The sequence below is a fragment of the Plecotus auritus genome, assembly GCF_963455305.1.
Source record: "Plecotus auritus genome assembly, chromosome: 1".
In the NCBI taxonomy this organism is placed as follows: Eukaryota; Metazoa; Chordata; class Mammalia; order Chiroptera; family Vespertilionidae; genus Plecotus; species Plecotus auritus.
In genome coordinates, this window is record NC_137770.1 from 105411020 (window position 1) to 105555198 (window position 144179).

Consider the following 144179-nt stretch of genomic DNA (forward strand, 5'->3'; position numbering starts at 1 on the left):
TTCACCCCAAAGCCACAGAATATACATTCTTCTCAAGTGCACATGGGTCATTTTCAAAGATAGACCATATATTGGGACATAGGCAAAGTCTCTTCAAATTCAAGAAGATAGAAATCATATCAAGCATCTTCTCAGATCACAGTGGAATAAAACTGGAAATCAACTACAATAAAAACAATCCAAAAAAAATCAAACACATGGGTACTAAATAGCCTGCTATTAAACAATGACTGGGTTACCAGAGAGATCAAAGAAGAAATAAAAAGCATTATGGCTGCAAACGACAATGAAAACAGAACAATCCAAAATCTATGGGACACAGTGAAAGCAGTCTTGAGAGGGAAGTTCATAGCTCTACAAGTGTACTGCAAAAAACAAGAAACAATGATAATAAATTACCTAACCCTACAACTCAAAGAGTTAGAAAGAGAGCAACAAGAAAAGCCCAGTGTGAGCAGAAGGAAGGAAATAATAAAGATCAGGGCAGAGATAAACAACATAGAGACCAAAAAAAAAACAATACAAAAGATCAATGAAACCAAGAGCTGGTTCTTTGAAAGGATAAACAAGGTTGATGAACCTCTAGCCAGGCTCACCAAGAAGCAAAGAGAGAGAACCCAAATGAACAAAATCAGAAATGAAGGAGGAGAAATAACAAAAGACCCCACCGAAATACAAAGGATTGTTAAAAAATACTGTGAACAACTCTATTCCAACAAACTGGACAACCTGGAGGAAATGGACATATTCCTAGAAAAATATAACCTTCCAAAACTCAATCAGGAAGAATCTAAACATCTCAACAGGCCAATAACTATGGAAGAAATTGAAGCAGTCATCTAAAAGCTTCCAGCAAACAAAAGCCCAGGGCCAGACGGCTTCACAGGGGAGTTTTACCAAACATTCAAGGAAGAACTAAAACCTTTTTTTATTCCAAAAAATTCAAGAGGAAGGAACACTTCCAAGCTCCTTCTATGAAGCCAGCATCACCCTAATACCAGATAAAGACAACACAATGAAAGAGAATTACAGGCCAGTATCCCTCATGAACATAGATGCCAAAATCCTCAACAAAATTATAGCAAATCAGATCCAGCAGTATATCAGAAAGATCATACACCATGACCAAGTAGGATTTATCCCAGGGATGCAAGGATGGTACAATATACACAATTCAGTAAACGTGATACATCACATAAACAAATTGAGAGATAAAAATCACATAGTCATATCAATTGATGCATAAAAAGCATTTGACAAAATCCAACACCTTTTCTTGATAAAAACTCTTAGCAAGGTGGGAATAGAAGGATCATACCTCAACATCATAAAAGCCATATATGATAAACCCACAGCCAACATCATACTCAATGGGCAAAAACTAAAACCATTTCCCCTAAGAACAGGAACAAGAGAGGGATGCCCACTCTCACCACTCCTGTTCAACATAGTACTGGAAGTATTAGCCATTGCAATTAGACAAGAAGAAGAAATAAAAGCATCCAAATTGGAAAAGAAGTAAAGCAGTCCTTATTTGCAGATGACATGATATTGTACATAAAAACCCGAAAGACTCCATCAAAAGACTATTAGACATAATAAATGAATTCGGCAATGTATCAGGATACAAAAGTAACGCCAGGAAATCTATGGGATTTCTATACACCAATAGTGAACTTACAGAAACAGAGACTAAAAAAGCAATTTAGCATCGCACCAAAAAAATTAAGATATCTAGGAATAAACTTAACTAAGGAGGTAAAAGACCTATATGCGGAAAACTACAGGACACTGAAAAAAAAGATAGAGGAAGACATAAACAGATGGAAGAACATACCATGTTCATGGATGGGGAGAATCAACATCATTAAAATGTTCATACTACCCAAAGCTATAGATTCAATGCAATCCCCATGAAATTACTCACGGCATATTTCACAGACCTAGAAAGAACTCTCCAAAAATTCATCTGAAATAAAAAAAGACCCCGAATAGCCACAGTAATCTTGAGAAAAAAGAACAAAGTAGGTGAGATCTCAATACCAGTTTTCAAGCTGTATTACAGGCCACTGTTCTCAAAACAGCCTGGTACTGGCACAAGAACAGACATATAGACCAATGGAATAGAATAGAGAACCCAGATATTGACCCAAACCACTATGCTCAATTAATATTTGACAAAGGAGGCATGAACATACAATGGAGTCAAGACAATCTCTTCAATAAATGGTGTTGGGAAAATTGAATAGATACATGCAAAAAAATGAAACTAGATCACCAACTTACACCATACACAAAAATAAACTCAAAATGGATAAAGGACTTAAACACAAGATGGGAAACCATAAAAATACTAGAGGAATCCACAGGCAGAGAAATCTCAGACATATCCCGAAGGAACTTCTTCACCAATACCGCTCCTAGGGCAATGGAAGCTAAAGAGAAAATAAACAAATGGGACTACATCAAAATAAAAAGGTTTTGCACAGCAAAGGAAACCATCAACAAAACAACAAGAAAGCCCACTGTATGGGAGAACATATTTGCAAATGTTATCACTGATAAAGGTTTAATCTCCAACATCTACAGGGAACTTATACAACTTAATAAAAGGAAGATAAATGATCCAATAAAAAAAGGGGCAACTGACCTAAATAGAATCTTTTCAAAAGAAGACAGAAGGAAGGCCAAGAGACATACGAAAACATGCTCAAGGTCACTAATTATCTGAGAGATGCAAATCAAAACGACAATGCAGTACCATCTCACACCTGTCAGAATGGCAATCATCAACAAAATCAACAAACAACAAGTGTTGGCGAGGATGTGGAGAAAAAGGAACCCTCGTGCACTGCTGGTGGGAATGCAGACTGGTGCAGCCACTGTGGAGAACAGTATGGAGTTTCCTCAAAAAACTAAAAATGGAATTCACATTTGACCCAGTAATCCCACTTCTAGGAATGTATCCCAAGAAACTAGAAACACCATTCAGAAAGGATATATGCACCCCTATATTCATAGCAGCACAATTCACCATAGCTAAGATTTGGAAACAGCCTATGTGCCCATCAGCAGATGAGTGGATTAGAAAACTATGGTACATCTACACAATGGAATACTACGCTGCTCTAAAAAAGAAGGAATTCTTACATTTGCAGCAGCATGGGTTGACCTGGAGAGCATTATGTTAAGTGAAATAAGCCAGGCTATGAAAGAAAAATACCACATGATCTCACTTATTTATTGAATATAAAGAACATTATAACCTGATGAACAAAAAGATAGATATAGAGGAAGTAAAGTACCGAACAGACTGTCAAATTACAGCAGGAAGGCTGGGGAGTGTTGGGGAGGGGAGGAAAGAGATCAATCAAAGGACTTGTATGCATGCATATAAGCACAACCAATGGACACAAGACAATGAGGGGGTGGAATGAGGGCATGCAACACAGGGTAGGGGAGGCTGGGGGAAGGTCTATGGGGGAAAAAAGGAGATATACATTGTAGAGGGCCCCCTGGGAAGGCACATGGGCATTCTTTAATTATTGTCAGCTGAAGCCAGTGGAGTCGGTAAAGCCATGCCCTGGGAACACGCCTTGCCAAAAGGGCAAGGGTGTTGTCAGCTTGACCTTCACTTCAGCCCATGGTGTGGGGAAGTGTTTTGATATCTAAATCCAGCCTAGCACCAGGAATGCTCAGGGTCTACTCAAGAATGCAAATGATCTCCTTTGTCTTGACCTTTTGGTGAAACTTCCTGGTATTTGGGGGTATAAAGTAAACATGCTGTATCGGCTCTGGGTTACTGTCTCTCCATCAGAAGAGGGCAGTGGTCCACCTGTCCCCAGCTTTTCTTTCTATCTCTGTGTCTTGTTTCTTTCTTTCTTTTTTTTTTTTTTAAATATATATTTTATTGACATTTCACAGAGAGGAAGGGAGAGGGATAGAGAGCCAGAAACATCGATGAGAGAGAAACATCGATCAGCTGCCTCCTGCACACCCCCCACTGGGGATGTGTCCGCAACCAAGGCACATGCCCTTGACCGGAATCGATCCTGGGACCCCCCAGTCCACAGGCCGACGCTCTATCCACTGAGCCAAACCGGTTTCGGCTTATTTCTTTCTTTTATTTCTCAATCCCCATCACCTCTACTCAGGACTTGGACCTGCTCTCTAGCCCCGCTGGATGTGGAAAAGAGAGAAAATAGTTACAATATGTACTACTATATGTAATACTTTAAACAATAAAAAAATATATATTTAAGGAATCGAAAAAAAAGAATTAGAGGAGCAGGGGAAAAACCATGTTTAGAATAAAGGAGGTAGAATAGAAATGAGGGGATAAGAAAAAAAATTAAAAAGGAGAATAGAGGAGAGGGCAGATAAACCTAAATTTGGGAAGGGAAACAAGTTAAGAAATTAAGAGAAGAAGAAAAGAGAAAGAGAAGAAAGAAAAAAATTTAAAAAATGAGTCGTGGAAAAAAGAAAACAGGGAATTTGAGTAGGAGCAGGGATAAGGGAATTATATATGAACAAAACAACAGAGACTAGAATAATAGGAAATCAATAAACCAAATAGATAAAAAAAGATCAATTTTTAAAAAGAGGGGGAAATAAAGGAAAGAGAAAAACTAAAAAGGAGAAAGGAGAAGAAAAGGAGGAGAAAAAAGTGAGGAAGGAAAAGGTACAAAAAGTAAAAATTAAAAAAAATAAGAAAGTGTAGTGTTGTTCGCTTCAGCTGAGTTTTAATGCACCATGGCAGCTGGCTTAGGACCCCACTCTTCTGTTCTTTCTGCCAATTCTGGGCTTCCTGTTGGGTACTTAGGTGCTAATCACTGTCAGGCACTGTCTTTTGGCTTTTAGCACCCTGCTTGAAGCTCCAAGTGATCCACAGGTCCACCGCTTATGTCTTTCTCCACAGGCCTTGGCTGCAAGCAGGAGGGGCCAATCTTATCTCTTGCCTATCTGCCAGCTGTCAATCTTCATCACTCAAGAATCTGTTTCTGACAGGGCTTTAGGTGGGGTTGGTGCTGTTTTGCTTTCAGGAACTCTGATAGGTGTTTTTTTCTGTCCCAGAGCTACTCCTCCACGAGTGGCCCAAAATATTACTCTGCCCTTGGCTGGACAGAGATCCTTGTATGGAAACCAATGAGGTCAGCTGGGACCCGGAGTTTTTGTCAGTGTGTTTCCTAGAATAGTGGGGCGGATGGCCCCTCCTTCAATCTGGTCACTGAGGGCTCCTTGAGATCTTTCAGATCCATAAGCTTGGCCTCTGCTTTTGTTTCCTCAGTAAAGCTCAAAATGCAGGGTGTGGCAGGCTGTATCACCTAGGGTGGGTTTTTTCCCCCTTTACCTGTCCTCTAGCTGTTGGGAGGAGGTAGTTCCTCCCAGGGAAAATGGCTGTTTCGGTTTGGAAGTGTATGAATGACCCAATGCAGGACTCCTGGTTACTGCTTTTCCAAGTCTCCCTGCCATGCTTCCCAACCCCGCCTGTCCTCAGGCACCTCAAGTACACACATCTCTCCCTGTGCCAAAGCCTCTGGTGAGTAGTTGCAAATGAAAACTCCTGTGCTCTGGGTTTAGAGATAAAAATAAAAAGGCAACGGAAACTGGGGCTCTCTCCTCCACTGGCTCTACTCTGCTGGGTCTAGACTCCACTGCCACCAGCAGTCCTGCTACCTTCTGCAGCTGCTTGTGTTATGCCCAGATTTCGTGATCCCCAAAGACCACCAGGGAGCCCCGCTGATTTATAGGGGGCCTGGGAGAGGTAGGAGGGGTGAGGTAGTGTGGCCTCCGCTGATTGGTTGGGGTCAGGTTGCACATGGGGGCAGGGCCCGGCTTACTTTCCCCTTGCATTTCTATTGGCTAATTCAAAAGTGTGGGTTGGGCTCTTGGAGAGGTTCTAGGGTGGGAACCTGACTCCACGAGGTGGAAGACATGGAACAAAGGGAACATGGAGTCACTCTCTCCCCGCCCTTTCACTTGGATGACAGGGGCACTGCAGGTCATGCCCTGTGGGTCAGGAAGTGCTGCTGGTCAGCTCACCTCCACCACCTCCTGCCAACGTGTGGAGCCCTGCCTTTACTCCCGGAGCAGTTCTCCCCGTAGCTCAGGTCCCTCCTCGCGGGGCTCCCCACCTCTCCAGATCTCACCCTTTCTACCAGTCCCCAGGTGCTTTCTGTCCTTCCTTGGTATAAGTCACCTCCTCGGCTGGACCACAGTTGGAAATTCCAGATGAATGTTCTCCAATTTAGTTGTATTTCCAGCCTGGCCCTGGGATGGGGTGCCCGCAGGTCTGCCTATTCAGCTCCATCTTCTCCTCCTTCTCTGCCCTTTTAGATTCCTCTTCCCTGTGGGGACTGCTGGCAGGGGGAGGTGAGCACAACTACAGAGCCTATTGTCTCTCCCTGGAAATCATTTTGTGTCTGGGTAGATGCAGAGCTGTGCACATCAGCACTGCCCAGCTCTGACCGCTTATATTTTGGTGAGACATTATCTTCCTGGGAACTCGTGGAAGCCAGGCCCCAATGGCCAGGCTGGCTCTTCTGAATGTTCAGGCCAGTCTGGCCCAAGATAATGTGAAATCACTGAAACTTTCAGTGACTTTATAATATGGTCGCATTACTTTCACTTTGGCCAGTTGCCTAGCTTTGTGCGCTCCCATTAACTTTGGAAGAAAAAGGTGAAAGCAGTGAAGTAATGTCATAGTCACAGGTTAAATATTTGTAAGTATCCAAAGAAAGAGTCCTGCAAATTTATCTTGCTCATGTATGTTTTAAAAATATCTTTGATTTAGTATCAGATGGCTATTTTGTCCATAGTATTTTTGTCAAGATTTCTAACTCACTTATTTACCTTCTTGTTGCTGGACCAAAACTACTCTTCCAAATCCTGAAAGGTGGATTACTGCCCCCCCCCCCCCCCCCCCGCCGCCTCTCTCTCTCTCTCTCTCTCTCTCTCTGTGTGTGTGTGTGTGTGTGTGTGTGTGAGAGAGAGAGAGAGAGAGAGAAAGAGCGCCAAATGCTCACATTAAGCTCTGAGACTTCACATCTCACATTAAATAAGAGTCTTCTCATTAAAGTGTTCTCTTAGAATCTTGTGATATCTGGGCTCCATGGGAAAACGAAGGTATCTTTAAATATCCTGCCTTAAACAATATCTTAATTAAAGTCTTTATGATATTTTAATAGCTTTAAGGAGCTCTAGCAATTTCTTTTAACCTGAAAATGCATATGTTCTTTATAATTCCATTTTCTTGTATGGAAGGAAAAAAAGAAGGAAGGAAGGAAAGAAAGAAGGAAGGAAGGAAGGAAGAAAGGAAGGAAGGAAGGAAGGAAGGAAGGAAGGAAGGAAGGAAGGAAGGAAGGAAAGAAGAGAGGGAGAAAGGGAAGGAGGGAGGGAGGGAGGAATGGAAGGGAGGGAAGGAGAAAACAACAATCTTGTTTTCTGATTAAAAAGCTAAGTGGAATAGTCTTTCTTAAAATTTGGTAATGATCTAGAATCTCTGTAACATTTTTCCTATGAAAAGCAAACAAATATAGAAATAGTTTCCTCCTTTGGTTCTCGACAAATGAGGGAACTGTGCTCATAGGTTATATTTAGTCCCCGAAATTGAGGATACTAATGGCTGTGGTTTGCAGAGTGTGATGATGTGCCAAGTGCTTTGCATTTCTTTCATGCATTCTCACATGAGCCCCATGAAGGGCGCAGCATCAGAACAACTAACCTCTACGGAATGTTGACTCTGTACTAAATGCCTTCACAACATATCTCATTTAATCCTCCTAACCAGATTGTGGTTTGTTATCATATAAAGAAACTGAGGCTCAGAGAGTTGCAGAGATTTGCCTAGAGATACGCTATTGATAAATGGCAGCATGGAAATCCACCCAAATCTGCCTGACTTCAGATCCTAAGTGCTTCTTCCTTCAGGTTATGTTCCTTCTGACAAGCAGGGGAATTGGGAAGCACTTTACTGTGAATGAATGCCTTTGGCTTCCCCTAAGGGGGCAGCTAATTGCTTTGTAGTTAATGAGATATTCTGACCCAGAAAGGGTATTTCTAAGAGAGCCTGTCAGTAGCAAGTTAATATTAGGAAATTTTTTTTTCTCTTTTCTCAAACTTCGTTGCTCATTAGATTCAGAAAACTTGTTTAAAACACAGATTTCTGAGCCAGGTTCCTAGCCAATAACAGTTAACCATTATTTTTTTTTTTTTCAAATGGTCCATAAAGTTACCACTTATGCTTTAATAGATCAGACAATGGCATTTCTAGTCTGCTTGGTTGATGCTGTGAATTGGTAGTTGTCATCAGGTAGCCTGCCACTGAGATATGTACAATCTGGTATGATGACTGAGGCCTTTGTGTTTTTAGGAATGCCGCAGGAAGGCCCACACTTATTTTGAGATATTAGTAGAAATAGTGTCTACTGTAGCATAAAACACAAAATATAGCACATAACCTGAAAAATGGGAATGGTAAATAAATATACTTTACTGAGTAGCAGTGGGAGTTAACTGTGAACTAAAGATGTTTCATGCCTTTAATTTAAATGCCAGGTAGGTTTTTATGATACTAAACTCTGGCCATCATCTTTATGAGGAAGAGGAGAATATTTTGTTTTTCCAAAGCACTGATATATTGGTTTCTGTAGGGTTCTTTCTTATTGTTTTAATATTAGTGTTTCAAATCTACATCTAACATAATCTATCTGTCTTTAAAATTTTAAGTATATTCCTTTAAACATAGTTATTAAAACCTTAACATGTTACATCAAATGGCTGAAAATCAGATTTATGGTTCTGCAATTGCTTCAACATTAGAATATTTTGTCCTCACATTCCTCAGTCTGCAACCCTCTCTGTTCTGCCTGTGTTAGTGCCCAGTTCATAGAAACTCTGGGAAAAGTAAAAGCAATAATAATAATGATAATAATAATATTGGAACAGTTATTATTACAACAAGCAGCAAAGAATTAGTAGCTAGAAAATGTTCTATATTTTAAATTAATCCTCCAGCATACAAAATCCATCATAATCTCATATGTAGATTTACCTTCCGATAAACAGGTGGTCCCTGATAAAATAAACCGGTGGCCCATGACCACAAATAAGGCAAGGTTCTCTGGAAAAGATATTCATTCTATTTATGAGTAGCATCTGTTCCAAGAATGTATAATATTATGGCTCCAGTGAATGCTCTATATAGAAAGGGAAAAATTGGGATGGATTTAATACTACAGCTGTGACTAGTTAGGTATGGCAACTTTCAAGGTATTTGGTGGTTTCAGCAAAAGTTCTAATACACATTCCAGGCATCAAGAACCATAGGAAGGCTGTAAAAATATTTAGACAAATAACTAATACACTCACTGGTTCGAGAAGACTAGAAAGTACATTTTGTTTCCTGCTGGCTTGAAAACGGCTCCTCAGTTCATCATCTCAGGGTGGAAGTGTACCATGGGTTCTCATGCAGGCGCAGAGGTTGTCGTGATGGCACGTGCAGAAACGGGGAGCCCTATGAGGTCTTATCAGTGATGGCTGGGGAAAATGGACTGAGTTATCAGGGGAGGTGGGTGACAAAGAAACATTGCAGCAGTTGTCAGGACCTTACTAACCAATTGTTCCAGCCAAATGATACTGGGCTTGAAATTTACTGTTATTTTTTAAATACTGCTGATGAAAAGCTGACTTTCATGAATGGTTTATTTTCTTTTCTTAGACTTATGCCTTACTATAAACCACTAATAATTCTCTTTGGCATCTCATATGGATTTTTAAAAAATGTTATTTGCTTTAGAAAGTTTAATTTTTGTTGGATTAAACCAAACAAATAAATAGCACCCAACCTGTTCCATATATATGTATCACCCAGGTACTTACAAGGCTCATAAACAGAGTTTGAGGACAGTAATCTGAGTTTAAGACAGAACATGAAAAAAAGCACAAGTGAAACTCAAAAACAGTTTTAAAAGAAATGAACCAAAAATTCAAGAAAACCTAAACATTTTCTAAAAGTTCTGGCCATTTTGTCCTTTGATAACCCTCAGCCCTCAGCTAACATTTTGACTGTATTCATATGGTGTGGATTTATAATTGAGGGTTTGCACAATGTGAGTTTAAATGACCACTTTTTACTTTGAAGATATTCAACAATGCAGTTCAACAGACAGTTGTTTTATCTAGCCAAATACAGGTATGATGCTGGGTTGTGAAAAACAGAGGAATTGATTTGTTTCTGGGTCTTGATTTATAAAGGTGACTAAGTGACAACATGGAGGGGTTAATGCTATTGAAAGAAAAGTTTCAACTCACAGTCCCCCTAGAAACAAGAGGCATGGAGTGCTATGCAGGCCACAGAGGGAAGTACCAGTGTCAGGAGGCAGGAAGGCACAAGGGGAAAGCATAAACCTTGGCCTCTATTGGGGGTCTCTGTGGAAAAGGCAAAGTGGGGCTGGTAAAACAGCTTAGGATTGGCTGGTTTGAATAACTCTGGTGGGCGTTGAGGCATAGGGGACTGAGTTAGGGCAGGGAAAATATTGGCTTAGTGTGGGGGAGTAGATAAGCAGGTGGTTCAGAGTATGGATCTCAATTGCAGGGGCGCTGTAAACAACTGTGGCCTTTAGTCTGGTCCTGTAATTAATGGGTGGCAAGTAGACAAATACAGAACCTAACAAAACAAAGTTAGGGCAGGGATGAACAGTTCCACCAGGAATTCAGAATCTGTTATCTGAAGTAAATATATGTGCCAATAAAGCAGATCCAAGGTATACCATGATCAATGCTATGTTAGCAGCTTAAACAAAATGCTGTGGGACTTACATGGAGGCAAAAAAGCAAAGATATGGAAAGTGAATTTCTCATATGGCAGGTTTACATTCTCTTCAGTGCTCAACTAGAATCATAACTTCAAAATCATGCAACCCTGGCAATAAGTACATAGAAGAACATGGAAGAGTCAAGGCCTACCCAAGTGCCCAACATATAAGAAATGTTAGAGAAACCAAGATGGCGGCATAGGTAAACACCTAAACTGCTGCCTCGCACAACAATTTCAAAACTACAACTAAAAGACAAAACGGACATCATCCAGAACCACAGGAAGGCTGGCTGAGTGGAAATTCTACAACTAGAAGGAAAGAGAAAAGCACATTGAGACTCAGAGGAGCTGTAGAAGGCAGAGGTACTGAGGCGCGTGCGTGGAGAGGGTTGGCAACTGAATACGCGGCTGGCTTTCTTAATCGGGAGGGAGACAAAAGCTCCCGACGACTCTGAACTCCAGTTCTGGGCGAGACTCTGGGGACCCAGACTCATTCTGGGAGAAACTGGACTGTCAGGAAAGAGAATAGCACAATGAGACTCAGAGGAACTGCGGAAGGCAGAGGTACCAAGGCGTGTGCGGAGAGGGCTGGCAACTGAGTATGCCGCTGGCTTTCTCAATCGGGAGGGAGACAAAAGCTCCCAACTGCTCTGAACTCCAGTTCCGGACAAGACTCTGGGGATGCAGACTCATTCGGGGAGAAACTGGACTGTCTGGCAGCAGGCAAAACTCGAGGGCAGCTTTCTCTCAGAGGTGCTTGCAGCGATTACCGCGGGACACTGAGACCTAGGGGCCTCTTAGGGCAGGGCTGACGGGAAGCCGTTGCTGTCTGCTCTGCCCTGAGACTCCACCCCATCCAAGCTGAGCACAGAGGCTTTTGCAAGTCTTGTCTCATAAGAGTGTCTCCAGAACAGAAGTTCTCCCATCGTAGACACAGCTGATCCTCACAGCCAATTGACCTGGAGGTCAATTCCTCCCAGTGATACCAACAACAATCAAGGCTTAACTACAATAAGACTGTGCACACAGCCCACAAAGGGGTGCACCAAGAGTGTCCACCTCAGGTAATTGGGGAGGCTGAGCCACGGGCCCTATTGGACACCTAGCACACAAAGCCACTCTATCAACTCAGAGAAGCAGCCAAAATGCGGAGACAAAGAAACAGGTCACAAATGAAAGAAACGGAGGAAAGCAAATGACTGGATATAGAGTTCAAAACCACAGTTATAAGGTTTTTCAAGAATTTTCTAGAAAAGGCCGATAAATTTAGCGAGACCCTCGAGGATATGAAAAAGGACCAACTAGACATTAAGCATACACTGACTGAAATAAAGAATATTATACAGAGATCCAACAGCAGACTAGAGGATCACAAGAATCAAGTCAAAGATTTGAAATACAAAGAAGTGAAAAACACCCAACCGGAAAAGCAAAAAGAAAAAAGAATCCAAAAATATGAAGATAGTGTAAGGAGCCTCTGGGACAACTTCAAGCATACCAACATCCGAATTATGGGGGTGCCAGAAGAAGAGAGAGAGCAAGATACTGAAAACCTATTTGAAGAAATAATGACAGAAAACTTCCCCCACCTGGTGAAAGATATAGACTTACAAGTCCAGGCAGTGCAGAGAACCCCAAACAAAAGGAATCCAAAGAGGACCACACCAAGACATATCATAATTAAAATGCCAAGAACAAAAGACAAAGAGAGAATCTTAAAAGCAGCAATAGAAACAGTTAGTTACTTACAAGGGAGCACCCATATGACTGTCAGCTGATTTCTCAACAGAAACTATGCAGGCCAGACAGGAGTGGCAAGAAATATTCAAAGTGATGAATAGCAAGAACCTACAACCATGATTACTCTACCCAGCAAAGCTATCATTCAGAATTGAAGGTCAGATAAAGAGCTTCACAGATAAGAAAAAGCTAAAGGAGTTCATCACTACCAAACCAGTATTATATAAAATGCTGAAAGGTATTCTTTAAGAAGAGGAAGAAGAAGAAAAAGGTAAAGATAAAAATTGTGAACAACAAATACATATCTATCAACAAGTGAATCTAAAAATCAAGTGAATAAAAAATCTGATGAACAGAATAAAGTGGTGAATATAATAGAATCAGGGGCATAGAAAAGGAGTGGATTGACAATTCTCAGGGGGAAAGGGGTGTGGGCAGTGCGGGAAGAGACTGGACAAAAATCGTACACACATGGATGAGGACAGTGTGTGGGGGGGTGAAGGCAGAGGATGGGGTTGGAACCGAGTGGAGGGGAGCTATGGGGAGGAAAAGGAAGAACAATTGTAATAATCTGAACAATAAAGATTTATTTAAAAATAAAAAAAGAAATGTTAAATGAAAGGTAATTCTCACCTCTTCCTCCCAACCTGGTGTCATTTTTGTATTGCTGTATTTTGTTATCACTGATGTAATAACACACTGATATGCCCTTTTATCCCAAAATGAAAGCTTTTTTTTTCAATTAATGTTGCTGACTAACTTTGTTTTGTGGTTGTTCACATATTTCCCAGTTTTTAAATAAAAACTCACATAGGGTCAAAGAAAATACTCAAGTTAATTTTGATTGATTCTTGATTAGCTGATGTGTGATGGCTGGCAGACAGCAGCCCTGGGTGCCCGTATCTGGCCATCCCACCGCCTTCTGGAAACCACATTTGCATCACCTTTGTACCAATCGGATTCCAGTCAGCCACTGTCATTCCCTGGAGGACAGGAAAACAGGGTTTTCCTTATGAATTTGGCAAAGAATTATAGATTGCAAGCAGGGAGATATTTGGAATGTTCTGTCAACCACAAGTAAACAGCAACCCTTTCCTCGGATGAGTTGAGATAGGGCTTAGGAGAGGCTGGTTTCCATAAATGTGTAGCCTTATGGAGGAAAAAGCTGACAAAGAGATAGCAAATACTTACAGATTCATTTTCCTTAGAGTGAAAGTATATGATTGAAAAATGTTTATTATTCTTTTCTTAACCCCCAGGGGTATAAAGTTTTCTGTTTTGGAAGTGTCAGATCTTCTAAGCAACAGTTAATAAACACCTCATGAACTTATTCCAGAGGGGCATTGCTATGTTACTCTTCATCATCACACAGTGATGTCCACGGCTACTGGTTTAAAAAAAATGTTTATTATGTACCAATCATTTTGTTAGACTCTTGACACAATATTTCTATTTCTTGAGCTGTATCCCTGCTTCTCATCTGGGCATGTACTTCAAGTCCAGAGTTTAGGGTCTCAACTGTAGGCTGTAGGAATTAGAAATTAAATTCTGCTTGTGTCCATTGTTGATGCGGCCCAGGGTTCTCTCCCCAGCCCCCCACCCCCGGAGTATGCAGTTAGCTCTGAAGTAGGTGGTCCATGGATAAACAGATTTCATGGCTAAAAATAATTATGCAGTATCACCTCTGAATTAATATGCAACATGTCCATATCTAAAAACAAGTTTTATTATCAACTGTTGACGTAAAACTCTCTCTGGTTTTTCTATAATCCTTATTGTTAGACTTTCTAGAATAAGCCAACCAGAGAGACTTCAAGGTTTTATCAAGAACTTTAATCTTTTTTAAAAAATGAGAACTGGTAGTGTTTTTCAGACTAAAGAAAAATATCAAAGAGTATCCAAGTCAGCTAAAGGAAACCTAGTAGGTCATCACGGAAGGGCCCTGTAGCAGGAAGGTCATTCTCAGGTCCTTGAAAAGACAGCAAGTTAAAGAAACAAGGGTTTTGTCTTTTTTTTAAAAGAAGGCCATTAAGCATTCTTTCTCTGGTCATTGCACATCTGCACCATGACTCAATAGTCCAAGTTCCTTCCTGAGTCTGTGAAATCCCTTCTCCAGGACTCCAAGAAAGGCGACGACATTTGGGCACTCCGGCCGGGCTGGATACCAGCACACGCTCCCAGGCAACACAGGATTCCTAGCAGCATCACACAAAAAAGTTGTTTTAAATCTTATTTTCTATTTTAAATCACATGGACAGTCAACATGTTTTCCTGTGTTTAAATCTCCCACAGTCAAGTAGGTGGGAGAAAGGGACTGCTGTTGCATGAAAGTGGGAGTGGGTGGTGATTAGAAGGAATGTGATCTTCCAATGCTCAGGATAAAACCTACCCATGTGCTTTCTGAGTTACAAAGACCTGACTTAGGAAGAAATGTCCTTTTATCTGAAAACATAATAAGAGCCCTGGTTGGTGTGACTCAGTGGTTGGAGTGTCAGCCCTTGCAACAAAGGGTACAGGGTTCGATTCCTGGTCAAGGGCATGTACCTGGGTTGCAGGTTTGATCCCCCACTATATCCGGGTGTGTTCGTGAAGCAACCAATTGATGTTTCTCTTTTACATCAATGTTTCTCTCTCTCTCTTTCCCCCTCCCTCCTTTTCATCCACGCTCTCTAAAAAAAGCAATGGGAAAAATATCCTCAGGTGAAGATTAACAAAACAACAACAACACATAATAAGAATATACACATGTATATTTGTATATGTGTGTACACATAAAAGACGTAAGATTTTACACACACACACACACACACACACACACACACACACACGGCTGGTTTCTCACGTCTCATGTCCACCATCTCATGTCTATATACTGGTGATTTGCGTGGGAAATGGCCCCATGGGTTTCCTCACCAACTTTTATCTTCCTTTGGGAAAGCACCACACTCCCCTTCACCTCTGTCTTCTTACATTATAATGCAGACAATCACCCATTCTTACTCATGTATCTTTTTTTTTTAAAATATATTTTATTGATATTTTACAGAGAGGAAGGGAGAGGGACAGAGAGCTAGAAACATCGATCAGCTGCCTCCTGCACACCTCCCACTGGGGATGTGCCCGCAACCAAGGTACATGCCCTTGACCGGAATCGAACCCGGGACCCTTCAGTCCGCAGGCCGATGCTCTATCCACTGAGCCAAACCAGTTTCGGCACTCATGTATCTTTTCAAACTTGTCCCCCTTCCTCTTCACAATTCTACTCCCAAATCTTCAGAAAATCTCCCACCTTTCCATTTGCTGCCCAGCACCACCACCTCCTTCTAGCCCAGCTGTGGGCAAACTACGGCCCGTGGGCCGGATCCGGCCCGTTCGGCTGTTCTATCCGGCCCGCGGAGCCGAAAGAGCGGAGGGTTCTCTTGCTCTCCCTCCGCTCCTTCACCAGCAGCAGTGTTAACATGGCAACGTCGGGAAACATGGCCGCAGCTCCTTCTTCTGAGTGGGCGGATTTATATCCGTCCATTCAGTAGAAGGAACAACCTCTCAATCTTCCAGAGGCTCCTTGTAATGCCCGCGGATGCGTCTCCCGACATCACCCTGGGAATGCATAGACACGTTATCGTGGTGATGGAGGGAGACACGCCCCTGGAGAGCACAGTATCAAAGCCTTTCTGAGGTAAGATTAAGAGCTCTACTCAAACACAATTTTTTTCCTGTTCCCACATTCTGTACATCACAATGACTTGTTAATAAAACAACAAAGACTTTCAGCTTTTAGTCACTTCAACTGGTGGCCTGTCCTTTGTCACAAAACCCTGAAACAGCACCAGAAGAGGTGCAACTGGAACTCATAGATCTTCAGTCTGACTTTGTCCTAAAGGAGAAATTCAGCTCTCTTGAACTAAGAGACTTTTATGCTTCACTTAATGAAGCCACTTTTCCAAACATCCAGAGGATGGCACAGAAGATACTGGTGCTGTTTGGGTCAACCTATGTTTGTGAGCAGACATTTAGCGTCATGAACATCAACAAAGCCCCTCACAGATCCAGCTTAACTGACGAACACCTCAGATCTATCCTGAGAATAGCCACAACAAAACTAACTCCAGACTTTGATGCATTAGCTAAAAAAGGAGACCAACAACACTGTTCCCACTGAAGTTGATGTTTTAAAGACCAAAAACCTTTCAACCCAGTCTACATTGCCATCTACATCTATATCCCGGGCATAATTTGGAAGTTGCACTAAACAAAATGTTTAATTTACTGTTTACACATTTTGTTCTTTTCTATTTGTTTTAGTTTTAAATTATTTTATTATATTTAAGTTTAATTTGAAAGGCTTTTGTACCTTTCCTTTGTTAGGCAATTTTATTTTGCCTTTGCCATCTTCAATATAAGGTATGTTATTGTGCTATGATTCCTCCATTTTTTGAAGTTTCAAATTATAATAATTAGTGTTTACATTCTTCTTGTTAAAATGTTTGAAATGAATAAAACTATTGAAATAATTAAAAAAAAGACCGTACCCTTTTATGTAATGATGTTTACTTTGAATTTATATTAGTTCACACAAACACTCCATCCATGCTTTTGTTCCGGCCCTCCGGTCCAGTTTAAGAACCCATTGTGGCCCTCGAGTCAAAAAGTTTGCCCACCCCTGTTCTAGCCTCATTTTTTCCCATTCTGCTGTTCACTTGAAATGGCCTTCATCATGGCTGGAGAACCTTAGAGCAGGGCTAGTGATATATCAGAACTGAAGAAAGGGAGAAACTAAACATTTTGAAATGAGGGCTTCATGATAAAGAGCCAGTGTCAGGAAACCACATAAATCTTTAAAATTGTGAAGTTGTCTTTTTCAGAATCTGGTATTTCAATCTCTTTACCTTCCTTACCAGCCATTCTGCTAAAACACAGTTTCTTCTTAAGCTTTATTTCGGGTGATTTCACTTGTTCCTAGCATTGCTTCAATGTTGTTTTCTACTGCAACTATATAGCATTTCAGTTACATTATAAAACTTCAGTGAGGTGACCCAGAAAGCCAACAATATAACATTGTTCTATGGGGAAAACACACATCCTAATCGCAATTTGCTGGCTGATTAATGATCTTGCGGAAACATTTGGCTCCATATGTGTCTGCATTGTGCTGGGAACATATAGGTGCTCCTCAAAAAGCTATTTCACTGAGGACAAATGGGAATTGTATGTCATTGAAACAATTTAATGATGTTTCATGAAAGATGTTTTTATGAAAAGAAGTAATGTCACCATTGTTAATAACTGCGATTTCCTGGAAAAGCTGTAGAATTCCCCTCCCCCTCCTTTTTTTTCTCATCCTAATCCTCCAGCCTGGAGATGATATACCCTTTGTCTCTGCCTAACCACAACCCTTTACGGTGCTTCCCACAAAGCCTTCCCTGGTGGCTCCAGTCTACAGAGCACTATTAGCACAAGTATTAGTGGCAGCAGCTAACATTTCCTTCATTCCTACAATTGCTATACTGTGCTAAGGGCTTAAAAGACATTATCTCATTTAATTCTCATGGCTTCCCTAGGAGGTTAGCATCATCATTATCCCCATTTTATTCCAGAGGAATCTGAGGCTAACACAAGTAAAGCAACACATCTGGAAGAAGCCCTCAAATTGGGAGCATGCTGTCTACGACCACCTTCCCGCCTGGGGTCCTCAGATACACTATAGCTAATTCACAGCATGGCACCTGATTATAGTTCTTTTTTTCTCCCCAGCTCTAGTGGGTTTGGTTTGTTTGCCCTCTTAGACTGTACACTCTTCATAGTAGGGTTCAGAACAAGGGTGTTGGGTCAGATTCTGCAACTTGGTAATTATGTGCTTCCCTGAGTCCCAGTTTCCACCCACCTCAGAGAACTGTGGTGAAGATTAAAAGAAAATAACATATATGAGGGGTTAAGACACGGTGACAGTGAAAACAACTTTAGATATTATTGGCGTTATGGCAGCAAGCACAGCCCTAAATCCATGGTGTGGTTAAATGTTTTTCTAAAAGTTTGCTCCGTTGGGACTACAGTCTGCTTTGCTATCCATTTTTGACTCCATGGACTTGACTTAGCCAACATCCTGTCCTTACCCCCAACTTGTCGGCAAAGTTGCACATAGTATGTCTTTTTTCTGCTCTCCAAAGTGCAAGGACTTTTGCCTCTTAACAGACCAGGATCAGTCTAATTTCTGCTGCAAGAGAAACTTGGAGTGGTTGGGAGATTGTAAATGCTCATTCTGGTCAGATTGCCTCACTGACCTCCTCCTACTCTTGGCTTTAGTTAAATCCTATTCCTGGCTTCAGTTTCCTCATCTGTCACAGCTGACCCCAGAGGTCTCTTCCAGCCTTCAGTTAAGACAGTGGTCAGCAAACTGCGGCTCGCGAGCCACATGTGGCTTTTTGGCCCCTTGAGTGTGGCTCTTCCACAAAATACCACGTGCGGGCGCACACTTACAGTGCGATTGAAACTTCGTGGCCCATGCACAGAAGTCGGTTTTCAGCTCTCAAAAGAAATTTCAATCGTTGTACTGTTGATACTTGGCTCTGTTGACTAATGAGTTTGCCGACCACTGAGCTAAGACTTCCCCTTTTTTTTTTTAAAGAAGGAAATCACAAACACTAAGCTGTTGTCACCATCACTGTGTTTTGCTCTTCATGCCTTCAACGTGTGTCTGTGTGTGCTGTACAGAGGTGTTCGTGTGTCTACTTCATGTCTTTGTGTATGTGTGAGTTTGTATATGTCTGTGAGTTTGTGTGTGACTGTATATGAGTGTGTGCATTTGTGTGTGACTGTACGTGAGTATTTTTGTGTTTTGTGTATAACTGTGTGTATGTGTACATTCTTACAGGGTTGAAGAAGCCCAGACCCAAATATCAGGAAAAGACAGGAAAGGGTGGCCAGCCCACCTGTCCCTTCAGCACGACCCACCCAGGCAGGGACAGAGGCCCATGCTGGGTTCTGTGTCTGGGTGCAGCCCTCCCACCCAAAGAGCCAGAGCCTGGAGGTGACCCGCCGGGCGGTGGGCGGGGCGGGGCGGGCGGTGGGCGGGGCGGGGCGGGCGGTGGGCGGGGCGGGGCGGGCGGTGGCTCCGGGAGTGCTGGGCCGCGGAGGCGGCAGGCGGCTGGGCGCGCTGTTCCCCCAGCCAGCGGGAGCGGCGGCGGCTGCGGCGGCGGCGGCGGCGGCGCGGGGCAGCATGAGGGAGACACCCGGTAAGTCCAGGCGACTCCTCATCTCTGACTCCCACTGTGCCTTTGGCCCGTTCCCACGGCGGTTTACGAGCCTCGCCCCCAGCCTCCAGCGCTCGCCCCCCAACTTCTCCAGCCGGACGTTGCTCGGGTCCTAACCGCTCTCAGCCTTGGGGGACATCTGCATCCCTCCCCGAGACCCTCGGCGGTGCCCAGTCCCGCAGCCTCCGGTTCATCGGGAGGGCTGGTCCCGGCCCCTCAGGTGCCCAGCTCGGACGCGGGGCACGGGGTTCCCCGGCGTTGCCGAAGGCCGCGCCTGGCATTAGGGTTCGCATCGCCCCTCGGCGCTGGTGGGGGGGCGGGGCAGGAGGGCGAGGGTCGCTGTTCCACTCTCGTCGGCGTCTCCGCTACAGCCCTAGTCCAGCCACCCCCACCCCTTCCCCTCCCGCGCGGCACGGTTTGGCGGAGTCTCCACCCGGGAATTGACAGCCGCTGCTCAGAGTCCCGAGGTCTCGGGTTCCCACGATACCCGCTGTGGCGGACCTGCCCGCGGGACGTTGGGAGCTGGCGTCCGCTCCCCCACTCCCTGCTCGGGTCCCTGCCCGGCCTGGGGACCCCCGCTCTCGGATCAGGACTAGGGATTAGGGCACTAATCGCCGCTGCTCCCCGCAAGTGCCCGGGTGGCCCGGCCCCAGCTGCGGGTAGTCAAGCGAAAAAGAAAAGAAAAAAAGGGGTGGGGGAGAGGGGAGAAAGGAAAGAGCACCGCCTGAGAGTGCTGTAAATCTCGTCATCCGCTGCTCTGTGGGATCTGGAGCTGCCCGCCCTCCCGGGTCGCCGCGCTCGCCGTGCTCGGGTCTCCCCGCACCGTCAGCTCCCCACCCCAGATCGCTGTCAAGTCACCCCAGAATGCCAGGGTTACCCTAGGTGACTGGACTGCAATGAGGCTGGGCACGTACAGCTGAAAGCGCTGCTCTTGCTCCTTGTCACTGGCCATAGCAGCCGGGCGCCTCGGATTCTTCTGGGGGTTTGAAAAAGAAGCTGATTTCACTACTGAAAAAAATAAATAACAACGGGAACTTTATGCTAGCGCAACGTGGACATGCCCTAGTCTTGCTCATCCAACCTCTCCAGGAGCAGAGGACTTTGGGGAATTAGCTTAGACAGATTACCAACCCCCTTCCCCACCACACACATACCCTGCCACCCACTCTCCCACCCCCTGCATCCCCTCCCCTTAACCCCCAGGCCCGTATTTCCCTCCCCTGGTCTTGGGAGAGAAAGATGAAGGAGTGTGGACCACATAATTTGGCGTTTTCCCGCAGCTTCATGTTTTCCTTTTCCTGGTTTTTTGTCTTTTCAGATTTGCAGATAACCCTAGGGTTAGGGCTGAGGGTTGGAAGATGATTCTTGATAGGGAAAGGGACTGGGGAATGGGAAAAGACAGCCAGAAATTTTCTTGACAGAAAGGGCAGACTCAATAGTCTAAACTTCTAAACTCAGTGGTCACAGGCTATGCAAGTAAAACAAGAAAATGATGCCTTATGCCAGATAGTTTTTGAATTTAAGAGACTAGATTAAGAACACCCAACAGCACAAGGGTGAGTAAAGGTTTTTGTTTGTTTGTTTGTTTTGTTAATCCTCACCCAAGAATACTTTTTTAATTAATTTTTAGAGAGAGTGGAAAGGAAGGGGGAGAGAAAGAGAAACATGGATATGAGGATGTGAGAGAGACCCATTGATTGATTGCCTCCCCCATGGGCCACAATCCTGGCCAGGGATCTAGCCTGCACCTGAGGTATGTGCCCTTGACTGGTATTGAACCCTGAGATCGTTCAGTCTGAGGGTCCATGTTCTAACCACTGAGTAACTGGCTAGGGTGTGAGTAAAGTTGTTTTTGGTTTTTAGTTTGTTTGGCAAATCATACTCAGCTTCTATTTCATGGGACTTGTGCTGGTTTTCATGTGAAAGTGGGAGTTTAGTAAATTCATTTAGTTTTCCATGATGTACAATGTGTTTGGACTTTCTATTTACCTTGATATGAGGTGTCTAATTCTTAGCCATCCACTGAACAAGCTTCCCAGAGGTCTCTAAATGTTACTCTGGGCAGGCAGCATGTAGCAAACTGTTTCACTCTGATTGGAGTGGGTGAGCAAATATTTGTTGAACAGAAGCCTTAATCTGCTGCATCTTTCTCCCGCCAAACTTCACCCTCTGTGGTGGAGACTGGAAGGTCAGGGCCTTGGTAAGCCCAAGAGATTTAGGGGGATTCGGTGGGTGGAAGAAGCCTGTGCCAAAAAAGAAAGAATCTTGTCTTCCACCTCTTTGGAACATAATTTAAAATGCCTAAGTGTTCAATGATTAGTTTGACAAGCTAATCAGAGTAATCTAATAACCCATCTGAGTGGTCACAGATTCCAGGGGAAGATGGTAGCTATAAAATGTAACTGGGTAGGGGTGATAACATAAAGAGAATAAATAAAGACCAATTTTTCAGTAAAAACAACAACAACAGCAAAAGCAAATAGGAAAAGATCCTTGGAGTCTGATTTTTTAAATGCAATTTAAAATTTTGAAAAGTCCAAGAAATACTACCGGTAAAGGAAGCCCAGGAGTGTGTGGTTCTGCCAAGTTCTCCTTGTCCTTGCTGGGAGAGCCCTCTAGTTTGGGAGGACAGCAAACAACAACCCTGTTGCAGGAGTCCAGAGTTTCTCTTTTCATGAGCTTGGTGGGACTCCATGCCAGTTAATCTGGAGACTGTAGAACCGTTTAGAACACATAGCATAAAGTTGAAACAATTGTTCTGTTGTGATTTTTATTTTGATAAGCAAGGGGTGCATCTCTGAAATCCTCCAGGCCTATTGCTGAACCCATTCCTGTGGTTTATTTGCTTTTTTTTTTTTTTTTTTTTTTTTTTTTTTTTTTAACAGAAGTCTTTTACCTTTTGAATGGGAAGGGTTATATCACTCATTAAAACCTTGTTATTGTGCTTCGTTTCAAGGGCCTGCTGACTTGAGGAATGCTGAGGGACACTCACTTGCCAAGGACAGCAGCCCAGGGAAGCTAGATCAGTCTCCAATGCTTTAAACACTAGTGTCATTTAAAAAATATAGGAACTGCTCTGATACTAAAAGCTCCATTATCTTAGTTTGATTTTGTGGTATCTTATTTAAAATTTGGATTACTACCTTTACTTCCTTTAAATATATTTCCAAAAATTTTATATAGATAATAGAGTTGGAAACAGCCTGTCCACACTGGCAAAGATGACCACTAAATATCTTTGTAGTTTTCTGCTTATTGGTTATTTCTCGATAGCTCACCTCTTAAGCTAGTTTCTTATCTATGTAAATAAAAGAATTTAGGTACTATTATGAAGAGACACCAAGATGTATTTCAAAGAGGGGAAAAAAAAGAAAGACAGCCCTAGCTGGTTTGGCTTAGTGGATAGAGCATCTACCTGCAGACTAAAAGGTCCCATTTTTTTTTTTATAATATATTTTTTATTGATTTCAGAGAGGAAGGGAAAGGGAGAGAGAGATAGAAACACCAATGAGAGAGAATCATCGGTAGGCTGCCACCTGTACATCCCCCACTGGGGATCGAGCCAACAAACCAGGCATGTGCCCTTGACTAGAATCAAACCCAGGACCCTTCAGTCCGCAGGCCGACGCTCCATCTTCTGAGCCAAACCAGCCAGGGCAAGGGTCCCATGTTTGATTTTGGTCAAGGGCACATGCCGGGGCTGTGGGCTTGATCCCCAGTAGGGGGGATGTAGAAGGCAGTCGATCAATGATTCTCTCTCATCATTGATGTTTCTCTCTCTCCCTCTCCCTTCCTCCCTGAAATCAATACAAATATACTTTAAAAAAAAGAAAGACAGCCAGAGACAGAAAGAGCATGCAAGAAACTGTATGTATAGGTAGAAGACTTGGAGAAGTAGAAACGAGTTATTGCTGGTTATCTCATTGGGGTTATTGGAAACTTTTGCTTAAACTCTAAATTATGTAGTGTTTACTTTTAGAATAACTTTAAATGACTCTTGTAATTATAAAATCAACAAAAATATGAGTTATATAAAAATCATTTAAACTTTAAGATTTTTATAAAACCTTGGCTCTTTTATCTAAAGATATTTGAAAATAAAACTAGTGTATTATAAGTTTAATAAACTGTTTTAGGAATCTTTATATGTGGAGTGTGACATATTTGATGATAATGGAATTAAATTCTAACCTATTATTAAGTTTCACAATTATTTTTTCAAGTAGCCAAAAATTTTAGAAGATTTAAAAAATCTTATATAATTTCAGTTCATTTCTTAATGACTGCTAATCTTTCAGAAATGTTAATGGAGATACTTGGGGGTCTCAAGAAAATGTGATGAGGTCCCCAAAACATAATAGTGTGACAGAATTTAAAGGTGAAAGAGAAGACAGGAGTGTGTGTGTGTGTGTGTGTGTTCACACAAGTTGTGGGGGAAAAGATAGAAAAGTCAGAGGAGATAATATTGTGAAAAAAAAAATGAAGTGAATAATATTTTCTTTTCTTTATTTATCAATGCCTTAACACTGACCCAACCCAGCAAGATTGGGTTCCAGGATACTTTTTGATCTTAGACCCAAGATTTTTCTTTCCTTCTTTTTTTTTTTTTTTTGTCACCATATAGAAACAAGTCAGTGATGATTGCCTTATTATAATCATTACTTCACAGATTAAATATGTTTTTTTGTCTTAGGAGATTTTTAACAACTTGAGGGCTCTAGCAAAGCTGGCCATCACACTGTGTGGTTTGGTAACGACATTGTGTGAGAATTTACTCTCCCAGAACTTAAACTGGGACTGTTGAGTTCTTTATCTCTTAAGACTGAAAAGGGAAATGACAATCCTATTGCTCATAATAAAGTACTTAGTTCTACCATTAAAAAAAAAAAGCTATAGAAAGCGTTCAAAATTCACATATCAGTTAAGCAACATGCTCCATTCTAGTAAAATTTTATATATTGACTATTTACCTCTTGTTTAAAGAAAGTACTTGTTATATATTAACTAGAGGCCCGGTGCACAAAATTCATGCACGGGGGTGTGTGTCCCTCAGCCCAGCCTGCACCCTCTCCAATCTGGGACCCCTCGAGGGTAGTATCGGGCCTAAATTGGCAGTCGGACATCCCTTTCACAATCCAGGACTGCTGGCTCCCAACTGCTTGCCTGCCTGCCTTCCTGATTGCCCCTAACTGCTTCTGCCTGCCAGCCTGATCACCTCCTAACCACTCCCCTGCCAGCCTGATTAATGCCTAACTGCTCCCCTGCCAGCCTGTTTGCCCCTAACTGCCCCCCCTCCTGCAGGCCTGGTCACCCCCAACTCTCCTTCCCTGCAGGCCCGGTTGCCCCAACTTCCCTGCTCTGCTGCCCTGGTCACCCCCAACTGCCCTCCCTTGCAGGCCTGGTCCCTCCCAACTGCCCTCCCCTGCTGGCCTGATTGCCCACAACTGCCCTCCCTTGCAGACCTGGTTCCTCCCAACTGCCATCCCCTGCTGGCCATCTTGTGGCAGCCATCTTGTGTCCACATGGGGTCAGTCATCTTTGACCACATGGGGGCAGCCATCTTGTGTGTTGGAGTGATGGTAAATTTGCATATTATTCTTTTATTAGATAGAAGGATTAGATAGGACAGAGGCCTGGTGCATGGGTGGGGGCCGGCTGGTTTGCCCTGAAGGGTGTCCAGATCAGGGTGGGGGTTCCCTTGGGGCATGGGGCGGCCTGAGTGAGAGGCCTGTGGTGGTTTGCAGGCTGGCCACTTCCCCTGGCGACCCAAGCGGAGGCCCTGGTATCTGGGATTTATTTATCTTCTATAATTGAAACTTTGTAGCCTTGAGCGAAGCCAAGCCTCCTGCTCTCTCCGTGGCTGCAGCTATTTCTGTTGGGATTTATTTATCTTCTATTATTGAAACTTTGTGGCCTTGAGTGGAGGCCTGGGCCCGCCAGGGCAGGCGGAAAGCTTGGCTTCCTCCATTGCCAGGGAAACCCAAGCCTCCTGCTCTCTCTGTGGCCACAGACATCTTGGTTGGGTTAATTTGCATACTCGCTCCTGATTGGCTGGTGGTCGTGGCTTGTTGGTGTAGCGAAGGTATGGTCAATTTGCATATTACTCTTTTATTAGATAGGATCATAACATAGACCAAAAAGTTGTCAGTTGAAGAAATATTTTCAGTGAACTGTCAACAATTTGAGGGACTAATTACATCTTAAGTATGGAATGTCAGTGAATACAGCTAAGTTTTAGGTTCTCTGGAGGAGTAACAATGTCTAATCAAGACCTTTAGAGTGCTATTTGTAATTTTGTATTAGATTTTATAAGCAAAACATGTAATTTTAGGCTTGCTGGAAACAGGTTAAGAATCTTTGTAGTAGACAAGACAAATGCACCAGACAAATGCTCCATTTACTAGGCCCTTAGAACCTTATGTGATTTAACCATTTATTCTTTTCTTGTTTTATTCTCATTGAGTCATCCAAATATGTAATATACTTTCAAAGATATTTCCCCAATCTACCTAAGCAACACCTTGTTTTATTTTTTTTTTCTGTTGATGATATAATATTAAGTTAAAGTATATGAAAGTGCCGACATTTGACCATTTTCTCCTGAAAAATGGTATTTCATAAGGTTCATTCCATGGCAGAACCTCATAAAATACATTTTATGACAGAAACTTATTTTAAAAATGTATAAAATACAATCCTAATATATAAAATCCCTGGGTCTGTCACATCCACAATGACTGGAGGCTCAACCAACCGAAAGTCAGTCCTGCAGTCAGTGCTGGATTGCCATGGCAACCCAGCACTGACTGCTATGGCTGCAGGCCTGGTGACCCAGCAGTGACTGCTGATGGGGCTGCGACTCAGGCCTGGAGAGAGGCCTGAAGAGAGAAGCAGGGTCTGATCCATAGCCTCTGTGGCAGCTGTTGACCAGCACTTGCCTCTCTCTTTCTTTCTGGACCTGGCCAGTAGCCACGCCTCTATTTCTCTCCAGTCCTCCACTGGGGCTGCTGATCAGCCCCACCTTTCTGATCAGGCACCGTTGATAGGCCCAAAGACGCTGACTGGCATAGAAACCGATAAGTCAGAACCAAATCTGGGTGAATTCTGAGAAGCCAATGGCTGCCTAGGAGGCGGGGCTTCTGATGCTGACTGGCATAGAAACCGACCAATCAGAACCAAATTGGCCAGCAGAGGAGGGCAGCTGGGGGCAAGATCAGGCCTGCAGGGGAGGGCAGTTGGGGGCAACCAGGCCAGCAAGGGAGGGCAGTTGGGGGAGAGATCAGGTTGGTAGGGGAGGGCAATTGGGGGTGAGATCAGGCTGGTAGGGGAGGAAAGCTGGGGGCGATTGAGCCAGCAGGGGAGCAGTTAGGTGTTAATCAGGCTGGCAGAGAAGTGGTTAGGGGGTGATCATGCTGGCAGACAGAAAGGGTTAGAGGCAATCAGGCAGGCAGGCAGGCAAGCAGTTAGGAGCCAGCAATCCTAGATTGTGAGAGGAATGTCTGACTGCCAGTTTAGGGATCGGGCCTAAACTGGCAGTCGGACATCCCCCGAGGGGTCTCAGATTAGAGAGGGTGCAGGCTTGGCTGAGGACAGCCCCCCCCCCCAGTGCATGAATTTCATGCACTGGGCCTCTAGTAAAATATAAATAAGAACATTAAAAAAAAATGCACCACAATCCAATACCACTGTTGGTATTCTTGGGATTTTTCATTTCAGTGTTTTTCTCCCCTTTACATATGTATATAAATGAAATTTGTATTACACTGAATCTAGGGGTTTGTATCCTGTCTTTATTATTTAACTTGGTACCATAGACATTTCCCTGTGCCATTATGTATCTGAAAACATAATTTTATATGTGTGTATACATATTATAGTCTATCATGTGGATGTACCAGAATTTTGATCCATCCCTTAAATAGACATTTAGTGTAATATTTTATTATCACAATTAACACTTGGATAAATATCCTTATAAAACTTTGTGTATATCTCAGATTATTTCATTAGGATGGATCCTAAGTACTGAGATTCATCCATAGTGTTTCAAATTTTTAAAGATTTTATGACATATTTATTACTTTTAAAAAAAATTAAATTCTTTATTGTTGAAAGTATTACATATATCTCCTTTTCCCCCCATTGACCTCTCCCTGGCAGCTCCCCACGCCAGCACGAGTCCCCACCCTGTACTGTCTGTGTCCTTTGGTTATGCTTAGATGGATGCATACAAATCCTTTGGTTGATCTCTTAACCACCTCCACTTCCACCCTCCCCTGCCTTTCCTCTGAGGCTCGACAGTCTGTTCAGTGCTTCTATGTCTCTGGATCTATTTTAGTTCATCAGTTTATGTTGTTCATTATATTCCACAAATGAGTGAGATCATGTGATATTTATCTTTCTCAGACTGGCTTATTTGGTTAGTATAATGCTCTCCAGGTTCATCCATGCTGTTGCAAATGGTAAGAGTTCTTTCTTTTTTACAGCAGCATAGTATTCCATTGTGTAGATGTACCACAGTTGTTTTTTTTAAAATATATTTTATTGATTTTTTACAGAGAGGAAGGGAGAGGATAGAGAGTTAGAAACATCCATCAGCTGCCTCCTGCACAACCCCCACTGGGGATGTGTCCGCAACCAAGGTACATGCCTCTGACTGGAATCGAACCTGAGTCCGCAGGCTGACGCTCCATCCACCGAGCCAAACCAGCCAAGGCTGTACCACAGTTTTTTAACCTATTCATCTGCTGATGGGAACTTAGATTGTTTCCAAATTTTAGCTATTGTAAATTGTGCTGCTATGAACATAGGGGTGCATATATCCTTTCTGACTGGTGTTTCTGAGTTCTTGGGATATATTCCTAGAAGTGGGATTATGGGGTCAAATGGGAGTTCCATTTTTAATTTTTTGAGGAAACTCCATACTCTTCTCCACAGTTGCTGCACCAGTCTGCATTCCCACCAGCAGTGTACTAGAGTTCCTTTTTCACCACATCCTCACCAGCACTTTGTCGTTATTTGTTGATGATAGCCATTCTTACAGGTGTGAGATGGTACCTCATTGTCATTTTGATTTGCATCTCTTGGATGATTAGTGACTTTGAGCATGTTTAAATATGTCTCTCGACCTTCTGTATGTCCACTTTCAAAAAGTGTCTATGTAGTCTTTTGCCCATTTTTTGATTGGATTGTTTATCTTCCTTTTGTTAAGTTGTATGAGTTCCCTATAAATTTTGGAGATTAAACCTTTATCAGATGTAACATTGGCAAATATGTTCTCCCATGCAGTGGGCTCTCTTGTTGTTTTGTTGATGGTTTATTTTTCTGTGCAGAAGCTTTTTATTTTGATGAGTCCCATTTGTTTATTTTCTCTTTAGTTTCCATTGTCCTAGGGAGATGTGTCAGTAAAGATTTGCTACAACGTGTCTGCTATTTTGCTGCCTATGGCTTCTTCTAAGATTTTTATGGTTTCCTGTCTTATGTTTAAGTCCTTTATCTGTTTTGAGTTTATTTTTGTGTATGGTATAAATTGGTGATGTAGTTTAATTTTTTGCATGTACCTGTCCAGTTTCCCAATACCATTTATTGAAGAGATTGCCTTGCCTCCATTGTATGCTCTTGCTTCCTTTGTCAAATATTAATTGAGCATAATGGTTTGGGTCGATTTCTGGGTTCTCTGTTCTGTTCCATTGGTCCATATGTCCGTTCTTATGCCAGTACCAGGCAATTTTGAAAACAGTGGCTTTGTAGTATAGCTTGATCTCTGGTGTTGTGATCCTTCCAACTTGTTTTCTTCTTTCTTAGGATTCTTGCAGCTTTTTGGGGCTTTTTTTTTATTCCATATAAATTTTTGGAGAGTTTGTTCTAGGTCTGTGAAATATGCCATTGGTCATATTAATCACTTTTAAGAAAGGAAATTCCCATTTACATATGACCCTCCACATTTATATACCTACAGAAGGAGAACCCTCATAGCTCACCATGCCCTCACCAACAGCAAATACTGTTTTTTAAAAATTATAATTGGTTAGTGAATAATGACATTTTTGTTTAATTTACATATCTTTGATTATAGGTGAGGGTGAACATTTGTTTCATATTTTAAATGGAGTATTTTTTTCTTTATTAATTTTCATTTCGTGGTCTAGGCAAATTTTTAAAAGGAAGACAAATTCTGGTTGATTTAATAAGGTTATTCATATTTTGTTTCATTTCACTGTCCAGGGGAGTCTTATAACTGTAAATATGAGAATAAAATATTTTAACTTTTGCAAATGGAAAGGGAGGAAGAAATGATACCATTTCCAAGTCTCAACCTCTAATGATGAGAATGCCCATAATTGAAGTAATACCACCTAGACCATGACATCCACAAGGAAGGGTGCTGATGGGTCTTATGATGTATTTTTATGTTCTCCAGCACAGAGCCCAGTGACTGGCACTTCCAGTATGGAACAAGAATAAGTGCAACACCTGTGCTTTGGAACTTCTGGGATGGAGAATTGCTAGATGGTGTGTGTACTCCCTGGCCCCCCCCCCCCCCATCCCCCAATACCCATCTCCTCTTCTCAGTGTGTGGCCATTTAGCTCTGCTCTCTTGGTTGGCATCTGTATGGGAGTTAACAAGGCCAAGGTCAGAGGTTCTATCTTCATATGACCTATTTAGCTTTGTTTGTGTCATGGCCACAATCTGTATTCTTTTCACTGTGGCCAGCTGACATAGAAATGCATGCTGTTCATCACAAGGGAGAACAGGCTAGAAGGGGGCAGATTTCTAGAGCTAGAAGGATCCTGAAGAACCTTTCATTCAACCTTCTTATTTTTTTTTTTCCAGGGGAAGAGACTGAAGTTCAAACAGGTTCTTCCCTTTTCTCTTGTGCTGTGTCTCAGGGTCAATTCAACACAACAGATATGTATTGAGCAACATGGAGAAATATAAATTTATTCCTATGGTGAGTGGGTGGGCAACTGAACTCTATGCTTAAGTGCTGATGGATTGTTAACACTTTCCTAAATCCCTTCCATGTGAATATAAATAATATGGCTAATATTTAAAGAACTTAGAAATCTATCACAATAAGATTGCTTTAAATGGTCTCATTCAGGTCTTTGGAAGGGACATGTAATTTGATGAAGATCCATTTGAAAATGATTTTGGGAAAGAAAATTTTGTGGGAATTGGTTGGTTAAATCAAAATCAAATTACTTGTCGTCTTCTCTGCCAATAATTATTTCTGACTTCTGTATTTCTCCTAATGAAAAAACCATTATCTTAGTCACCAAGACTCAAATTCATTTTACTTCTTTCCTTAATAATTACTCTTCTTATTCCTTTATTTCTTAACCCTCTCCTACCACCCCTACACATTACTATAGAAGGGATTTGTAAATTCTTGTCTACACATCTATTCTTGGTCTGGCCACTTCAGTCCACTTTCTTGCTACATTCTTTGTGGAGCAGCCTTACCCTTACTTGCCCAAACCCTTTGTGGTTTTCCATTATCTGCTCAATAAAGTACAAATTCTATTAATGATGTAAATAAGAGTGGCTATTTCTATATAGATAATTATTTTTCTTTTAGAATTCATTTTTTTTCCCCTGAAAGTTACTCCTCTTCCATTTAGCAGAGATATCATTTGTCTGGCTTTTCAGATTCACATAATAGGTTTTATGATGGCTCCATGTTTCTGACAAGGACCCTGAAAACTCAAATGATGGCAGAGGTCTGCTGAAGGTCCTGAAGCAATTGTATGATATATTTGTGAATTATGTGTATTCAGAAATTAATACTAGTATTGCCTTTAAGACATTATAGTCAAGTGAGGCATTGGCCCTGTGCATGTGTGTGCATGCATGTGTGTGTGTGTGTGTGTGTGTGTGTGTGTGTGTTTGGTATGTATAAGGAAAGAAGCATCTAGAAGAGCCATCCTAATCCAGAGAATAAAGGAGATTTTTTTTTCTTCTTAAGTATACAGTTTTTCAACCTAATGTCACCATGCTTTCTATCTTTTCTTATTTATGCATTATTTGGTAAAGTGGGAACTTTTGTTGCTATATAGAAAAATGAGCCTAAAATAGTAGCATGGGTTTTGAAGCTAGCTGACCTTTGTTTGATATTGTATCTGCACTTACAAGCTGTGTAATCTTGGACTCACATATGAGACTTTCATAGGTACATCCAGAATTATGCTGGAGTATAAAATGAAAAGAAGTGTTCTAAGCAACTAACAGAGTATCTAGCACATTGCAGATGTTCAATGGATGGTTGATGTTGTTGTCTTCCATGTGTGCTGCTATTTTGAACTTATAGAGAGCAGTCACTTTCTATTTGAATGTAGAGAGTTTATTGGTACAGGGGAGGATAAATTAACCATGAATTGGAATATGTTCTTGATGAATTTGTTATGCATTGACCAGAGAGTATTTTGAGCATTTTACCACCTATCACAAGTATCTTCAGGGGGGCAAAAGTAATAGAATATAAACCTATTGATGTTACAAATCAATCAGAAAATCTACCACAGGCAAACTTGGCTGTTTAGCACTGTTATTCCTCCACCTCATCTCCTTCAAACCACCAGAATTAGAGACTGCATGTAATAAACATTTCTCTTTGGGTATCATCTCATGAATTTAATTTAATTAAACAAGTCTCATAGAGTTAAACAAGAGAATTGTGGGTTGAGCTCTGTCTCAGCTCAGTGTTACTTGTTTTTTGTTTCGTTCACTGTTTCTTCAATTATGTTATAAGTTTCCAAGCTTGTAAGTAGCATTTTAATAACAGAATAGAAAAAAGTGTTTGCATTTATCTTATCCCTTTGTGTGTGCATTGTACACTCAACACAGAATCTTTCTTCCATAAAAAGAGAATTTTTATAAATCCAGTGTTTCTTCTTTCTGTAATAGTTGACCCTTGAAACTATGGGGGTTAGGGGTGTTACCCCCTATACAGTTGAAAATCCAGTTATAAGCCCTAGCTGGTTTAGCTCAGTGGATAGAGCATTGGCCTGTGGACTGAAGGGTCCCAGGTTCAATTCTGGTCAAGGGCACATGCCCAGTTTGCAGGCTTGATCCCCAGTAGGGGGCATGCAGGAGGCAGCCTATCAATGATTCTCTCTCATCATTAATGTTTCTATCTCTCTCCCTCACCCTTTCTCTCTGAAATCAATAAAAAAATATTTTTAAAGAAAGAAAGAGAAAATCCAGGTATAACTTTGAATCCCCAAAAGACTTTACTAATAGCCTACTATTGACTGGAAGTTTTACTGCTAACATAAACAGTCAGTTAAGACATAGTTGATATGTTATCCTATATAATAATGAGTGAATATGCTAATTAGATCAAATGGTGGAACGACCTTCTGGAACGACCAGTGGGTGGGGGGCGGGGCCGCAAGGCAGCTGGGGCACCACTCTCTGCAGGGTGATCAATGGGAGGGGGGGGTGAAAGGCTTTTCAATCGATCACCCCACAGAGGGTGGCGGCAGTTGGGGCTGCGAGGGCCTCGCCTCTTGTATGAATTTCATGCATCGGGCCTCTAGTATGTATTATATATTGTATTCTTACAATAAAGTAATCTAGAGAAAAGACAATGTTATTAAGAGAGTCATAAAGAAGATAAAAATATATTTACAGTACTTTTAAAAAAATACATTTCGTTATTGATTTCAGAGAGGAAGGAAGAGGTAGAGAGAGTTAGAAACATCAATGATGAGAGAGAATCATTGATCAGCTGCCTCCTGCACGTCCCCCACTGGGGATCGAGCCCACAACCCAGGCATGTGCCCTAGACCAAAATCAAACCTGGGACCCTTCAGTCCGCAGGCCTGTGCTCTATCCACTGAGCAAAACTGGCTAGGGCTATTTACAGTACTTATTGGGAAAAAATACACATATAAGTGGACCTGCACAGTTCAAACTCATGTTGTTCACGGGTCAACTATATGGTCCTAAAAAGTTTGTTTCAATCAAATGGTTTGTTTTGCTCAATTCAGTTGTACAACCAGCCAAGACATTTTCTGAGTGGATGGCTGGGCCTAGCTCTGATTTATTTCTAGTTAAATCAAGTAATACCACAAAATCCGTTAGAAATTACTATTCTAATATCCTAAAGCTCTTAGAAGCCCCATAGGTTTCCTTGGAATAAGTGGCAGCCCATCTATTTTACACCTGAGAAAACTGAGGCTTGGAAGTTAAGTAATTTGACAAAAGCCACTTATGAAATGAAAGGCAGGATGGAAACCCAGGTCATTTTGACATCAAAGTGTGTGCTTTTTCTTCTTACTGTGCTCTGCCACCCTCTCTACATTTGTGTAGGACAGCAGTTTTTAACCAGTGCACCATGCAGGCACACTAATGTGCCACAAGGAATTTTCAAACATCAAATACCTGACTCTTTTCCTTTAGATTGTCAAGTAAAAAAAATGACAACAGCCAATACAACAATAGCCATCTGGTATGAATGAATCAAGATTATACCTACTTTTTTATTATCAGATCGGCAAAAAATAGAATTTATTTTTTGGTGTGCCACAGAATTTTAGTAATTAGTTTATGTGTTTCATGACATGAAAAAGATTGAAAATCGCTGATGTAGGAGAAAGTCTGTAATCACCTTCCACCGAAATGAGAAGAAACAGCTGAACACATGCTACCCAGAGAACTAGATCCATTAGCATAAGTGTCCCTTTGAGTAGGCTGTCAGCTCTTCTTATGGTGCTAGAGTTTTTAAACGCTTTATAAATTTTGTCTTTGAAATAATGGAGTTTAGGGATATAAACAAGGTTATAGTAGGGAATCATGAAAAGAACAAAAGTGAAATCAAAAGAAACAAAAAGCTGTGTCTTGACTTAAGCCAAAGAAAGAAGAATAAAGGTGGCAGCATTGCATATCCATTTGTCTCCAGGGACTTGTGACTTCCCTCTGCTTCTGCAGTGCTGGTTGCTCTGTCTGCCAGTGACGCGGTGTTCCCAGGCCTCAGGTGTCAAGCTGTTGGTAGGTCATAGGTAGAGTCAGCAGAGGACAGTACTTTCCCTTAGGGAGATTCATTTCTGTTCTTAAGGATAGGAAAGTAGTTTCACTTAGTAGCTATGTTTTTTCTTGGGAAGAACATTTCTGATATGATAGAACAGCTGTATTTGCTGTTGACAACAGAGTGATTAACTTATTAGATCAAGGAATTTCTCATAGGTTGATAAGGTCTTTGAACTTGCTGAAATTTCAGAGGTCATCTTAGTCTAGCCCCCATCGGGTGTAGGAATGATTTTCATAATAGTGCCTTTCACACTGTAGGTTATGACAGCCTAGAGCACCATGAAATTTCACGGGTGGTGACCATAATTTTTAAAAATGTAATAGAATAGAAAGTGTTATAGAACATGTTAAGATGTGAGGGTGCATATTTCTTTAATGTTTTGATTGATGTGCATCTACATGCTTTGAATGGGTGGCTGTTGAAAGAAAACAGGTTCCAAATCCATTCCCTCCACCTCTGCTTAAGAACCTCCCAGCTGGGAACTCCCCACTATGAGAGGCAGTGGTGCCTTCATGCTTGTTCTTGTGGTAAATGTTGCTCTTGCATTAAATGTCTCTAGGTATTCACAGCATGAACATGACATTTACAGTGTGCTCATTGTCTCTTGTCATTGTGTCTGGGCCCAGCCAAGGCTAGAAGTCCCTTCCTTACCTGAGACTGTAACGAGGCACATTCACTGCCCTAACCACTCTTGCTAGATGTTCCACAATGAGTATTTGGTACAAGGCAACAACAAAAAAGTGGCAAAGGAAAAATGTTTTAAATGAAGTAACTGGAAAATTATCCTTACAGGTGATTTTACTGAGCAGATCTACTCTGAGGTGGGAGATTTTTTTTGGCCTAGAAGCAATCTTCCAGAAGCCTCCTGACCCCTTGAGGCTGGGTAAGGGTCCTTTCTACATCTTCCCATTTTTAATCTCTGTCACAGTGCTGACACTGGAGAGGTGGCTAGCTTCTGCCACTAGTACATGCATATGCCATGTTTTGTTTGCCAATTTTCCAATGGTCTCTACAGCAAAACAGTAAGATTCTCAAAGGAAGAAAGGATGTCTTATTCATTATTATAGTTTTAGTGCTTGGTGCATTGTAGGCACTCAGGAATTATGTGCTAATGTTTTGGACTATATGGAATAGCTTTTACTGTTTTAAGTGACTTGGATGGAAATTGAAGTCTGTTCATAAAAGACAAGGGATGGGTGCTAGAAAGCAGTCATGACTTTGCAAATCAAGAGTGACATCCAAAGGATACCAAAGGAATTAGGAGATGGTCCAAACTACATGATTAAAATTAATAACTAATGTATAAGATTTCCATAAGGCAAGTAATCCTTGAGAGACAAACTAGAGCTATTGTAACATAATAAACCCACAATCTTATATTTGTGTGCTGATTTCCACTTTTACATATTCTTATTTGGCCCCCAAAACAATTTGGTGAGACAGGAAGATAGTGGCATCACCATTTTGCAGACCAGAAAAATGAGCTTTGGTGTGGTTAATGACTTGCTTGCTAAGGGATCAGAACTGGTGCTGGCATCAAAAGGGTCACATCTAAAATAGTACTGTTTGAGCTGCACATATACCTGCCAAGTTATGCTGTTATAATAACAGATGTTTATCCTTTTTAGTGTGTCTTTCCAGCAACCCTTTGAGGTGGTGGATGGGTGATCAAATTAAATGCTGTTGATGTAGAGTGCTGGTATTTCAGGATTGGAAATAAATTTTAGAAGGGGCCATCTTTTAGACCAGCAACTCATTGGATACCTGGCTTCTCCTTAGCTCCTCAATGTCCCCTCCTGGTGGCCGCTATAATTGACATGTTAGTGAGGTGGCTCATTTCATCTTAAGTAGATAAGGATGCTGAAGAAAGTAAGATGACTATGACAGAGGTTAGAGGAACAGGGTGGCTGTTCAGCAGTCTGTGTCTGCTGTTTAGTGTCGGTATGAAGATGAGATAGAAGCCCAGGCTCTGAGTTGGGATTGAGAAAGTGAAGAATGTGAGGCAAAGGGTTGGATGGTGACTGGGAATACTTATTTGGGTTATGGGGCCTATAGGTCTTCCCCTCCCCTCTTTTCCTCTCCCGGGGGCTCTAAGTCCTGCATGCTGAAGCTGGCACACTTTGTACTCCTGCTCCCCACAAGCTCTGGCCTCTGTGAAATGAAAAAGTTAGGACTTTCCAGTAATCAATATGCTTTTGTTATCAGACCTATTGGTCAAGTTATGGCTCTTAAGGGTTTGAATCTTTAAAAGATGTTTATGGATTGACCTGGGTTGTCTTGCTATTTAAGGGTTTTCTAAGTATAATTGTCATACAGACATAGCCATAATGACCCAACTTATCTAACTCCAGAAGGAAAATAAGTGACATACATGTTTGTGAAACTCACTTCTTACCACTCTAACAATGGACTGTTACAACCAACTCTGTGGTGGACACTGGCCTGTCCCTCAGTCTATGTGATGGCTAGTTGAAGTGCAGTGCACTTTGCTTTTATTTTATTTTATTATTTTTTAAAATTTTTATTGTGTTTTTTACAGAGTGGAAGAGAGAGGGATAGAGACTTAGAAACATCAATGAGAGAGACATTGATCAGCTGCCTCCTGCACACCCCCTACTGGGGATGTGCCCACAACCAAGGTATATGCCCTTGACCAGAATCGAACCTGGGACCCTTCAGTCCGCAGGCCGACGCTCTATCCACTGAGCCAAACCGATTAGGGCGCACTTTGCTTTTAAAGAGCCTGACATAGCAAGAGAGAGAAACGGTGAGTGTCACAAGACGTACTAGTAAACTCTAACTTTAACTGTGGTGCTGATTTGATCATGACATTGAGCCAATGAGTCTGGGGACCCTGGTCTAGGCTACCAGGATTCTGTTATGTTAATTCTTTACTACTGAAATAATTGTACCCCAAATCTAGTTTAAATGTCAATTCACCCTCTTGTACTCATGCACATGCAGTTTGTCTAGTGAACTCCTAATCATTCTTCAAAACCTACCTCAAATGTCCCTGTCTCTCATTTGTGAATTCACTCAACAATTATTTATTGAGAGCATGTTATGTGCCAGATTCTGAGGTTGTAGCATCAAACAAAACAAAGACCCTACCTTCCTAACCTTGCCTCTATGTTCCCATAGTCCTATCTGTAATGGAATCTCTTTCCTTTGCAGCCTGTAGTCCAGTGACTTATCCGATTGAATGAAAGGACAAGTGCTTGCCTCTCCGGTCCTTCCAATTCTGTCTAAGTGAATGACCCAAGTTGTACAACTCCCGAAAATACATGAGGCAGTAGTGTCAGGGATGGCAGAATTGCTATGGAGGTTTTTCTACTAGTGCAGCAACTGCCAGAGCTTGTCAACCTCATATAACATATAGGAACCTCATAGAAAAGTATAGCCTTCCAAAGTCTCATACGCTCCATGCTGGTAACCGAGCCTTTGCTGCTGCTGGAATCCAGCATGTGGTGAGGAGGAAGGACATGCGCAGTCAGAAGAATCATATGCCTCACTAAGAATCCCCACCGACAGGAAGCACACATGTCTCCTTTCACCTGCACATGGGCAGCAGGCATTTCCTGGCCATTGTTCCAGGGGCCGCTGCAGCGCTATTTCCGTCCACCAGTGAAGTGGGGCTGGAGCTGGCCAGCTCTTACAGGCCTGGCCTTGGTGTGCTTCTTGCCCAGGCCAGCATCACAACGTCTGGGGAGCCAGATTCAGATTCATCTGACCAAACTACTTTCCACCCTATTAACAACAAGAAGACTTAGGAAAGAAGATTCTCTTGTATAAAAAGAAACATGGCAGTCCCACCTGCTTTCAAAAACACATGCTTTCATGCAGGTTCCTGCATATATATATATTGTACTGTGGCCTGAGGACAGTTTATTCCTGGGAAGTAGCTGCCATGAATTCATGTACCATAGCAGGACTCAGATATGGACACCACTGTCCCAGAGATGTAGAATGTTTCTCCACAATTTATTGGGGAGAAATTTGATTCTTAAAAGTTTAATGTGGAAAGGAGAAGTTCTGGATGGTAAAGTGGGTTGGGTGTGTATGCTTGATGAGGGTGTCACATGTTTTCTTATTATGAGCCTCAAAATTAAAGATCTGTTCTCAGCAGCTGGTTGACCTCCTCGGGACAGCTGCCCTTTCTCAGTGTATCATGTTCGAGTATGTCATGGCTCCATGTTGATTAAAGGTCCCGTTCTGCCCTTTTAGAGTGAAAGGTATGTCAACAGAATAAAAGCAGGGAAGTATAATAAGATTGAGCTGGACACTAGTAGTTTCTCTTTTTAGAAATACCAAGTAGTAATTGCAGCTTCTGAGTCTGCATTTATTTTGTCCTCTCTCCTTATGCCTGTTGTTTTCAGATGACTGGGGCAAGGGATGGTGAACACTGTTAATCATTTCATTGCTCAAACACCATTCTGGACTCCTCTACAAGAGGCAGTCATCTGACGGGTCCCCAGAATAAGTACCACACCCTACAGAGCCCCTGCTCATCCATGCTCTCCACTTGAATAAGACAGAATCATTTCAGGCAGCAATCCCCCTCCCTACACCTTCTGTGCAGGAACTGCAGTGCGTTCATAACCAGGGTCTAGTTCAGGGTGAAGGAGGAGGTGGTATCAGACGCGGCTGCAGGGAGAATTAGTGAGTCCTCATGAACACTTTCTATTGTCCCCTCAGTGTGGGTTCTACCATGATGACCGTTCCAGTCGCTGAGCTTGGATGAGGCCAGTGCACTATGTACAGTGTAGAAGACCTCCTGATTTCTCATGGATACAAGCTGTCAAGAGATCTTCCGGCACCACATGAGGGTCGCCAGCCAGCAAGGGCGAGAGAGAGAGTGGGCCATGGCTTGCTGAATGGATGTGAGGATGCCCCTGCTGCCTTCCTACACAGTAAGGCGTCCCTGGGGACAAGACATGTGAGTGATTCTGAAAATGAGCACCATGCACTGAGAGCCCGAGGAGAGCCCCAGAGCACCTCTGCTGCCAGGATGTCTGAGGAGGGGTAAGTGTGCACCCACCATGTTCTTCTGACTTGGGGTTTGGCAGTAGGTATATAATAAAAGCCTCCACTCCTTATAATTGGCTGGGGTCAGGGGGGGACGGGCTGAGGGACAAGAACGCTGTTGTCAGTTGAGGTACTGGGATGTTCCAGTAGCACTGAGTACAGGGCCGGGCCATAGTAGGCCTTCAGTAGGCAGTGGTGAGGAAACAAATTCTGTCCTGCTAAATACTGCATTTCAGTACTCGGCTTCTCTTTTCTCTTGTAATTTCTTGATAATGCCTCAGCTAGGAATCATTTCAAAACTCTGTAAAAGCTAGTTTATGCCAGGCACACATTCCTAGTACTTTAGGCTTTCTTACTAATATGTTTCATATTTGGTATACAGAGTTGAAAGAGGTTTGTGTTCCCCTCAGTTTGTGAAGAAGAACAACTTTCTCCTTATGTATCCATATAATTCCACTGGCTCCCAACCCATGTTTCCCTTGTACACATACTGGCCCCAGTGTGGGTCCCATCTGAATATAGCTGCATCTATGGGTGTTTGCTTACACCAACAGAAAAGGCCTGGTTGGCTGGGGGAATTGGAGGGTTAAAAAAGAGGGAATTTCGGCAGCTTGCCACAGAGCCAGCATGGGAGAGGAGCCCTGCAATCTCATCCAAGCCGTTTTGACCTAGAGGAAACCTTTGTCATCACTTCATAAAACTGTTTGTCTTTAACGCTGTGTTGAGACCAGGCTCAGACCAGGGAAGGAGGGCTCTGCCTGTATTGAGCATCTTATGAAATTGTATGTAACTGGCAAGAAATGGACCTGTCTTTAAGGGAAACAAACAAGCACACAGAAAGGGGAGTGAATAAGTCTAAGGGGCTGAACTAGCCTTTAATGGTTAGAACTCACCTTTTTACAGAAAGGATCTTTTTTGTTTGTTGACAGCTTTCAGGCAAAAAGTGGGAGGAATTTTGTTCTTATAATTCAGAGCATCTGACACCTTGGTCATTAAGTAAAAGTGAAGGTGATCACCCCTCTTCATGCCCAGTGTAGTAAAAGTAGGTTTGTGTGGACAAGTCAGACCATTTCTCTGGTTGAGGGGAAGAGTTACCATTGATGGAACCAGGTCAGGAGGGACCCAGAATGGAAAAGAACTTGCAACTACTTTCATATAACCTTGCCCTTCACAAATCACATTTGTGTCCATTGCTCTCTTGAGCTTAAGTCTCTTTTGAGCCATGTTCCCTGAACTTTGGAAGAGGGTGCTTATGGATGAGTTGGCTGAGAATTAGGCCATCTTAGCTACTATGACACAAATTTGCATATCTGTATGTTCTGCCTTGTATTTCAGGGTCCAAAGAGCTTGTTACAGTGTTAGGCATACGAGGCATTTATTGTATGCTCATGGATTCAGTTCATTCTTCCCAACATTGTAACAACTGTTGAGAAACAGAAAGCTTAGTTTCTAACGAGGTACTGACAGTGGCTGTGGAATCCCTGGAATGCATGGCTGTGGAATGCATGCATCATGTAGGCTGTGTGCAGTCTCCCCCAGTCTTGAAGGTCTAGATCAGAGATGAGAATTGGGTTTCCTGAGTGGGAGGTGATAGAATCCCCTTTAGAGTTCTGTGCGGGCAGTGTGGCTCCCAACCTTATCCACAGTTTGCTCAGGACTTTCTAGCCCCTTTGTGATAGCAGGCTCCTGGGGATCTCTAGGTGTCTGGGCATCACCTGGTCTGCCAGAAGTCTTTCCTTCTGACATGAATGAAGTGCCCAGATGAGTGGCTCATGTTACTCTGGGCTGTCTTCATACAGATGACAGAGATCTTGACAGATCTGGCCTCTTCCCCCTATTCTGAGGTTGACTGATTAACTTAGGAGGTGTATACTAGCTTTGGATTGAAGGTTGCCTAATAGGGTTGAAAGAGAAAATGCATAGGGAGAGATTAACTGGGGAACTTAAATGCATATATATGCATAGTCCATGGATACAGACAATAGTGTGGTGAAGGCCTGGGAGGAGCAGTTGCAGGGTGGAGGGGGTCAATGGGAAAAAAGCAAAGGGGACATCTGTAATACTTTCAACAATAAAGATAAATTTAAAAAAGAGAGAGAAAAAAAATGCATAATACATACTTACAGATATCTGTGCCAGTGCCTAAAGCCTCAGAGACCAGCTGAGTTGGGTTGTAATGAAATGATGTCTTTTGTTTGTTGGCTTGTTTTTAAGTAGTCAATAGAGAACTGAAAATAGGAGGTGAACAGGAAGGTGGGCAGAAGGAGGATTATTTTTTCTCATCAGAAAAAAATGTGCTTTGGGAGAAAATAAATAGGTGCTAATAGTTAACAGCTTAAAAATTAAAAACAAGGAAAAGGAAAATTAAACTAATAATACTTTGGCTTCCATAAATTCTGAATCTGGGTAAATAAATGATAGCGGGCCAGGTCCCAGCCTTGAGTCACCGGATGAGTACAGTGGTGGCCCTGCAGCCTGGACTGTCCCATAGGACCCTGCTGGGTCTGTGGGGAGAAGGTAAGGTCCGGAATGGCCCTATGCAACTCCAAGCCATCAGGTGACTGGGAATTGTCACAAGGGCCTCTCCTTCCTGTAGTTTCTCTGGTGGGTTGAGGTCCACCCTAGAGTATGTCCCCACACTGCGGCCATCCTTAGCACTCTACTGACTACCGGGGAAGATGGCCATCATAGCCATTTGGAAGATTCAGGGGCTGGACAGAGTCGGTTTGTTTTATTCTGGCAGGATGGTGATGTAGGCATACTGGCAATGTTGTTATTTTATAGCCAAAGAACGTGAAGCCCAGAGAATGTCGGTGACTTGGCACGGGCCACTGGAAGCAGTGGAGGGGAGCTGCCAGGCCGGCTGCTAGCTGCCGCTCTGCAGCAGCATGGGGCCGTGTGAGGCCTGCCCTGTCTGGAAGGGGTACTCAGTCCTCTGCGTGCCTTTCACAGTTACTCAGTGCTGGACCATCCTTTCGCACTTCCTTGTCCTCTGCCCTCCCAACAGCTTGAATGGATGTGAAACTGCTCTCTGAGCCCAGCTATGCCCCTTTCCTGTTTGGAGCTGTGTAAGGAATACATCCTGTCACCCCTAAGTTAGCAACATGTACATCACTCTGCTGCTCTGTGTACGGTGCTCAGGGGTACATAAATGAAGTTGGGATTGCTCATAATCTGGGGTGCAGTGAGAATGGTCAGGATTTAGTTCTTCCCCCTGATATTTAACATCATCTTAGAACAGAGTTTATGTAAGGGCTGGTTATATTGAGTAAAACTTAAAAAAAAAAAAAAAAAGAGTACAGACATGGAGCCTTACCCAGATTTCCAAACATTCAGGATATGTATTTCCTAACTTGCTGAAGAGGCTGTGCTTCGAGCTTCCAGGATCATTAGATCAAGTGATATAGAACACCCAACATGGGCCGAGAATGACAGTTCTATTGTGAGGAGAGGTGAAGGACTGACTGAACTTGCTAAAAAGCTCTTATGTTCAAGCAGTGGAGCCAGGACCAAGAGTCCATTCTTATTTTACACAGTTGTTTATCCAAACTGATGTCTAGAGAACTATTGTTTTCCAAAGCTACATTCAGCGTGTTGCACTGACCTTCTCAGGGCTGGTAACTTTACAAGCATGTAAAGCACAAATGATGGACTCTGACCCTGATTGTGCGACTCCCTGCCCAGGCGCCTTCCTGGCCCCATTGCCTGCATTGCCAACCCCCAGCTCTTTCATGGGCCCTGCAGGTCTCCTCCTCTGAGCCACACGTGTCTTTCCCATGTCCTCTTCCATTTCCAGGGTGTCAGCCACATGGGCACCATATGCTCCCCACTCTCTAAGCCCTGCCCAGAAGCCCCCAGAATCCTCTTCTTCCTATCTTCCCTGAAAACCAACCTTACCAGTTTGACTTTTTCAGCTTCCTCCAGTTAAAGTTACTCTGCTCTGTGTTCTTCCAACACTTTCTCCTAGTCCACAGGATCGTCAGCCTCCTGAGGGCTGACACCATTCTCATTCATCTCTGATTTTGCTAATTCCTGTTAAAGACTTTTGCAATTTATTAAACACTCAAACATCTTTCAGAAATACATTGGATGAAACCTAGTCTTTTTATGGCAAGGCAGTTGTGTATGTGCTGAGTGTTTCAGGTCATTGGCTACGTGAGATGGGAGATGGAGAAGGTTTTGCCAGGGAGAGGAGCTGTGTGAGGCTAGTTTGGGGAGGTTCCATTGTGAAAGGAGGCGTGTCAGCTTTCTGTGCTGGACAGTTGAGGTAGCAGTGCTGATGGCTTTGTTTGGACCCACTAACTCTTGGGGGATGAGCAAGGCAGTAGGGATGAGGAAATAACTGACTCAGAAAAACTCCCGCAGGCCCACTAGCCCTGGTGGTAAAGTTCCCTTTGTCAGTGAAGTCTGCAGGTGCAGGAAGCTGAGCCCACCTGAGTGGACAGGGGGCAGTTGTTGTGAGAATGTAATAGGAACTCTCATGGACCATACACAGGGAGAAAACATAGACTCACAGGCCTCATTCCATGTGGGGATGAGGAAGCTGGGAGCCACTGTTGGTCCACTGATGTCTCTCTGGGTTGGAGTTGTCCCCTGGGGGGCTCTTTGGGTCTCTGTCCCACAATGCTGCTGTTTCTGCATCTCCCTGCATTCTCCCTTCTCTGCTGATCAGCCTCTTCCCTTCACAGACAGTTACTCTTCCCAGGAACTTGGGCTCACAGTCGGTGACTTTTGTTCTCCTCTTGCTTCTACATCATGGTTTAACTCCAGAGCCCCTGATGACCACTGCCTGTTTCTCTTAGAATTTTGAGAGAAAGAATCGATAGTTTTGGGCAGTCTGGGGATGCTATGGCCAGCCATTGGGAGCAGGGAAGGGACTGGATAGGGGAAGGGAGGTTGGACAGGGGAGTCTGAGCTTTATCCATTGTGGGTGAAGGAGCTGTAGATGAGGACAGTTTCCAGGCTGGGTGGGGGTGCTAACTATGTACCCTCAACCCTGTCCTCTTCACAGACCATTCATTTAGTAGCTCTAAAGACTTGGCATTTCCCCTTTGCATCATTGACTCCACAAAGCTCATCTAGAGGCTAAACCACTCCTAAGTTTTCTCAATGAGCAGGTTGTGGTGGTGAAACTGCCTGAAGGCTTTGCAAGAAAGTCCCTCACATGCTACAGAAAAACCTCGCAGGCCATGTCAGATATCACTATGGTAATCCTATGTGCATAGCTGGAAAACCAGGAGTGTCTGTAAAATAGCACCCAGTCAGCATTCTATAGATCAAATCATTTAATGCTAGAGTTTTATTATGTCCTAATTTTTGCCATACAATCAACAACAGATACTTATTGAGTGCATCTTATAAGTGGCATCTCTGTCCTCTCTCCAGCAATACAAAAAGGGTGCTCCTGAAAGCTTCTATTTACATCTGTGTTCAAAGATTATGAGAAGTATTCTTTTAGTTCGTCCCTTTGCACTAAGTTTAACTATTTAGGCACGTACTATCTTTTTCCAAGGCTTGCTTGCCAACACCGCCCCCCCCCGCCCCCCGCCACACACACACACAGATTAAGGAGGAAAAGAGGAGACAAAGGAGAAAAGCTAGCTGTTATCTATATGTGGAGGAAACTGCTGCTTAAAATCCAAGTAGCCGTAACTACCATTAAACTATATAAAAACTGTTATCAGGCATTCATGGTTTCCTTCATGTTTCCTTTGAAATATTATAATCAGAGGAAACTGTAAAATAAAGTAACAAAGCAGAGATTTGAATCTAAAAGTGACAACATAATAGGTTCTTCTCTGCTTAGCCCCAGGAATTCTGGTAAAAATTTTTGTTAGTTAACCATGAGAATGAGTTGTAATTATCTCTTGCCATCAGCGGCAGTTGTAACTAATTAGAGACAGAACAATCTAGGAGAGTCTCTGATGTGGTAGTGACCTGGGGTCTCATCTTGGGAGGTTTATATTTGATCAGTAAACATCCATTCTAGCCAGTGCTACTGGATATAGTAAACAGTTAACTTTCAGAGGCTTTTTAAGCTTCTCTCAAATCATATCCTGCTTATAATGGTTTTCCAAAAAAGGAATGCTGCAAGTTTAACATCTGTTTCTATGTAGCTCTTTCTCTTTACAAAACCATACTTCCATAAACATTACTTGTCTTTTAGCTGCTTGCTTCATATCCTAAGTGTTAGGTGTTGTTATTTTGACCACTTCACAGAGAAAAGTCAGAATTGTTTGAGCTGTTGTGCTCATGAGCACACATGAAGGTTCGGACCTCCTGTTTTTCCCACTGTCTCTTTGTAGGCCCTCTTCTGAGGTGCGTTGTTTTTGTTCATAAGCAGTGTAAACCCCTGGAAGTGCCGGGACCCTAGTTCTCTCTCCTGCACACACTCATATGTTGCTTTACAGTCATCAGTTTTTCCCAGCAGGGCAGGTCGGGCCCTTGGAACATGAGACTCCTGGGAAAGCAGTGATGAGGAAGCACTTCTAGAAGGGGAAGACTTCATCAGCGCAGCCTAGAGTTTCATTTGTATTGGCAGCCATGTCATCACCAAGAGGAGAATTATTAGTGTTGAGTTTATTCTTTAGCTGGGGCATTGGATTAGTTAGCCAGTTGGGAAATATCCAAATGAGAGACACTGAATAGTAAAAATATGAAACATGGGTCTAAAAACGAACCGAGTGGGTCTTCAGTTCCAGTCACTTTGTTTCAAAGATGACTGCAGGTGACCATTGAACAACATGGATGTGAATGCAGGCTCAACCAACTGTGGATGGAAAACAGTATTTTTGATTAGCAGTTGGGGATCTGTGGACGCAGAGGTTTGAATGTATGCCTTGTTCTACTCCATTGTATAGAAGGGATTTGACCATCTTTGGTATGCACATGGGTCCTGGAAATGATTCCCAGCAGATACCAAGGGATGACTGAGAAGTAAAAAATATACTCAGACTTTTGAGCGCAGAGGGATTGACACCCCCAACCTCTGCGTTGTTCAAGGGTCAACTGCATCCCTCTGAGTTCTTAACAAAGTACAAGGTGCCTAGACAAGAGTCTAGCTGACACACTGACATGTACCAGCTGTAGGACCTCAGGGCTTTAGTTAGCTCCCCTGGGTGCAGTGTCCTTGTCTGTCTATGGAGAGAATGTGGACTGGTTCTTTACAGACCCTCAGGCTTTCCGGTTTACTCTTCTCTGGTGGCTGCCTCCCCTGCTCTTCACTGCTCTAAGCTTACCTTCCAAAGAATAGAGGGTCAGAGGCACAGAGAACACTCCATAAATGTTCATTGAATAAATGAATGAATATATAAAAATGAGGGGTGGTGATAGAAACATGAAAGGGAAGTGAGAAACTAGGATGTGATTTTTTTTCATTGTCTATGGTGACAGTGTATAGACTATACTAGTGAAGATATTTTAACTTGGTAAAATATAATATATCCTTATTAAAGAAAAAATAGGAAAATACTCAAATAATCTGCCTTACCTATTGGATATATGTGAGAGACAGTGAATCGTAGTTTGCTCTTCCTGCTTTGTTTTCATAAACTAAATATTGGTTTGTTCTACATCATCATTGTGGAAACGGGTGTAGCTCTTCCTTAGAGACCAGGCAGCACCGGAGGGACAGAGTCTGTTATGACAGTCAGCTATATCATTGTTTCCTGTGATTGTGAAGGCCTATAGATTACGACTTAGTGAAAGACAATACAGATCTAAAATAATCACCACGTTGAGACAAACAGTTCTCCTCTCTCCTCTGTGCCCCTCACCCTCTTCCTTGGATGATGTGAGGAAGAGTTTCAGAATTATGTACTCCACTGAGAATTTATGTTCATTGGATTAACAATAGTAATAATAACTGTGTTTCCCACCCTGTATTACAAGAGTTTATTATATTAGACACTTTGCTAAACAGTTAACTGTATTATTTCATTAATCTTCTCAACAAATTTCAAAAGAAAGGAATTATTACCATCTCTTTAATATAAATGAAGAATCAGAGGCAGAGAGAGGTGGAGTATGTTGCAGAAGGCATACAGTTAGAACGTGATGTGTTGGCATTTGAGCCCACGACATCTGGCCAGTGCCCAGGGCAGATGCCCACTCTTTCCCGGCAATATTGCCACACTGCTCCCTGCTGGTGCATTGAAAGCTTGAAGTCACCCATGGTCTCATAGCCTTGTGCAAGTGCCACAAGCCTTGACTGTCTTTGAGGGTTGGCTACATGCTTTACTGGATTTCCCCCCTCCCATCTCCCAGGCCTGACTGCAGGCACCGTCTTTTCATTCCACTCTTATCTATAAGCCTATAAGCCCTTTCTTCCTAAAGCTTGGAGATTTGTCAGAAGGTGATTAGTAACCTGTGGTAAATGCAGGTGCAGCCACCAAGCACTCAAATGAGGAGGCCCACATCTTGAAGGAGGGAAGAAAGGCATTTGCCCCAACTTTCACCTGGGTTTTACCTGCAGTGAACTGCAAGTCCAGTCGTCTCCACCGATCGCTGCCCTTGGTCTGACATGACCCTCAGCTTCTCCACAGGCTCAAGGAGGCCTCTACATCATGATGGTACACAGATGATGTTTTATATAGAGGGTTATTTACACAGTATAGTATATTGAATATACCAAGGCATGCTGAAAATCAAATAGCAGGCTTCTGGCACAAAAAGCATTAAGAGCAAGTTCTGTAGCAATAGGTAGCTGACCCCATCACAGAAATATGTCAGACATCTAACACTGGGGCTGGTTAATATGAGTCACTCTAAAGAGATGCCTCAACACCTCTGCCCGTCTAGAGGAGTCTTTGAGGAGTGTGAGGTTCTTTAGGTGGCACGTGCTACCTTTATGCTCAGATTGTGCATCTGGGTAATACTGACCCACCCATTGGAGGGGAGCTCCTTCTGAAGAAACGAATGCAGTGAAGTGCTGCAGCCCACCCTGGTCCAGAACGTGATGCCAGGGTTTGAAGGCGATGGCAGTGCCAGCATCTGCTAGGTGGCAGACCTGCAGCTGGAAGAAGTCACTGGGCCTGGGACCACTTTAGTGGGGCCTCACACTCCACCCAGACCTCACAGGGAAGTACAGCTGATTAGACTCTGGGGTCTGCCCAAGGGGACTAGATTCAGGATTTTGTTCATGGAGGAGGGAGGGCATCTATCTCATGCCCACTGGCAATCAGGTACAGAACTAGATGTAGCAAGTTGGTACAGCAACTAAGGATCTTGGAGTCCACTGAGAAGGTAATCCTGGAGTGTGTGAAACCCTGGTTAAAGTCATTCAAATATTGCCATTCTAAGTAGGCTTTTACTTTTAAAAGAAAGGCAATATTGTGCTTGGAAATGAGTCACGTAAACCCACGGAAATATTTCCTAATTTTTTCATCATTAGCTTTTATATATTCAGTGACTAGGTTTACCTGTTTTCCTTTAGACATGTTGTTTTTCACATATTTATATTTCAAATATTTTCCAAACTGTTTTTATCAGTTGTTTTGTTGGTATCGTGCCTCTTTTCTGTGATAAAGCACGGAGTTGTTCGCAAGTGTAACTTCTGTCTCTCTCTGCCCTGTTCTCCCAGGAATTCTGTATAAAGACCTTGTTTGTCTCATTGAACTTGTCAACACAATTTATTTGGGCTATCGCATTCCACTCTGCTTTCCTTATCTTTTTCCCACCCTGTATTACTGTGTTTTTGTAAAATGTGCCATTGTTAATATTTTTAAATGTAAATTATTAGTCTCATTTTTTCAAAAGAAAAATTTTATTTGATCATATTTCCTCAAAGATGTTAGAAAAAAATATTCTTGGTTTTGAAGCCATCTGAGGTAGCACACATTTTATCTGGTAATAGACATTATATATCAAAGCCAATAAATATCTACCCTTGGTAACTTGTGTGAAGGAGAAATTTATCAGAACTATCACCTTGTGGGATTCTCTTGTGCCTGTCCAAGCCAGGGTCATGCTAGGTACAAAATAGATATTTATTAAATAAATGCTTTATAGTTTTCTATGTCATGTGATCTATTTTTAAAATAAATTATTTAAAATTTCCCAGATAACCTATGTTTCCTTAAAGTGGGATTTAGGTGCATTGTGCAAATAGAAAAAGTTTAACCCAGATACTTAGCCATTTTGATGAGTTGTATATGGTAGTTTTGACAAAGTTAAGGTGACTTTGTAAGATTTGGGGGAGCGGAAGAAAACTGCCACATTACTTGTGTTGGTAGTTGCAGTCTGTTTATATTCTTGTCCTATTTATGTCTCTTTGTCTTCTGATTATGCTCATGGCACATAGATAGACAAGTACCACCTTGGGATTTCAGCCACCTCTTGGCATTGAGGTCCACCACGTGTTTACCGAGAAACCAGAATACCCACTGAGAAAATGAGCAGAAGCTATGCAATGTGGTTTCTTCCATAAAGTTGTGCACCCCAGGAAAATGTTTGTGAGAGTGTAAGGAGCACGAATGGTGCTCATTAAAGCTGTGTGGTGTACAGAGCCCACTCACCGCCAGCTGAAGGACAGAGGCAAGAAAGGAGACTCTGATGGAGGGCATCAACCACATACTCCCTAATGATTTATTTCACTCTCTCTTATTTGGATCTGTGACAATTGAAACTTATTAAGTTATAGTTTTTGTCTTGCCTTTGGACTTGCATGGAGTCTAAGACCCTATAGCCTGTAGGTGCTGAGGACTTTTAAATAGTTCATCTTCTACAGTGTTTCGCAGGCTATGGGTGAGAGTCACAGAGGATTTCCTAAGGGAAGGGGCCCAGTGTTAAGACAGCTTGCACTGTGTATGACAGTAAATGCAGAAGCATTTAGGCTGCTCAATGGCAAATGCTTTCTTTCCAGTTGATTTTAAATATTTTTCTACTTTTTCAACCCATAATTCAGCCTTGCTTTAAGTGGATGCTTAACAAGTAATCAGGGATGGTAATGAAGATAGGATTTGAAGAACTCCCTCACTTTTTAAGGCAAAGAAGTGATTCCAAAATAATAGTAGTAGTAGTAATAATAATAATAATAATAATAATAATAATAGATTTTTACTATTCATTTAGGCTCCTGCAGAACAGCAGCCTTCTGCTTACATGCTGGGAATAGACCTCCTCCAGCCCACTCCCCTCAGCTGCCCCGTTCCTGGGCCTTTACATGCTGCATATGCACAGAACTCGTGGCATAGGAGCTTCTCCCTATTTTCTGTCAGGTTCACTCTACCATGCTATCAGCTGAAAAGTGGATTGTGTTATAGAAATTGTTTGAAACTACAAATTACATGTAGACACCTGACAAAACATGAGCCTTACTAATGATCAAAGAAATGCAAATTAACACCAATGAGAAGTTATTTTCACTTACTTAATAATAAGAAAGAAAAGATTGTAATAACCAGAGATGGGAAAGGTTCAGCAAGGCCAGCTGTCCTCCGCACCACCTGAGGGAAGATAAAGGGGAGTGGCTAATCTAAGGTCAGATTTGACAATGTGAATAACATAATCCCCTGCTCTGCTACTCATTCCTTTTCTAAGGATTCATTCTAAGTAATAATCTGACACATGCTTAGTGTTTGTGAACAATAATTTTCTCAAAGTGCGTTAGAATGTAATCTACATAGATGTCCAACAGTGGTTAAGTAAATCATGGACATATGATAGAATACAAATCCATTAAAATTATGCACTTGAGGAATTTTTCATTAGATTGGAAGAAGAAAAACAGAGTGGCTAACTGAATGGGCTTTATGGTCACACTTCTTGGGTTTGAATTCTTTCTCCCCTCTACTTACAAGTTGTGTGATTTGGGAGAGTTGTTTAATCCCTCTTTGCCTCAGTTTTCTTATATATATAAAAAGGGAGAAATAATGGTGGTTATAGAGTTAATGAAATAATTCATTTGGCATGCTTTGCAGAGTGCATGACACAGCATAAATGCCCAATCAATGTAAGTGTTAAACAAATTAACTTTTGTGCCTCAGTTTTCTCCTTTGTAAAATAGGAATGAGGGTAGTCCTACCTCAAAGGAGTGCTAGTGAAGCTTAAGTGAGTTTATGTCTACAACACACTTAGTATGAACCTAGCACATAGTAATAGCTATGTTTAATTGTTTGTACTACAAGTGGTAAGAAACCTATATATATAAAGAGCCAGGGTCGTAATATCCAAAATGACTGAAGGCTCGACTGAATGCCAGGCTGCGTGTGCAGCAGGCTAGCGGGCTGAACTGCTGACTCTCAGAGAGAGAGAGAGGCAGGGCTGATCAGCAGTGGCAGCGGCTGCTGGCGAGGCCCGGAGAGAGAAGCAAGGTGATCAGACCCTGCTTCTCTCTCTCGGCCTCACCAGCAGCCAAGCCTCTATCTCTCTCCCAGAGGTCAGAAGTTCAGTCTGCTCACCAATGGCCTGGGGTGGCTGCTGATCAGCCCTGCCTCTATGATCAGGCCTGGAGATAGGCCCAGAAATGCTGACTGGCATAGAAACCAACAATCAGAACCAAATCTGGGTGAACTGCGAGGAGCCAATGGCTGCCTAGGAGGTGGAGCTTTTGACACTGATTGGCATAGAAACCGACCAATCAGAACCTACTCTGGGTGAACTGTGAAGGCAGAACCTAAGGTGGGGGCTGAGGAGGGGTTTTAAGGGCAACAGCTGTTTGGTGTAAGGTGTAAGAAAGTGATTCAATTTTTTAATGACCAGTTTGGCAGTATAGTGCATATGGCTGAATAGGGATTATGTGTTTTTGTCTGCCAAGAGCATGTCCTCCTGCTGAAAAAGGCTCCCCCCTCATTTAAGCAATCCTATGCTATATAATCTATCTATACTAATAAAAGGGTAATATGCTAATTAGATCGGGTCAACCAGCCATCTTCCAGACGTCTAACTTCCTTCCGGACAAAGCCATGGTGGTGGGGGATGAGGCAGAGGCAGTTAGGGGCGATCAGGCCAGCAGGGGAGAGCAGTTAGGGGCGAGATCAGGCCGGCAGGGGAGGGCAGTTAGGGGTGATCAGGCAGGCAGGCAGAGGTAGTTAGGAGCAATCAGGCAGGCAGGCAGAGAGGTTAGGGGTGATCAGGCTGGCAGGGGACCAAGGTAGGGGTGATCAGGCTGGCAGGCAGAGGGGTTAGGGGTAATCAGGCAGGCAGAGGGGTTAAGGGTGAGCAGGCAGGCAGGCAGAGAGGTTAGGGGCAATCAGGCTGGCAGGGGGGCAAGGTAGGTGTGATCAGGCCAGCAGGCAGGGGGGTTAGGTGTGATCAAGCAGACGAGTGGTTAGGAGCCAGTCATCCTGGATTGTGAGAGGATGTCCGACTGCCAGTGGGATCGGGCCTAAACTGGCAGTCGGACATCCCCCGAGGTGTCCCAGATTGGAGAGGTTGCAGGCCGTGCTGAGGAAACCCCCTCTGTGCACAAATTTCATGCACTGGGACACTAGTGTTCTCATAAAACAGATGCTTACTAGAATACTAAGGCTATTTGAAAAGCCACATCCTTGCACACACACAGACTAGAAGATATCAAAATAACTGTCTCTTGATAGAACAGTTTTAAGTAGTGTTTGGTAATTTACTTTCCCATATTTTTCCAAAATTTCAACAATGAATACATATTACTTTTATAATTTAAAAAGCAAACAACAGTTTTAGAGTTGAAACTTTTTCTGCTTGACCTAGGGTTAATCAAAATAATTGAGTGCCCCAAACTTCCTTTCAGTTAATGGTTTTTCTGTATTAAAGTCCTAATTTCTGGTGGTTTGTAGGTAGTCACTTAATGTTTCTGTACAGTATAATTGTGTTCAGATTTTTTCTTCAGCTGCATTTGAACAGTGATCTTATTTTGTTTTATTTATTTTTTAATCCTCACCCAAGGATATTTTCCCATTGATTTTTAGGGAGAGTGGAAGAGAGAGGGAAAGACAGGGAGAAATATTGATGTGAGAGAAACACATTGATTGGTTGCCTCCTGCATGAGCCCTGACCAGGGTCAGGGCCAGAGAGGAGCCTACAACCTAGGTACGTGCCCTTGATCGGAATCCAACCTTGGACCCTTTGTCTGCAGGCCGACACTCTATCCACTGAACCAAAACAGCTAGGGTTGAACAGTGATTTTAAACTTTGGATGCATGGTAGACTCATTTGAGGAAATATTAAAATATACTGGTCTTGGGCTCCTCACTAAACTGATTAGATCCAAATATAAGGGGTTGGGCCCTGGGCATTGACAGTTTTCAAAGGCTCACAAGGAAATTCTAATGTACAGCCAGGTGGTGAACAGCAACCTGGAGCTAGGCTGGCATTTATACCAGACTGTGCTACCATTTCCTGCCTGGTAGATAGTTCTTCCCATGAACAGAGCCCCCTCTCAGTCTCAGAGTCAGCCCTGGAAGTATTTCTCACATGTCTGAAGGGAAGACTCCCCTGGAGTGCTTGTTAAAAATATTTGGTTGAAGCATCATCCTGTACACCAGAAGGTTGCGGGTTCAATTCCCATTCAGGGCACATGCCTAGGTTGCAGATTTAATCCCTGGCCAGGGCACATATGGGAGGCAACTGATAGATATTTCTTTTTCACATTGATGTTTCACTCTCCCCTGTCTTCTCTCTCTAAAAATCAATGAAAACATATCCTCCAATAAAGATTTAAAAAACACACACAGCCGCCTGAATCCTAACCCATTGACTTCCAGGGGGAGAGACTTGGTAATGTGTGTCTTTACTGAGCCCACATGAGGGAAGTGTGGGAACTGAGCTAGAGCCATGGTTCTGTCTCAGCCACACACTGGGAATCCCTGGGGAACCTGGGAAAACGCTGATTCCTAGTCCCCCTCAGGCCTCCACCATTCTAACGTGGTGGAGCTGGGATACTGCCTGAGCATCAGAAGCTATGAAGTGCCTCCAGATTCTAACACGCAGTCATGGTTAACAACCACAGGCAGTGATGATTCTCAGAGTGGGGTGCTGGGACCAACAGCGCCAGCATCACCTGGGGCCCATTAGAAATGATCACTATGGTCCACGTATGAGAGAGAGCATGTGGTGTCTGCCTTTTTCTGACTAATTTCACTTAGCATTATACCCTCAAGATTCATCCATGTTGTCCCAAATGAAATATTTTATTTTTCTTTTATGGCTCAGTAGTATTCCAATGTTTCTATATACAAACAAGAGAAAACAAAAACCAACTCATAGATACAGAGAACAGGTCTGTGGTTACCAGAAGAGAAGAGGGTTGGGGGTAAGCCAAAGGTGGGAAGGGGATCAATCAATTATATGGTGATGGATAGTGGTTAAACTTTTGGAAGTGGGAACTTCGTAGTTTATATAGATGTCTAATTATAATGTTATACACCTGAAACTTAAATAATAATTAAAAATGTACCTTATGGAGCCTCATCAGGCCTGCTAAATTAGAAACTGGGCATGGGACCCAGAAGCCTGGGCCTTAGTAACCCTCTTGGATTCTTGTTACACATTGAAGTTTAAGAACCACTGTGACAGGGTGGGGCTGTGAAAAGCAGATTCTCAGACTCGTTCACCCAGAACTCAGTGGTCTGGACTGAGCTGGGAATGGACTCCCAGTGGCCCAAGACCACACTTGAGAATCAATGCCCTCAGGTTTATCCTTGTTCCCTTGGGCATTCAAAGTTATAAGGGCCTTGACATCTTTCAAGTATAACCGGTGTCCTGATGTCTGTGGGCAGCCTGTTGCTGCCATTCCTAGGCCCTTGGATAGCGAAACATGTGACTGCCTTTCAGCCATAATTAGTGGGATGTGTTTTCTTTAAAATTGACAAGTACTCTAGTGGGGAATCTATTTTTCAAAAGTACTGTACCACATTTGACTTGGATCACCAGTCACAGAAGCAGTGTGTGCTTCTTCCCTTGGTGTAACTTCCGTGCCTCTTATTTTATAGGTTTTATCATCAACCCAGGTTGGCGTGGTCCTCTCAGCACCAAAGTGGTCACAACCATGCCTATTGGAGAAGAGGACAGGAGGTCGGTGGCTTGCTGGCTCCGAGAGACCGAGAAGACCTGGAGGTCAGAGGAGTGGCTCAAGCCCACAGTCTGCCCATCCACACGAGAGAGGGTTCATGGGAAGTTGGAGGAAGGACAGAGAATGTGATGAAGAAGGTGGTTAGGGAAGAAAAGCTGAGAATGGGAGGCCCTGACAAGTGGCAGAATGTAAGCCTGGAAAGCTGGAACCAGACAAGGAAATTAGGAAGACAGATGTCTGATGGTGATGGGGAGAAACTGTTTCAAGATCTGTACCCATTTATGCGAGGAGAACAGGTGTTGAATTCTCAAAGTAAAGGGAAATCCCAGTCATTGCCTAGAGTTCTCTCCCCTAAGAGCTTGAGTTGCATGGAAATTCCGTTAAGTGACGGGTATTTACCAGATGTTTCTAGAATGCCATTTTACCCTCCAGATTGTGCACCGAATTTGGAATCTACAAGAAACCCTGAGAAGGGTGGCTCCTCTGTCCCCTTTCTGTGGCCAAAATTTGGGAGACCCCTCAAGCCTCCTTCCTATGACTCCCACCAACACTCCAGGGCGGGTGTGGAAAACAGCGACCATCTGGACAGCCAACAGGCAGACCTGAGTGTTTCCTACAGGCAGGAGGTCGGCCTGCCCGACTCTGGTTTGGAGCCTCCAGTGTACGTGCCTCCGCCATCATATAGGTCGCCACCCCAGCACATCACAAACCCCTATGGGGAGGATGTGGCCCCCAGGCATATGTATGATGATTGCCATCATCCAATTGTGGAGGCTGCTGCCAGCTTTCAGTTTCCTTCTGGTTCCCCTGGGACTGAAAATGAGTTCCTCAAACACCCCCATCCCATCACTGCTTATGACGGCTCTGTTCAGTATATTCCCTTTGACGACCCACGGATCCGACATATTAAACTGGCCCAACCCCAGGGTTTCTGTGACAAAACAAAGGTGGATGAGAAATTGTACAACTCTGGTCCAGTCTCTGCCCCAGAGCCAGCTCATGGAAGCATGCATCATGATGGTGCCATTTTAAACCCACAGAGCGTCATGCCTGCATCAGAGAGAGAGAGAGGCACTGCCCTTGCCGATCCCAGCACCCCATGGCTGTGGGACCAGCTCCCCAGGGATGGAGAAAATGGTGGCTTTCCGGACCAGAGAGACCACTGTATTATGAGAGGACAGTGGTCTGACGTGAGAGGCAGCCAACATGGACAAGCAGAAAGCCAAGTCTCCTCCCCAAACCCACAGGGCGAGAGTACCTGTGAAACCCAAACCAAGCTCAAAAAGTTTGAAACTGGGATTAAGACCAAGAAAAGTTCAAAGAAAAAAATGAATGAGACGATATTTTGTTTGGTTTCTATCCCAGTGAAATCAGAATCACATCTGCCAGATATAGATACGAACAACAATGACTTAAAACAGAGTGCTGATAAGAAGCATGGGCTTGATAAGAGCCCAGCTCTGCAAGAACAAAGTCTGCTGAGCATGTCTTCCACCGACCTGGAGCTGCAAGCTCTCACAGGAAGCATGGCTGGGAGACCAGAGTTTGAAAAACAAGATCTGGGGGAACCAGAAGAAGACAAACAAACAGATGACCTCAGATTCATTCACCCCATGAAACACAGAGTACTCCAGTATTCTGGCTCGTGGCCAGGGCACCAGTACAAAGATCAGCAAACACAAACCACTTTCACGGAAGAATCCAAAAGCCCGCAGCCCCTCCCTGCTAAGTCAGGAGGGTCACCTAATGCAGTGCTGACTCCAAATTTTCTGGACCCTCCTGCCTCCGAAGCTCAGATGCACATGACATTAGCTTCCAGTGACCAGAACCAGAAGCCAAATGTTCATCATCTAAAAGGTCAAGTGTCCCTCAACCCTTCTAGCTACAGTGCTTTTTCAAGGACCTCCTTACTCATAAACCAAGCCCCTATGCCAAAAGTGGGCCAGAGTCAGCCCTGCATGGATGACCGTGGACGTGGACCCAGTCCTGTGCCCAGAGGCGAGGTGGTGAAGGGGGCAACCACAGGTCCATGCAATAGTCAACAACTGTTTGGTCAATTTCTTTTAAAGCCAGTTAGCCGTCGTCCATGGGATTTGATAAGTCAGTTAGAAAGTTTTAATAAGGAGCTTCAGGAAGAGGAAGAGAGCAGTCAGAGCAGCAGTGGCAGTGAGAGCAGTGAGACAGGATGGCAGCCAGAAGGCCATGCTGGCTGCACACTCAGGAATCTGGGCTTCAGTGGAGAGAGCCAGGAAAGGAGAGGGAAGGAACTGCCAAGGGGGGTGGTGCCGGAGGAGCCTGTGTTTAGGTCGGGAAGAGTTAAGAGTAAGTCTGAGAGTTGGAGTGAGGAGCAGAAGCCTGCCACCTGCCACCAGGGTGCTCGTCCTCAGTGCCTGGGCCCCTTGCAGGTGGAGGACAGCAGAGGTGAAGCGTTGCTGTCAACACAGGGAAGCTTGATTACAGAGAGGAGAAACCAAGAGGTCGGGAAAAGAATAAAGGAGCTAGCAGTCAGCCCAAGTCCTGTGAAAAGAATAACATCTTCTAGGTCACGTGACACTGTGTCCTCATCTGCTTCAGCTGAACTGAGAGAGCCCCAGGATGGGCAGGAGCTCCCCAGTGCTTTAAAGTCTGTGGAGCCCAGCCAAGCAGCCCCTCCCACGCCTGGTGGTGGGGAGGAGAGGAGCACGGTGGGCCCCCTCTCTCTTGCCAGCAAAACTTTCGGACTCTCGGTACCAGACTTGAGGTCTGTGGGTCTGACTCCAGCACAAGAGTGGAGTGCCAGTAAGTTAGATGGGTCTTCAGGTGACAAGAGTGCAATAGAAATCCCCCCAAATGAGTCCCTTCAAATGAGGGCTGCGAGGATACTGGGCATCGAGGTGGCCGTGGAGTCCCTGTTGCCGGGCGCCAGGAGAACAGGACATAACCAGCCCTCTGAGCCTGATGGCAGTGCCCGAAGGTTGGTGTCCCTGAGGGAGGAACCAGTGTCCAGTCCAGCACAGCCGGATGAGCCCACAGTTTCCAATGATGCCTTTTGTGGCAGGAGAAAGTGTGGCTGGACCAAAAGCCCTCTGTTCGTAGGGGAAAGGGTCAGTGCCCCGCAGGCTCCAAGGACTTCTGAACACTCTGGTGTGGAGAGGGTCGTCCCCAGCAAGGCCACTGACCCAGAGTCTCAGCCCAGTGACCTGGAGTCCTTCAATCACAAGGGCATGGGGACAGAACCACCCTTCAGGTCCACTTTGTTCCATTTTATAGAAAGGGCTCCAAGTGTGGCAGGCTCAGAAAAGAGGCTCAGAAGTACTTCCAAAGTGATTGAAAGTTTACAAGAGAAACTGGCTTCCCCTCCCAGGCGAGCCGACCCTGACCGCTTGATGAGGATGAAAGAGGTGAGCTCCATGTCTCGGATGAGGCTCCTGAGCTCCCGGAGCACTGACTCCGTGGAGGATGCCGAGGGACTGAAGGCTGAGAGGGGCCCAGGAGCTCAGCCAAGAGGCCTGGTGTCTCTGACCACTGGGGACCTGGCTCGAAAGGTGGGACATGCATTCTCTGTCTCCAAGGGCGCACTCTCACTGGAAGAAAATGGGCATCTGGCACCAGGAAGAGAGAAGAACTTGGATCGGGACTTCTGGTGCCCCGGTGAGGAGTCAGGCAAGTGGCAGGTGTTTGTTTGTTTTCTAATTCTCACAGGAGGATATGTTTAGAGAGAGGAAGGGAGAGAGAAACATTGATGTAGGAGAAAAACTCCGATGGAGGTGTCACTTGGTTGCCTCCTATACACGCCCTGACCAGAGATAGAACCCGCAATCCTTTGGTGCACGGGCTGTTACTCCACCCACCTGAGCCACCCGGCCAGGGCAGGCATTCAGTATTAATTTGGTATCCTCAGAGCATGAAAAAATACCAGGTTGATGGATAATGAAAATTTGCATATTCAGAAAAGATCAAATTGACCCTGAAAATTATTATACCAGAAGATGTTTCATTTTACAAAATATTATCTAGAAGTTTCCTGAAAAATCAAGATCTTGTAGTATATTTTAAATGATTGTCTTTAAAGAAATTACATAAACTACTATATCAAATTATCTATATAAACAACATATTGGGCCCCTTACTGTGATGAGGTGAGTCAATAAAGCAGGCACCTTGAAAAATGTTGTAAGAGACCATAATATTTGTGCTCTATACTCTCTCCTAAAATAATAGGCATTCACCCAAATAATCCTCATTGCTCTTTATTAACCTTATAAGAAAAGATATACAGGTTGATTAAATAAACTACTGCCCCACATTTCACCTTCCAAATTTCTTGCCCTTCTTCCCATTTTTATCTGTTTTCACTACCACACCATTTATGAAACTTTAGTACACATAAATTAACAGTTTTCACTTTCTCAACACCCACCCCTAAAATTCCCCTCATGAACTCTGTTTCTTTAAAGGCCCCTAAGTTCTGATTTTGAAATCCCAGGCGACTCAGTTTGGGCAACAGCATCCTGCAGGTGTTTGGGCCTCTCCATCCCTTCACCTTAATGTGTCTTTAGAGCTTCTCTGTTCCATAAAGCCAGGGCAGGTCCCCAATGACAGTAACAGCGATTTTCCTCAAACACAATTTCATCATCTCAACTATGACACAAATAGGCCAGGAGAACCCTTGGCATCTCTGTTTCAGACACTTTCTTCAGGGGCTGGGGATTATTAATTATAAAATTAAAAATTATCAGATGAGTTGAGGTAGTTATCCAAAGGTCTGCATCATAAACCACAGACTGGGGGAACATTAACTCATTAATTCAGACCTTTTCACAGTAAGCTGAAACTGTGCCCCCTGAGATAAGTGTTACCCCACTACCCTAGGACCCCAGTCTGACCTCCTGAGCCCGGCCCCTCCTCCTTCCAGTTTGCCCCAGTGGGGTGGTTCCCCACTCTGCTTCTCTGTTTTCTATTTTGAAATCCAAGGGTGTATTTATTTGCTTATTTTCTTTTCCATAAGGAGAGATGTCATCTAAATATCTCCTTTTCAGAGTTCAAAATGTCAATATTTCTTTCAGCTTCCTCTTACATGCTTTGAAATAGGTTTGAACTTTGTGGTGATTCTTATTTATTTATTTTACCCATTTTCCCAACCTCCCATCCCCTTTGTCAACCATCAGCTTGTTCTCTATATCTGTAGGACTGTTTCTCTTTTGTTTTCAGTATTCATTTGTGTTTTTGTTGTTGTTGTTGTTTTTAGATTCCACATGTAAATGAAATTATATGGTATTTGTCTTTCTCTACCTGACTTATTTCACTTAGCATAATACCATCTAGGTCCATCCATACTGTCACAGTGGCAATATTTCATTCTTTTTTATTGTTTAGTAATATTCCATTGTATATATGTACCTCAACTTTTTTATCCATTTATCTATCATTGGTTGCTTCTATATCTTAACTACTATAAATAATATTGCAGTAAACATTGGGGTTGCACATATCTTTTTGAATTAGTGTTTTTGTTTTCTTTGGATAAATACTGAGAAGTGAAATTGTTGGGTCATTTGGCAGCTCTAATTTTAATTTTTTTAAGAACCTCCATACTGTTTTCCACAGTGGCTACACCAATTTACAATTCCACCAACAGTGCACAAGCATTCCCTTTTCTCCACATCCTTGCCAACACTTGTTGTTTGTTGATTTTTTTTTTTAAATGTATTTTATTGATATTTCACAGAGAGGAAGGGAGAGGGATAGAGAGCTAGAAACATCGATGAGAGAGAAACATCGATCAGCTGCCTCCTGCACACCTCCCACCGAGGATGTGCCCGCAACCAAGGTACATGCCCTTGACCGGAATCGAACCCGGGACCTTTCAGTCCACAGGCCGACGCTCTATCCACTGAGCCAAACCGGTTTCGGCTGTTGATTTTTTTTAAATGACAACCATTCTAATAGGTGTGAAATGATATCTTGTTGTGGTTTTAATTTGCATTTCCTTAATGATTAGAGATGTTGAGCATCTTTTCATATGTCTGTTGGCTATCTATATGATCTCATTGGAAAAGTGTCTATTTAGGTCCTCTGCACATTATTTAATTAGATTTTTAATTTTTTTGGAGTTAAGTTGTCTGAGTTCCTTATATATTTTGGATACTAACCCCCTGTCAAATGTATCATTTGTAAATATGTTCTCCCATTCAGTAGGTTGCCTTTTCCTCTTGGTGATGGTTTCCGTTGCTGTGCAAAACTTTTTAGTTTAATATAGTTTAATGTGCTTACTCTTTCTTTTGTTACCCTTGCCCAAGGAGATACGTCAGAAAAAAAAAAAATATTACTAAGAGAAATGTCACAGAGTTTACTGCCTGTTTTCTTATAAGAGTTTTATGATTTCAAATCTTACATTTAAGTATTTAAATCATTTTTACTTTTTGTATACGGTGTAAGAAAGTGATCCAGCTTTATTTTTGCATGTCTCTGTCCAGTTTTCTCAACATAACTTATTGAAAAGAATGTCCTTACCCCCTTGTGTATCCTTGCCTTCTTTGTCATAGATTAATTAACCATATAAGCAAGGATGAAATCCAAGAATTTAAAAGTAGATGGAAAAGATCACTTGTTTCAGTTAGAAGAATCCAAATATTTTTGTCAAACAAAAAAATCTACTTGGCACTTTTTAAATTTTTCCAGAAATGCAGTATGATTCTTAGTAGTGTTAGCCAATGTTGCTCTTATGAGTGTTAGCCAATGTTGCTCTGTGCCTTATGTAAAATACTACATTATTGAAATAACTGATTTGTCATGGCCTTCTTTAACCATCTAATTTGACAAATTTGGTCTTTGCTGAGGACAAAAACCTTTGCCACTATGGTGAAAAAATGTTACATGACCCATTTTTTGAGCTGTGGGGATTTGTTAGGCTTCAGCATAATTCCTCCTCTCCTGTTCCCCCCAAAATATGGCCACTCATGTTTAAGTGCTAGTTAAAAAGACATTGCAGCCTTTTAAGATGAGTTTCTTTATCTATAAAGTTAGGATGATTTTATCAGTCCTACCTCATCCTGAGAATTATAAGGACTTTAAAATAAGACAAATCCTATTAAAATAAAACACCAGTTTGTAAAGATTTCTATGTCCCAGTCCATGACTACATATTACAGGTAGTATTTTATAACATAAAATTTCTAGTTCAATAATGCACTCCCTCAATTTTAGTTTACCATTTGACATGTAAATGGGATGGGATAGGTATCTGAAAACACTTAGATAATGCCAATTTTTAATTTTATTCAGCCATTGAAAACACCTCCCCTGTGGCCTTATTTTTTTTTTAACCATAGTTACTAACAAGTAGAAGTATTTTTTTCTTCTCTTCTGATGCATTTGTTAATGTATAATAAAATGACCAAAAAATCTGAAGGCAGAGAGCTACTTATGATGACAGACAGCTACCTCAGGCATTCTTATGTAATTGCATAGCAGGACACTACTAGGGAAGATTTCGTACACGTACAGTGGCCCAGGTGAAACTCCATCGACCTTTCATGTGATGGCCATCAGGCCTCACTCTTCAAATTAGTTTCTTGGAGAAGTCATATGACTGAGTTAGTAAAATTTTTCACAAATGTTAAATTTTGTCTTCAGTGTTGCTTTGCAAATTAGAATAAAGCTTTGTTGCTGGTAAACTTGGACTTTGTTTTACTTTTGCTAAATTTTATTTTATTATTCATTTATTTTAATCCTCAGTAGAGGACATGCTCATTAATTGATTCTAGAGAAAGGGAAAGGGAGAGAGAGACCAAGAGAGAAACATCATTGTGAGAGAGAAACATCAATTGGCTGCCTTAGGTATACACCCTGACTGGGACTGAACCTGAAACCTAGGTAAATGGCCTGACTGGGAATTGAACCCGAAACCTTTCAGTGCATGGGTTGATGCTCCAACCAACTGAACCACATTGGCCAGGGCTTGCTAAGTTTTATTTTAAATATAAGACTCTTCATCTCTATCCCCACCCTGCCCCTGCCTCCATCACCCAATGTATCAGAACCACTTCACTGTTCCTGAATGCACAGCCCGCTCAAATTTAGATTTTGTTATGGAATTTCAAAATAAGAATATACCATGTTTATCTATAAGTGCTCCCCCCTCCACACCAACTTCCAGAATTTTATTATCTATCTGGTATTATAGTACCTACCATCATAAAGTGTCTTTATCTCAGTTTAAAGATGGGCATTTCAGCTAACATCTTTTCAGTGGGCTCTTTGGGGTCTGGTTAAGAAATCAGAAGCTCAAAACTAAGTCATGGGAGGGGGGAAGATGGCTGCAGATGGGAAGGCAGACTGCAAGATAGTGTGTGCGTGAGAAAACAAAGGGAGAGTATGTGGTCACATGGGAAGTGATTGTTGGTGAGTTGAGGGACAGCTATACTCCAGGAGATTGTGGGGGAATGCTGGATGGGAATCCCCTGACTGGGCAGCCCCCACGGCTGCTGGGTTCCCTCCCGGAGCGACCGTCTCTGACACGGAGACTGCACCATCTTGAAGGGGAAATTGGTTGTTATCGGAAGCCTGAAAAGCCCGGGGAATCTACAGCACCTACCGAACAGCTGCGAACCCAAGAACACTGGCCCCAAGTGGTGCAAGCACACAGATTCAGAAGAGCTCTACACTCCCTCACAGAAAGGTCAGATTTCGCCTGGGAGAAGGAGAGAGAGAACTACATAACCAGACACCCGGAGAAGAGAGATCATGGGGAGACAAAGAAACAGCCCGCATATGAAAGAAAAGCAGGCCTCACCAGAAAAGGAAGTAAATAAAATGGAAGCAAGCAACCTGTCAGAGAAAGAATTCAGAGAAATGGTCATAAGGTGGATGAAAAGAATGGAAGACAAATTTGACAATATGTGTAAGAACCAAGAAGAAATGAAAAATGACATCGCTGCTGTAAAGAACTCAATAGAAAGCATCGAGAGTAGACTAGAAGAAGCAGAGGACCACATCAGTGAGCTAGAAGACAAGGTAGGAAAAAATACCCAAGTAGAGCAGCTTCTAGAAAAAAAAATTAAAAAGCAGGAGGAGAGCCTAAGGAAATTTTGGGACAACATGAAACTAAACAACATCCGCATAATAGGGGTACCAGAAGGAGAGGAAACTGAGCAAGGAATAGAAAACCTGTTTGAAGAAATAATGACAGAAAACTTCCCTGATATAGGGAAGAAAAAACCCACACAAATCCAAGAAGCTCACAGAATCCCAAGCAAAATGAACCCCAAAAGACCGACACCAAGGCACATTATAATTAAATTGGCAAACACCAATGACAAAATAAGAATCTTAAAAGCAGCCAGAGAGAGACAGAAAGTTACCTACAAAGATTCCCCCATCAGACTAGCGACTGATTTCTCAACAGAAACTCATCAGGCCAGAAGGGAATGGAATGAAATATACAAAGTCATGCAAAGGAAGGGTCTGAATCCAAGAATACTGTACCCAGCAAGGCTATCAATCAAAATTGAAGGGGAAATCAGGAGCTTCACAGACAAAGAAGAACTAAGGGAGTTTATTACCACCAAACCAGCAATGCAAGAAAAGCTAAAGGGTATGCTGTAAAAAAAAAAAAAAGAAATAGGAAGCGGAGAAGGAACACAGGGGTAAAGAATAAAAATGGCAACAAACAAGTACCTATCAATAATACCTTTAAATGTAAATGGATTAAATGCCCCAATCAAAAGACATAGGGTAACGGATTGGATAAGAAAACATGACCCATATATCTGCTGTCTTCAAGAAACCCACCTCAGAAAAATAGATGCACACAGACTGAGGGTGGAGGGATGGAAAAAGGTTTTTTAAGCGAATGGAAATGAAAAAAAAGCAGGGGTAGCAATACTTATATCTGAAAAATTAGATCTCAAAGGGAAGGACATAAAAAGACATAAGGAAGGCCACTTCATAATACTCAAGGGAGCAATCCAACAAGAAGAAATAACTCTGGTAAACATATATGCACCCAATACAGGAGTACCCAAATACATAAAAAAAAAAAACCTCCTGGAGTATATCAAGAGAGAGATTGACAGTAATACAATCATAGTAGGAGACTTTAATACCCCACTATCACCATTGGACAAATCCTCTAAACAAAAAATCAGCAATGAAACATCAATCTTAAATTTCTCACTAGACCAGATGGAATTAATTGACCTCTTCTGAACATTTCACCCCAAAGCCACAGAATATACATTCTTCTCAAGTGCACATGGGTCATTTTCAAAGATAGACCATATATTGGGACATAGGCAAAGTCTCTTCAAATTCAAGAAGATAGAAATCATATCAAGCATCTTCTCAGATCACAGTGGCCTAAATCTGGAAACCAACTACAATAAAAACAATCCAAAAAAATCAGACACATGGGTACTAAATAGCATGCTATTAAACAATGACTGGGTTACCAGAGAGATCAAAGAAGAAATAAAAAACATCATGGCAACAAATGACAATGAAAAGACAACAATCCAAAATCTATGGGACACAGTGAAAGCAGTCCTGAGAGGGAAGTTCATATCTCAAAAACAAAACAAAACAAAAAGGTAATAAATTACCTAACCCTACAACTCAAAGAGTTAGAAAGAGAGAAACAAGAAAAGCCCAGTGTAAGCAGAAGGAAGAAAATAATAAAGATCATAGTGGAGATAAACAACATAGAGACCAAAAAAAACAAAACAAAACAAAAAAAACAATACAAAAGATCAACAAAACCAAGAGCTGGTTCTTTGAAAGGATAAACAAGGTTGATGAACCTCTAGCCAGGCTCACCAAGAAGCAAAGAGAGAGGACCCAAATAAACAAAATCAGAAATGAAGGAGGAGAAATAACAACAGACCCCACAGAAATGCAAAGGATTATTAAAAAAAAATACTATGAACAACTCTGTTCCAACAAACTGGACAACCTGGAGGAAATGGACATATTCCTAGAAAAATACAACCTTCCAAAACTCAACGAGGAAGAATCTAAACATTTCAATAGGCCAATAACTTTGGAAGAAATTGAAGCAGTCATCACAAACCTTCCAGCAAACAAAAGCAGGGGGCCAGATGGCTTCACAGGGGAGTTTTATCAAACATTCAAGGAAGAACTAAAACCTATCCTCCTCAGACTATTCCAAAAAATTCAAGAGGAAGGAACACTTCCAAGCTCATTCTATGAAGCCAGCATCACCCTAATGACAAAACCAGATAAAGACAACACAATGAAAGAGAATTACAGGCCAATATCCCTCATGACCATAGATGCCAAAATCCTCAACAAAATTTTAGCAAATTGGATCAGCAGTATATCAGAAAGATCATACACCATGACCAAGTAGGATTTATCCCAGGGATGCAAGGATGGTACAATATCCACAAATCAATAAACGTGACACATCACATAAACAAATTGAGAGATAAAAATCACATAGTCATATCAATTGATGCAGAAAAAGCATTTGACAAAATCCAACACCCTTTCTTGATAAAAACTCTCAGCAAGGTGGGAATAGAAGGATTATACCTCAACATAATAAAAGCCATATATGATAAACCCACAGCCAACATCATACTCAATGGGCAAAAACTAAAATGATTTCCCCTAAGAACAGGAATAAGAGAGGGATGCCCACTCTCACCACTCCTGTTCGACATAGTACTGGAGGTATTAGCCATTGCAATTAGACAAGAAGAAGAAATAAAAGGTATCCAAATTGGAAAAGAAGAAGTAAAGCTGTTCTTATTTGCAGATGACATGATATTGTACATAAAAAACCCAAAAGACTCCATCAAAAAACTATTAGACGTAATAAATGAATTAGGCAAAATAGCAGGATACAAAATTAATGCCAAGAAATGTATGGCATTTCTATACACCAATAGTGAACTTACAGAAAGAGAGACCAAAAAAGCAATCCCATTTACCATTGCACCAAAAAAATTAAGATACCTAGGAATAAACTTAACTAAGGAGGTAAAAGACCTATATGCGGAAAACTACAGGACACTGAAAAAAAAGATAGAGGAAGATGTAAACAGATGGAAGAACATACCATGCTCATGGATTGGTAGAATCAACATCATTAAAATGTCCATACTACCCAAAGAAATCTATACATTCAATGCATTCCCTATTAAAATACCATGGCATATATCACAGACCTAGAAAGAACTCTCCAAAAATTCATCTGGAATTAAAAAAGACCCCGAATAGACACAGCAATCCTGAGAAAGAAGAACAAAGTAGCTGGGATATCAATACCAGATTACAATCTATACTAAAAAGCCACTGTTCTCAAAACAGCCTGGTACTGGCACAAAGAACAGACATATAGACCAATGGAATAGAATAGAGAACCCAGATATCGACCAAAACCACTATGCTCAATTAATATTTGACAAAGGAGGCTTGAATATAAAGTGGAGTCAAGACAGTCTCTTCAATAAATGGTGTTGGGAAAATTGGACATATACATGCAAAAAAATGCAACTAGACCACCAACTTATACCATACACAAAAATAAACTCAAAATGGATAAAGGACTTAAACATAAGATGGGAAACCATAAAAATACTAGAGTAATCCACAGGCAGCAAAATCTCAGACATATTCTGAAGGAACTTCTTCACTGATATTGCCCCTAGGGCAATGGAAACTAAAGAGAAAATAAACAAATGGGACTACATAAAAATAAAAAGCTTTTGCATAGCAAAGGAAACAAACAACAAAACAACAAGAAAGCCCAGTGCATGGGAGAACATATTTGCCAATGTTATCACTGATAAAGGTTTAATCTCCAACATTTACAGGGAACTTATACAACTTAATAAAAGGAAGATAAATGATTCAAAAAAAAATGGGCAACGGACCTAAATAGAATCTTTTCGAAAGAAGATAGAAGGAAGGCCAAGAGACATATGAAAACATGCTCAAAGTCACTAATTATCAGAGAGATGCAAATCAAAACAACAATGCGGTACCATATCACACCTGTCAGAATGGCAATCATCAACAAATGACAAGTGCTAGCGAGGATGTGGAGAAAAAGGAAACTTCGTGCACTGCTGGTGAGAATGTAGACTGGTGCAGTATGGAGTTTCCTCAAAAACCTAAAAATGGAATTCACATTTGACCCATTAATCCCACTTCTAGGAATATATCCCAAGAAACTAGAAACACCAGTCAGAAAGGATATATGCACTCCTATGTTTATAGCACAATTTACAATAGCTAAGATTTGGAAACAGCCTAAGTGTTCATCAGCAGATGAGTGGATTAGAAAACTATGGTACATCTACACAATGGAATACTACGCTGCTATAAAAAAGAAGGAATTCTTACCATTTGCAGCAGCATGGATGGACCTGGAGAGCATTATGTTAAGTGAAATAAGCCAGGCTATGAAAGAAAAATACCACATGATCTCACTCATTTATGGAAAATAAAGAACTTTATAACCTGATGAACAAAAAGATAGATACAGAGGCAGTAAAGCGTCGAACAGACTGTCAAATTACAGCAGGAAGGCTGGGGAGTGTTGGGGAGGGGGGGGAAAGAGATCAACCAAAGGACTTGTATGCATGCATATAAGCACAACCAATGGACACAAGACACTGGGAGAGGGGGTGGGATGAGGGCATGTGACAGGGGGTAGGGGAAGCTGGGAGAAGGTCAATGGGGAAAAAAAGGAGATATATGTACTGCTATATGTAATATTTTAAACAATAAAAAAAAAACTAAGTCAGGGAACAGAATGCTACCTCCACTGAATGGATTATGTTCCAATTCAGAATGTAATCCCAGGCATTGATAGTGTTCCATTAACCTCCATGTATTCTCTTAATGTGTGTGTGGAGGAGAGACTGCCTCAGGGCTGCAGTGAGGAAAATCTGGGAAGGTTTCGTGATGCCACATAATGATATTAGAAGGCTAGACTGTAGCACATCTTTAAGAGGCTGGTCATATGTGAAATATCCATTGGGGCAGGCTTAGTGACTTCTCTTCATCTAAATATTACCCACAGCAGCCAGGATTCCAGTTCCTCAGAGAACCTTTCTGTTCTCTAGGCCCTGCTGGCAGTGTGGTAGCTCTGTCACATGTGGTTCTGAGCACTTGATTGTGGCTCATCCCAACTGAGATGGGCCATACGTGCAAAATACACGCCAGAGCTCAAGGCTTAGTACAAAAACAATCTAAAATTTCTCAATTTTTATGTCAATAACCTGTTTAAATGATATTTTGGGTCTATTTGGTGAAATAAAATATAGCATTAAGATTAATTTCTCCTGTTTCTTTTTATTTGGTTTAACGTGACTACTAGAAAATGTAAAATAATATTGTGGCTCATTTTCAATGGGCCTAGATGCTCCATGACCTGAGGAAGGAGCCCATGTTCTTCTGAATTCTCTTCCCACTGTCTTTTGGCCCCTAACTTCTACAGTGGGGCCCTGGAGTGCAGGCACGTTCTGTGGAGGTGTCCCCAAGTACCTGGCCCTGAGGGGCTGGTCAGTGCCCATGCCTATGTGATGTGAGGCCTCACAGATGCGCAGCCTCTTCCCTACCTCTCACCAGCTGCAGTGCACCCTTTCCAGAGTCACCATCTGAGACCGCCCACCTCATTCTCAGTGGAGAAGAAGACGTCTTTGCTCACAGGCGGTCCCTATCAGAGTCAGCTCATGGTGAGGCTGGTGCAGCACAAAAGTGGCGCTCAGCTGTCAACATCCTCTCATCCCACTGGGTGGTGTTCTGGGTAAGAAATCAGAAGGCACTGGTTCTTGGGACTCCGCTGGCTTTAGTCTGATGGGCACTTAGCACAGTGAATCACGTTTGAGGAACAGCGAACTCCTCTTCCCAAATGCAAAGACTGCCCTAGTGGTTTATAGTGTCAGAGTCAGAGTGCTCTAGATGCTGTCTCAGTTGTCACAGTTGTAGCTTCATGCAGTAAATATATTGTAGTTAAGTTGAGCAGGTGCGAGGAGGATGTGCTGCTGGAGACAATGGAATCTGTGTGGGCTCATAATACAGTTCTCCAGATGACTTGAGAAGCGATTGTTTGTAATACTTTTTATAACTATCAAATTGTACCATCCTTCCAGAGTTCTTATATATTCTCTCCTAAAAAGTTAGAAAACCTTTGAGCTGTTGTGGCAGGAATTTCTGACCATAGGAGGCAGATGTGTGAGCTTCAGGTTTGCCTGGACCCAGAGATCTGTGACTCCCAAGTGATCACAGTCAGCAACACCGGCTGCAGCACTTAGGGCAGGTTAGGGCTGCTGTTTGCTGTTTTTTCGTGTGGTGTCCCATCTGGGAAATCTAGGACATCTGGGCCCAGTTTGGGATTTTCCAGTGTGGGCTACAGAATGGATCCGTGGGCAGCCCAGACTCATACTTATGTGTGGAAAGGCCCAGAAGATTTGTGCTAACAGGCCTGTGTCCAGCCCTGGGCTGGCTGGTGGCAGTCAGAGGAAGGAGGCCAAACAGTCAGGATTTCAGAGTCCTCAAGCTTTCCGGTGAAAGCGTTCAGTTCTGGAGATGCACACAGCAAAGCAAATTTCATTAGAATTGTAATTTACCAAAACATTTAAACAATCCTTGGTATCAGCCAAGCACACCACTGCTGGTTAACAGGCATCACATTTAAGGTTAATTATATTTCATTATGAACAGCAGGAAGAGACCATCAAAATATTAAGCAACTCACATTTTTCCGTCTGTGATCATACATGTCCCTTTAAAACAGCTTTTTTTAAATATATATTTTTATTAAGGATTATATGTGTACATATCTTTTTGATGACAGTTTTTCACTCAGTGAAAACAAGATTGTTGAAATGGATTTTGCTCCCTAAACATGTTTATCTATGGTCTGAGGATTAAACAGGAAACAGACCAGTTGAATATTCCACTAATTTTCCTTTCTATCTTTTTTTTTTTTACAGATTCATATGACCCTAGCAGAGTGGAGCGGGTGTGATGAGATGCCAGTGAAGTGCATCCACCATAGTTGCAAATGGAGTGTTCTGTGATTTTGTCTATCAGCCAGCTTGCCCTGTATCAGCTGGAAACTGCTGGCTGTTAGTGCTCTGTGGTGTCACTCGCACTGCCACCAGGAGACTCGTCATGCCTTCAGAGTCGCTCTGTGGAAGTAAAGAAGTAGTCCATGGAAACTATCTGTTTTTATAAATGAAGAGTTAATACCTATATTTAGAAGAGTCACATGGACTCTCCTGCATGATGGATTTAGCCAAACGGGTAAAATGTTTGGTGTTAATCTGCTTCTGTGACAATTTGAACATGGACAATAGAGTGAATGATTTTTGAAATGACTGTGAATGCCATAAATTCCCTTTCACATCTCCAGGGCCTATGGTCCATGCTCATGTAAAGGAATTTGGGACAGCGTTTCTGCACTTTGAGTTTAGGGGAAATGTGAATGACTATATCTGATCCATTTCTAATCAATTTGGCCTGCTGCTGCTGGAAGTAACTTCACTTATAAGTAACTTGCCATCAGAGACTAAAAGCAATATCTTTTTAAGTTCCTAAAAGATTAAAACTTACTATAACGTACTAAGAATATTATTTATCTAGTAATGAAGTGCTTTGCTCGTTTGCAAACATGCCATGTCTGCTTTGCACTCGGTATTAACTATTTTTATTTTCTGTATGGACGTTTAGAAATTCTTTATATGAAAAATAATTGCTGGTTTAAAATAGACCATTTTAACAAAGTAACTATATTTCTTTTTACAAAAGTGCTATTTTTCTATGATGTAAACAGTTGTTAGGTGGCAGATTTTTAAGGAAGTTTTATTTTATTTAAGAATCTGTATCCCTTTGTGTGAGAGGGGCCCACAGAGGGCTCACATCTGCTCTAAAGCACATACCCCTCACCCACTCACAACTTGGCTATTTTTATTTTATCTTAGAAAGAGATCTCAATATAGATGTTTTACAGGATTAACTAAACTTTTCACAAAAGTTTTTTTTTTACAAATATAACTATAAGCTTATATGTGAAAATAATCCTCTCAAAACCAGCCAACGTCCACAATTTTTGCTGCCATATCCACTAGAATTACCAAAAAGTGTAGTTTCATTTATGTATATCTATGGGGGTCTTCCCTGAGACCATGCTTTCCTCCCCCCACCCTTTAAAAATATGTATTTTTATCTAGAATGATCCTTACTTAATCTCTACATATTTTAAAAATGTGCTAGAGACATATATATGCCATTACAAAAGTATTATGAGGCCTATGTATTCTACTGTGTTTACTATTGCATTATCCTGCACAAAGTTAATGCATTTTTTATGCATTTGTCCCTTCTTTCTAAGTAAGGTGTTCTTGTTAGCTAACATTTCCTGAATGGGTTCTTGTCTCCTCCCTTCTTTCCTCTCTCCCTCCCTCCCTTTTCTTCCCTTTTCTCTAATATAATATATTAGAGAGAGAGGAAGGGAGGGAAATAGAGAGAAAAATCGATGAGAGAGAAACATCATCAATCAGCTGCCTCCTGCACACCCCCTATTGGAGATCGAGGCCACAACCCGGGCATGTGCCCTGACCAGAATGGAACTGGTGACCCAGCGATCTCTTGGTTCCTGGGTTGATGCTCAACTGTTAAGCCACACCAGTCAGGGGCATGGGGCTTTTCTTCCTTTTTTCCTTCTTTCTCTCTCTCCCCCCACCTTTTTTTTGAGAAACCACCAGATCTATGTTTAGACATTTCAGATTCCTAAAATGTGAATTGTTGGGTGGTCTGCAATTTGGCCTAAAACAATTCTGACTGGGCTTTCCTGGCCTGTTTTTATCTGTAACATATGATTTTATTTCATAAGAACTTCATGTATTTGGACTGTAATAAATAATACAGGATCTAAATAATTCTGAAAAATCATTTTGAATACACTTATCTGTAGTCTTGGTTCCTACCTATTACTCATTGCCACTTCTTTCCTGATTTTTGGCTCTTGTGAAAAGTTGTAGTAGGCTCTTGTTTTCACAACACAAAGAGAAGGACCCAGTGTCTGCTAGGCATAGCTTAGATTGTTTTTCCCAGGAAAAATTTAGTGAGTAAGAGGCTTATTACTCTGTCATGGTAACTGAATCACTTAAGTAATCTGGTAGAACTAAATGAGGGTGGTTACATGTTTCCCTCTTTAAATGCAAATGAAATGCATATATATGCATATGTTTACATATACATATAAACATATGCAGATATATATGTACATATACATATAGCCACATACATATATACATACATATATTTGAACTGTGTTCTGACTTCCTTCTAAATTTTGTTGATCCCATATAAAGATTTCTTTTAATGAAAATAATTAAATTTTACTTTATTCCTCACGAGAAAGAGAAGCATCCTAAAGAGAAAAAAATTAATCTACTTTATGTGTGATACTTTTACTTTGTTTTATTCTAAATTATTATAGTTTTCTGAAACCATTCTGAAATGAAATTATCAATATTTATACTTCTAACTTTCATTTCTGGATTTCAGCTTGAATATAGTAACTTTGAAAATTTGACTTTTAAACTTGCGTATTCTAAGGTAAATAATACAGTCTAATCAGAAATAGCTTTCCCAGAGGTTTTGAATTTAATGATAGTTATTCTTCTATTACTTCTATTGCTCATACATACATACCTCTTGTGGCTGAATTTTTTTTTTTGTATTTTGTTTTTGTCATTGTTTTTCTCATATGTTTGACTAACTTTTGGTGTTTAATAATTTGGGGCTTATAAAATTAAATTAAAAGTTTTAACTTTGACTATTTGAACTAAAAATTATATTGAGGAATTATGTATGAAATGTATTTGTATTTCTTAATTGTAAAAGTAGGGGAAAATATTAGTATAGCTCTAATTACCTCTTTGAAGGAATTTTCTGAATGAATGAAAACCAAATATCTTTATTATCATTTTCAATCTTTCATTTCTGCAAACCACAGAAAACTTCTTAGAAGTGCAGCCCCTGACTGCAGCTTCAGAATCCTTTTCCATGTTCTTTCTAACTATTTGGGTTTCTTTTTTTTAAAGTCACTTAAAAATGTGTCTACTCTGAGATTCTGGTGTCCATACTAGAAGTGTAGGTTGAGGTTTTGATTCATGTGGAAAATCTAATTAGAACCTTTGCTACTCATCTGACTATTGGTGAAGAGTTGGTGTTAATGCAAGTTCAAGTGCATAAACTCCAATGATTCTAAAACTAGATCCTGACCATTTTTTTGTGACAATAAAAGGACATACTTTGATACAAGTTTGGTTTAAGGGCTTTTGAGGAGAAATATTGAGCCCCATCCACCATTGACACAACTACTTCCCAGCTCTGAGCAGAAGAGACCGATGGAAGATAAGATTAACCCACATTTTATCTGGTCCCCAAGGATTATGTTTATGTGTTTTGGCTATTTTGTTTTGTTTAAAATGGTTAAATAATATACAGTTAAGTATCAGGTTAGCATCTCTTGGAAAGTGGCCAGTGCAGCAGAATTCTCTCTAAATATCTGAGCTTAGAGAAACACTTCCAGTTTTCTAAGTTCTTGTAGACAGTTACTTTCGTGTTTGGGCCATTTTTCTGCTAGATCATCTGCAGGAGGCATGAAGTGTAAGGGATGGAGTGAGGGGTGGGAGTGTCTTTCTTGAACTGAAGCTGTTAGAGTAGGCTTAAGGGGGAGATGCATTTTCTGTTATGCTTTTCACTGTAGATTCTGTACATCTGTTTGTGGGAGGAGAGCTGCTACTCAGGACAGGATTTAAGAGACACATTCCAAGTGACCTTTAAGAATCTGCATGGTGGGAGGTCCTTTTCCTGAACTCTGGGTTGGTCCACTGTGGACTCAACCAGGGAAGATGATAAAATAACATTAAAGAAAGAATGGCCCCCAGCCTGCATGTTAAGGAGTGATTAAGACTGCAACTCAGATTAAAGTCCTTTGGAAAGATCTCTATGGTCTAGCAAATTGCCTGTGGAAACAATCCGTAAGTTCATCAGCAGTGCCGCGAGATAGGCAGTGCAGTGAGGTGGGCAGAGTGCTTGCGTGCGCGCATTCCTGGCGCTGACTTTTGAGAGCCCCTGTCACAGTTGTGTTTAGTACAGGGGACAAGAAGGGCCTTGTGCTGTGGCCTCTGACTGAAACTTGAACCCAAAGGCAAGTCTGGCTATTTGTCCCAATGCCTTCATTTGGGGTGAGGAGGAGCGCTTTCCCCACTAGTAGTCCCTTTCCCCTGTGGAAGCCAGAGGGGCGGCTGAATGTCTTCAAGGAGCTCTTGTATTTCTCTGCATAATGTAAAGACTTGCTATTTCAGGATGACTGACCTGCTCAATGACACACATGTTTCAAATAAAGATTTTGCATGAAAGTACCTATGTTCATTGTCTTTGGCTGTGGGTGCCAGAGCTGCCCTGTAAGCCTTAAAGGATGGTCCCCAGAAGGCAGCAAGCTGCACCGAACACAGCTCAGATGGTGTAAGTAACAAAGGGACAGGTGACCCAAGATGTCCCAGCACCTTTAGTCTCCACCAAATACTAGTATTTCCTGGGTGTTGAAGCTCCTCTTCACATTTTTCATAAAGGCTTGCTGACGTGGGGACTTGGTTTGCATTTCTAGTCCATCACTAACCATGTGGCCTTGCACCCTTCTCTACCCCAAATTCTGTTTTCCCAACTAACCTCTTTTACTCCTTGACTATAAGAATCAAATACATAGAAAAGCCCCTGGCACACTGTGGCATTCCGTGCGTGGAAAGTGAATGTAGACCTATACTTTATGGGGAACCAAGTAAATAAATGTGTGTCTGGCAGCTTGTAGGTTTTAAATCCAGGCCGGCCTTGCCCTTCATTCAAAGATCCATCTCATTTCTAGTGTTGGGGTTCTAGAAGCAGAAGCGCATGCTTTAAATTGGTTTCTAGTAGCTCAATAAACATATAAGCTGTTGTTTCTGAGTTTGGTCCTTCTTTCCAATTTAAGCTCCTTGTCTTTCCCATTAGCTTTTGTAGATGGTGGTCCTTGTCCCTTCCTTGGCTCTGTGTGTGTGGGTCTCAAAACTTGAGTGTATCAGGGCCCTCACAGTAGTCTGAAATTTCAGATCATGTTGAGATGTGGGTTTTAAAATAAAAGCTATTCCCAGTTGGTTGATAATTGAATCCATATATTAAAATTTAACTGAAAAAGACCTTGACCAAACCTACGAATCAGAGAACCCAATCCTGGGCCTGGCTCTGTGTTAACAAGCTGTGACCCACTACCTCTCCTGCTCTTTGGAAGTGGAGAAGAGAGATTGAACTAACTGTTTTTTTTCCAACTTTGAGATTATATAACTGCCCTGGCAGACATGGCTCAGTGGTTGAGTGTCAACCTATGAACCAGGAGGTCATAGTTCGATTCCTGGTCAGGGCACATGCCTGGGTTGCTGGCTTAATCCCCAGTCATGGGGTATGCAGAAGGCAGCTGATCAATTATTCTTTCATCATTGATGTTTCTATCTTTCCCTCTCCCTCTCTGAAATCAATAAATATGTATTTTTAAAAGACTATATAAATATTTCTTAGAAAAATTGGAAGTCCCATAGAGTCTTTTGCCCTGTCTGAAAAGTCCAGAAGTAAAATGATTTCAAAACCATGGCTGCACATGACTGCAGACCAGGTCATGGCCAGGGCAGGAAACCCTGCCATTACTTTTTTTTTTTTTTTACCAGGTGGTCCACTTCCCCATTCCACTAATTTATCATGCTCTCTCCTCCACGCCATAGCTATGGAGCAGCCAAGAGGCTGACAATCTTGAATTCTCCCAATATATTATTCTTAGGTTAGAGCAGGGCACTGAGGTGTTTATGAGCCTGGATATCAGCCAAAGGCTCACAATTTGGCAGCTTGGGGTTCTTTTTTAAAAATTCTTACCATTTATTCAATACCTGTCATTTGCCAGGTACTGTTACTTTACAATCATGATTTCTAATTCTAAAAACTGTTCTTAAATAGATGTTAAAGCTGTTTTTTTAAACAGAAGAAAATGCAGCTCATTAAAGTTTAATGACTCATCTAAAGCATCACAGAGCTGGTAGGTATTAGAACTAGATTTAGAATCCAGGTTTTCTTCCACACCACACAGCACCTGCTATAAGGAAAAGTAGCAGAATAAATTGCACTTAGTATTTTATCCAACTTTCATTTCATGGCCTAGTATTCTCATATAGCAATATCTATCTTTCATAGTATTAATAAATAAGAAAAATGGTTGTGTTCTTACCATGAGTTTTGAAAACAGTGTTATCACAGATAACAATGATAAGCTATTCTCGTCCTCAATAATAGGACAATTTTCTTTTACTGAAAATAAGAAGCCCTCTGATTGAAATATAAGACACAATATTCTATTTAGTAACAAACACCTAAAACACCATTTTTGACCCATTTCTGAGTCCAGCCTGCATTTGTCCATAATAGAGAGAATATTAAAATAACAAGTCCCTGGAGAGATCACAGTGTTGACAAAATTCAACATGATGGTGGAGTCTTTACAGACACAGGAAACAAAGCTTGGCCCTTCCACACAGCCGTAAGTCCGTGGGATGATTTCATTTTAAGTTAATGTTTCTTCAAGTCACAAATATTCCTCAATGTCTGTTTGATGAAATACCACAATCGTCATGGGGTCTACTTTCCTGTAGTCTTGTGTAGACTTTGCTGCCACCCCAAAACCCAAAGGGAGGTCTGCAATGGAGTACACCACCACTCCCCATACTGAGAAGTATTTTCAGAGATTCGACCCAGATTCGCATACAGGAAGGACTGCTCTGCTCCAGCTTTATCCACACTTTGTACTTGCCATAGGGTGTGAGGTAATCCAGAGCTGTGATGTGCAACTGGAATTTGTGAGTCTTTCCCAAACAGGTCCCCAGCAACATCAGCTTGTCACCAGAGATGTTGGTAGCCAACTTCAAGATCTTTTCACTCACACAGTAGGAGTGCAGACTGAAACAGAAGGTGCCATCGGGCCTATTGTCCAGCAGCTGAAGATTCTCCCTGATGTATTTTGCTACCTTCTCAAACATGACACGGGCCCCACTTTCCCACTGTTGGAACACTGGATCCTGCTTAGGATCCTTTGAAAAGCACTTAGTTTCAGAGATGTTTGAGTCTCATCAGGTAAGCTTCTACCCCACACATAAATCTTCCTCCAGGTTGTCAACTTGTATTTATTTCACAGGCTGGAAATGCTGCCGGCCACTCCATTGCTTAGAATTTTGGGGACAACAGCTCCATGGAAAACTAAGTGCCAGCCCTTTCAGTCCCAGCTGGCCAGTGGTGTGGATTCAGCTGGAGAATCCAGCTCTTCTCTGAGCTTTGGGAGGTTTGTACCTGATCACAGACGCTCCATTTACTGTTTCTTCTCCTGGTTGCCTTTCTTTCTTCTGTGCTTCCTGCTGCATTTACTGGATGTTTTTACCTTCCTTAATCACACTGCTGAATTTCCACAATTATGATAGCAGGGTCAGCTTGTGGAGAAATAAACCCAAATGTGCATTTATCTAGCGTTTCTTTGGGGTATTAAAACCAGTTATCAACATAGGGGAGAGGGGAAGACAAGGACACTAATATTGTTGGGTCCCTCCTATGTACCAGGTATGTTATATGCATTTTATTTAATACACATCATTTCACAAAAAGACAATGGGTACAGAGAAGAATAATTCTTTACAGAGGCAACAAGCAGCAAAGCAGGGATTCAAACCTATTTCAATGCCCCAAAGTCCATGCTATTTATCTTAGCTTACTGTACCCCAGGAGAATGAGAGAATGATCCTCCAGTAAGTCAGAAAGTCAAAGGTAGCAGCTTATAATATTAAATGAATTTGTTAAGATTGGGTTCAGCTGTTTATGTCAGAAAATTGGAAACAATCATGACTTAAACATGATGAAAGCTATTTCCCTCACACTTCAAAGGAATCCAGAGGCAGGCAGTCCAGCATATTAGTGCCATGGCAATTGTATCTTTCTGTTCCAGCATTCTCACATAGTGCCTTCCATCCTCAAGGTAACCTCATGGTCCAAGATAGCTTCTAGAGTGCCAACCATATTAGACACTTTCCAGGTAGCAGAAAGGAGGAAGAATTCTTCCTAGCTTCCTTTAAAGAGACTTCCAGGACTATTCTACACTTTTCTGCTTATATTCCATTTGCTGGAACTTGACCGGTCAAACTAGGTGCAAGGGAGTCTGGGAAATGTAGTCTTTTAAAGTGGGCACCATTGTGGGTCTGAATAAAAATCAAAATTCTATGACTAATAAAGAGAGTGATGATAGTTATTGACTGGCAACCAGCAGTCAATGCCATACTTAAACTACATCAGGGCATTAGCCTCAGAGGGGATGGATGCTCACCAACCAGCAATGCCTCCTATGTCTCTGTGGGAGGCATTGTGATGGAAGCCTTGCAGGTAGCAATGAAGATTTTGTTTCACCAAAGATTAAGGATGTTGTCCCATATGGGGAGTTTTTAATAGTGCCTCCTTTCCCAAGAGGGAGCAACCACAAGGCCAAAAGGGCCAGCTATGAAGAGCCACATTAGCAGACCAATCTTAGGGTCTATCAATCGCAAACCCTTGTTTTCCTGGGTGAATCACCTTCAGCAGAAGAAAATGATTTTACCACATTGGTGCCCATGGTAAACAAAAAAGTGTGAGGTGAATGGCAAACAGAAGTTTAGATGCCAAGTTTCTGGTTTCTGGGTTCTGGGAACAACAGACTTTGTTCACCCCTGTCTGCTCTCTTATGGACATTCATCGCACCTTCTTCCAAGGCAGAGATGTGGATTCTGGGCTGTTTACATTAAGGGTCCCAATAATCTTCAGGAGAAGACCTCAGGGTGATAGGACCAGCGACCGCGGAAATGGAGAGAGCAGCACAAGTACCTGCATCCTCACTGGAAAGGTTGTGCCACTGCCTTCCTGCCTGAGATTAGACCCTTTCCACCTTGGCCACCCTGCAGCTTACCACAAGGGAACCAGAACTAACTCTGAGCAGTTCAGATAGCAGGTATTACCACTGAATATTCTGCTTTTCTAATTATTTTCTTTCATGTCAGTTGCAGTGGAAGAGTTCTGAACTTTCTTTCTTAGTTTGTTGAGATTTTTATTTGTAGAGTTATTTTTGTTGAAGAAAATACAACCCAGAAACACTTTTTAATTTTTTGTCAGACTTTGTGACTAAAGTAAAAAATGAAACAGAAACCATAAGAAAACATTTAAAGATGTCAGGTGGGGAAATGTTGTCACGGATGGCATGTTCATGCACCATAAATTAGCATGGCATAAAATACAATGCTCCCTGGTGGATCTCTCTCTGAGAGGGAGCAAAAGAATTCACTTTGATGGGGTAGGTGTGCTAAGCTAAGTTGGAGGGGAAGCCGGGAAAGTGGGGAAAGACAACTACTAAATTTCAACAAACCTTGAAGACATGTCATTATTTGTTTCATCATTAAAAAAGGAAGAAAATGCTATTAATTAAATTATTTCTTGCCTTGGATTTAAGTGTATCCTAATTTCAGAGATGTTAAGATGTGAAAAAGAGAAGTGCCCGTACAGCTGGTGAAGTACAGTACCTAACCTTCATTCCTCACTCTCTGGGGTTCCACAAGCACACCTCTCCCCTGCGGGCACTGCTCGGCTGGTTCTGCAATGACCTGTGATCCAGGAGTTCCTGACCATCTGCACAGGCAGCAGAGACTTTTGGGCTGTGGCTTTGAAACTTGGGTGTGTATTCCAATGCCTGGAACTTGTTAAAAGAGAAAAGGAGGCTGATTTAGTATGTCTGGCAAAGGAACTACAACACTTATTTTTTAACTAGGACATCACATAATTTCAATGCACTCAGTCCCATAGACACTTAGGGAAATTCTCTGGCATCTTCAGAAGTGTTTCAATAGACCAGAAACCAGAGCTTCTTTCAGTCCTTCCTGGCTCAGAGTACCCCTGCATGCTCATGCCTCTCACTGGCTGGCCTTAGCCTTCTCTTCTTTTGACAACATCCTTCTCTTCTTTTGACAGCATCCATTCATCCTTCAGGTCTCACTTAAGTCTCAGGTTTTTCAGCAGCTTCCCTGACCTAACCAGGTGAGCTTGGTACTTAGGTCTAAATATGATCCCCCCCAATTTTATGTTGAAACCTAACACCCTTAGGTGAAAGTGTTGGGAGGTAGGGCCTTTGGGAGGTAATTAGGTCAGGAAGGTAAAACCCGAATGAACGGGATTAGTACCCTTATAAAAGAGACTCCAGAGAGTCCAAGATGGTGGCAGACTAGGTGGAAGCTACATTGACCTTCTCCTGGTACCAAACTGGAATTCCAACTAAAATATAGAAAAATCATCCTGAATAACCAACTGAAGACTAGCTGGAGAGAAGCCTTATAACCAAGGACATAGAGAGGAGGCCAAATCAAGATGGTAGGAAGTGTGGAGATGTGAGAGAGCTGGCTAGACTCCCACAGGCAGCAGCAGAAATTCTGGAGAGATGTCTCATCTAGGGGAGGGGGACGGTGTTCCCCCGAGAAGTCTGGAGTTTAAACCCCAAACCTGGAACCTTAGGCCAGAGCTTTATAACTGGGAAAGGTGCCCATATAACATCTGGTTGTGAAAAGTAGTGGGGTTTTTCTCTACCAGGGATAGATGGCTAGAAATGCAGGTACCCTCTTAAAGGACCAACACATAAAATTTCATTTGCAGCCACTCACCTAGGGCCCCAGCAGAGGAAGGGCAGAGTAGACTAGAGCTGTGTGAGGAGAATCTAGGGTTGGTGTCTATGGGGAGAGAGCTGTGAGGACAGCTGCCTGGATCCCTGTGCTGAGTCATTCCCCAATACAGCAGAAGCCATCTTTCTCAGGCAGACCTTTCCCATCCATGCAGCATTAGCCTGGGGGGAACAAATAGCTTCACCCTTTGGAATCCTTCTTGCCCAACCCTGTGGAGCTTAGCCCTGACTATAGCCAGAGGTTCATTAAGTGGCAGAGGCTAATAGACAGCTTGCAGGCAGAGGCAGATCCCTGGGTGCTTTGAGTCTTTGCCTGACCTGCTCCTGGGCCTGGGGCTAGTAAAAGCAGATCTTGGTGCACAGCTTGGTCCTTTCCACATGTGCCCAGGCCCAGCAGAGGAAGCTACAAGTTGTGGATCACTGATAGCTCCAAACATGTGCTCAAGGCCAAGCAAAGACAGTGTCTGACATTGGTCTGCACCAGAGTCCCTCAGAGAGGCCCATAACCAGTAAACCCAGTAGCTAGTTTCAGACAACAACAGAGCAGGATCCAATAAGCGTCACAAGCAGCATATCCACAGGGAGATATTGGCAGGCACCAAATCCTACTGAGGTGAATTCTGTTTCATGTGATCAGCACCTGCACAGCAGCCTGCATGCTGTGTTGGGGGTTGAGCCTCACTGTCAGCCAGCTTGAATGTTGAGTCCACACACGAATGGGCCAGTAGCAATCAAGACTCAGTTACAAAAGGAGGGCCCACACAACATAAAATGGGTCATTCTTAGAGCACCTGGTTCAGGTGATCAGGGAGGCTGTGCCACTGGCTACCACAGGCAACCTACTATATAAGGCCACCCTACAAAGACAGGGAGTTTAGTAAATCTACATAATTCATAGAAACAAAGTCAAACAGGCAGCCAAGATAGAGAGACAAAGGCCCCAAATGAAGGAACAAGGGAGTGCTCCAAAAGAAGAATTAAATGAAGTGGAGATAAGTAATTTATCCGATATAGAGTTCAGAATAATGATTATAAGGATGCTTGACAGCATGAGAAAGGATATAGAAACCATAAAAAAGACTACTAAAAATGAAGAATGCACTGGAAGAAATAAACAGCAGGCTCAATGAGGCAGAGAATCAAATCAGTGATTTGGAAGATAAGGTAGAAAAAAACACCCAATTAGAACAGCAAAAAGATGTAAAGAAATGAGAACAGTTTAAAGACCTTTGGGACAACATGAGTATCAACATCCATGTGATAGAGGTACCAGAAGTAGAAAAGAGAGAGCAAGGGATTGAAACCTATTTGAAAAAATAATGACAGAAAACTTACCCTACTTGGTGAAAGAAATAGACTTACAAATTTAGGAGGTGCAAAGAATCCCAAACAAGAAGAACCCAAAGAGGCCCACACCAAGACACATCATAATTAAAATGCCAAAGGTTAAAGACAAATAGAGAATCTTAAAAGCAGCAAGAGAAAAGCAGTTAGTTACCTACAAGGGAGTGCCCATACGACTGTCAGCTGATTTCTCAACAGAAACTTTGCAAGATAGAGGGGAGTGGCAAGAAATATTCAAAGTGATGAATAGCAAGGACATACAAGCAAGATTACTCTAACCACCAAAGCTATCATTTAGAACTGAAGGTCAGATAAAGAGTTTCACAGACAAGGAAAAACTGAAGGAGTTTATCACTATCAAACCAGTATTACATGAAACGTTGAAGGGTATTTTTTGAAGAAGAAGAAGAAGAAGAAGAAGAAGAAGAAGAAGAAGAAGAAGAAGAAGAAGAAGAAGGAGAAGGAGAAGAAGAAGAAGAAGAAGAAGAAGAAGAAGAAGAAGAAGAAGAAGAAGAAGAAGAAGAAGAAGGAGAAGGAGAAGAAGGAGAAGAAATGAATAATAAAATGGCAATAAATAAATATCTATCAACATTTGAATCTAAAAATCAAAGTAAACAAGAAATCTAATGAACAAAATAAACTGATGAATAAAATAGAACCAGAGGCATGGAGACATGGAACAGACTGATGACTTTCAGAGAAAAGGGGGTAAAGGGGGCAGAAAGAGATTAAACAAAGATCTTACATGCATATATGCATTACCTATGACAAAGAAAATAGAGTGGTAAAGGCCTGGGGCTGGGTGGGAACCAGGTGGAGGGGGACAATGGGGGGAGATATCTGTAATATTCTCAACAATAAAGATTTAAAAAGAAAAAAGAAAAAAAATGACAAAAGTTAAAAAAAAGAGAGAATCATAAAAGTCACAAGAGAAAAGGCAGGCAGTTACCTACAAGAAAACTTCCATAAGATTGTCAGCTAATTTCTCAATAGAAACAATTAAGGACAGAAGGGATTGGAATGAAATATTCAAAGTGATGAAAACAAGGACCTACAACCAAGGCTACTTTAGCCAGCAAGACTATCATTTAAAACTAGAGCCTGGTGCATGAAATTCGTGCACGGGGGTGGGGGGGTGTCCATCAGCCCAGCCTGCACCCTCTCCAATCTGGGACCCTAGGAAGGATGTCCGACCGCCCATTTAAGCCCGATCCCGGTGGGATTGGGCCTAAATGGGCAGTTGGACATCCCTCTCACAATCCAAGACTGCTGGCTCCCAACCACTCACCTGCCTGCCTGCCTGATTTCCCCTAACCGCTTCTGCCTGCCAGCCTGATCACCACCTAACCACTACCCTGCCAGCCTGATCGACGCTTAACTGCTCCCCGGTCGGCCTGATTGCCCCTAACTGCCCTCACCTGTTAGCGTGGTCACCCCTAACTGCCCTCCCCTGTCAGTCTGGTTGCCCCTAACTGTCCTCCCCTGCTGGCCTGGTTGCCCCCAACTGCCTTCCCCTGCTGGCCCAGTCACCCCTAACTGTCCTCCCTTGCCAGCCTGGTCGCTCCTAACTGCCCTCCCCTGAAGGCCTGGTCCCCCCAACTGCCCTCCCCTGCTGGCCTGGTCTCCCCCAACTGCCCTCCCTGCTGGCCTGATTGCCCACAACTGCCCTCCCCTGCAGACCTGGATCCCTCAACTGCCCTCCTTTGTTGGCCTGGTCTCCCCCAACTGCCCTCCTCTGCTGGCCTGGTCACCCCTAACTGCCCACAACTACCCTCCCCTGCAGGCCATCTTATGGAGGCCATCTTGTGTCCACATGGGGGCAGCCATCTTTGACCACATGGGGGCAGCCATCTTGTGTGTTGGAGTGAAGGTCAATTTCCATATTACTCTTTTATTAGATAGGATTGAAGGAGAAATAAAGAGTTTTCCAGACAAGAAATAGCTAAAGGAGTTTGTTACCACCAAACCAGCATTAAAAGAAATGTTAAAGGGCTTGCTTTAAGAAGCAGAAGAAGAAAAAGAAAAACAAAACACATGAACATTGTTAAAAAACTAAAATGGCAATAAATATGTACCTATAAATAATCACTTTTAAGTAAATAGCTTAATGCTCCAATCAAAAGACACATGGTAAGTTAATGGGTAAGAAAACAAGACTCATCTATATGCTATCTTTGAGAGACCCACCTCAGATTAAAGATACACACAGACTAAAAGTAAAGGAATGGAAAAAGATATTTCATACAACTGGAAAGGAAATAAAAAGCTGGGGCACCAATACTTTTATCTAACAAAATAGAATTTAAAACCAAGGATATAGTAATAGACAAAGAATGATCCTATATAATAAAAGCCTAATATGCAAATTGACTGAATGGCAGAATGACCTGTGGAACAACCATTCACTATGATGTGCACTGACCACCATGGGGCAGATGCTCAATGCAGGAGCTGTCCCCAGTCTGCAGGCCCCAGGCCAGCCAAGGCAGGTGCTAGTGGGGGTCCCCCAGTCACCCCGCCAGTCACCCCACAGAGGGAGGTGACCAGCGGTGGTGGTCGGGGGTGGGGCTGGCCAGTGAGCGGGTCAGCGCCACCCCCCTGATAGCCCCCACCAGTTGCCTCCAAGGCGGGTGCCAGTGGGGGCCCCCTTATCACTCTGCTGGTCACCCCACAGATCAGCCCTGATCACTGGCCAAGCCTAGGGACCCTACCCATGCATGAATTTCATGCACCGTGCCTCTAGTATTACATAATGATAAAGGGATCAATCCAACAAGAGAATATAACCCTTGTAAACATGTATGCACCCAACATAGGGGTACCTAAATATGTAAAGGAAATCTTGATGGACATAAGGGGAGAGATGGACAATAATACAGTAAGAGTAGGGGATTTTAACACCCTATTGACATTAATGGATATATCTTCCAGACAGAAAATCAATAAGATGACAGCCTAAAGTGACACACTAGATTAAATGGATTTAATTGATATCTTCAGAGCATCCCACCTCAAGGCAGCAGAATATACATTCTTTTCAAGCGCACATGGAGTGTTTTTTAGGATAGACTGCATGTTAGAACATAAAACAAGTCTCAAAAACTTAAACAGGGTTGAAATTATATCAAGCATCTTCTCTGACCATAATGCTAAGAAACTTGAAATCAGTCACAAGAAGAAAATGAAAAAAACACAAAAAGACATGGATGCAAAATAACATTACTAAACAATGACTAGGTTAACAATGAGATCAAGAAGAAATCAGAAATGTTGAAATTAATGAAAATGAGAACACAACAACCCAAAATCTATGGGACACAGGGAAAGCAATCCTAAGAGGGAAATTCTAGCATCTCAAGAAACAAGCAAAAGCTCAAATAAACAATCTAACTTTACATTTAAAGGAACTTGAAATAGAACAACAAAGCCCAGAGTAAGTAGAAAGAAGGAAATAATATAGATCAGAGCAGAAATAAATAAAATAGAGTCTAAAAAAACAATACAAAAGATCAATGAAACAAAGAGCTGGTTATTTGAAAGATAAACAAGATTGAGAAACCTTTAACCAGACTCATCAAGATAAAATGAGAGGACCCACCTAAAAAAAATAAAAAATGAGAGAGGAGAAATAACAACTGACACCTAAGAAATACAAAGGATTGTAAGAAAATATTATGAACAACTATATGCTAACAAATTGGACAATCTGGGAGAAATAGTTAAATTCTTAGAAACATATAACCTCCAAAACTAAATTAGAAAGAATCAGAGAATCTGAATAGACAGATTACAACTAATGAAATTAAAAGTAATAAAATTTTAAAAAATCTCCCAACAAACTAAAGCCCTGGACTTGATGGCTTTACAGGTGAATTTTATCAAACATTCAAAGAATTAGCCTATCCTTCTCAGCTATTCCAAAAAAAAAAAAAAAAAAAAAAAAAAAAAAAAAATTCAGAAGGAGGGAAGACTTCCAAGCTCATTTTACAAGGCCAGCATTATCCTAATTCCAAAATCAGGTAAAGATACCACAAAGAAAGAAAATCATAAGCCAATATTCCTGATGAACATAGATGCTTGAATCCCCAACAAAATAGTGGCAAACTGAATCCAGCAATACATTAAAAAGATCAAACATGATCAAGTGGGATTTATTCCAGGCATACAAGGATGGTACATTTTCTGCAAAACAATAAATGTGACACTACCTAAACAAATTGAAGAATAAAAACCAAATGATCATATCAATAGATGCAAACAAACAAAACAAAAACATTTTATAAAATCCAGCACCCATTTATGATAAAAAAAAATTCAAGAAGGTGGGGATGGAGGCAACATACCTCAACATAATAAAGGCCATATATAACAAACCCACAGCCAACATCATACTCAATGGGCAAAATCTACAGCGTTCCCTTTAAGATTGAGAACAAGACCGGGATGTCTGCTTTTATCACTCTTATTCACACAGTACTGGAAGTCCTAGCCATAACAATCAGACAGAAAGAAATAAAAGGCATCCAAATTGGAAAGGAAGAAGTAAAACTGTCATTATTTGCTGATGATATGATATTGTATAAAGAAAACCCTAAAGATTCCACCAAAAATGCAACTAGAACTGGCTGGGCCAGTGTTACTCAGTGGTTGAGCCTCCACCCACAAACCATGGTTTGATTCCCGGTCAGGGCATATGCTCGGGTTGCGGGCTCAATCCCTGGGATAGATGGACCTGGAAAGTATTATGCTAATTGAAATAAGCTAGTCAGAGAAAGATAAGAACCACATGATTTTACTCATATGTGGAATTTAATGAACAAATTGAACTAACAAGCAAAATAGAGACCAACTCATAGGTAGAGAGCAGGCAGACAGCTCACAGAGAAGGTTTGGAGGGTGGAGGAATTGAGAAAAAAGGAAAAAAGAGAGAGAGAGAACTCATGAACATGGACAATAGTGTGGTGATTGTGGGGGTAGGGAGGGATGGGTGCACGTGGAAGAGGGCACAGGGGATAAATGGTGATGGAAAAAATTAAATTCTTAAAAAGAGGATTACACAGGAAAAAATAAATAAAACAATAAAACTCACTACCTAGGCAAAGAGAGAGAAAGAGAGAGAGAGAGAATGAGAGACTCCAGTGAGGTCCTTTGCCCTTCCACCACAACCAGAGGACACAGGAGAAGTCTTTGGCCCAGAAGAGGGCCGTCACCCTCCATGCTGGCACCTGACCTCAGACCTCCAGCCTCCAGGATTGAGACATCAATTTCTGTGATTTATAATGCACCCAGTCTGTAGTGTTTCATTACAGCAGCCCAAACAGACTAAGGCGTTTAGTTTTAGCTCTGAGAAGCTCTTCCCCTGCACAGCACTATGACTGTAATGCAGTGTATTTAAAGTGTTGAGTGTCACTGTCCCCTCCTCCTAGGCAACAAGCTTCCTGAGGGTTTGGATTCTATGTATCACCTGAATCCATGGAGCCTAACAGTCTGGCACAGATAGACAGTATTGGTTATCAAACATTTTTTTAAAGCCAGAACACAGCCGTTCAGATGTTAAACAAAAGAAGGAAGTAGGGGCCACCAGATCCTCTATTTTATTTTGGTAGAACAGGAAGTGAACACCATAGCACAACAAAAATTTACAAGTCTGAAAGTGTTTACACCAAAGTATTAACAATCGTTATCTCTGGAATTGAGATTATGGGTATATATGTATTGTTTATTTGGATTTTTCCATAAGGAATAGCTATTGCAGGAAAAAAGGAGAAAGGTTAAAAGAGAAAGAGAAGGGAAGAAAATGGATAGTGAATTGAAGTGGATCCAGAGATGGTGGATGGGGTAGGAATTACATGGGTTAAGATGGGGTAGTTGGGGTTCTACTAAGCAAAGGACACATGCGGAGGGAGACTCAGGGTTGCCCTACCAAAGCGCAGAGGGCCCAGCATCCGGCATTCAAAAAAGGTGGCAGAGGGCTTGAGCAGGTGTGGGCGGGAGGAGAGCAGGATGCACCCACGGGGGTCCTCACACAACCTCAGCTGGGCCCTCACTGGCTTGACATGTGGGCTGTGTGGACTCATCATAGAAAAGGCACCACCACTGGAGAAAGCCAGCAGAACACACACACAGCCTCTTCTAACCCATTCACTCACAAGGTCCAGTCCAGTTTTACCCTCAAATCTGACCTTATGTAAGTCAGCACAAAGTGACTTCGGAGGTCCCCATTCCTGTTGGCTCATGCCTACCATTCTTTCAACATGGAACAATGCCTCTTATTACAACTAAAGATAAAATCCAGTACTGTTTGATGTGACTCTTGACTGAAATTTACTCTGAAATCAATTACTCAATTATTGATATCAGGTTATTTTCATTTTTAATAGGAGAATGGGGGTTCTTTTAAAAAGGCCTCTGAAAGTGAGCTGGGGGAGTGGTAGCCAGCCTCCAAAATTAACTCATAATCCTGGCTCTAAGATATTCATATCCGTTTGGAGTCTCCTCCCACATTAAATAAGCCTGAACTTTGTAATAGATCAGCATTTTGCAAAAGTAATGGTTTGTTAATTCTGAAACAAGGTCATAAAAAAACTGGATTTTAACTTGCTGTCTTGGATCTTTCACTTTGAGGGAAACCAGCTGCCATGTCAGAAGGACACTCAAGCAGCCCTGCGGAGGTCCACGTGGTGGGGAGCTGAGGCCTCCCACCAATAGCCAGCACCAGGTTGCCAGCCATTGGAGTGAGCCACCTTGGAAGTGAACTTTTTAGCCCAAGCTACCTGCTCCTATATGCTGACAGAAACAATGTGAAATGATAAATGTTTATTATACTTCTAAACTGCTATGTTTGGAGCTGATTTATTTTGCAGAAACAGAAAACTATTTTTGACCTTGAACTGAGAAAGGAAGTTAAAAAGCAAAAGGGAATCTTGTGATTTCTGTTGGAAAAAGGAGAAATATAGGACTAAGGCCTGGGAGGATTCATTTTGGTAGCTATGGCCTGATATGATCTGAGCAAAGGCTTGAGATGTGCTTACTTGTACTTTTCCTCTTGTGCTTCTCCTATTACCATGAGGCTATGCCCAAGCATTCCCATTATTCTGGAAAAATAGTAGACACACAGAGGTGAGCCACTCCAGTTACCCTAAGAGCCATAGCTTGACACCTGGGGTGACTCATAGAAATGAGCAAAGCATGCTATTGTGCTAGGTCCCTGAAATGTTTGTGGTTGCTGGGAATCACAGTGAGAGTAGCTGCTGACTGAAACATGGGCTTAACAGTTTTATTCATCTGCTACTGCACTTAGGAGGAGAATTGTGCACTCTCAAAACATTTATGAATTGTTGACTTGCAAATACCTTGGGTCAGAGCCTTCAGGAAGATTGAGAGTCTCCTAAAGAAGGTGTGTGCTGAAGAGTGTCTCTGCCCTTTGACCCTGCCCTGGGAAGCCTCTCTGCTCACCCAACCCCATTTATACCTGAGGGTCAAGTTGAACTTGGACTTTTCCTCCTAGGCTTCTTCTTCAAGAGCTAAAAATAACTAGAGGGCACCTTTGTTTTTGTACATTTAAACATTTTTCTAAAATCCTGACATGAGGAGTGGCTGTGTTCCTTAGTGTACAGATTTGTTTCTTTGGAAATATACTTGGTTTCTAAAGGGATAGTGACATGGGAGAGAACAGGAAATATATTGAGATTTGTTGAATCCAAGTTGAAAATCCAGTCGAATCAGCACTTGCCATTGGCCACTGGAATAAATGCCCCCAGGGATGAAGACTGTGGTTAATGATGTACAAATGTCCCTGTTGGAGAAAAACAACAACAAAAAAAACCCTCTCATAGTTTGAAGCCTGCGGAGTTTACCGGGAGCTCCACATGGCTTTCTAACGCAGAGACTCTTGCAGTCTGAGTAGGAGAGGGTGCCATGAAATGGCCCATTCTTCAGAGTGTTAAATTTAAAGTCAGGGCTCTCTGCTCAGCCCTCAGGGAAGACAGACACCCTTTCATCCTGAGCAGAGTGTCCTGCTGATGTTTGAACACTAGAGGGCGGCGCACGCTCATGCCAGGGAAGAGCAGCTCCGATGCACCACAGTCCCTCTGGGCTGTGGCAATCAATGGCTTGCAGTTTTTCCTGCAGACAGAACACACAGCTCTGATTATCCAAAGATCTGGTTTGAGGTACTTTGCTGCAACAGCCCTGGCACGAAAGAAAGACTTAAGAGATTCAGTTCCTGGACCCTTATTTTATTTGTGAAAATGTGCAGATAACTAACAAGCACATATGGGCCTTAGAGCCAGTTGGGCCGTTGATGAATTGAGGTTTTGTCACTGTGAACACAAGCGTGTCACCATAGAAAGGGTTCTTGTGAGGATTAAATAAGATAATGCCTGTGAAGAGCTTAGCAAAGTGCCTGTGCGGTCATGTTAATTCAGTCATACTGGTGGACTGGAAAAGAGGCCCCGTGAGGAGACAGTGCAGGCACTGGGGCTCTTGTGCAACCCACCCTCCCCTCAAGGACCCAGACGCAGCTCCAGGGAGAGAGACCCTCACTGACATTTGCTGAAATACCAAGAGAGACCTCAGTCCCCAGGCCACACACCTTCACTGAACAGAAAGAAGCCCTCATGTATGGATCCAGGGGAAGGCAGAGCAACAACAGGCAGATCCTGTGTGAGGGCTGCTGGCTGACCACCAAACCCTCTGCCCACAGTCCTGCTCACCCCTCCTCCTAGGCAAACTCGGGGTCTCCCTGCTCAGGAAGCTCTCAGCAGCAGCAGACTGGCTGTGGGGCCCGATTAGTCCTGGGTGTCTGTGAGCTCCCTCTAATGCCCAAGTTGGCAGGTGGGAGCAGCTCCTGGAAGCACTCTGACGACTCTGAACAAAGCCCTGTTGTTTAGGACACACACCACACCACCTGTTTGCAAATGCGCTTGGCCATGGGAGCTTCAGAAGTTCCTAGAGTCAGTGACTGCTGTGTGCTCTTGGATGTTCCAATTTGTAGATGGCAATGGGGATGAATGAGGCTTGAGTGACGTTAGAGATAATTTTCCCAATGGCCTGGAGTCTAGATTTCTCAGTGTTAGATGTGGCAATTCATCAAGTAGCTTGGTGGCTTGAGCAAATACTGAACCTCTTATTGCCCCAGGCTCCCTGATCATATAAGCAGCATAATGATGTTTTATTGCCCCTCCCTTCTCCCAGGACAATTATCAGAATAAATGAAGCAGGAATACTTGATGGATGTATAGCACTTACACATTACATAGTGCTTTGGTGGGGAGACAATTTTCCAAGGATCCCGTGTCCGTATGTCATTGTGCCCACTGAGGCATGGACTGCTTTTGTTCTGGATTTTGTTCAGGACCAGCTTTTCAAGGATGTTTGTAGAATGAACAGCCGCGGAAGACAGCAACAGTGTCTGTCTCCAGAGCACAGGGCAGGTTTGTTGACTGCCCAGTAAAATAAGGAGAATGTGTCCCATTGGGGCAAAGCTTGGGCAGGCTTACTACCCATTCTAAACAATTAGGTTTCCCAGCACAGGGATCCTGTTTGTGTGCAGGTGTCAGTGGCCCTCTTTACATCATCCTGTGGGGTTGGGGGCTTGGGGATATGGTGCAAGAACCTGCTGCTACCCTGCCTCCTGTTCTTGCTGGGAGTAACACAGTCCTTCATCTCTGACCCAAGAGTCTGTGTCTAATTCCATCATCTATAAAATGGAATAGTTCTGAGTCAGTTCACTCATTAGCTTACAAGAAGGGCAACAGTCTCAGACCCTTCACTGTTCTGAACAAGTTTCAGCCAAAGTGCTCTTATTTGGTTTTCACAACAACCCTATAAACCAAACCAGGTATGGCAAGCATTTTCATTCCTATTTTCCAGGTGAGGAAGTTTAGGGATGTTTCCAAGGTCAGATACTATCAGGGCAGAGGAGACGCTTAACCTAGAAAATAAGTGATTAAAGACAACATTTCCTCCAAACCTCTCTTCTCTTCCCCAAACAGGATGGGCAGCTAGAAGTTACATGTTTGTTTGTTTGAGGCATAATTGACATATAACATTATATTGATTTCAGGTGTACAGCATAAATGTTTTTATATTTGTATATATTGTGAAATGATCACCACAAGTTAACATCCAACACCACACACAGTTAAATTTCTTTCCTGTGATGAGAACTTAAAAGCTTTTAAAAGAACTACTGTTTTAGTCACTTTCAAATATATAATACAGTATTATTTAGTCACCATGCTGTACATTATATCCCCAGGACTTATTTTATAACTGGAAATTTATACCTTTTGACCCCTTTCCAGATATAAGTGAGATCATATGGTATTTGTCTTTCTCTCTCTGATTTATTTCACTTAGCACAATGCCCTCAAGGTTCACCCATATTGTCACAAATTTCCTTCTTTTTTATGACTGAATAATATTTTCTTTATTCATTCATCTACTGATAGACATTTAGGTTGTTTCCATATCTTGGCTATTGGGAATAATGCTGCAATGACATAAGAGGTGCATATTTTTGAATTAATGGTTTTGTTTTTGTTTGTTTGTTTTTTTTCAGATAAATGAGAAGTGGAGTTTCTGGATCATATGGTAGTTGCATTTTTAATTTTTTGAGACAATTCCACATCTAGGCCTAGTTCTAATGTCCAGTGTGGTGACCACTAATAATATTCCCTGGAATGTGGCCGTTCTAAACTGAGAAGTGCTGTGAGTGTAGAATACACCCTAGATTTGAAGACTTCATACAAAAAATGAATGTAAAATGGTTCTGTATTTTTATATTACACATTGAAATACTGTTTTAATATTTTTGGGCAAATAATTCACATTACAGTCAGACCTCAGTTTTTGAAAGACATCTCCCATCTCAAATAAACTTCAGTTCTCAACCCAACAGCCCTTTCATGCTGATAGCTATATGATCAGTCATGCAACTCTCAGGTGACAAAGGAGAAAATGCACAAGTATGAGTCAGTTTACTGCTAAACCTCGAATTGTTAACAACTCAGGAACTTATGCTGTCAATATTTTCAATTTCTTTGCTTTTGAGGGTCTGGAATGGATTAATTCAATTTGCATTCTTTCTTTTTTGTTGTTGTTAATCCTCATCTGAGGATATTTTTCCATTCATTTTTAGGGAGAGTGGAAGAGAGAGGGAAAGACAGAGAGAAACATCCATGTGAGAGAAACACATTGATTGGTTGCCTCCTGCACATGTCCTGACCAGGGCCTGGTCCGGGGAGGACCCTGCAACCAAGGTATGTGCCCTTGATTGGAATTGAACCGGGACCCTTTGGTCCACAGGCTGATGCCCTACCCACTGAGCAAAACTGGCTCAGGCCACTTTGCATTATTTCTAATGGAAAAAAATGATTTAGTTTTCTAACAGACTTCCGGAATGAATTAAGTTCAAGAACTGGGGTTCCATTGTATTGAATTAACTTCACCAGTTTCTTTTACTTTTTAAAGGCTGCTACTAGATAATTTAGTCACCAATGAGGCTTCCATTTGTGGCTCACAGTTTATTTCTATTTGATGTTGCTGCTCTATCAGCCATTTTATGTTCTAGAAAAGAGGCAGAGACTTAGAGGCTTGCCTAATATCACAGGCCTACTTAGTGGCAGGGCCAGGACTAACAGCGGATCCCCTCCCCACACTGGCCTCAGAGTCAGGGGCCACACATGGGCTCTGGGTGAAGCCCACCCTGGAGGGTTTGAGAGGAAGCTGAGTCTTAAAGGAAGATACATTATTGTTTTCCTTGTTGCTGGTCCCCGAAGCACCCAGGACTATGCCTGGCACATAGTAGGCACTCTGTGCAGGTTGTAAAGTTAACTCACCCTTCATTTTTATTGACTGTGAAAGCAAAGTCCTCATCCTCCAAAGCCTTTGCAATGCTGTCTCCTGCTGGCTGCTTATTGGCAGCTGCTTGGGTGCATGTTGTATGTTGTGTCTAATGCATGTGTGTACCCTGTGTGTGTTGCATGAGTGTGTTACGTGTGCATGTGCTGTGTATTGTGTGTGTATCACATGCACATGTGCTATGTGTTGTGCGCGCATGTGTCACTTGTGTATGTATTCTGCCTGTGTTGCATGAGTGTGTGCTGCAAGGGCATGTACTGAGTATTGCGTGTGTACACTGTGTGTTGTGAGTGAGGATGTCTTGCACGTGTGAAAGGTGATGACACATATGTACAATACTTTCTCTTGCCTTAACACTGGAAAGGGCGTCGTGTCCCTTAGTTGAACTCTTCTCCCCCTCCCTGTGGTTGCCAGGTCTACTAGTAAATGCCCTCAGGCAGTTGTGGGAAGAGTCCCATGTTTATGAGTCAGGATCTTGCTGCCTTGTTGGATATTGTTTCTTCAATAGAGAATTATTTCCATAATAGTACACAGTGTCCCCTATGGGCCACAAAAAGTCTCAAGTAAGAAATTCTAGTTCAGGCCAGTTTTGTGGTTCAGATGTTCCCTGCTCTGCACTAAACAGCTTGCTTTCAGGCCCAGGGGTGACATTTCTTGGGGAAGGTGACAGTGACATTTCTAGGGGAGAGACATGTTCTCCACAGTGGAGGGTGTCCTGTGCAAGGCTCTGGCAGAGCCCCAAAACATGCCACCAATATTTTCACACCTTGGAAACACATGTAAACCAGTGACTAAAAGCCCTTACTCTGCAGCGTGAGGGCTCACCTGAGTATGAAACAGGGATAATGCAGGTGGGGCCTGGGACTCAGATGGCTTTCCTTCATACATTCCACTTTTCTCAATGGGATGACTGAGATGATCGCTTGAGGTCTTATACATCCGTGGTCTTCAGCCTGGGCTGCACATTTAGAAACATTGCTGTCTGGGTCCCCATCCAGACCCATTAATCAGAACTTTCGGGTATTTGCATTAGCCATCCCTGTTTTTACAACTCTCCCAGATGATTCTGCTGTGCAGTCATAGCTCCTACACATGAAACCCTCCTTGAACTTGGCAAACTCTACAGGCATGAGAAATTCTGCATGTCATTTGCATGTGGCAACCGGGTTCTCCATAGCTAGAAATTGCCAATGACCCAGAACTCTAGACCCAGGGATGTGTAGGTCGTGCAAGGCTGTGTCCATCACATGAGGGATTTACCTCTTGTTCTACTGTCTGCTTGGGTACTTCCAATGACAGGTGATGGGGAGAGTGGCTGCTTTGTGAAATTGATGAGCAGGTTAACTTTACTGTGGGTTTAGGGAGTCTTGGCTGTGGGCTTAAGTGGGACCAACTCTCCCCATAGAAATACAAGCCACAGGGCCAGGACCTCGGTTACTCAGGGCTTTTAGGGTCTATTCCCTTACTCAGCCCCACCTCTGATCCGTCCTCTTATCCCTCACAGTCCCTTTCCTTTGGTAACTCCTCCTGCAGTGACCCAGGAAGTAAGGGGAGGGCTCATTTCTGTCCCCTTTTCCAGCCTAGACTCTGGACTTTGCTCACATGCCTGGACTAAAAACCCAAGGCAAGGGAAGGACCTTCTTTTCTTTCTTATTATTTTCCATGGGCCTTTCGGTTACCCACAGCTAGCTTCAACTGTGAGAGGTGGACGGGGGAGATGTTGGGAAGATCATTCCCTCAGCATAGAAATTCTTCAGGGAAGTAGAACAAATGTCAGACTGCCTATTGTTGGAATTCCTGCCACTCTTGCTGCATGGAGCCTTCAGCAATGTTCAGTGTGTCTATGGAGACCCCTACGCCTACCAACAATGACAAACGCTGCCCCCCAAGCAACTCATGTTCTGGAATGATTTACCGTTTCTTCCTCTTGGAGTGTGTTTTGGGAAAGGTAGATGCTGATTTTTAGACAGTCTTTGTTTCAAATTCAAGGAACATATGGAAAATTTGGGGTGAACAAACAAGAGATTATAAAAAAACAACATTAGTCCTTTTCTGTGGGGAGATTCACTTCTTCAGAATTTGAATTCCTCTTTTGGTAGATGCCAGCTGCTGTTCCTCATCCCCACCTCCCACCTGCTCTCCCCTTCTTCCTGGGTTCAAGACCATGGGGCTAAGGTCTACGTGCCACACAACCAGTTCTTGCTGATGAAATGTGAACAGAGAGGCATCTGACAATCCCACCTCACTGGCTCAAGAAGGAATTTGCTGCCCTGGACTCTCCCTCTTTCTCTCCCCTTCAGTGACTTCTCATGATCTGGCTTCAGCTTTGCAGCTCAGGACAACACCCTAGGAAATGGCAAGGTCACAATACCAACATTTGGGTCCTTGCCCAGTAAGGGTCAAAGACTTACTTTATTTAGCAAAACTGGTTCCAATGTGAGGGCTGTTACATGAGTGGAAAATAGATATCTGCCATGCTTCAGGCACCAATTTTGGTCTCTTCATTACAACAGCTTAGCCTTTACACTCACAGTGGAAGCTTCACTCCTACAACATGGTTTCAGTTCTTGCATGACCATTAACTCCTCTCTTCTCAAGACATGCAACTTGTATGCTTCTATTTTGAAAACAACTTGACTTCCATCACTCTTCCCACCAGTGGCAGAGGATTATTACGATGGAGTAACACATTACCTACAGTTTTTGTTAGAGAATAAGGTGAAAGCCTATAAAACCAAGGTGATCCTTAAAAAGTCTTTTAGGAAGTCTCTATGGTGGTTGTTTTTTATTGTTATTGTTGTTTGTTTATTTATCTTTATTGTTGAAAGTATTACATATGTCCCCTTTCCTCCCATTGACTCCCTTCCTGCCTGCCCCCCACCCCCACCCCGTGTGCCTTCACCACCCTATGGTCTGTGTCCATGGGTTATGCATATGTGCATACAAGTTCTTTGATTGATCACTTGTCATCCATCCACCTGCCCCCTCCTTCCTTCTGAGATTCCACAGTCTGTTCCATGCTTCCATGTCTCTGGATCCACTCACTTCATCAGTTTGTTTTGTTAATTAGATTCCACATATGAGTAAGATCATGTGATACTTGTCTGTTTCTGACTGACTTATTTCACTTAGCGTGATACTCTCCAGGTCCCTCCATGATGTCTCAAAGGGTAAGAGATTCTTCTTTTTTACTGTTGCATAGTATTCCTTGGTATAAATGTACCACAGCTTTTTTTTCCACTAGTCTACTGATGAGCACTTGGGCTGTTTCCAGATCCTAGCTATTGTAAATTTTGCTGCTAGGAACATAGGGACATACATTCTTTCTGACTGGTGTTTTGGGTTTTGTAGGATATATTTCTAGAAGTGGGATCACTGAGTCAAATGGCAGTTCCATATTTAATTTTTTGAGGAAAATTTGTAGTATTTTCCATAATGGCTACAGCAGTCTGCATTCCCACCAGCAGTGTACTAGGGTTCCTTTTTTTCCACATCCTCACCAGCACTTGTCATTTGTTGATTTGTTGATGGTAACCATCCTGACAGGTGTGGAGTGATACTTCATTGTCATTTATCTGTAAATTTGTGTCTCTCTAATGATCAGTGACTTTGAGCATCTTTTCATATGTCTCTTGGCCATCTGTATGTCCACTTTAGAGAAGTGTCTATTTAGTTCCTTTGTCCATTTTTTAATTGGATTGTTTGTCTTCCTTTTGTTAAGTTGTATGAGTTCCTTATATAATTTGGATATTAACCTTTTATCAGATGGATCATTGCCAAATATATTCTCCCATGCAATGGGCTTTCTTGTTGTTTTGTTGATGATTTCTTTTGCTGTGCATAAGCTTTTTATTTTGATGTAGTCCCGTTTGCTTATTTTCTCCTTAGTTTCCTTTGTCCTAGGAGATGTATCTGTAAATGTATTGCTACCAAAGATGTCTGATATTTTACTGCCTATGGTTTCCTCTAGGATTTTTATAGTTTCCTGTCTAACATTTAACTCCATTATCCATTTTGAGTTTATTTTTGTGTATGGTATAAGTTGGTGGTCTAGTTTCATTTTTTTGTATGTATCTGTCCATTTTCCCCAGCACCATTTATTGAAGAGACTGTCTTAACTCCATTGTATGCTCTTGCCTCCTTTGTCAAATACTAATTGAATGTAATGGCTTGGGTCAATTTCTGGGTTCTCTGTTCTGTTCCATTGATCTATATGCCTGTTCTTGTGCCAGTATCTGGCTGTTTTGATCATGGTGGCTTTGTAGTATAACTTGATATCTGGTATTGTGATTCCTCCAGTTTTGTTCTTCTTTCTCAAGATTGCTGCAGCTATTCAGGGTCTTTTTTGGTTCTATATAATTTTTTGGAGTATTTGTTCTAGATCTGTGAGATATGCTGTTGGTATTTTATTTATTTTTGCATTTTAATTTCCTTGTTGGTTAAGGTATTACATATTTGTCCTCATCCCCCCATTACCTCCCCAACCCCCCCCCCCGCCCACTCATGCCCTCACCCCCCTGTTGTCTATGTCCACTGGTTAGGCTTATATGCATGCATACAAGTCCTTTGGTTGATCTCTCCCCCTTACCCCCATCCTCCCCTACCTTTCCTCTGAGGTTTGACAGTCTGATCGATGCTTCCCTGTCTCTGGATCTGTTTTTGATCATTAGTTTATGTTGTTCATTATTTCCCATAGATGAGTGAGATCATGTCATATTTATCTTTCTCTGACTGGCTTATTTCACTTAGCATAATGCTCTCCAGTTCCATCCATGTTGTTGCAAATGGTAGGAATTTCTTCTTTTTTAGTGCAGTGTGGTATTCCATTGTGTAGATGTACCACAGTTTTTTAATCCACTCATCTGCTGATGGGCACTCAGGCTGTTTCCAAATCTTAGCTACTGTAAATTGTGCTGCTGTGAACATACGGGTGCATATATCTTTTCTGATTGATGTTTTTAGCTTCTTGGGATATATTCCTAGAAGTGGTATTACTGGGTCAAATGGGAGTTCCATTTTTAGTTTTTTGAGGAAACTCCATACTGTTCTCCACAGTGGCTACACCAATCTGCATTCCCACCAGCAGTGCACCAGGGTTCCTTTTTCTCCACATCCTCGCCAACATTTGTTGTTTGTTGATTTGTTGATGATTGCCATTCTGACAGGTGTGAGATGGTACCGCATTGCCGTTTTGATTTGCATCTCTCGGATAATTAGTGACTTTGAGCATGTTTTCATATGTCTCTTGGCCTTGCTTCTGTCTTCTTTTGAAAAGTTTCTATTTAGGTCCATTGCCCATTTCTTGAATGGATTGTTTATCTTCCTTTTGTTGAGTTGTATGAGTTCCGAGTAGATGTTGGAGATTAAACCTTATCAGTGATAACATTGGCAAATATGTTCTCCCATGTAGTGGTCTTTCTTGTTGTTTTGTTGATGGTTTCTTTTGCTGTGCAAAAGCTTTTTATTTTAATGTAGTCCCATTTGTTTATTTTCTCTTTATTTTCCATTGCCCTAGGAGCAGTATCAGTGAAGAAGTTCCTTCGGCATATGTCTGAGATTTTGCTGCCTGTGGATTCCTCTAGTATTTTTATGGTGTCCCATCTTATGTTTAAGTCCTGTATCCATTTTGAGTTTATTTTTGTGTATGGTGTAAGTTGGTGGTCTAGTTTCATTTTTTTGCATGTATCTGTCCAATTTTCCCAACACCACTTATTGAAGAGACTATCTTGATTCCATTGTATGTTCATGCCTCCTCTGTTGAATATTAATTGGGCATAGTGGTTTGGGTCAATTTCTGGGTTCTCTATTCTACTCCATTGATCTATATGTCTGTTCTTGTGCTAGTACCAGGCTTTTTTGAGAACAGTGACTTTGTAATACAGCTTGATATCTGGTATTGAGATCCCAGCTACTTTGTATTTCTTTCTCAGGATTGCTGCAGCTATTTGGGGTCTTTTTTTATTCCAGATGAATTTTTGGAGAGTTTTCTCTAGGCCTGTAAAATATGCCATTGGTATTTTAATGGGGATTGCATTGAATCTATAGATTGCTTTGGGTAGAATGGACATTTTGATGATGTTGATTCTACCAATCCATGAACACGGTATGTTCTTCCATCTGTTTACGTCTTCCTCTATCTCTTTTTTCAGTGTCCTATAGTTTTTTGCATATAGGTCTTTTACCTCTTTAGTTAAGTTTATTCCTAGGTATCTTAATTTTATTGGTGCGATGGTAAATGGGATTGCTTTTTTAGTCTCTCTTTTTGTAAGTTCACTATTGGTGTATAGAAATGCCATAGATTTCTTGGCGTTAATTTTGTATCCTGCTACCTTGCCGAATTCATTTTGTAAGTCTAATAATTTTTTGATGGAGTCTTTAGGGTTTTCTATGTACAGTATCATGTCATCTGCGAATAAGGACAGTTTTATGTCTTCTTTTCCAATTTGGATGCCTTTTATTCCTTCTTCTTGTCTGATAGCAATGGCTAGTACTTCCAGTACTATGTCGAACAGGAGTGGTGAGAGAGGACATCCCTGTCTTGTTCCTGTTTTCAGGGGAAATGGTTTTTGTTTTTGTCCATTGAGTGTGATGCTGGCTGTGGGTTTGTCATATGGCTTTTATGATGTTGAGGTATGATCCTTCTATTCCCACCTTGCTGAGAGTTTTTATCAAGAAAGGGTGTTGGATTTTGTCAAATGCTTTTTCTGCATCAATTGATATGACTATGTGATTTTTCTCCCTCAATTTGTTTATGTGATTTATCACGTTTATTGATTTGTGGATATTGTACCATCCTTGCATCCCTGGGATAAATCCTACTTGGTCATGGTGTATGATATTTCTGATGTACTGCTGGATCCAATTTGCTAGAATTTTGTTGAGGATTTTGGCATCTATGTTCATGAGGGATATTGGCCTGTAATTCTCTTTCATTGTGTTGTCTTTATCTGGTTTTGTCATTAAGGTGATGCTGGCTTCATAGAATGAGTTTGGAAGTGTTCCTTCCTCTTGAATTTTTTGGAATAGTCTGAGGAGGATAGGTTTTATTTCTTCCTTGAATGTTTGGTATAACTCTCCTGTGAAGCTGTCTGGCCCTGGGCTTTTGTTTGCTGGAAGCTTTTTGATGACTGCTTCAATTTTTTACATAGTTATTGGCCTATTGAGATTTTTAGAATCTTCCTGATTGAGTTTTGGAAGGTTGTATTTTTCTAGGAATATTTCCATTTCCTCCAGGTTGTCTAGTTTGTTTGGAATAGAGTTGTTCATAATATTTTTTAGCAATCCTTTGTATTTCGGTGGGGTCTGTTGTTATTTAGCCTCTATCATTTCTGATTTTGTTTATTTGAGTCCTCTCTCTTTGCTTCTTGGTGAGCCTGGCAAGAGGTTCATCAATCTTGTTTATCCTTTCAAAGAAACAGCTCTTTGTTTCACTGATCTTTTGTATTGTTTTTTTTTGTCTCTATGTCATTTATTTCTCCTCTAATCTTTATTATCTCCTTCCTTCTGCTCACTCTGGGCTTTTCTTGTTGCTCTCTTTCTAATTCTTTGAGTTGTAGCATTAGATAATTTACTACCATTTTTTTTTTTTTTTTTTTTTTTTTTTTAGGTAGGCCTGGAGAGCTATAAACTTCCCTTTCAGGACTGCCTTCATTGTATCCCATAGATTTTGGATTGTTGTGTTTTTATTGTCATTAGTTTCCAGAATGTTTTTAATTTCTTCTTTGATCTCATTGGTAACCCAATCAATATTTAATAACATGCTATTCAGCTTCCAACTGTTTGAGTGTTTTGGATTGTTTTTATTGTAGTTTATTTCTAATATTATGCCATTGTGGTCTGAAAAGATGCTTGGTATGATTTCAATCTTCTTTAATTTGGGGAGACTTTGGTTGTGACCCAGTATATGGTCTATTTTTAAAAATGTCCCATGTGCACTTGAGAAGAATGTATATTCCGTAGCTTTGGGGTGAAATGTTCTGAAGATGTCAGTTAAGTCCATCTGATCTAGTGAGTCATTTAGGATTGTTGTTTCTTTGCTGATTTTTTGTCTAGAGGATTTATCCAGTGATGTCAGTGGTATATTAAAGTCCTCTACTATGATTGTATTGTTGTTGATCTCTCTCTTGATATCTTCCAGGAGATTTTTTATGTATTTGGGTGCTCCTGCATTGGGTGCATATATGTTTATCAGGGTTATATACTCCTGTTGTATCGATCCCTTTAGTATTATGAAGTGGCCTTTTTTATCTCTTGTTATGGCCTTCACTTTGAGGTCTATTTTGTCAAATATAAGTATTGCTACCCCAGCTTTTTTTTTTTCATTTCCATTTGCCTGAAAGATATTTTTCCATCCCTTCACTTTCAGTCTGTGTGAGTCCCTTGTTCTGAGGTGGTTCTCTTGTAGACAGCATATATATGGGTCATGTTTTTTTTATCCACTCAGCCACTCAATGTCTTGATTGGAGCATTTATTCCATTTATGTTTAAAGTTATTATTGAAAGGTACTTGTTTGTAGCCATTTTTATTTTTTGAGGCTGTGTTCCTTCTTACCATTTTTTTCTTCTTTTTACAGTATTCCCTTTAGCATTTCTTGCATTCCTGGCTTGGTAGTGATAAACTCCCTTAGCCTTTTTTTTTTTTTGTCTGCAAAGCTCCTGATTTCCCCTTCAATTTTGATTGATAGTCTTGCTGGATAGAATATTCTTGGATTCAGTCCATGGCTTTGCATCACTTTTTATATCTCCTTCCATTCCCTTCTAGCTTGATGTGTTTCTGTTGAGAAATCATTTGATAATCTGATTAGGGATCCTTTGTAGGTAACTTTCTGTCTCTCTCTTGCAGCCTTTAAGATTCCCTTTGTCCATAACATTTGCCATTGTAATTATGGTGTGTCTTGGTGTGGGTCTTTTGGGATTCATCTTGCTTGGGACTCTCTGTACTTGAGTAACTTTTTTTTCCCACATATCAGGAAAGTTTTCTGTCATTATTTCTTCAAATAAATTTTCTAATCCTTGCTGCTCTTCTTGTCCTTCTGGAAGCCCTATTATACATATGTTATTTTGTTTTGCATTGTGTCAAAGCTCCCTTAGGCTCTCCTCCTGCTTTTTAATTTTTTTCTCTAGTTGCTGTTCAGATTGGGCTTGTTTCTGTACCTGATCTTCTAACTCACTAACTAGGTCCTCTGCTTCTTCTAGTCTACTGTTGAAGCCTTCCATGGTGTTTCTGATTGTAGCTATAACATTTTTCATTTCTTCCTGATTTTTGCATAGGTTGTTGGTTTTTTTGTCCATCTGGTGTATGAACTGTATGACCATTACTCTGAATTCTTTTTCTGTCATGCTGCATGCTTCCATTTCACTTATTTCCTTTCTTGGCGATTCCTCCTTTTCTTTCCTCTGGGGATTGCTTCATTGTCTCCCCATTCTGACTATCACCAGAAGGTTCAAATGTCGAGTTACGGGGGCCTGGGTCATGTGCAGTGAGAGTTTTGCACCCCCCAAGTGTCACTGAATAGCTCTGATACCAAGAAGTGCAGTTGCTGTGGGTTGGTGGGAGCCATGCTCGCCCTGGGTGCTGTTGGCATTTTAATAGGGGTTGCATTAAATCTGTAGATTGCCTTAGGTATTATGGACATTTAAATGTTAATTCTACCAATCCTTGAACACGGTATATTCTTCCACTTGTTTATATCTTCCTCTTTCTCTTTTTACAATGTCCTGTAGTTTTCCAAGTACAAGTCTTTTACCTCCTTGGTTAAGTTTATTCCTAAGTATCTTAATTTTTTTGTTGCAATGGTAAATGGGATTTTTTTCTAGTTTCTCTTTCTGAGAATTTATTATTGGTGTATAAAAAAGCCATTGATTTTTGGGGTGTTGATTTTGTATCCTGCTACATTGCCAAATTCATTTATTGAATCTAGTAGTTTTTTGGTGGAGTCTTTAGGATTTTCTATGTACAATATCATGTCATCTGTGAATAATGAGAGTTTTACTTCCTCCTTTATAATTTGGATGCCTTTTATTTCTTCTTCTTGTCTAATCACTGTGGCTAGGACTTCAAGTACTATCCTAATATATAAAAACCCAGGGTCCGTAACATCCAAAACGACCAAATGCTCCACTGACTGGAAGTCAGTGCTGGGTTGCCATGGTGACCCAGCACTGACTGCCACCACTGTGGGCTCCCAAAACCAGTACTGACTGCTGAGGGGGCTGCATATCAGGCCCAAAGAGAGGCCTGGAGAGAAAAGCAGGGTCTTATCTGTAGCCTTCGTGGCAGCTGTTGATCAGCACTTGCTTCTCTCTTTCACTCTGGGACTGGTCAGCAGCCGCACCGCTCTTTCTCTCGTGCCTCCGCTGGGGCTACTGATCAGCTCCACCTCTCTGATCAGGACCCTTGATAGGCTTGGAGACACTGACTGGCATAGAAACCAACCAATCAGAACCAAATCTGGGTGAAGTGCGAGGAGCTAATGGCTGCCTAGGAGGCAGAGCTTTTGACACTGATTGGCATAGAAACCGACCAATCAGAACCTAATCTGGGTGAACTGCGAAGGCAGAACCTAAGGTGGGAGCTGAGGAGGGGTTTTAAGGGCAACAGCTATATGGTGTAAGGTGTACAAAAGTGGTTCAATTTTTTAATGACCAGTTTGGCAGTATAGTGCATATGGCTGGCTATCAGTCCAGATATAGGGATTATGTATTTTTGTCTGCCAAGAGCATCTCCTCCTAATGAAAAAGGCTCACCCACATTTAAGCAATCCTATCCTATATAATCTACTTATACTACTACCGTAAAAGAGTAATATGCTAATTATACCGGGTCGACTGGCCATCTTCCAGACATCTGACTTCCTTCTGGACAAAGCCATGGTGGTGGGGGCTGAGGCAGAGGCAGTTAGGGGCAATCAGGCCGGCAGGGGAGGGAAATTGGGGGAGAGATCAGGCCAGCAGGGGAGAGAAGTTGGGGGCAACCAGGACAGCAGGGGAGGGCAGTTGGGGGTGAGATCAGGCCGGCAGGGGAGGGCAGTTGGAGGCGATCAGGCAGGCAAGGGAGGGCCGTTAGGGGTGATCAGGCAGGCAGAGGCAGTTGGGGGTGAGGTCAGGCCAGCAGAGGAGGGCAGTTAGGGGCAATCAGGCAGGCAGGAAGAGGCAGTTAGGGGCGATCAGGCAGGCAGGCAGAGGCAGTTAGGGGTGATCAGGCAGGCAGGCAGGTGAGCGGTTAGGAGCCAGTGGTCCCAGATTAGGGATCTGGCCTAAACCAGCAGTTGGACATCCCCCAAGGGGTCCCCAATTGGAGAGGGTGCAGGCTGGGCTGAGGGAACCCCCTCAACCCCCCGTGCATGAGTTTCATGCACCGAGCCACTAGTCTATATATATAAAAGCCTAAGCAACCGTTCGACCATTCGACCATTTGACCGTTTGACCTTTTGACTGTTTGACTGGTAGCTATGACGCACACTGACCACCAGGGGGCAGGTGCTCAATGCACAGGCATGGAAATATGGAACAGACTGATGAATCTCAGAGGGAATGGGGTAGAGGGAGGATGGGAAGAGATTAACGAAAGATCTTATAAGCATACTAGAGGCCTGGTGCATGGATTCATGTGCCCATGGGCTCCCTCGGCCTGGCCTGTGGGGATCAGGCTGAATCTGTGCACCAGGCCTCCAACATCCCCCGAGGAGTCCTAGTTTTCCAGAGGGCACAGGCTGAGGGACCCCACCTGTGCACGAATCTTTTCATATGTCTTAAATAAGAGTGGTAAAAGTGGACATCCCTGTCTTGTTCCTGTTTCGTTTTTGCCCATTGAGTATGACGTTCACTGTAGGTTTGTCATGTATGGCCCTTATTATGTTGAGATATGCTCCCTCCATTACCACTTTGCTAAGAGTTCTTATAAAAAACAGGTGTTGGATTTTGTCAAATGCTTTTTCTGCATCTATTGATATGATCATGTAATTTTTGTCTTTCAATTTGTTTATGTGATGTATCACGTTTATTGATTTGCGAATATTGTACCATCTTTGCATCCCTGGAATAAGTCCCACTTGGTCATGGTGTATGATCTTTTTAATATATTGCTAGATCTGATTTGCTAATATTTAGTTGAGAATTTTAGCATCTATGTTCATTAGAGATATTAGTCTGCAATTCTCTTTCTTTGTAGTCTCTTTATCTGGTTTTGGAATTAGGATAATGCTGTCCTCATAAAAAGAGCTTGGAAGTGTTCCTACACGTTGGATTTTTTTTTACTAGTTTGAGGAGGATAGGTGTTAGTTCTTCTTTGAATGTTTGGTAAAACTCCCCTGTTAAGCCATCCGGACTCAGGCTTTTGTTTGCTGGGAGTTTTTTTTGTTTGTTTGTTTTTTTTGTGTTTTTTTTTTTTTTTATTACTGCTTCTATTTCATCAGTTTTTATTGGACTATTCAGATTTTCTGATTCTTCCTGATTCGGTTTTGGGAGATTACATTTTTCTAGGAATTTGTCCATTTCATCCACATTGTCCAGTTTGTTGTCATATAGTTGTCCATAGCATTTTCTTACAATCCATTGTATTTCTGTGGTTTTAGAGGTTACTTCTCCAATTTCGTTTCTGACTTTATTTATTTGGGTCCTCTTTGTTTCTTGATGAGTCTGGCTAATGGTTCATCAATCTTGTTTATCCTTTCAAAGAACCAGTTCTTGGTTTCATTGATGTTTTTGTATTGTTTTTGTAGTCTCTATGTCATTTATTTCTGCTCTAATCTTTATTATTTCCTTCCTTCTACTTACTCTGGAATTTTCTTATTGTTCTCTTTCTAATTCTTTAAGTTGTAGAGTTAAATAGTTAATTATTAATTTTTCTTGTTTTTTTGAGGTAGGCCTGTAGTGCTATGAACTTCCCTCTCAGAAATGATTTTGCTGTATCCCAGAGATTTGGGTTGGTGTGTGTTCATTTTCATTTGTTTCCAGAAGTTTTTTATTTCTTTCTTGATCTCATTGATAACCCAATTCATTGTTTAATAGTATGCTATTTAGCTTCCATGAGTTTGAATGTCTTTTGGGTGTTTTTAGTGTAGTGATTTCTATTTTCATTCTATCATGATCTGAGAAGATGCTTGATATGATTTCAATCTTCTTGAACTTGTAGAGACTTGTTTTGTGTCCTAACATGTGGCCTTTCTTTGTAATGACCCATGTGCACTTGAAAAGAAAGTATATTCTGCAGCTTTGGTGTGAAATGGTCTATAAATGTTATTTAAATCCATCTGACACAGTGTGCCCTTTAGCGTCACTGTTTCCTTAAGACATGCATTTGGTTTTTTTTTTTATATTTTAATAAATCTTTATTCAGATTATTACAATTGTTTCTCCTTTTTCCCCCTATAGCTCCCCTCCACACGGTTCCCACTCCACCTTCTGCCCTTACCTCCCCCGCACTGTCCTCATCCATAGGTGTATTATTTTTGTCCAGTCTCTTCATGAACCCCCCATACCCCTTTCCCCCTGAGAATTATCAGTCCACTCCCTTTCTATGCCCCTGATTCTATTATATTCACCAGATTATTCTGTTCCTCAGGTTTTTAATTCACTTGATTTTTAGGTTCACTTGTTGATAGATATGTATTTGTTGTTCATAATTTTTATCTTTACTTTTTTCTTCTTCCTCTTCTTTAAGAATACCTTTCAGCATTTCATATAATACTGGTTTGGTGGTGATGAACTCCTTTAGCTTTTTCTTATCTGTGAAGCTCTTTATCTGCCCTTCAATTCTGAATGATAGCTTTGCTGGGTAGAGTAGTCTTGGTTGTAGGTTCTTGCTATTTATCACTTTGAAAATTTCTTGCCACTCCCGTCTGGCCTGCATAGTTTCTGTTGAGAAATCAGCTGACAGTCGTATGGGTGCTCCCTTGTAGGTAACTAACTGTTTTTCTCTTGCTGCTTTTAATATTCTCTCTTTGTCTTTTGCTCTTGGCATTTTAATTATGATGTGTCTTGGTGTGGTCCTCTTTGGATTCCTTTTGTTTGGGGTTCTGTGCGCTTCCTGGACTTGTAAGTCTATTTCTTTCACCAGGTGGGGGAAGTTTTCGGTCATTTCTTCAAATAGGTTTTCAGTATCTTGCTCTCTCTCTTCTTCTGGCACCCCCATAATTCTGATGTTGGTATGCTTGAAGTTGTCTCAGAGTCTTCTTACACTATCTTCAACTTTTTGGATTCTTTTTGCTTTTTGCTTTTTCGGTTGAGTGTTTTTTTGCTTCTTTGTATTTCAATTCTTTGACTTGATTCTTGTGTTCCTCTAGTCTGTTGTTGGGTCTCTGTATAATATTTTTTATTTCAGTCATTGTATGTTTAATTTCTAGTTGGTCCTTTTTCATGTCTTCGAGGGTCTCGTTATATTTATCGGCCTTTTCTAGGATATTCTTGAAAAGCCTTATAACCGTGGTTTTGAATTCTATATCCAGTCATTTGTTTTCCTCCATTTCTTTCATTTATGATCTGTTTCTTTGACGCTGCATTTTCACTGCTTCACTGAGTTGGTAGGGTAGATTTGTGTGCTAGGTTTCCTATATGGCCCAGTGGGTCTGCCTCCCCAGTTAACCTGAGGTGGACACTCTTGGTGCACCCCTTTGTGGACTGTGTGTACAGCCTTGTTGTAATTAAGTCTTGATTGTTGTTGGTATCACTGGGAGGAATTGACCTCCAGGCCAGATGGCTGTAAGGATCAGCTGTGTCTGTGCTGGGAGAAATTCAGTGCTGGAGACAGCCTTATAGGATTAGACTTGCCAAATTGCAATAGCCTCTGTGCTCAGCTTGGATGGGGTGGAGTCTCAGGGCGCAGCAGACAGTCTTGGCTTCCCGTCAGCCTTGCCCTTGCGCGCATGCGCGCGTCTTCAGACCTCTGCCTTCCCTGGCTCCCAAGTCTCCGCCCGAGAGTTCAGATTCCCCCCACAAGAGCGTGGGTCCCCAGGGGCTCGCCTGGAACTGGGCTTCAGTGCAGTCAGAACTGGAGCTCAGTGCAGTCAGGAGCTTCTGATTCCCTTCCACTAGGGAAAGCCTGTGACAACCTCCGCAGCCTTTGTGCACACTGGCACGCGCGCGCCTTCAGACTTCTGCCTGCCCCAGCTCCCGAGTCTCTGCCCGAGAGTCCAGATTCCCCCCACAAGAGCGTGGGTCCCCAGGGGCTCGCCTGGAACTGGGGTTCAGTGCAGTCAGAACTGGGGTTCAGTGCGGTCGGGGGCTTCCTTCCCCCTTCCGCCAGAGAAAGTCAGCCAGGCTCTCAGCCGCCCTTCCTCTCTGTGCACACAAAGACCCTTTGCCATACCTCCAATTCTCTGTGAGCTTTTCTCTTTCCTTCTACTTGTAGAATTTTCACTCAGCCAGCTTTCCTGTGGTTCTGGATGGTGTCCGTTCTGTCTTTTAGTTGTAGTTTTGAAATTGTTGTGCGAGGCAGCAGTTTAGGTGCTTACCTATGCCGCCATCTTGGTTTCTCCCTAAGACATGCATTTGAATCATGTTCAGCCTGGCAAGATGCTCACAACATGAGAAAGGCTTGGGTTTTGAGATGGATTGAGCAGAGTACTATCATGTGCTCAGCTCACTCTAGGGCACTGGTTCTTACCCAGAGGTGAATGTCCCCTGCCCCCCAGGGTGACATGGGAAATGTCTGGAGACTTTGTGGCTATTAATACTGGGGACAGGTGTTACTATGTTATGAGAATCTGGTGAGTAGAGGCAGGAAAGCCACTAAATACCCTGCAATGCACAGGACAACCCCTAACAGAATTATCTGGCCCCAAATGTGAATACTTCTGAGGTTGCAAAACCCTGCACTAAGGCATAGGCTTATTGATGGGAATGGCAGGGCAAGCTGTTGTACATGCACTTTCCAGAACTCTCCCCAACTCTTTCCCTGATTTGCACATGTTTATTTTCATTCAGTTCGAGATAGTTTCATATACTGCTCTTGTTGCTCCTTGTAACCAAACAGGATAAAGACAGCAAGATCATGGATCCTTGGCAATTCCGCAACATTCCGGTGTCCTAGAGACCAAAGATGTACTATTTGGGTCAATTATGGGCTAGGAATTTTCATCAATAGTAATTAACAGTGCTTTATCATCTCTAGTTTTTTTGCTTTTTAAGAGATGTAGGTTCCTACTCTCATGGTGAATAAAAGCTCTTCTGACCTGTAGCTTTTTGTCAAGGATACTCTATAATAAGCTCAAAACTTCTCTTAGTTTTATCATGGGGTGTTTTAAGAAATAGCTCCAGCATTTACAGGGAACTCATACAACTTAACAAAAGGAAGATAAACAACCCAATCAAAAAATGGGCAACGGACCTAAATAGAAACTTTTCAAAAGAAGACAAAGGAAGGCCAAGAGACATATGAAAACCTGCTTAAAGTCACTAATCATCCGAGAGAGACAAATCAAAACTCACACCTATCAGAATGGCTATCATCAACAAATCAACCAACGACAAGTGCTGGTGAGGATGCAGAGAAAAAGGAACCCTGGTGCACTGCTGGTGGGAATGCAGACTGGTGCAGCCACTGTGGAGAACAGTATGGAGTTTCCTCAAAAAATTAAAATGAAACTCCCATTTGACCCAGTAATCCCACTTCTAGGAATATATCCCAAGAAACTAATAACAGCAATCAGAAAGGATATATGCACCCGTATGTTCATAGCAGCACAATTTACAATAGTTAAGATTTGGAAACAGCCTAAGTGCCCATCAGCAGATGAGTGGATTAAAAACCATGGTACATCTACACAATGGAATACTATGCTGCAGTAAAAATGAAGGAGTTTTTACCATTTGCAACAGCATGGATGGAACTGGAGACCATTATGCTAAGCGAAACAAGTCAGTCAGAGAAAGATAAATATCACATGATCTCACTCATTTATGGAATATAATGAACAACATAAATGATGAACAAAAAGAGATCCAGAGACCGGAAAGCATCGATCAGACTGTCAAACCTCAGAGGGAAGGTAGGGGAGGGTGGGGGTAAGGAGGAGAGATCAACCAAAGGACTTGTATGCATGCATACAAGCCAAACCAACGGACACAGACAACAGGGGGGTGAGGGCATGAGTGGGGGGGGGGGAGGCAATGGGGGGATAAGGACACATATGTAATACCTTAATCAATAAAGAAAAGAATAAAAAAGAAATAGCCATCTTGTACCAGCATTATGACACCACATTAAACACTTACTCATGTTCATGGATTGGTAGAATCAACATCATTAAAATGTCCATACTACCCAAAGCAATCTATAGATTCAATGCACTCCCCATTAAAATACCAATGGCGTATTTCACAGACCTAGAAAGAACTCTCCAAAAATTCATCTGGAATAAAAAAAGACCCCGAATAGCCACAGTAATCCTGAGAAAGAAGAATAAAGTAGGAGGGATCTCAATACCAGATTTCAAGCTGTATTACAAAGCCACTGTTCTCAAAACAGCCTGGTACTGGCACAAAGAACAGACATATAGACCAATGGAATAGAATAGAGAATCCAGATATCGACCCAAACCACTATACGCAATTAATATTTGACAAAGGAGGCATGAACATACAATGGAGTCAAGACAGTCTCTTCAACAAATGGTGTTGGGAAAATTGGACAGATACATGCAAAAAAATGAAACTAGATCACCAACTTACACCATACACAAAAATAAACTCAAAATGGATACAGGACTTAAACATAAGATGGGAAACCATAAAAATTCTAGAGGAATCCACAGGCAGGAAAATCTCAGACATATGCCAAAAGAACTTCTTCACTGATACTGCCCCTAGGGCAATGGAAGCCAAAGAGAAAATAAACAAATGGGACTACATTAAAATAAAAAGCTTTTGCACAGCAAAAGAAACCATCAACAAAACAACAAGAAACCCCACTGTATGGGAGAACATATTTGCAAATGTTATCACTGATAAAGGTTTAATCTCCAACATCTACAGGCAGCTTATACAACTTAATAAAAGGAAGATAAATGATCCAATAAAAAAAATGGGAAACGGACCTAAATAGAATCTTTTCGAAAGAAGACAGAAGGAAGGCCAAGAGACACATGAAAACATGCTCAAAGTCACTAATTATCCGAGAGATGCAAATCAAAACGACAATGAGGTACCATCTCACACCTGTCAGAATGGCTATCATCAACAAATCAACAAACGACAAGTGTTGGTGAGGATGCAGAGAAAAAGGAACCCTGGTGCACTGCTGGTGGGAATGCAGACTGGTGCAGCCACTGTGGAGAACAGTATGGAGTTTCCTCAAAAAACTGAAAATGGAACTCCCATTTGACCCAGTCATCCCACTCCTAGGAATATATCCTAAGAAACCAGAAACACCAATCAGAAAGGATATATGCACCCCTATGTTCATAGCAGCACAATTTACAATAGCTAAGATTTGGAAACAGCCTAGGTGCCCATCAGCAGATGAGTGGATTAGAAAACTATGGTACATCTACACAATGGAATACTATGCTGCCATAAAAAAGAAGGAATTCTTACCATTTGTAGGCACCTGGATGGAATTAGAGAACATTATGCTAAGTTAAATGAGCCAGTCAATGAAAGAAAAATACCACATGATCTCACTCATTTGTGGATAATGAAAAACATTATAAACTGATGAACAATAAGATAGATACAGAGGCAGTAAAGCATCAAACAGACTGTCAAATTACAGGGGTAAGGTTAGGGAGAGGTGGGGGAAATAAGAGATCAACCGAAGGACTTACATGCATGCTTATTAAGAGTAACCAATGGATGCAAAACATTGGGGGGTGAGGGCATGCATGGGAATGCGGTGGGGGGGCAATGATAAGATATGTACACATATAATACCTTAATAAAAATATATATAAAAGAAAAAACAAAACAAAAACAAAAACCAAAAAACACTTACTCTCCCAGTGGCATCTTCTGCTCTCAATGATCTTCCCTCCAGCCTTGCCTTATGACATGGCCTCTCAGTTGTTGTTCTTCTCTGGTCCCCTCCAGTGGGCCTGAGGTGAATGGATAGCATCTGGTTGATCTGGAGGCATTTTCCTGGACCTGTTCTTGGGAGTAAAGGGCAGCGGCAGATGTAAGTGCAAGAAGGGAGGCTTCAGAGAACTTTAGTGCCTGAAAAGCTAAAATGGGCACATCATTTTACAGTTCTGTGGGTGCCTTGATGGTGGACTACTCCAGGCATACCCCTGCACAGAATCTGAGCCACAGACAAGTCACCTGCCACCATTACATGGTCAGAACAATGATGGCAAAACAGCTACCATTCCTGAGAGTCTCTTGTGCTTAGGGCACTGACTGCTGCTTTATTTACATTATCTCATTAAACCCCACCTCCTCCTGAGCTTTACCCTAGCTATCTATTCTAGGCACTGGGGAAATGACAGGGAACAAAGCAGATCAAAGGACCCTGCTCTCAGAGGGGCTGTGTTCTAGTTAAGGAAATAGACAAACCAAATAAATAAAATATATAGTACTTTAATTCAACACCCACCTGTGATAAATAAAATTTTTTTGTGATAAATAAAAATTAATAATAGGAGAGAACTTTTTTTATTTTATTAAAGGGTAACTCTAAAACACCTCTAGTAAACATCCCACTCAATGATCAAATATTGAAGGCTTTCCCTCTGAGATTAGGAAGGAAAGAAACTTCAATTCATTCTGGTATAAGTGGTCCTAGCAAGTGCAATAAGGCAAGAAAAAGTAATTGGTAAATAAGTAATAAAATGTATAAGAATTATACTGTTATTATTGCCAGGTGCTATGATTTTGAACCTAGAAGATAAAACTATTAGTGAATTTCTCAAGGTCATTGGATTCAAGATCAATTTTTTAAAAACATAATATTTTTAGAGCAACAAACAATTCAAAGATTAAATTTAAAATGTAATTTACAACAGCATTAAAAAGTCAAATGTCTAGGAACTAAAGGTGCTCAGTATTCTATATCAAGAACTACAAAATATCTAGAGAAATTTAAGAAAACCTAAATGAATGAAGACATAGCTCATGTTCATGTTTGGAAGATTAAATATCATTAAGGTTTTAATTCTCTCCCAAATTCTCCCCAAATTAAACCTATAGATTTAATATGATGCCATTAAAACATCAATCATTTTTGTGGAAATAAATTTCATATGGAAGTGCAAAGGACCAATAATAGCAAAAATAGTCTTGAGGAATAACAAAGCTGGAAGATATACTCTATGAAATAGCAAGTTTATTACAATGCTACTTAATTTTTTAAATGTGGCATTGGCCCAAGAAGAAAAAATAGACCAGGAAAGGAATGGGAAGTCCAGAAACGGATCACCGCATAAATGTTCACTTGATTTGTGACACAGTGCAGCAGTGAGAAAAGATGTTCTTTACAATCAGTGGTGCCTGGGATACTGGATATTCATGTGAGAGAAAGGTGAATTCTATCTCTCCCTGCACTGTTAACAAAGTCAGTTTCATTTGGATTTTAGATTTAATTGTGACAGGTAAATTATAATGTTCTACAGGCTAACATAGGAGAATATCTTCTTTGATTTTGGTCGGCCAAGTGTTTTTTTTTATTTTTTTATTTTTATTTTATTTATTTATTTTTTAAATAAATCTTTATTGTTCAGATTATTACAGGTGTTCCTCTTTTTTTCCCCCCCATAGCTCCCCTCCACCTGATTCCCCACCCCACCCCATGCCCTTACCCCCCGCCACTGTCTTCATCCATAGGTGTAAGATTTTTGTCCAATCTCTTCCTGAACCCCTCACACCCCCTTCCCCCTGAGAATTGTCAGTCCACTCCCTTTCTATGTCCCTGATTCTATTATATTCACCAGTCCATTCTGTTCTTCAGATTTTTTATTCACTTGATTTTTAGATTCACTTGTTGGTAGGTATGTATTTGATGTCATTTTGTTGTTCATAATTTTTATCTTTACCTTTTTCTTCTTCTTCCTCTTCTTAAAGAATACCCTTCAGCATTTCATGTAATCCTGGTTTGGTGGTGATGAACTCCTTTAGCTTTTTCTTGTCTGTGAAGCTCTTTATCTGACCTTCAATTCTGAATGATAGCTTTGCTGGGTAGAGTAATCTTGGTTGTAGGTTCTTGCTGTTCATCACTTTGAATATTTCTTGCCACTCCCTTCTGGCCTGCATAGTTTCTGCCAAGAAATCAGCTGACAGTCGTATGGGTGCTCCCTTGTAGGTAACTAATTGCTTTTCTCTTGATGCTTTCAAGATTCTCTCTTTGTCTTTTGCCCTTGGCATTTTAATTATGATGTGTCTTGGTGTGGTCCTCTTTGGATTCCTCTTGTATGGGGTTCTGTGTGCTTCCTGAACTTTTAAGTCTATTTCTTTCACTAGGTAGGGAAAGTTTTCTGTCATTATTTCTTCTAATAGGTTTTCAATATTTTGCTCTCTGTCTTCTTCTGGCACCCCCAAAATTCGGATGTTGGTACGCTTAAAGTTGTCCCAGAGGCTCCTTACACTATCTTCATATTTTTGGATTCTTTTTTCTTTTTGTTTTTCTGGTCAGGTGTTTTTTGTTTTCTCATATTTCAGATCTTTGGTTTGATTCCTGGGGTACGTTGATCTACAGTCGAGTTTCTGTATATTCTTTATTTTAGACAGTGTATGCTTAATTTCTGACTGGTCCTTTTCCATTTTTTTTGGCATTCTCATTAAGGTCCTTGAAGGTCTCTCTAAGCTCCTCGGAGGTCTCATCAAGTTTCTCGGTGGTTTTTAGAAGATTCTTGAGTAACCTTATAAATGTGGTTCTGAACTCTATGTCGTCCAGTAGTTTGCTTTCCTCTATTTCTTTCATTCGTGACATGTTTCTTTGTCTCCACATTTTGCTGCTTCCCTGTGTTGATGGAGTGGCTTTGTGTGGTAGGTGACCTATACGGGTCAGTATCTCAGCTTCCCCAATCACCTGAGGTGGAGGCTCTTGGTACACCCCTTTGTGGGCTGAGTGCAAAGTCTTGGTGTAGTTAAGCCTTGATTGCTGTTGGTACTGGGAGGAATTGACCTTCAGGCCAATTGGCTGTGAGGACCCGCTGTGTCTATAAAGGAAGAACTGCTGCACTGGAGACACGCTTATGGTGCAGGACTTGTTTCAGTGCGGCTTTGGTGCTCACTGAATCTGCCTCTTGAATGTGTCACTTATGGATGTGAGGAGTTGAAATCTGGTGTCTCACACTGACCACTAGGTACACTGGCTTCTGAATCTCCAATGGGGTGCAGGTCAGCTACTGTCTGAGGCCACCCAGCAGGAGCTACAGCGAGAACTACAGTTTTCTCCTCTTTGCTTGGGGTTTGGAGGTTTTGGAGCTGTCTGACCCAGGCTGCAAGTTTGCTAGGTTAAGCTGCAATAGGGCAGACCATTCATATGCTAAAGCCGCTGCTTGGAGCTTGGGTGGGTTTGTAGGTTGTGTGGGGCGGGGTCTCAGGGTGTCACTAGGCTAGGGCGTGGCAAATAGTGATGGCTGCCAGTTAGCCGGCTCTGCATCTCCGACCATGTCTCCGTGTCCCGCGCCCCAGCACAGTAAACAATTATTCCTGCACACAGCCCTGCAAGCAAGCCTCACTCACTTTCCGACCGGATGGAAGACAGTCCAGCTTCTCCCTGTAGAAGTTTGGGTCCCCTGCGTCTCCCCAGAAACTGGAGTTCAGAGTAATCGGGAGCTTATCTCCCTTCCGGTTGAAAAAAGCAGCGCTACCAGTCTCCTGTCACCAGCCCGATTCACGCGCCTCCGTACCTCAGCTTTTCAGCGCTTGTGCACCTCTCAATGCTGTTTTCTCTTTCCTTCTAGTTGTAGAACTTCCACTCAGCCAGCTTTCCCGTGGTTCTGGGTGATAGACGTTTTGTCTTTTAGTTGTAGTTTTGAAATTGTTGTGCGAGGCAGCAGTTTAGGTGTTTACCTACGCTGCCATCTTGGATCCTCCTGGCCAAGTGTTTTTAAGCACACATAAAAACTGACTTAAAAAATAAATTAATTGGTCTTCATTAAGAATTTCTGTTGATTAAGAGATAGCACTAAGAAAATGAAAAGGCAAGCCACAATATGGGAAAAGATATTTGCAATACATATCCCAACAAAAGACTCAGATCTAAAATATGTTAAGAACTCCTAAAAATCAATAAGAAAAAGGCAGATAGCACAGAAGAAATCTTATAAAAGTCTTGAAAATGTAGTAGAGAAATATATCCAAATGGCCATCAACATATGAAAAGGTATTCAATCTCATTAGTCATCAAGGAAATAGAAATTAAAACCACAATGAAGTATCTGTACACACACCCCAGAGTGGTTCAAGTTTTTTAGAAAACTAACAATATAAAGCATTGGTGAGATGTGGAGCAATGGAACTGCCTCCACTGCCTGAGGTAGTGGAAATTTGTGCAATCACTTTTGAACACTGGCTAGTACCTACTAAAACTGAGCATACATGAACTTACGGTCAAGAATTCCATTCTTCAGTTTTTTTCAATATAGTCATCAAAAGACATGTATAAGAATAGCCCCAAATTAGAAACAATGCAAGTGAATAATTAAATTATGGTATATCCATGCAATGAAATATACACAGCAATGAAAATGATCAAGCATCTATGTCCTGTGAAAACACAATAAATTTCACAAACAATATGTATACTAATAAAAGCCTAGGTGGCTTCTTGCCCTCACAAGATGGCCGCCCCCATGTCGTCACAAAGATGGCCACCCCCATGTCATCACAAGATGGCTGCCACAAGATGGCTGGCAGGGAAGGGCAGTTGTGGGTGATCAGACCAGCAGGGGATGGCAGTTGGGGGCGACCAGGCCAGCAGGGGAGGGCATTTGGAGATGACTGAGCCTGCAGGGGAGGGCAGTTAGGGGTGACCAGGCCGGCAGGGGATGGCAGTTGGGGGCAACCAGGCTGGCAGGGGAGGGCAGTTGGGGGCCATCAGGCTGCGGGGGAGAGCAGTTGGAGGTGAGATTAGGCCGGCAGGGGAGGGCAGTTGGGGGCAATTGGGCTGGCAGGGGAGCAGTTAGGCATAAATCAGGCCTGCAGGGGAGGGTTAGGAGGCAATCAGGCTGGCAGGCAGGCTAGTGGTTAGGAGCCAGCAGTCCCGGATTATGAGAGGGATGTCCGACTGCCGGTTTAGGCCCGATCCTGCAGGCAGTCAGACATCCTCCGAGGGGTCCCAGATTGGAGAGGGTGCAGGCTGGGCTGAGGGACACCCCTCCAGTGCACAAATTTTGTGCACTGGGCCTCTAGTTATCTGATAAAAACCAGACACAAAGAGGACATATTTTACAATTCCATTTACATAAAGTTAAAAAATATGCAAAGTTAATTCAGGTTGATAAAAATCAAGAAGGAAAAGTTAATCTATAGTGATAGAAGTCAAGATGGTGGCTACTTTGGGTAGAAGGCTGGTCAGTGTGGAGGGCTTCAGGGTGGTGGCAATGTCCTGTGTCCTGATCTGGCAATGGTTACAGAGCAATTACATAAGTAAACATGATGAATTGTGCTCTTAAGCACAGACACTTTACATATGCTATCCAATAAAGAGGGAATATGCAAATTGACCATCATGCCATCACAAAGATGGCAGCACCCATAGCCACAAGATGGCAGCATCCAGTCCCCTCAGCCCTGTCGGAGTCCCACAGTCCTTTCAGCCCAGCTGGGGGGTGGGGGGGAGGGCGGCGGCAGGCACACGGTGTGGCCGGACCTGCCCTCAGCCCCCCAGCAGCCCAGGGCTGGCCTGAGGTGCAGGCAAGCCTCGGATGGCAGCTGCCCAGATGATGCCCGAGGCACAGGCAAGCCTTGGATGGTGGCTGCCCAGCCGCCCAGGGCCGCCCAAGGCTCAGGTAACCTGGGCTGGCTGAGGCTTGCGCTGCCAGCAGTGGCAGCAGCAGAGGTGTGATGGGGGCGTTGCCTTCCCCTGATCGCCAGGTCACCTCCCGCCTCTGAGGGCTCCCGGACTGTGAGAGGGGGAAGGCTGGGATGAGGGATCCCCCCTCCAGTGCATGAATATTCATGCACCGGGCCTCTAGTTTAACTATAAGTATGTAGTTATTCAATGTAAAGAGTTCCTCTACTAAGTAAGTTCATAGGGTTAAAAAAAGCTCCACCAATTTGTTCTTTATGTAAGTGGTATGTGGAGTGTAGGGGTGTAAAGTTGGGGGTGATAGTATGAATCTACAAGTTAAAGCATCTGGTCTTTTTTAAACTATGCATGCAACCTCCCCCTCTACGACTTCCTTGAGAGAAGGAAAAAAGGTCGGTGATGATTTAAAACTGTTCTGCTAACCAAAAATTCTACAATTGATCATATCCAGAGTTATTTCCTGGGGAAAATTGACACTCTCATGCACAGCTGGTAAGGGTATAAATTGGAGGGCAGTTTAGTGGTTACTTATCACAGCTTTTAAATTGAATACTTTTTGATCCAGCAATTACAATCCTAGGAGTCTATACATATGCATACACAGGTTCCTTACAAGAATCGATGATGTTTATTGAAAATTATAAGAGGGAAAAAAGCAGCAATCTAACTGTCAATAGGAGGTGAGTGATTAAATCAGAGCACGCACCAAATGAAATTTTATGCATTATGCAGCCATTATAAAGGATGAAGTGAGCTGGCATGAAAATATAGCTATAAAAGATATTCTTTAAATGAAAAATTAAGAAGTTATAGAACCAGTGGGAGAGATAATCTGACGTGGTCACACACAAGCGTTCCACAATCAGAGGACTGGGACTCAACTCTGTCTCTGCCACTTCCCAGCTATGTGACCTTGGGCATGCCATTTAAACTTCTGTGTTCCTTAGTTTCCTATCTGTATAATGGGGATAAAAATAGTGCCTAATAGGGTTTCTGTGAGACAAGAACCAGTTATTATATGTTAAGGGCTTACAGTAGTACTGGTGCTGAACAAACACCCCAAAATATTAGCTGTTACTATAAGTATAGAATGATCCCACTTATAAAAATCAGGATAATAGAAAATGTATATGTATCCCCACAAATACATGTGAATACATTTAAAGAGAAGCTATATAATATTTTACTATATATACTAGTATATATGTGTGTGTGTGTGTGTGTGTGTGTGTTACTAATGTAATATTTTCAATGGTGTGTTTTAAAAGACCGCTTTCTCTCAGTTACCCATGCAGTATAAAGTAAAGACATAGCTCCAAGGGCTGTCAACCTGGCTTTGGGATACAGTCTGCCTGGATCACGAGGTCTCTCTTATATTTCTGTAGACACGGGCTTCTTCACTGCACCCCAGCTCCACCCTCAGAGCCCCAACCCCAGCTGGTCTGTGACCAGAAAAAGCGTAGGACAGTTTGTACAGAGTCACCCATGCAGAGTGAAGGGCTGGCAAAATTCCAAAGTCGGAGCTTTGCCTCCACCCTCCCTAGCCTCCTCTTCCTGCAGTCCTTCCCTCTGTCTCATGCCCTCCACAAGGAACTCTCTCTCCTTTCCCTCTAGAAAGCCCCTGCAGTAAGTTTCTAACACACTCACCCATAATGAATTCTATACAACTGATAAATTGCATATTTGTTCTCCAGGAGTGTTTACCTTTTCTCATGAGTAAAAGAGAAGATTTATCCCCCAACCTCAAACCCTCCCCCCCCAAAAAAAAAGACTCAGTAATTGTGGATCAGCAGAGAGCCACAGTGGGAGTCTCTTTCTCATGAGAGTATAAAACAAGCTTCCATGTGTAATTCCCCTCCACCCCTCTCCACTAGAGCTATGTCCTCTACTGCAACCAGAGCCTGTTCCAACTATCTATGCTAATATATCAAACTCCTGGTTGTAAGCCCCAAAGTCATGGGATTTGGAAGTGAGGCCTGGATTCTATCTTGATTCTCTCTGAGATATCTGGAAGATGTGGTTTTAACTCTAGACCCTAGACAATGGGAATGATAATAGTTCTTACTTATATGGATATATTGTAGAATTTATGACATTTCTACTTAGAAAGCACTTTTTAAGGAAATATCTCGATGTATTAAATTTCTTTAGTGTTTTCCCTTCCTGTACACTTATTTCATTCTAATATTTTTTGCTCATAAAGAACAAATAATTCTTTTTTTTTACTTCTTTCTTCTTTCTACCTCTAATCAGGAAAATATTGATTGAATACTGCAATAGAAGAGCAAACTGATTTTAAAAATAAAATTCTTAACCAGTACAATCAAATAAGTGTTGTCCTGAAAAAGCATTTACTCCAATAATGCTGGAATTTCCTAGAAATCTTGGGGGTTGGAAAGTGTAAACTAATACTGAAGGCATTCCCCAAAGAAGACCATAAAAGTAACTGCATTAGAGATAATAACTCTCACTTAAACATTTATCATTTGGACATACTTGTGGGAATATCTATTACTTGAGATTTGACTCACTTGTGCAAGACCGTCTTGTGAGAAAGTTGTTAAGGAGCTTAACAATATAGATACTCACAAAACCTTTAAAATATTCAGGGTACCACAAATATGGTGGGAGAGGCTGTCAGCTCTCCATGGACAGAGAGAGAGAGAGAGTGATTAGGGAAATCCAGGAGATTATGGTACTTTAGCTTTGTCTTGAAAGATGGATAACATCAGGTAAAGACAAAGCTGTTAAGCAATGTGAGGAAAGATAGAACTTCACAGCGACTTGGGACAGCCATTCTCATGGGTTATGTTCCTACCTTATACCCCTAGAAAAATAGTCTATTGGGTTATTGGGGGGAATTTTGAAGCCTAGGTTATGGAAGGAGGATGTTGCCAAAAGTATGTTGTGAGCTAGATGCTGTCCTTATTTCCCCAAATGAGTTGAAAACTTATGTCTATACAAAAACTTGTAAATAAATTTGTAATTGCCAAAACTTGGAAGCAACTAAGATGTCCTTCAGCAGATGAATGGATCAACAAACAGTGCTACATCCATACAATGAAATATTATCCTATCTAATAAAAGAGCAATATGCAAATTAACCATCACTCCGCTACACCCACCAGCCAATCAGGAGCGAGTATGCAAATTAACCCAACCAAGATGGCGGTTAATTTGCATATCCAGGAGTAGAGCGAAGACTGAAGACAGTGCAGAAGGAAGCCAAGTGTTGCAGAAGGGAGCGAAGCTGCGGAGAAGCAAGCAAGTGGGGCCGGCGGAGAAAGGAGGGAAGCAGACTGCTGCAGGAAGCCCTGTTGCAGGAATCTTCCTGCAACAGGCCTCAGTTAAGCAATAAAAAGAAATGAACTATCAAGCCAGGAAAAGAGATGAAGGAACTTTAAAAGCACATTGCTAAGTGAAAGAAGCCATTCTGAAAAGGCTATAGACTGTATAAATCCAATGAGATCACATTCTAGAGAAGGTAAATCTATGGAGACAGCAAGTAATAAGGTCAATAGTTGCCAGGGGTTAATGTGGAAGGAGGAATGAATAGGCATAACACAGTATTTTTCAGGCAGGAAAGATGTTCTGTATGATAATATAGAAGTGAATACATGTCAGTATACACCTGTCAAAATCCATAGAATGTATGGATTTACAAAGAGTGAACTATGGACTTTATTGTAAACTATGGACTTTATATATCCCCAATTCGGTGAAGGAAAGCAGCAGAGCTTGGAGATCATCATGTGCCACCAGCCCATCATCGTCAGTGTTTTCTGGCTATCCACCTGAGAACCACATGATTGGCAAGCTGCTAGAGGACAAGAAAAAAACCAAGAATCATCACAGAAGAGAATGATCTGCTATTTGATGCTTCTGGCTTTTAAATTCTCTCTCTCTCTCTCTTTTCTTCTCTTTTTTCTTCAGTATTGCTCTAAGTGTAGTCTCTAAACCAGCAGCATCAGCATCACCTGGGAAGTTGTTAAAATGCAAATTATCAGGCCCCACCCCAGATCTACTGAATTAGAAACTTTTAGGTTGGAGTTCAGCAGCCTGGGTTTCAACAAGCAAATTCTTTTCCTTTCTATTCAAGAGGGGCTTTGATGTGATGCCTGTCATTTAGCAAGGCAAACCATTGCACATGAAGGAAGTCACCAGCTGTCCTAAAGTGTCACAATTGCTATATTGATTCCCATCTGTCCCCATGTGTTCGTTGATTTGGAAAATAAAATAAAAGATATATGAATGATATTATATATGATACTAGTGGCCCGGTGCACGAAATTCGTGCATGGGGGAGGAGGGAGAGTGTCCCTCAGCCCGGCCTGCACCCTCTCCAATCTGGGACCCCTCAGGGGATAACTGGCAGTCGGACATCCCTCTCACAATCCAGAACTGCTGGCTCCTAACCGCTCGCTTGCCTGCCTGATTGCCCCTAATTTCTTCTGCCTGCCAGCCTGATTGTCCCTAACTGCTCCCCTGCTGGCTTGATTGCCCCTAACCACCTCTGCCTCCGCCCCCTCATCCAGGACCCAGGATTCCCTCCTCCAACCGACCAAAGGCACCTGGGATCCGGCTTCCCTCCCTCTGGTCAGCCATAAGCGCCCAGGCCGGCTGCAGCCGCAGGGGATGATGGGCAGGTGGCTTCGCCTGGGCTGCAGCCACAAGTGCTGGTGCCTGGGACCACGGGTGGGTGGCTTCTCCCTCTACCAGGCTGTAGCCAGCCTCAGGTGCTGGCGCCTGGACCGCAGGTGGGCAGCTTCTTCGTCTTCCCTGGGATGCAGTGTGGGTGACTTCTCCGGCTGGCTGCGGCCTGGGATCATGGGGCAGGCGGCTTCTTTGTCTTCTGGGCTGCAGCCAGCCTCAGGCGCTAGGGCCGGGTTTCTCCATCTCTCCCAGGACGTGGGGCAGGTGGATATGACACTTTTGCTGCTGGCTGTAGCCTGGGATCATGGGGCAGGCGGCTTCAGCCAGCCTCAGGCGCTGGGGCCCGGTTTCTCTGTCTTCCCCAGGACATGGGGCAGGCGGACATGATGCTTCTGCTGCTGGCTGCAGCCTGGGATCACAGAGCAGGCGGCTTCTTCGTCTCCCGGGCTGCAGCCAGTTTCAGGCACTGGGGCCTGGTTTCTCCGTCTCCCCCAGGACATGGGGTGGGCAGCTTCTGCGGCCTGGCTGCAGCCTGGGATCACGAGGCAGGTGGCTTCTTGGTCTCCCTGGCTGCAGCCAACCTCAGGCGCTGGCCCCCAACTTCTCCAACTCCCACAGGCCCGGAGGGGCTTGGGGGCAGGGCTGCCGCCATCTTTTCAGGTTAATTTGCATACTCACTCTGATTGGCTGTTGGGTGTAGCAGAGTGATGGTAATTTTGCATGTTTCTCTTTTATTATAATTATGCTATAATATAATATAGTATATGATATTATAGCAAATCATAATAGCTCAAGTAGGCTGTTGGTTTTTTGTTATTAAAAGTAGGGCATTTCAAACCTCTGGTCATTGATCTGAGAAGTGGAGCAGTGATTTCAGTCCACTGTAGGAACCCAGCTCCCTTTGCTTAAATAAAATACAATTCTGTCCTCCACATAATTACAGACCTTCCTCCCGACACAATCCTCACCCCATGAGGTGAGAAAATAATCATCAGGTTAAATTTTTTAAAGAAGAAAATATCAGATTAAGAAACAATTTTCATGTGCAAAACAAAAATTTGATTTCAAAATGCATTTCTTTCCAATAAACAAAGGCATCATTTTTGTAAGTTAGAGCTTAGTGGTGAGTGAAAGAGTTTAAAACATGGCTCAGCACTTAAATTGCATAAAACAACGCAGAGGTTCAAGGCAAAGGGGCAATGTAAATGTATTTCCACACTGAATTTTCACCTTGGTATTGCAGTCCAAATTCGCCATACGTATTGGGGAGAGATTGTCAGGGCTCTAAAATGAATCTGAGCCCCCAGGGGTAATTAAGGCCTCTTTTTGCAGATAGAAATCTGTTCCTATGTCCTGGGCATGGAGGGCTGGCTATTCCTCTGAGACCACGAAGCCCTCATGGTTCCACCTGCCCCATGCCCTGTGGCCTTTTAATTTACTTGTCTTATCCCTGGGCACCTCCAGATCTTTTCACCCCAATATGAGGGGCTAAGTCCTACCCACCCTTCAAGTTTCAGTTTATATGCAACTCACAGCGGAACACTGTGATCACCAGACAAATTTCTATCCCTTTGCTCGGCTTCTCCATGGTGTCCTGTCTCCTTTTCCTAATACAGAGTGTATTGAGGTATTTATAATTTACTTCAAAATCATCAGCAGTGATAGTGTAAAATTATTTGTGCCAATTAGTTGAAAGGTTGCCACCTAAGCGGGTATTATCATCTAACACATGAAAAACAATCTAATTAAAAATGTGCAAAGGACCTGAATAGACATTTTTCCAAAGAAGACATACAAATGACCAACAGGTACATGAAAAGTACTCAACGTCACTAATCATCAGGGAACTGATAATCAAAACTACAGTGAGATATCACCTTGAACCTGTTAGAATGGCTATAATAACAAAAGAAAAGAGATAGCTCTAGCCAATTTTGTTCAGTGATTAGAGTGCCAGCCTACAGGCTGAAGGGTCTCGGGTTTGATTCGGTCATGGACACCTACTTCAGTTGCAGGCTTGGTCCTCGACCCCGGTTAGGGTGCCTGCAGAAGGCAACCAATCAATGTGCCTCTTTCACATGGATGTTTCTCTCTCTGTCTCTCCCCCTCCCTTCCATTCTCTCTAAAAAATGGGAAAAAAGAAAAGACATAAGTGTTGGTCAGGATGTGGAACAGGGAACCCTCATGCATTGTTGGTGGTATTATAAATTGGTGCAACCACTATGGAAAACAGTATGGCGATTCATCAAAAAATTAAAAACAGAACTACTATATGATCCAGCAATCCCACTTATGGGTATTTATCCAAAGGAAATCAGTATCTCAAAGAAATATTTGGTTATTACAGCATTATTCATGATAGCTAAGATATGGAAACAACCTAGGTGTCCATCGATGGATGAATGGATGAAGATGATGTATAATATATATAGAAAGATATCTACATATCATATATATTGTATATATATATCATACATGTTCATATACTGCATATGATATATATCATACATATTCATATACTAGTCTTTGGGGCCTGGATGGGAATAAACATTTGTTCAATAAATGTCTCTATGTGGAGTGAAATTTTATCGAAGGCTTGCTTTTATTATAAAGTGAAGGGGGTAAGCAACTTTCAATCCCTTGAAATTTCTTCAAGGCTGTTGCAGCCTCCCTAAAAGAACCCAAGGGCGAGGCAAAACCTGATTGTAACTACTTAGCCTTAAATCTGGTTGTTCCTGGTCAATTGTCAGCTCTAAGAGGGCAGGGCCCTTCTTAAACAAATAATAGGAGCAAAATACATTTTGGAATAAATGGCCAAAGTGTTCAGCCTTGCCAGGACAGCCACATGAAGCAGGTTGAAGAAAATATAAACAGACTTGTAAAAAATATGAGAATACATTGGCCAAGGAAAGATTGTGTTTTAATGTAAATTCACTCAAAAGAAGGTTGACAAGTAGCTAATCGGCAAGAATTTTCATGCTCTGACATATACTTTATTATTTATTGATTTATTAACTTTTAGAATACTTTATTGACTTTTAGAAAGAGAGGAAGGGAGAGGGAGATAGAAACATCAATGTCAGAGTGTAACATCCATGGGCTGCCTCTGCACGCCCCTATCAGGGCCGAAACCACAGCATGTGCCCCAATCAGGAATTGAACCAGTGACCTCCTGGTGCACAGGATGACGCCCAATCAACTGACCCACACTGGCCAGGACCTCTGACATATTTTAATTGAAAAATTATTACTATTTTTTTTTTTTTTTTTGGAATTTGAGCTTTGGTCCTTCTTTTCTGTAATTTGAAATTCTCTGCTTACATAATGATTGGAGATTATGTGTGAATATGGAGAGAGTAACAGCTATTTTCAGTAGTTTTAAATTATTGAGTTCATTATTAAGTTATCCTAGACCTCAGTTTCTGTCATTTTCTTGTGCTTCTATGTCAGCAGGGTAAAATAAACAGCATGTGCAAGGAATAAACCCCAGGGAAAAGCCCCAAATACAGATGTGTGATGATGATTATCTGTTAGACTGAACTAAGAGACAGCCAGCATTTCTTCCTTCAGGAACATGCAATTTCATCAGGAGAGAGCTGGGACCTGTCCTCATAGCCAAAAGCTCTTCCTACTGACCACTGATTACTCCAGGACAATGACATGTCCTGCCCTGTGGCTTGCTTTTTTATTTTTATTTTTTGCCAACCAGGAGTTGAAAGCTAATCAGTGTTGCTATGGATTCTGCTCTCAAGCTCCTTGCACAGTAGCCATTGGCCACAAGTGGCTTCTGAGCCCTTGAAATGTGATTAGTCTGAAGTGAGATGCACTCTAAGTAGAGATACACTCTGAGGTTCAAACACTTAATAAAAAAATATAATATCTCAGTTATGTTTACATTGATTACATGTTAAAATAATATTTTAGAAATAACTTGACTTTGGGTAGTGAGCACACAATGCAATATAGGAATGATGCATTATAGAATTGTACACTTGAAACATATTATAATGTTACTAGAGGCCTGGTGCATGAAATTTGTGCACGGGGCTGGGGGGTCCCTCAGCCCAGCCTGCACCCTCTCCAATCTGGGACTCCCCAAGGGATGTCCGACTGCCCGTTTAGGCCCAATCCCGGTAAACGGGCAGTCAGACATCCCTCTCACAATCCAGGACTGCTGGCTCCCAACTGCTCCCCTGCCTGCCTGCCTGATTGCCCCTAACCACTTCTGCCTGACAGCCTGATCGCCCCTAACCACTCCTCTGCCAGCCTGATCGACACCTAACTGCTCCCCTGCTGGCCCAATTGCCCCTAACTGCCCTCCCCTGCTTGCCTGGTCACCCCTAACTGCCCTCTCCTGCTGGCCTGGTTGCCCCTAGCTATCCTCCCCTGCAGGCCTGGTCACCCCTAACTGCCCTCCCCTGCTGACCCAGTCATCCCTAATTGCCCTCCCCTGCCAGCCTGGTCACCCCTAACTGCCCTCCCATGCAGGCCTTGTCCCTCCCAACTGCCCTCCCCTGCAGGCCTGGTTGCCCCTAACTGCCCTCCCCTGCAGGCCTGGGTCCCCCACAACTGTCCTCCCTTGCAGGCCTGATCACCTCCAATTGTCCTCCCCTGCAGGCCTGGTTGCCCCCAACTGCCCTCCGCTAATGGCCTGATGGCCCACAACTGCCCTCCCCTGCTGACCATCTTGTGGTGGCCATCTTGTGTCCACATGGGGGTGACCATCTTGTGTGTTGGAGTGATGGTCAATTTGCATATTACCTCTTTATTATATAGGATAACCAATGTCACCCCAATAAATTTAATTTGTAAAGAACTCACACATTTCTTTTGACTTTTTAATGCAGACACTAGGAAATTTTAAATCATGTATGAGATTTGCATTGCATTTCTATGGGATAGCATTGCTCTAAAAAAAGAGGTCTATTTGAAAAGTAGCTGAGAAGATGAGGCTGGGGGCTGTCTGTGCTTTGGCACTCTTTGCTGGCTCTGGGCCCTGGCCATCCAAGGTTTCTGCTAAGTCTGCCTTCTGAACCATCTCAGACCAGGTCTAAAGTCCTTTCCTTCTGCTTAAGGCCCAGTTTTTCAGGCCTCTGCTCTGTGCCAGGTGACAGCCAGCTAATGTGATAAATTCATCCTTGTGAAGGAGTGGTAGATGCTGTTGGATTAATGAGTTCTCCTTTTCTGTGTTCCAGTCCTACAACTCCGCAGGGTCCTTCTGGATGATGGTTTTTCATTTATTTGATAAGTACTGAGTACTGACCATGTGCCAGACAAAATTAGTTAGTCCCCTGGCCAGAGAGACTCACTGTCTTCTGAGAGAGAGAGAGATTCAATGCAGTGAGCAAGATTCTGGAGGAGCAGAGTTCAGGTATATACAAATAAATGGGTTTAAAATCTGGGAATATTATGTGACTTCATGCTCAGAAAGACCCAGGGGCTATCACAGGAGAGCCAGAGTTTGAGAAACATTTGAACAGTGAACAAATGGTCTCTAAGGGAAGAAGTGAGGAAATAAACTTCTATAGGAGGAAACAGTAGTCACAGAAGCACAGAGCCTGGAATGTCTTGACTCATTGCCAAGTGGGAATTTCAAGTTCCCCAATCCAGGGTAGGGCATTAGGTATTCCCCAACTATGGGCTTATCTAAAGGAATTCTTCCAGCTCTTGATTCTAGGTACTAAAGAGAAAGAAGTAACATCATTAATAACTGATAAAAGCTATTTCTGCCCAAGTATTGGAACAGGGATGAACCATTGTTGAACAAAGGTTTCCAGGACTTCTTAGCTTTCATGGTAACTAAATCAGGACACTCCAGGAGAGAGTAATGACTAATTCCATGTGAAGTACTTGAAGCTCTTAAATTAGAATAATCACTTATTTATGATTAAAAGATGGAAAAAGGTGGGGGAGGAAGAACCCTATTACTCATAATAGGCAAATGTAGTATTGTAAGCAGTAGTTTCTTGGCCCATATAGAATCAGCAATGGTCTGGAGGTGAGACCCTATGGTTGTGTCTGGGGCCTCTCCTCTCTTGAGGTCAGGAGTGGTTGGCAGCTACAGTGTGTGGGTGGGTACAGAGCACTCAGGTACAGGGCCATGGGAGCCCTGGGATCTTCCCTGTGGGAATTTCCTGGCAGGCCTCAGCAGGTGCTGGCCAGTGCCCTCCCTTTGGCTGGGGGTTTCTTAGCTGGTTAGATTGGTGCTCCTTGGGGGGCTCCAGACCTGGGCCTGTTCTGACCATGGTCCCTGTCTTTCTTAGAAATTAAAAAAAAAATCTTAGAAAAGAGTATAGTTTCTACCCTTCAACTTTCATTTGGAAAATTTTAATCTTATAGAAAAGATTTAAAAAATCTTGCATAATGAATACCAATATACCATATTTTTTCCATGTATAAGATGCCCCCATGTATGGTATAAGATGCCCCCCACTTTTCCAACCCAGAATTAAGAAATAAATATTTTAAACATTTTGCTGGTTTTCCTCTTAAGGCCTTCTTCTTTTTTGGCATCTTAAGGAGTTGTTCTTCCTGTTTTCTCTAATCTCTGATCCTACACTCAGTGGGAGGAGGTCCAAATTGTCTCTCTGCAGCTCTATTTCCATGCTTTTCTGCATAGCTGATTACATTCAATTTGAATTTTGCAGAGTAAGACCATCACTTACCAATATTTATCTTTTTATTTTTTGACATCTTTATGGGCTCAGAATGCTCTGGTCCCTGTTGCATCTGCACACTCTCCGCCTCCACCTCCACCTCCAATTACAGCATCAGCTGACATCAGTAACAATAAGGCTCATGATTGGAGGAAGCCTGTTTAACAAGGTATGGGCAGCTACACACCCCCAGGGCTCCCTCTTCAGCTGACTTCCATGTATAAAACACCCTTTGATTTTCAGTCTAAGGATTTTAGGAAAAAATAGCATCTCATACACAGAAAAATAAAGTACCCTTTCACCATTGCTAATGATGCTAACATCAAGCACACATCCTTGCTCGCTCTCTTTCTCTCTCTCCTCTACCTCCCTTTCAATCATTTTCTCCTTCCCACACCTTTCTCTCTTCCATTTGAAAATTAGAGACACCACAACAGTTTTCTCCTAAATATTACAGCCTGTGTCTCCTAAGAATAAGAATGTTCTTCTAATGGTCGGCAAACTGCGGCTCTCTGTTGACTGAGTTTGCCGACCACTGGACTAGACTAAATGTTACCATGTAGTTGGAAGCTGTGAGGATTAGGCAATTGTGGCATATTGTGTGCAAAGAGGTAAAGGGTAGTATATGACAGTGGTCGGCAAACTCATTAGTCAACAGAGCCACATGTGGCTCGCGAGCCGCAGTTTGCTGACCACTGTTCTATGTAATCAAAATAACATGATCACACCCAAGAAATTTAGTGTCAATATGATCTAATATAGAATCCATGTTCTAAGTTTCCTAATACCTTAGTATCCTTTAGAGCTGCTCATAAAAGTTGCGTTTGTTTGAATGTTTTTTTTAGTCTTCTTTATTATGGAGCAATCCCTTAACTTTTTTTTTTTTTTTTGTAGGTTTTGTTGGTGGTGGTTTGTTTGTTTGGGTCTCTCGTGACATTAGATGTCACGATATGATAGTTTTTTGAAGGACCCAGGCCAGTGTTCCTGTGGCATGTCCTCATTGTGGATTTGTCTGATGAGCCCTGATATCAGCCCAGGTGAAATATTTTGGCAAGAACACCACTTCAGTGACTCATGTCCTTCCCATTGCGTCTCAACAGTTTGTGAGGAGTGTAGACTTTTATGAGTTATGTGCTTGAAATTTTCCAGATGGGGGATAACCCTGAATAGTTTCACCTACACAGCACAGATGTGGTGAATAAGACACCATTGAGTGGTCTGCATCAGTCCAGTTATTTTTTTATTAATAAAGCATAGAAAATGAAAGAACATGTTCTTTTGGGAATCCTTTTAGGGATAGAAAGGGATTCAACTCTCTCCCCTTCTCTCTCTCTCTCTCTCTCCCTCCATTCCCTTGGGTTACTAGTGTGATGTGAATATTATGTTAATCACCCTCTTGCTGCCTCACTAGCTCGTATTAATGAAATATTCCACCTGGCACACAGTTCTGCCTGCACAGTGCTGGCCAGGGCTTCCTTGCTGCCCTGGGGAGCCATCTGCTTCCCTTGCACATGTGGAGTTGAACTTTTCTTCTTCTCTTTTATTCTGCTTAGTAAGCAGACCCTGACCGGCAACACCTGCATCCTATTCACTTTGCAACCAGAGCCAAAGGGTAAAAAGGCTGGTCTGCTAGGGGGATGGGCTGGGGCAGCATGGGAATGGCTGGGCTTCTCTTTTTCTCTTTTCTGATCGAGAGAGGCAACTGGGAGTTTCACGGAGACTCTTGTCAAAGCTCAGTAGATAATGATGCTTATTGTTTATTGATTGATATGTACATTCTTGTTAATGCTCATTGATGGGCAGCCCATTAGTAGCCCCTGCATCCTTGCTATGTCCCTTGTAGTCAAAGACAAATTTAACCCTTTATTAGGGTCCTAATAAGGCAGACTTTGGAACAAAGGAGAAAGCAAAACCACGTGGTTTCCTTCCCAAATTCAGCACACTGAGCACCTATGTCCTAGCACTGACACACACATATACCTATTGCTTAAATAAACACATCACTAGCTTAAGAATAAAATCATCAGTATGGACACCAAATACCCCAGCAGTCACTTGCAGTGGAAACAGGTTCAGCAAATGGACATAAACATTTGCCAGATAAGCCTGCACCACAGTCACTATTGCCCTAATTATATTTGTTTTTCTATAAACAAACATTTAGGCTGCATTTTCCATCCCTTTCTCAAGCTGGGCATGAGCTTGACTGCTGAGTAACAGCATTGGATTGTGACTTGCCGTCCAATGGCTCAGCAGTTAGGCCAGGGGCTGTGCATCCATGTGTGAACATACATTTCACACTCAAGAGTCATGAACAAAACAATGCTAATGCTTATTTACTGAGCACATACTGGGTTATGGGCCCTGTGCTAAGTGTTCTATGGACATCTCATTTTTTCCTCCCCCTTTTAAGGTAGTTCGTAGATAGAAGACTGAAAGTAAAACACTGGCCATAGATGCTTCAGTGGATAAACAAGATGTGGTCTATACATACAATAAAATATTATTTGGCCTTAAAAAAGTAATTCTGATACATGCCATAACATGGATGAATCTTAGAGATATTACACTAAGTGAAATAAGCCAGACACAAAAAGACAAATGTTGTATGATTCCTCTTATATGAGGTTCCTAGAGTCATCAAATTCATAGAGACAGAAAGTAGAATGCTTGTTACCAGAGGCTATAGAAGGGGGAAATGAGGTGTTAGTGTTTAAAGGCTATAGATTTCAATTGGGGAAAATGAAAAAGTTCTGGAGATAGATAGTGGTGATGGTTGCACAACAATGTGAATGTACTTAGTGCCACTTAATATACACTTAAAAACAGTGAAAATGGTAAATTTTGTTATGTATATTTTGCCACAATAAAAAAATAAAGGTACTGTTATGAGAGAAATTGCTATTACAGAAACTTTATTATTTGATCACTTTGAGAATGTCTATTCTAAAACTCCTTTTATTTATTTATTTTTAAATTTTATAAAATATATTTTTATTGATTTCAGAGAGGAAGAGAGAAGGAGAGAGAGATAGAAATATCAATGATGAGAGAGAATCATTGATTGGCTGCCTCCTGCACACCTCCCACTGGGGATCAAGCCCAAAACCTGGGCCTATGCCCTGACTGGGAATGGAACCATGTCCACCTGGTTCTTAGGTTGATGCTCAACCACTGAGCCACGCCAGCTGGGCTAAAACTCTCTCTATATATATGTATATGTATATCAATATACATATATATCAATATATATGTATATATCAATATATATTGATATATATGTCAATATATTTTATTGATTTCAGAGAGGAAAGGAGAGGGACAGAGAGATAGAAACATCAATGAGGAGAGAACAGGTCATTGATTGGCTGCCCCCTGCACGCCCCACATTGGGGATCAAGCCCACAACCCAGGCATATGGCCTGACCAGGAATCAACCATGACCTCCTGGTTCATAGGTCGATGCTCAACCACTGAGCAACACTGGCCAGGCTCCTTTTTTTTAATACTTACTGTCTGTAGGTTTCTTAATAGTAGAGATGGTTTTCTGTGAACTACCTATGTAATATGTCCCCAATGTCCTAAAAAAAGAACTGTATATTTAGTTTGCCTCTAAAGCTGTAGAGTAACTTTCCTAAGCTCTCCTGAGTGTTCCTTTTTTGGGTTCACTGCCATTCCCTTCCTAGGACCTCTGAAAAGAAAGGCTCCAGCCTGTCTGGCCTGGTGCCCTTACCCCCTGGGCCTACAAATCTGAAGACCTGAACCCCTTTCCACCCCGGACTCTGCAGACTCAGAGACGGAATCCACCCTGCTGGAGGTGAGTGGTGGGTTATATGATGTGCACATTTATAACGTGTGGAAGGCACTTCTTGGACATTTCCATGATGAAGACCATTCCTGAAATACAATGCCTAATCATTGCCCAAAGTTGTTGATCTCCTCAGAGATGTTTTAAGCATTGCATTGGTGATAGTTAATTGTTAGTCACTGCCATTTTTTAATGTCCCTACTATCTTCAAGTCCCTTGATTAGCTTACTTGATCCCAGCAACTTAATGGGGTGAACTGTGATGTACTATTTTTACCATTTTGAGGGGTGAGGAAAATAAGAGCAGAGAAATAAAGAGATTTGAAGGCGGTGGCTTTCAAATTTGCACAGGCCTGAGAATCACCTGGAGAGCTGGTAAGACAGTTTGCCAACTCCTCTCCTAGAGTTGATTCAATGTGTCTATGGTGGGGCCTGAGAACAGACATCTCCCACATGCTCCTGGGCAGTGGTGGTGCTTATGCGCTGACCAGGAGCCACACTTTGAGGAGCACTGGCTTAAGGCCATAGAGTTGTTAAGTAGGAGACACTGGCCCTGTGTTCCTTCCACCTCAAATCCTGTCTGATTCAGCCGTGGGCAAACTACGGCCCGCGGGCCAGATCCGGCCCATTCGGCTGTTCTATCCAGCCCACGGAGCCGAAAGAGCAGAGGGTTCTCTTGCTCTCCCCTCCGCTCCTTTACTTTGAATTTATATTAGTTCACACAAACACTCCATCCATGCTTTTGTTCCGGCCCTCCGGTCCAGTTTAAGAACCCATTGTGGCCCTCGAGTCAAAAAGTTTGCCCACCCCTGTATGACAGTGTGTGCAAAAGGGGTGGTGCCAATTCATAACATTGATTCCACAAACCATTCCTCAAAACTGTGTCATTCTTTCATAATCAGGCAACTATTAACCCCTTGAAGGCAGGGACCACGCTGTTTACCCCTTTCCCTCAAAGCTTCCAGCACAGGAAGCAACAGTGGCTGTTAGTTCATAATAAATGTATAATTTCCCAAGATAAATAATTCATCCTGTCCATCCATTGATTGCTAAGGTGGACTTTCAACCCCTTGGAAAGCTCGTGAGCTAAGTGCTCCTTCCCTGCACCCTCAGCTGCTTGGAATTTCTTTATTCTCATGTAGCTCAGCTTGGAATTGATGGATTGAACGCCTCCCTCTCTCCTGCCTGCAGCCCAGAAGGCTCTGCTTCTGAAAACAAAGTCTATAGCAATACGCTGTAAGACCCATAAATCTCCTTCTAATAAATTGGGCCTGCAGGCTGAGTTAAATATGAAGCCGAATGGCGACGGCTGCTGATAGCAATGCCAATGACAATAAGGAGGCTCCTCACTGTCATCAGGGTGTCCAGAGCAGCTGAGAGTGGCTCAGCCCTGAACCGCCACAACTGTACTGTGTTAATTTCAGCCAGATGACTTCATCAGGATGGGCAATGTCCTGTGAGGGCTCCCTCTCCTCCCCATCTCTCTCTCTCTTTCTTTCTCTCTCTTTCTCTCTCTCTCTCTCTCTCTCCCTCTCTTTCACACACACACACACACACACACACACACACACAAATTTATTCAATCTCCTACATGAACATATATCCTCAGTGTGTCACAAATCATTCTGACTTTTGTTGTTCTAACTGCCTTTTAGGGTGAATTTTTCAGTTTTGTGGAAAACACAAATAATTATTCAATATGCTTGCGTGTGTGTGTGTGTGTGTGTGTGTGTGTGAGATGAGGAAGAGATCCACCTAGGCCCAGAGATCTGCTAGGAGGAAGGTTTGTGGTTTTAGGTCTGAATTCTGGGTTCATTTCAACTGGCCTGACCAGCTCTGTGAGTCCACGCTGCCCAGGCACACAGGCCACCGAGGCTGCATATCTAGATTGATGGGGTGGCATTTTAATTATTTATGTGTTTTTACTTTCTTAGGCCCTGCCAATAACAATTGGAACTCTCTGGTTTATGTTCTGGCAAATGTCAAAAAAAAAAAAAAAGACATATAAAACAGCAGAAACTGCATTTCTGAGGCATCTGCGGAGGTAAGAGGAAAAAGGGAGTTTCTGAATGTATGCTTAGCCACTGGAGTTTTATGTAACAGTTATGTTTTAGAGAGAAGAGAGAAAATGTGTCTGTACCCTGGAAATGTGTGCCCAAGAACAGAGCGAGTGGACTTGGACTTGTGGGGATGAGGTTATTTATGCAGATCCATGCCATGTCATCTTGGACCCTGAAGCGAAAGGGAAATCCAATGGTGATTCCATCTTTTAGTTTTGATATTTTGTTCACCATGGATTCTTTTGCACTAATTATTACTTTTATGATGTCGCATTAAAGTTTTTTTTTTCAGTGCTCCCAATTTTATTTTTTATTTAATGCTAAAAGTTTTTTAAAAAAGTATTGTAAATCTGACAAATGACAGAATGCAGGTGATATTTCCACATCGTGATTTTTAAAATATAATCATGATCATAGCTGAGATTACACTCACTTCGGTTTGACATGAGTTGCATCATATATAGAAAAAGTTATCACCTTCAACTTAAAAATAAAAAAGTTAAGGTTAAAAGGTGGCATTAAAGTTTTTTGATGCCACCTTAAAATTTTGCACCTGAGATGATGCCTCACTTTCTTTGTCCTTATATGGCTTTGAGTTTATGTACAATTTTCAGATGCTCACAAGCTTAAAGCCTTGGGTTACAAATAAAAGTCTAAGGCAGTGATTTGGTGAGATGGGTAGGTGTTGTTTTTTTTTTAAACCACACCAGCTTAATTTATGAGTTGCTTATTTGCTGGACACTTCTCACACCTTTGCTCAGCTCCATGAGAGTAAACACCGCTTAATTCATTTGCACTGTATTCTCCAAATAAGTACCTGGTAGATATTTAAGCAGTATTTGTTAGAACAGCCCTATGAGATTAGCATTGCTATTTTTTTCATTTTACAAATGAGAAAACTGAGGAAACTGAGATTTGGGAGACATTTGGTAATGATCCAAATTCACACAGCCAGTGAGTGGTGAAGCCCAGGCTGTCGACTCCAAATCCTGTGCTCTTGACAAGTGTCCTTTCTACTCTCTTCTGTTGTCACATAAAAGTCAGGATTCTGTCCCTCAAAGTTTCCCATTGCCCATGGTAGCGGGCCTAAGCCATTAGTTGGACATCCCCCAAGGGCTCCCAGACTGCAAGAGGGCGCAGGCCAGGCTGAGGGACCTCCCTGAGTGCATGAATTTTATGCACTGGGTCTCTAGTCTAAAATAAAATACCAGGGCCACTGGTGTTCCTGCTGTATTTTATTTATTCTGTAAAATGAGAATACATAGAATTATAACTAGTTACATGCACTTATCTACAGCACTCATTTTACCTAGGAAGATTGGTAATTGCCTTCACCTGGAGGGCAAAAGTGCATGAGGACCCCCAAGGTCTCGGGACTGGCTAAACCAGAGAGAAAGAGGTAAGAAATTCAGCTTCATCAACAGGAAGCAAAATTATCTAGAACAGGAATCAACAAAATTTTCTATAAATGCAATAGTAAGTACTTTGAGCTTGTAGGCCATATGGTCTCTGTTACAACTACTCAACTTGATGGGAGAAAGCAGCCAAAAACAATATGGAAACACATGGGTGTGCCTGTGTTCCAATAAAGCTTTATTTACACAAACAGGTAACAGGCTTTGACCCACAAAATGAGCTGTGATTTGTCAACTCTTAATCTGGAATGCTGTTTCCCTTTACTTAAAGATATTCTGTTAATTTATCTATATATTTCCTACCAATCACATGGGCCAAGAACAACAATGATGGTTGAAATTTATAGAACATTTATTATTGATTGAACATATATGCAAATATTCTCTCTTGGGTCTACAGAAACTAACCATCCAGTCCCTTCTATCTCTCCTGACACCCTTAATCTAAGTTCATTTTCTCTCACCTGGACTCTTACCATGGAGTCCTAATGGACATGCCTTTCTCCATGCCTACAAGAGTGATCTTTTAAAAATGTAAATCAGATCCAATCATCCCCCTATTTAAAATCTTTTGATGACATGTTATAGCACTTGGGATTAAAACCCACATCTGCCCTGTCAGCTACAGAACACTGCAGGGCCTGGCCCAGGCTGCCTTCTCTCTCTCCCACTGCTGCCTCACCCTCTGGGTTTTAGCCATGTTGGCCTTTTAAAAGTCCCCCCAATTCACTGGCTCCATGCCAACTCCAGCCTTCCCTGAGGGAACATTGCAGTTGCCTCTTCCTGGAATTTTTCCCACACACCCTTTTACTCTTGGTTAATTCTTCAGCTTCCATCCCAAACACTTTCCCAAGAGAGCCTTTCCTATCTCCCAGATGAGTCCAGGACCTCCTTTGTTTATTTGACTCCCTAGTATTTTTATTCCTTGTGCTCTATAAATTATTGCTCATTTATTTTTCAAATTCTTGGGTTCTGTTACACCATGAAATCCATGAGGGCAGTGACAATGACTGTCTTATGCAAACTATGCCCCCAGCACCTAGCAAAGAGCCTGGCACAGAGTGGGTACTCTGGAAATAAGTCATTAAGGCACATGGAAATCCATCAAGGCATGATGTATCCCATGGAACTAGAACTCTCGCCCAAGACACCATCACCAGGTTAGGTCAATAGAAAAGGAGGAGCCATAAGGAGGCAGGGTGACCAAGAGGCTGAGCATGTCATTCAGCCCGGGGAGAGGTGTGGAAAGGGCAACCGCTGCCTGGAGAAAAGAGGGCAGTTACAGAGCCCAGGCCGAGGGATAAGCAAGGGCCTGCTCGGGATTGGGAAGCAGAGGTCTCGGATGGGACAGACAGAGCTGAAGAGACACATTTACCAGAGGCTGGTTAAGAGCTTTCTTCTTATTGTTTCCTGATCTGTTAACATTAACAGTCTGCTGCTCAACTCCCAGTGATCCTGGATTGTAATGTACCCCAAAGCCTCTTCAGCTTTTTTTTCCCCCCTCCTCTCAACAATTTTAAATACCTTTGGGTGGCATAGCAATTGAATACAAGCCCATTGTTGAGGTTCTCACAGAAGCTTATAAGACACACAATAATAAAGTTTAGCCCTAGCCTGTTTGGCTCAGTGGTAGAGCATCGGCCTGCAGATTAAAGGGTCCCGGGTTCGATTCCGGTTAGGGCACGTATCTTGGTTGCAGGCTCCTCCCCTGGTCCTAAGCCCTGGTCGGTGCGTGCAGGAGGCAACCAATCGATGTGTTTCTCTCACATCGATATTTCTCTCTGTCTTTCCCTCTCTCTTCCACTCTCCCTAAAAATCAGTAGAAAAATATCCTTGGGTGAGGATTAACAAAAACAAAGTTTAAAAACTTGAATTTCCATTTTCTGCCATATCGAAGTAGGGTTAATGGGATGAGATCTGGAGACTAACAGCTTGAGAATGAATCCCACGTCCTCTGCCAGTAGCTGAGAACCTCATGGACATTACTTCACTACACTAGGTCCCACCATCTCCATCTGTACCATAGGGAACACCAGAGTGCCTGCCTCAAAGAGTAATTGTGCAGATAACATGCTACAATCCATACACAGGCCAAGCACATTATAAGCACTTAGTAGTATCGCTAGTCTGACTTAAGATCCAGACTATGGGGTGGCCAAAGGAGACGGATGATATAGAAGTCATGTTGGGATTCAAAATGTATGTCTCATTTAGGTATGAGGGGGTCTTTGGGAGCATTGTGCGGAATATTTCTCTTGGTTCCCCCTGGTTCTAGGATCATAACCAGACAGGGCAAGGAGAATGGGATTTAGTGAAAACCGGACAACCCTTCTCCTTGCCATTGAATTGTCAGCTTCCACTGTCCAGAAGAAAGTGCCTCAGGGAAGAATCACAGGCTTCCTTTTAGGCTCCAAAGGGACACATTAACAAAGCATGGGAAGCAGAGGGACACTTCTTTGATATCTGTCCCATCCATTCTTCTCAAAATCACAGACCCAGAACCTCCCGCCAATTTCTGACCTTTTGTTCTAAGTCGATTCATGAACACTCATAAAATGCTTTGAAGACAGAAGCACCACATCAATGCACCACGATGCCTCTATTATTTTAATAAGTGGAGCCTGCACGTATCTCCTTGACATATGAGCTGTTCAAAATATTTGTCTTGTTTTTTTTCTTCAGCTACATGGGAAAAGAACTTGCATCGTCCCTCATGTATAAGCTCAACATCTACCACTATGTGGAATGAACCTTGTTTCCACAAAAATGTTTGCCTTTTCTCCAACAAAAGAATTGATGTTTCTCTGGGGAATACCTCTCTGTTAGCCAAAACTCAAGTAATTATTTTTAGAGATATGTATTTTTTAATGTTTAATTTATTGTGATGCTCAAAATGCCAATAAAATGTACTACAATTTCCACAAGGCCAACAAAGTTCAATGCACATTGAGAAGAAATATGTATGTGAACATAATAATGGATTCATAAATGAACACAAGAATAAATTCTACTTAAAGAGGGGAAAGAGAATTGAGGATTTTATTCTCCAGATCTGCTACTAATGGATATTCTATACCTAGGCTCAAAAAGGCCTTTTTAAGAAATTTTTCTGGGAAGTACATTCTACCATGTCATGGCACGTTGCTTTGGCACCTTCGCTAAGCCCTCTGCAAGGGTTACCAACATCAAACATGTTTTCATTTGCTCAGCTTTATTGGCAGCTCTCAAAGAGGCACTAGAGCTTGCCTGTGTGCTGATGGCAGGATCTGGGCAGAGAATGAGGAGGGCAGTGAGGGGCTGGTGAGCAACCACCAGCTGATGCTTGGGAACACAGAGTGGGCTCATATGCCCTGGACCTACCTGTGACTGGCACCTGGGAGCATCCCTCACACCTCCTGAAGGCTACAGACTTTGTCACTCGGTGCTTCCAGCCTGAGCATTACATCTGGTTAGCCTGGTTTCACCTCTCAGCTGTGATGAAGGGAGTCCACAGTGTGGTCTGATGGTGGCTGTGCTTCAGGGAAGACACTAATCCATAAACTGGAATACACCCATTCTGTGGGAGGAAGTCAGGGCCTTCCTGGCAGCCAGGGCTTCTCCTCTGTCTTAGGCTGAACGTCTTGGGGCCTGGTTGGAACTGTTTTCACGATTTCTGCTTCTTTCAAATGTTTCCTTAGAAGTTTATCTGACTTACCACAGACCTGGCTCTCTGGAGTTAGCCAGGGGCCCTGACTGAACTCTATCAACTGCCCTTGAACTCCAGAAACCCCACTAACCACTAACCCCACTGCAGCCTTCCCCTCCCCTCAAGTCAAGCACCCACTGCCTGTCCCCTACCTAGGACCTCTCATGCACTGCCCTGTGGCATCTCTGGCATTGTTCACTCTGTACTGTAATTAAACTGTTCATGCATGCCTTGTTTTCTGGGCTATTTAGTACAGAGCAGGAAAGGAAGGAGCAGTCTGGTTAGATCCACCCCTAGGAATTCCAATCCCAGGATGCCTGCCCAGAACTGGCATTCACTGCAAGCCAGTCAGCACCCTCCTGGGCTTGGTTTCTCTGACATGTGGTAGACTACACATATCCTGGAATAGTTTAACACCCCCAAAGCAAGAATATGTTCCAGAACACTCACTCAAATACCTACTCAGAGAGATCATCTCCACTTGTGGAAAAAGAAATGAATGCATTCAGAGGCCTTTGATCTTTCACAAGAACAAATAGTCCCTGGCTGTCATAAGGGTGTCCTACCACCACCCTCCTGCTGGCAATGTGGGCCAATGTAGAAAACTGAGGCTTTTAGTTCAGGATGTGGGCATCTGTGGACTCCATTTGAACCAGGGCATTTCTTTGAGCAGTTCTAGGGAGTGACAGACACAGTCTTCTCCAGAACCAAAGGAGTGCTTTGCTTTATGGCATATTTCCAGAAAGTGCCAACCTCACTGGGCATGGCCTACCCTTCCATGTGGTCAGTGCTGAGTCTGCAAGTGGATTTCCTCCCTCCCACCTGCCCCTCAGGCCTGGTTGTCTGGCAGCCTGCTGCAGAGTGTATTTACAGCTGAAAAGCTGCCCACCTTGCCTTTTATATTGATCTTTAAGGGATCACTCTGTTTCTTCCTCAGCAAAACAAACCAGAGCTGGGACATACTGAGCTCCGTGCAACTGGCTTTCCTGGCAGTTCAAAACAGGAAATCCATGCCATTCCCAGGTCCGACCAGTCGGCCTGTCTCCTGGTCCCCAGCGGCCTCGGCCTGTCTCCTGGTCCCCAGCGGCCTCGGCCTGAGAATACTGTTTCTCCTCCTCCAGGTAGCGGGATTCTTGGCTGGAGGAGCCTAGGAGCACAGACATTCATCCATG

At 42.3% G+C, this 144179-nt stretch overlaps 2 protein-coding genes across 4 annotated transcripts; one reads left to right on the forward strand and one right to left on the reverse strand.

The window, feature by feature from the left end:
- Window positions 1-19666: 19666 nt before the first annotated feature.
- JCAD (junctional cadherin 5 associated) lies at window positions 19667-76814 on the forward strand. Of its 3 annotated transcripts, XM_080676502.1 has the most exons (6): window positions 19667-19785; window positions 30224-30315; window positions 30638-30755; window positions 39534-39860; window positions 55772-59493; window positions 71799-76814. In XM_080676502.1, the coding sequence occupies exons 4-6, from the start codon at window positions 39592-39594 to the stop codon at window positions 71831-71833; spliced, it is 4026 nt and encodes a 1341-aa protein (XP_080532628.1). In that variant the 5' UTR covers window positions 19667-19785; window positions 30224-30315; window positions 30638-30755; window positions 39534-39591; the 3' UTR covers window positions 71834-76814. The 3 variants fall into 3 exon arrangements, with proteins under 3 accessions (XP_080532628.1, XP_080532627.1, XP_080532629.1); XM_080676501.1 differs by lacking the exons at window positions 30224-30315; window positions 30638-30755; XM_080676503.1 differs by lacking the exons at window positions 30224-30315; window positions 30638-30755 and having other exon boundaries at window positions 55772-59481.
- A 1664-nt stretch (window positions 76815-78478) lies between these two features.
- LOC308246245 (60S ribosome subunit biogenesis protein NIP7 homolog) lies at window positions 78479-78929 on the reverse strand (the record flags this gene model as incomplete). The annotated part of the gene is made up of 2 exons (XM_080664246.1): window positions 78479-78588; window positions 78704-78929. The coding sequence occupies 2 exons, from the start codon at window positions 78927-78929 to the stop codon at window positions 78479-78481; spliced, it is 336 nt and encodes a 111-aa protein (XP_080520372.1).
- Window positions 78930-144179: the final 65250 nt, after the last annotated feature.

Coding starts and splice junctions, on each gene's coding strand:
- JCAD (XM_080676502.1), top strand. CDS start 39,592: ATGTACAGTGTAGAAGACCTCCTGATTTCTCATGGATACAAGCTGTCA. Junction 39,861..55,771: donor GCCAGGATGTCTGAGGAGGG/GTAAGTGTGCAC, acceptor CTTATTTTATAG/GTTTTATCATCAACCCAGGT. Junction 59,494..71,798: donor GTGCCCCGGTGAGGAGTCAG/GCAAGTGGCAGG, acceptor TTTTTTTTACAG/ATTCATATGACCCTAGCAGA.